The 102,500-nt window shown below is 42.3% G+C and overlaps 1 protein-coding gene across 2 annotated transcripts; it reads left to right on the top strand.

The window, feature by feature from the left end:
• Positions 1-10,549: 10,549 nt before the first annotated feature.
• On the top strand, positions 10,550-93,122 carry LOC137640040 (programmed cell death protein 6-like). Of its 2 annotated transcripts, XM_068372418.1 has the most exons (7): positions 10,550-10,671; positions 20,169-20,230; positions 23,319-23,425; positions 24,709-24,874; positions 41,675-41,777; positions 58,313-58,425; positions 91,057-93,122. In XM_068372418.1, exons 2-6 carry the CDS (start codon positions 20,184-20,186, stop codon positions 58,409-58,411), a joined length of 522 nt encoding a protein of 173 aa, XP_068228519.1. In that variant the 5' UTR covers positions 10,550-10,671; positions 20,169-20,183; the 3' UTR covers positions 58,412-58,425; positions 91,057-93,122. The 2 variants fall into 2 exon arrangements, with proteins under 2 accessions (XP_068228519.1, XP_068228518.1); XM_068372417.1 differs by lacking the exon at positions 58,313-58,425.
• Positions 93,123-102,500: the final 9,378 nt, after the last annotated feature.

Below are 102,500 nucleotides of genomic sequence, written 5' to 3'. Positions count from 1 at the left end.
CCATCTGCAGGTTCATTTTTCCAGAGAGGTAAATCTAGTAAAGGAACTGGAAGTACACAGGATGATATCAAGAAGCTAGAAATAATACTAAGTGGGGTATTTGCTGAACACAACATATCTATGAACACTATTGATCACTTAATTGATGCTTTAAAAATTGGTATACCTAACTGTGATGTCATCCAAGGTGTTTCTTTGCACAGAACAAAATGCTCTTACATCATTAAAAATTTTATTGCTAAAGCTGACAAGAAAAAATTGATTGAGACTCTAAAAGAGTAAAAGTTTTCCTTTTTAGTAGATGAAGGTACAGATATATCTAAAGTAAAGGTTATTGCAGTACTAGTTAGATATTTTGATGATGAGGGTAAAGGTCGAGTTGTCACACAGCTGTTAGAAGCAATTTCACACGATGCCAGAAATAGTGATGCCGAGACTCTTAGTAAAGTAGTAGTCATGTTTTGTAGAGAAAGGTATTCCCTTGACCAACATAATCGCCATGGCAGCAGACAATGCAAGTGTATTAGTAGGAAAAAACAATTCCCTTATGACCAAATTGCAAAGAGATGCAGATGAAAGCTTCTTTACTTTAAAATGTATATGTCATTCGCTCCATATAGTGGCTAGCAAAGCAACAAGTAATTTGCCGAGAAGTATTGAAGATTTCGTTCGAAATATTGCTTCATATTTTAGTCACAGCTCAAAAAGGCAGGCAGAGCTAACAGAATTGCAAGAATATCTTGCTGCTGAAAGACTCAAAATGCTTAGACTTGCTGATACAAGATGGCTTGCAATGCGGCACTGCTTTGAACGAATACTGAATCAGTGGGAAGTTTTAGCTCTTATTCTTGCAGGCCCAGATGGAAGAAAGGGTTAATTCAGCAGAACTTATAATAAAAGAATTTAACAATCCATACACAAAAGCTTACCTGACATTTTTGAAATATGTGCTTGGATATTTTAAGCAACTAAATGCTCTTTTTCAAAGTAAAAACAATTTGATTGGTATCCTACAAGATAAGAGCATAAGAATGACAAGACTTATTTGTAAGAACTTTATCAAACTCCAATATCTATCTGATTTGTCCAGAATTGATCACAATAATGAAGCACAACTTATTCCACTAGGTCAAATAGAGTTAGGATACGAATGTGAGGCACTGCTAGCTACAACTAAGAATTTGGAAGATAACAAGCATTTCAGACAAAGGTGCCTTTCCTTTTATCAAACAGCATTCACGGAACTTGTGAAACGGTTACCTCTCTTTGATCCTCTGTACTCAGAAATTAAATTTGTAATATCCAAGGTAGCATTAGATATCGAGGTCAGGAAAAAATTGCCAAATTTAGAGACTTTAGCCAAAAAGTATGAAATTCAAAAAGAGTGGAATGGTTTGCCTATATATTTCAATTCAGATGAGTGTGAAATGCTAAAAAAGAAAAACAATGAAGAATTTTCTGTGTATATCTCTCAATTAAAGAATTATTCAGATAAATTTGTTTTCAAGAATTTGGTATTTCTGGCTATACTTGTTTTAACATTGCCTCACTCGAATGCTGAAACAGAACGAATATTTTCGATGATGGGTGATGCTAAAACAAAAAAGAGAAATAAGATGGGACCTGAACTGTTAGACTCCATATTATTTATCAATTCAAACATGAAATCAAAAGGTGAAAAATTGTTTAAATCTAGCCAAGGGCATTAATGAAGATTACCTCAGTTTTCTTAATGTACAAATGTATGATTCCAAACAGTCTGAGAGTAGTTAACCATTGCATACATGTAAAGCAACAAACTATATTTTGGATTTGAAATAATAAAAAAGTGAAATTATTTTTATTTAGTATAGGTTATTGTAAGCCTACTAGCTTAGATCAAGGCATATTTTTCAGTATAATTTTATGTATATGTATTTCTGTTTATAAAGAAAATAAATTTTGTGTAATACCCATCTTTTCCCTTTTAATGCAGTATTTAACCTAGTATGTAGTTTGCGGGCCATTGGACTTACTGATAAAAATAGAAATTTATGATCATATCACAATTGCTCAAAGATTTCATACCACTGTAGAGACATTGATTCAATTCCACAGAGGGACATTTGCTGAAGTAGGGACACGTAGGGGCTTTTTGCTACCGTTGTAGGGACATGGCTGCATGTAGGGTTGGCAACACTGATCAAGATGAGACTGGAACAGCTGACGACCAACACCTCGCATTAGTCTCTTCAGAATCATCGTTTTAGCATCCAACCACGATCGCTCAATTGCCTGTGTGTGTGCTCCTGTCGCTGGATCCCCATAATATTGCTGGTGGTTCACTGTAGAATGCTGGTGTACCCCATGGCATTTAGGTTGCGGAAGGTCCAAGCTTGTCGCGTGGTAGACCTCACCCTCCGCCTGGGTAGGCGTCATATGGCGGTAGACCTCACGCTATAGTAGCACCGACTATAGTATCAGACCGGCCGGGATTTGAACCCTGGTCCAGGATACCTGTATGCCAGTGGTATGGTCACTGGCATACAGGTATCCTGGACCAGGGTATGGTCACTGGCATACAGGTATCCTGGACCAGGGTTCAAATCCCGGCCGGTCTGATACTATAGTCTTTGGGTGATTCCGCCTGGGGCTCTGATCACGAGGTCGTTAAGAGAATCCAGACTTCAATGTATTAATATATATGGCTTATTTGAATATATATATATATATATATATATATATATATATATATATATATATATATATATATATATATATATATATATATATATATATATATATATATATCCCTGAATCAGATACTGAATTTAGGTAACGGAGAGATCTTTTATTAACATTTATAGAAGCTATATATCAACTGCAGAAGGAAAGCCAGGCATTGATAGTAAAGTTTAGGGATAAAAACGCTATTTCAGTTGGTCTTGCTCCCTACATTTTTGTAGATTTCGTTTTCATGAGCTATTAGCTTGTTCATAGTTTCTGATATGGTGTAGGCCTATGCATTTTCAACTCATCTTACCATTTGGACATTTTTATAGACTTCGTTCTCATGAACTAAGGCATGTTCGTTATACGATGTAGGCCCATGCCTTTTCAACTCATCTTGCCATTTGTACATTTTTATAGACTACTTTCCCATGAGCTATAATCATGTTTCTTACACGATATAGACCTATGCATTGTCAACTCATCTTGTCATTTGTCTCTCTTTCCCATTACTGTAGACTCTTGGACTTGTCTTCTATACTGTACAGTTGGCTGGTATAAGTTTGTAACCTACGTTATAATAACTGTAGGCCTACTTTTAAGTTTATCTCGTTTATTTGGACAAATTATTCCATTATTACGAGCAACACATGCATATTCTATTTTTTTTCTTCAATACATTTTATCAGGGCAAGAGAATCTGCTATCTCAGATCCATCTCTGGCGGTTATGCAATGAATGACATTCACAACAGCACCAAGTTCTGATTAATTCGTGATCAGTAAACGCCACCTCAATATTTTACTGGGTATCATGTTTATGCAAACCACGTTTACTTCTTATTTATTAAGTTATTATTTTTTTTTCTTTTTCAATTGATAGATTCAAATGTTATTATGCATTTCTAATAAATAGTCGGAAGGTGTAGGGTTTATATATATATATATATATATATATATATATATATATATATATATATAATGTGTCTATATATATATATATATATATATATATATATATATATATATATATATATATATATATATATATATATATATATAATGTGTCTATATATATATATATATATATATATATATATATATATATATATATATATATATATATAATGTGTCTATATATATATATATATATATATATAATGTGTCTATATATATATATATATATATATATAATGTGTCTATATATATATATATATATATATATATATATATATATATATATATATATATATATATATATATATATACACACACATCAGCCAATGCAACCGTTGCTATTCCACTGCAGGACAAAGGCCTCAGACATGTCAATTCTCAGACATGTCAATTCATGTCTGGGGTTTGACCAGTTTACATTACTGCGCTACGGATATATATATATATATATATATATATATATATATATATATATATATATATATATATATATATATATATATATATATATATAAATCTGACATTACCATATTTGCTCGAAAGAAATAGTCATATCTTTCTAGGTGTAACGGGTCATAATAACAAAAACACAAAAGATAAAAAGGCTATTCACATTATTATCATTTATATTATTACTAGCCAAGCTACAACCCTAGTTGGAAAAGCAAGATGCTTTAAGCCCAAGGGCTCCAACAGGGAAAAATAGCCCAGTGAGGAAAGGAAATAAGGAAATAAATAAATGATGAGAATAAATTAACAATATATTCTAAAAAACAGTAACAGCGTCAAAACAGATATATCCTATATAAACTATTAACAACGTCAAAAACAGATTTGTCATATATAAACTATAAAAAGACTCATCTACATTTAGTCAATTTCATTTAATGGCAGACATTCAAATGTACTACTGTGTAGTAAATAAACATACAATATTATAAACTGCACTTTTGAAAGAAGTATAATAGGTTTATATTAATCTATGTAGGCCTACATGCATACTTTAATTGATATGATGGATTGTCATCATCAATATTTCCCGAAATTGTCATTGAACTAAAAGAGAAATAGTATATAGTTTTTTTTTACCTATATGGATATATTTGCTAATTGAGATAATGTCTGTCTCCCTTTACAACGTTTTTTTTACAAAATATCTGGGAAAACTTTCTCTTCAGTTCGTTAAGTATACAAAAATTTGAACGTAAATACAAATTTCAGTAGTCTGCAGATATTTAACACTTAACATATATCTTAGAGATCATAATATTCGATTTTAAAGGATTGCCACATGTAAGATGATTCATATTTCTATAACACTGAACATAGCTATCTATCTTTCAAATAAGCGGCGGTTAGAAACTGTCACCGGATATGCGAGGAAGACTCCTCTCTCTCTCTCTCTCTCTCTCTCTCTCTCTCTCTCTCTCTCTCTCTCTCTCTCTCTCTCTCTCTCTCCACAGGGTATTCATAAAGTATCGTTATCTTCATTGATTCACATAAATTCACGTCTTGATAGATATCACGGACAAAAACATAATTTACGCCCTTATCTGTGTGCCAATAATAGAGATTTTTTTATGGTGGGGGTGGCGGGCAATAAGTTCACCTGGTAGGTCATTGTCTTCTCCATTGCCTTATATCAAAGACATGTTCTTCTAGCAAACCTCTTCTCTCCATATCATCCTTCTCTTTATCTTCTTTCCCATAATCATAACTACATTAAGGGGTCGGTAGCGTGATGCTGCCTCTCCAATGCCTTCTATCAAAGGCACACTCTTCCAGCAAACCTCCTCTCTCCATATCATCCTTCACTTTATCTTCTTTCCCATCGTTATAACTACATTAAGGGGTCGGTAGCGTGATACTGCCTCTCCAATGCCTTCTATCAAAGGCACCCTCTTCCAGCAAACCTCTTCTCTCTATATCATCCTTCACTTCATCTTCTTTCCCATCTTTATAACTACATTAAGGGGTCGGTTGCCTGATGCGTCCTCTCCAATGCCTTCGATCTAAGGCATCTTCTTCCAGCAAACCTCTTCTCTCCCTATCATCCTTCACCATATCTCACCATCTAATTATCTGCTTCACTCTCTTCCCCCCGCCACATATTCTATAGTCCATTTCTTTTAGCGATGCATATTTGCACCGACTCGCTGCGGTGCCCTTTTAGCTCGGAAAAGTTTCCTGATCGTTGATTGGTTAGAATTATCTTGTCCAACCAATCAGCGATCCGGAAACTTTTCCGAGCTAAAAGGGCACCGCAGCGAGTCGGTGCAAATATGCATCGCTAAAAGAAATGGACTATAGTTTTGGTGGGAGAGATAGCTCAGGATCTGATCATTTGTTTATATGTTCGGTCTCGTGGACATTGAACGACTAACGACCTTTAAACCTTTAATATTTACAACTTAGTCTTGTCTTACTTGTTTGTCCAGAAGCAGTCTCTCCGCTGGTCATTGCTATTCCATGACATTGCATGTGGCAATGGTACTGTTGAAGCGTTAATGTTTATCATCATCATCATCATCATCATATCCTCCTATGCCTATTAACGCAAAGGGCCTCGGTTAGATTTTGCCAGTTCTCTCTCTCTCTCTCTCTCTCTCTCTCTCTCTCTCTCTCTCTCTCTCTCTCTCTCTCTCTCTCTCTCTCTCTCTCTTTTTTAAATCAATACGACTGTTGAAGCGTTAGTAATGTTCATCATCATCATCATCATCAACATATCCTCATATGCCTAATAACGCAAAGGGCCTCGGTTAGATTTTGCCAGTTCCCCCCCCCCCCTCTCTCTCTCTCTCTCTCTCTCTCTCTCTCTCTCTCTCTCTCTCTCTCTCGAGCTTTTAAATCAATACTTCTCCATCAATCATCCCACGCTTCATGCTTCAGAGTCCTCAGCCATGTAGACTTGGGTCTTCCAAATCTCCTAGTGCCTTGTTGAGCCCAATTAGATGTTCAGCGATGATTAATAGGAGAACACTCCAAAATCAAACCATTGTTCTCTAGTCTTGGGCAGTGTCATAGCCTCGGTACCATGATCTTCCCACTGTCTCGGGTTAGAGTTCTCTTGCTTGAGGGTACACTCGGGCACACTATTCTATCTTTTTTTTCAATTCCTCTTGTTTTATTAAAGTTTTTATAGTTATATAGGAGATATTTATTTTAATGTTACTATTCTTAAAAATTTTATTTTTCCTTGTTTCCTTTCCTCACTGGGCTATTTTCCCTTTTGGAGTCCTTATGCTTATAGTATCCTGTTTTTCCAACTAGGGTTGTAGCTTTGCATGTAGTAATAATAATAATAATAATAATAATCTTAATAATAATAATAATAATAATAATTTTGTATTGCGTCCCACAATAAGTGCTACACTTGATGTCATATTTCCATATTCTAAATATCATATTAATTATTCCCTGTCTGCGTTGGATGTATTTATTATTCAAATGTCTTCCATGTTCAAAATATCTTTTTTAAAAAAATATATCTCGGGAACTTCCCCTTGCTACTCTGAGTCAAGGTCCTTTAATCCATTAAAGGACCTTGCTGATTAAAGGACCTTGCTCTGAGTCACATATCCTGCCATCTTTGGTATTTCCCGGCTACTTTTTCTACCTCACTTAATTAGCTACCTTTTCTCACATCTTCCACATTGCTGGGTTTGTTTACATTTATTTTCTTCTTTAACTCTCGAGAGAGTTAGCTATTTACTGTCCGTTTGGATTTCATTTAATTAAATTTCTCATTTATCTTATTTACTTCCTCTTACCTTTTTCCAATAGTAAATTTATTTATGATTTAAGTATATTTATTGTTAATAATAATAATAAAAAGGATAGGGAAGTGGGTAAAATGGGGAAAGGAAGAGTACCCCTGGGGATACAATCCACTTTATAGCTCAAAGGCAGGTACTCGGGATGGGAAAGATTAAGGAAATAGGGAGAAAGAGAAGTACAGGAGAAGACTAAAAGAGAGGGGCAGACCCTCTTGCAATATTAGAGAATTGGTATTATTACTTGTTTTAGTTTTATTACCATATTTATTGTTATGATACAGCATTGTTAACCTGTCCCGTCAATATGTTTATTGTGATTCACCCTTTTCGTTGGCTGTTTTCATGAGTGTTTATCCTTATATTCTCGTCCTAATAAGCTTACAGTAATAAACAGTCATACCCATTCTATTTTGTTGTGTCCTTGAAAAACTGGTTCTTTCATGAAACCACTGCTTTTTAAACACGTGGATCTTATTTAAGTTTTTAATATCTTTAAAGTTTCGACAATACATAACAAGGAAATATAACCAATTTACTAGGCTATATTTCCTGTTCGACCCATAAAATGTAAATTATTATTATTATTATTATTATTATTATTATTATTATTATTATTATTATTATTACTTGCTAAGCTACAACCCTAGTTGGAAAAGCAGAATGCTATGAGCCAAAGGGCTCCAACAGGGAAAAATAGCCCAGTGAGGAAAGGAAATAAGGAAATAGATAAGCTATATGAAAAATAATGAAAAATTAAAATAAAATATTTAAGAACAGTAACAACGTTGAAACAGATCTTTCATACATAAGCTATAAAAAGACTTATGTCAGCCTGTTCAACGTAAAAAAAATGGCTGCAAATTTGAGCTTTTGAAATTCTACCGATTCAACTACCAGATTAGGAAGATCATTCCACAACTTGGTCACAGCTGGAATAAAACGTCATGCAATCAAAAATTATGACAACTGTCAAAAGATTTTGCATTCAGGAAGGAGTTCATGATAGTATTAAGTTAGAATATGTGCAGGGCAGTGGCCTTGTCAAGGTCTTAACTCTAGTTTCAAGGCCACAAACACGATTTCAGTTGCTGGTTTAATTTAATGAGTGGACGCTGCTTTTGTTTATTATTATTATTATTATTATTATTATTATTGTTGTTGTTGTTATTATTATTATGATCATTATTATTATTATTATTATTATTATTATTATTATTATTATTGTTGTTGTTGTTGTTGACGTTGTTATTAATATTATTATTGTTGTTGTTGTTGTTGTTGTTGTTGTTGTTATTAATATTGTTATTAAAATTATTATTATTATTATTATTATTATTATTATTATTATTGTTGTTGTTGTTGTTGTTGTTGTTGATATTATTATTATTATTATTATTATTATTATTATTATTATTATTATTATCTAAACTATGGCTGAAAAAAAAAACAGAATTCTGTACCATAACCTCCAATAGGGAAAGTAGCCCAATGAGGAAAGGAAATAAGGGAATAGCAAATGAATAATATATAATTGATGAATAAAAAATGAAATATTTTAAGTTCAGTAACAACGTAAAAATAGATCAGAAAAGTATTTACAAAAAGTTTGAACTTCTAAAGTTCCACTGATTCAATTGCCTCAATATGAAGACCATTTCCCAATCTGGCCACAGCTGGAATAGTTTACAATAAATTAATTTGATCCTAAATTGAATATCTCGTCTCTTTAATTTTATAATCCAACTCTTATATATAATAGAAAAAAATGTCTTCATAGAGTATGATAGACCTTTAATGTCTCCCTCAATAGATTATGTCAGAGAAGTAGGTTAGCAGTAGCCTTTTTAATATTTTTAATATTGATATTTAATATTTTAATATAGTTCAAGGGGTTAACTACTGCACTGCAATCGTTCAGTGGCCACGTTCCTCTTGATAAGGGTCTAAGAGAGACTTTAGCTTTGGTAAGCAGCTCTTCTAAGTAAAAGTCACTCCAAAATCAAACCATTGTTTTCTAGTCTTGGGTAATGCCATACCCTCAGTCCCGTGGTCTTGCAGTGTCTTGGGTTAGAGGTCTCTTGCTTGAGGGTACACTCGGGCACACTATTCTATCTTATTTCTATAAGCTTTCATAGTTTGTATATAAAAGATCCGATTCAATGTTGCTGCTGTTCTTAAAATATTTTATTTTGATTGTTGATTACTTTTTATGTAGTTTAATTATTTTCTAGTACTATTTTTCCCTGTTGGATCCCATTGGCTCATAGCATCTTGCTTTACCAATAAACGTTATAGCTTATCTTGTAATAATAATAATAATAATAATAATAATAATAATAATAATAATAATAATAATATATGAATATAATCACGCACAGAATTCCCCGTCTTCTGCCTGATGATTGATAGGAAGTCGGGAAAGCAGATCCTGATCCAGACGCTTCCTTCTGTGAACATAAACTGAAGGTCACTTGCAACATTATAGAATATCTGCTGACGTCATTCCTTAATATAAAGACTATGACGTCATTGTTTCAAACGTTACTCAGCCACTCGTGATAATGATGACGTTGTAATGTGAAGTTACGGTGACGTATCTATACGAAAGGGAGGGCCGCCCAATGCCACATTCAGTGTTAGGGTTGCCAGGTTTTCTAAATGAGAAAAGGCCAACTTTTAAATAACGGAAGCTTTAAAAGGCCAACCCATTAGTAGAAAAGGCCAAATATATAGTATTTAGGGCACGCCTTTTTTTCATATTACTAAAGGCCAACCAATTTTTTAAAAGGCCAAATTTGAGGGTATTTGGTCAGAAAAAAAGGCCAAACTGGCAACCTGTTCAGTGTTCCTAGATATGGGGATTTATCCCTAGATTTGGGTATTTTGCATGTCTGATGGGGATATTCCTTACACATTTTTATGAAGAAAAAAAGATGAGTAAACATTTATATTGTTGCAATTAGTTTACTTGCATTTATATGAAGTATAGTGAGTAATTTCTCTATTAGTAAAGCTTACATGATCAGAAGAAGGTATAATTGTGGAAATGGGGATTTTTTGGTTCTTTTGGGGATTTTTTATTATGAGTTTTCGGGATTTTTAGACTAACCAATGCCACATTTCTAACCACAGTTGTGTTAAGCAAGGTTCTCACTTGTGTTTTGTGAAAGTTTCGCGTTTTAATTGACTATTTTCGTCTATTTTCCTCCTTCGTTTATTAGTCAGTATTTGTAAGTATATCACGTATTCTATATTATGTAATTTACATTGTCAGTTTATTTTTTTATTTCTTTTATTTCAGAGAACGTAAAACTGATAAGCAGTTTACGATCCACCCTCTTTACTGAAACGAAACCCCGATTTCATCATATTACGGATCATTATTCATTGTGTAATTTGTAATTTTGAAAAAAAAGAATTCTTGATTATCTTGTAACATCAAACACATGCCATAATTAATCATCTTGAATAACTATTAGGCTAAATTTAGTCCTGAACTAATAGTTTGGTGCTAATCTGTTACTCGTGTTTATCCAGAAACAGTATCCAAAATATAGCCTAATATTTCATGTTCTTTAGCCCATAGGAAAGCCTAATTAAATGCTACATTAATAGGCTAATAGATATAATCTGATTCCATGGGAGGCCTAACTCGATTAAGCTTAGATTCGGCTACTTTCGACCTAGCGGTCACTTGTCTTCAGCCTAATAGGATAAGAATTACGTAAGTTGTTCTTCAGCTTAATTAACCAATCGTAAAATTAATGCCAGATTAATAGGCCTTAGATAGGTCATGTGGAAGATGGATAGCCTAGGCTATTTTTGTTTTCTTGGCTAATTTCTATAGGCCACCTTATACGTCGACTTTCAGGTTTTATTTTAGATTAACCTTTTTTCGCAAAACGATTTTAAACGCCCTATTTCAATTAATCATTAGTAGTACACTATTTTGAACCCATAAATGAGTCGCTTGGTTCCTATTAACCATGATAATATAAGAAATTGTTCAATTTACCGCCCTAAATTTTCTTAGTTCGTTTTGATCTGAACCATGCCACGGGGAACTCCTCACCTTGTTGGTCGTTGAGGTGTTAATTTGCTTTTATCGGCATCCGCTTTTAAGCTTTATACTTTTCCTATGTCCTGCCTTTCTGTCTTCCATTTTGCGGAGGAACCCTGTATTGATCCTATGTTCATATTGCAGCCGCAGAGTTTCGCCTATGCAAGTGTAGCCTAAGAGAGTTTGTTTTTCCCGCAAGCCAGTGGTACGTTTGTAGATTGTTGGGTCACTGGGCCTGCCGTTCCAAGGAAAATGAGAATCCTTCCTATCCGTATCCGTCGTCACCCACATTCATACGTGTATTAACGAGTATGTTGGTCAACAAACTAATAGTAATTATTCAATCACTAGCCTTTGCGCAGCCGTGGCTTGATTCGCTCGCAAATAAACATTATATTACTGCTCTTCTGTTCTGGCAAGTGGTACGTGATGTGCTACGATCGTTACTCGAGTTGGGAAGTAGTTTGACTGACAAAAATTTTGTGTCCCAGTTACCCACACTACTCGAGACTGTAATGCACTGTTGACTGGTCTGTGTAACATCCCTTTGTTGGAGACTGGTTAATTTATAGTTGAAACCCAGGCGTGGTTTTGTACATTAGAAATTCATTTTATTTTATTAACTTTTCCTATGCGTTTCAAATGAATCTTAGCTTAATTTCTATTGAAAAAAAGACAAGTAATTTCAGAGATACAGAATCCCATTAGAGAATGACAAGAATTGAGGACCACCATAGAAAAATAGGTTTCGGAGCTTTTGTATATCAGCGGCAGTTCCTCACGCTTTCATTAAAAATGGACATCAACTAACCTAAACTTTCCCCCCTAACCTAACCTACAAGCCGTGTCCTTACCTACTTACCTAACATGGGGAGCTAACGCCCCCCGAGACACACCTTCGCTGCCGTATTCTAAGTTAGACATAATAATACTTCCAGTTGGCCGCTATCATACATACACCCCTGGGTTTCATTGGTAGGATTGCCATCAAATCCAACTTCACCCACCTAACCTAACCTAGGAGATCAGGTCCTCCTTGCATACGTGATACAGTAGTTGAAGCCTCCCTGGCAGCTCCCCCCTTCCCTAACCTCACCTACAATGCTATAAGACTCTCCCCCCCCCAAAAAAAAAGAAAGCAATTTGGGTGTTTTTTTTGTCATCCCACTCTGACTTCTAATAGAATTAGAAGCAGATGCAACACATGAACATACACTGCCGGGGTCTAAGCGATGTCAGGCAGGGTAGCCGGTCGAGACTTCGGTGTACCCCCAAAGCCAAATGGGAAGGCAACCGTGCTTACTCCATTTAAAATGGGAAAAGAGCATGTTAAAAGAAGCAGATGTATAGTTTATATATGACATATCTGTTTTCATGTTATTGTTTTTAAAATATTTTATTGTTAATTTGTTCTCATATCGTTTATTTCCTTATTTCCTTTCCTCACTGGGCTATTTTTCCTTGTTGAAGCCCTTGGGCTTATAGCATCTTGCCTTTCCAACTAGAACTAGGGTTGTAGCTTGGCTTGTAATAGTAATAGGTTTGGGATCAATCATTTCTAATTAGTCTGCGTGATGCCTAGGATCTCCTAGTAAGTCAGTGTGTGGGAGATAGAGGAGACTAGCGGTGATTAAAAATTATGAGTGAAATTATCCTCTTGGTATTTTGGTATGAGAATGAAGTGGAAGAAATACTCTTGGAATTTTTTTCAGATAAGTTATATTCTCCCTCTTATGTGGATAGTTTGAATAAAGTCCCAAGGTGAAGATTACTTTATCAAGGGGAAATAGGTTAGGCCCACAAAAATGTATTCAAAAGCTCCAGTTAAATTAGGGTTAGGCCATTTAGAGCACTGTCTTGTAAACTATGCTCATTAATTTGAACTAAGAAAATTCTGTACATTGTAATATTTAAAACTGCTTAGTAAGGGAATTGGATAAACTATATAGCATTTGCATAATTTTCAATATTTAACTTAGCCGGTGATTATAATAGCTGCAGCTCTGCTGCTCGACAGAAAACTCTACGGAAAAAATCCGCCAGCGATCGCTATGCAGGTAGGGGGTGTACTTCAACAGCGCCATCTGTCGTCCAAGTACCCAGTACTCATTGTAAACAAAGAACTCAATTTTCTCTCTGTCGTGCTACCGGCAAGACCTACTAATTCGCTGTTGCTAACTGGATTTGTTTTCACAACTATTTGGTGAAGTACACTATTCTAGTTTTGAGCTTTCGCTGTGCAGGCTTTCTCTTCAATAAATCCTTGCATTCTTTTTTTGATATCGGATTATTTGTTGATGACTTTGGATAGTTTTTGAATTCCCCTTTGACCAATTCAAAATGGCTGACCCTTCTCAAGTCCCAAAATTCAGGAAGTGTAATGCTAGGGACTGTTCAAGGCGTCTTCCGAAGGCCTCTATCGATCCTCACACCGTTTGTTCCAATTGTCGGGATAAAACCTGTCAATTGGAAGATCGATGTGAGGAATGCGTTGGGCTTTCAGAATTCGATTTTATCGAATTCCAAAAATATACACGTAGGCTAGAGAGAGATAGAGTCAGGAGAAGTTCATCTCGTTCTGTTGATTTTTCCTCTCCTCATGCCCCACAACCTATTCCTTCCCCTGTAGTGGTTGCTCCTAATCCCCCTTCTGGCACTCAGGAACCTTCGATGGCTGATATGATGCGTGCCATCCAAGCTCTGGGTGAGAGAGTTGAGTCCCTGGCTAGTGACCGTAACCAGCTCATGGCGGACGTCAAGGAGCTGAAGTGTAAAAGTGCAGTGGGAAGTGATAAAGTGAGTGATAGTGTTGTGGATAGTGTTGCGCTTGAGGGTTCGTCTGTTCGTGCCTGTCGTCCTCCTAGTCCGGGACCTCTTGCAAGCTCCCAAGTCCAGGGGAGAAGCAATGTCGTACGACCAATGGGTTCGAGAGGCTTTAATCAGCGAACAGACGTTCCCTCCGTTGTTTCGGGCGTATCTACCCAAGATCGCCCCACCCACACAAAGACGAGAGAGCCCATTTATTCCTCGTCTGCGGAAGAGGTTTCTCGCAAGAAACCATGGACCAAGGTCTCACGACCACTTAAGCGCAAGTCGGTCCCTTCCGCGCAAGTCCAACGGCCCAGTTGTAGCCACTGGGTCAGTTCGGACTCGCTGCAGTCTTCCGATGACTGCTCACCTCCTAAGAGAGGCAAAGCGGTACTGCCTCAGGCAGTTACACCGTCTGTCGCCGCACCTGCTCCTGCAGACCCTAAGTGGTCTTTGCTGCAGACCATGCAGTCCCAATTAACGTCTCTGATGCAGGACTTTCGTGCGGAGAAGGTTGCTGCTGCACCAGCCTCTTGCCTACAACCAACCACACACTCGGTTGTGCGTCCTGTGGACGCTGAGGCGACCTTCTTGCGCACTCCAGCTGAGAGAGTCCCGCCACCCATGCGTTCCAGTGTGCCCTGCCAGCCGCATGTTGACGTTCAGCGACGCACGGAGCCTTCCGTTGACGTTCGCGAGGTACAACAACCGTCAGAGTTGTTTTGTTTTGACGCGGTGCGTCAACCTCCGCAACCCAGTGTGGTTGCCACTGCTCACCCTCATCAGATTAGACAGTCTGGAGTAGACGCTGTGCGTCCCCGCGCTGCTATGGTTGTTGCCAGCTCACAGACTGGGCAACAGTTCCATGACGTTGCGTCCGGTTCAGTCACGCGTGCACCCGTGCGACCGGACTCAGCTAACCAGCCGTTACCTACTCCATTGCCGCTTCCTCCTCAATACTCGGATGATGGACTTTCTGAGGATGATGATGCGGCACACGTTGATGAACCACATTCGGACCTTGACGAGCCTAAGTCCACGCAACCCTCTTTGGACTTTAGAAAAGTTCTTGCTCTGTTCAAAGAGATGTTTCCGGACCAGTTTGTGTCTGTGGCTCCGCGCTCTCCTCCGTCAGAGTTTGTATTAGGTACGCCGTCATCCTCGCCTGCCTTTACTAGACTCGTCCTCGCACGCTCGTCCAAGAGAGCCTTACGAGTGATAGGAGAATGGATGCAGTCCAAAAAGAGTCTAGGGAAGACAGCCTTTACGTTTCCCCCTGCTAGACTCTCTTCCAGATCGAGCGTCTGGTATGCCACGGGAGAAGTTCTCGGCTTGGGAGTTCCTGCCTCTGCCCAGGGCGACTTCTCAAGTCTTGTAGACTCTCCCCGCAGGCTAGCCATGAGACGCTCTAAGATATGTTGGTCATCTTCGGACCTAGACCACCTGTTGAAAGGGATATTTAGAGCCTTCGAGGTCTTCAACTTTTTAGACTGGTGTCTGGGAGCTTTGAGCAGGGAGATCTCCCCGACAGAGAAGGAAACTTCCTTGCTCATCATGTCCTGCATGGACAAGGCCATACGTGACGGGTCTAATGAGCTTGCTGCATCGTTCGTATCCGGAGTCCTCAAGAAGCGTGAGAACCTTTGCTCTTTCCTGTCAGCTGGAGTGACACCTTGTCAAAGATCCGAACTTCTGTTTGCTCCTCTTCTCTAAGTGCCTTTTTCCAGAGGACTTGATTAAGGAGATTGCTGCTTCTTTGATACAGAAGGACACTCATGACCTGGTTGCGTCCTCTGCCCGCAAAGCCACCCCTTTGCCTACCTTGTCAGCTAGACCAAGGATGGACACTCCAGCGTCCCGATTTATTCCGCCCTTTCGTGGCAGAGCCTCCAGCAGAGGAGGTGCTCGTGCCGAAGGGAGACGTGGGAAGAAGAAAGGAACCAAGTCCTTTAAAGGCAGAGTCTGACTGCCAACTTCTTCAGACAGCAGTGGGAGCCAGACTCAAGAACTTCTGGCAGACCTGGGAGAAGAGAGGCGCAGATGCACAATCTGTGAAGTTGCTCAGAGAGGGGTACAAGATCCCGTTTGTACGAAAACCCCCTCTAGCAACGTCTCCCATCGATCTCTCTCCCAGGTACAGAGAGGAAGACAAGAGACGAGCATTGAAACAGGAGGTGTCTCTCTTACTAGAAAAGGGAGCGGTAGTCAAAGTCCTGGACCATCAAACCCCGGGCTTCTACAACCGTCTCTTCTTAGTGGCAAAGAAGACGGGAGGGTGGAGGCCGGTGCTAGACGTCAGTGCGCTGAATGTCTTTGTCACAAAGCAGACGTTCTCCATGGAGACCACAAAGTCCGTTCTAGCAGCGGTCAGAAGGGAAGACTGGATGGTCTCTTTAGACCTAAGGGACGCATACTTCCACGTCCCCATCCACCCAGACTCCCAACCTTTTCTGAGATTTGTTTACGAAAAGGTTGTCTACCAGTTTCAAGCCCTGTGCTTTGGCCTAAGCACAGCTCCTCTTGTGTTTACGAGGCTGATGAGGAATGTAGCCAAATTCCTTCATTTAGCGGACATCCGAGCCTCCCTCTATTTGGACGACTGGCTTCTAAGAGCTTCTTCCAGTCGTCGCTGTCTGAAGGATCTAAAGTGGACTCTAGATCTGACCAAGGAATTGGGTCTCCTTGTCAATATGGAAAAGTCTCAAGTGGTCCCATCCCAAACTATTGTGTATTTAGGGATGGAGATTCACAGTCTAGCTTTTCGGGCTTTTCCGTCGGCCCCCAGAACAAGTCAAGCCCTGTTATGCATCCAGAACATGCTGAAGAAGGAACTATGTTCAGTCAGGCAGTGGATGAGTCTGATAGGGACACTATCATCCCTGGAACAGTTCGTATCATTAGGAAGACTACACCTCCGTCCTCTTCAATATCACCTAGCTGTTTACTGGAAAAAGGACAAGACGCTAGAAGCGGTCTCGATCCCCATTTCCGAGAAGATGAAGTCTTCCCTGACTTGGTGGAAGGACAGTATCAGCCTCAGAGAGGGTCAGCCCCTGGCTGTTCAGACTCCCAACCACGTTCTCTTCTCGGACGCATCGGACACAGGCTGGGGCGCGACATTGGACGGTCGGGAATGCTCGGGAACTTGGAACTCGAGTCAAAGGACAATGCATATCAACTGCAAGGAGCTACTGGCAGTTCATCTGGCCTTGAAAAGCTTCAAGTCTCTCCTTCAAGGCAAAGTGGTGGAGGTGAACTCGGACAACACCACGGCTTTGGCGTACATCTCCAAGCAAGGAGGGACCCACTCTATGACGTTGTACGAGATCGCAAGGGACCTCCTCACCTGGTCAAAAGGTCTAAACATTTCACTAGTAACGAGGTTCATCCAAGGCAACTTGAATGTCATGGCAGATTGCCTCAGTCGGAAGGGACAAATCATTCCAACAGAATGGACCCTACACAAGGATGTGTGCAAGAGACTTTGGGCCACATGGGGCCAGCCAACCATAGATCTCTTCGCAACCTCGATGACCAAGAGGCTCCCAATATATTGCTCACCAATCCCGGACCCAGCAGCAGTTCATATAGATGCCTTTCTCCTAGATTGGTCACATCTAGACCTATATGCATTCCCCCCGTTCAAGATTGTCAACAAGGTACTGCAGAAGTTCTCCTCTCACGAAGGGACAAGGTTGACGTTAGTTGCTCCCCTCTGGCCCGCGAGAGAATGGTTCACCGAGGTACTTCGATGGCTAGTGGACGTTCCCAGAACTCTTCCTCTAAGGGTGGACCTTCTACGTCAGCCACACGTAAAGAAGGTACACCAAGGCCTCCACGCTCTTCGTCTGACTGCCTTCAGACTATCGAAAGACTCTCGAGAGCTAGAGGCTTTTCGAAGGAGGCAGCCAGGGCGATTGCTAGAGCAAGGAGGACATCCACCCTTAGAGTCTACCAATCGAAGTGGGAAGTCTTCCGAAACTGGTGCAAGTCAGTATCGGTATCCTCGACCAGTACCTCTGTAACTCAAATAGCTGACTTCCTTTTATACCTGAGGAAAGAACGATCTCTTTCAGCTCCCACTATCAAGGGTTACAGAAGCATGTTGGCATCAGTCTTCCGTCACAGAGGCTTAGATCTTTCCAACAACAAAGATCTACAGGACCTCCTTAAGTCTTTTGAGACCACGAAGGAGCGTCGTTTGGCTACACCTGGTTGGAATTTAGACGTGGTACTAAGATTCCTCATGTCAGAAAGGTTCGAGCCGCTACAATCAGCCTCCTTTAAAGATCTCACTTTAAAGACTCTTTTCCTGGTTTGCTTAGCCACAGCTAAAAGAGTCAGTGAGATTCACGCCTTCAGCAGGAACATCGGATTTTCATCTGAAACGGCTACATGTTCTCTACAACTTGGTTTTCTAGCCAAAAACGAGCTACCTTCTCGTCCTTGGCCGAAATCGTTCGATATTCCAAGCCTATCAAATATGGTTGGAAATGAACTAGAAAGAGTCTTATGCCCTGTGAGAGCTCTTAAGTTCTATTTAAGACGAACTAAACCTTTACGAGGACAGTCAGAAGCTTTATGGTGTTCAGTTAAGAAACCATCTTTGCCTATGTCAAAGAATGCTTTATCCTATTTTATCAGACTGTTAATACGAGAAGCTCATTCACATCTGAGTGAGGAAGACCAAGCTTTGCTGAAGGTAAGGACACATGAAGTTAGAGCTGTCACAACTTCAGTGGCCTTTAAACAAAATAGATCTCTGCGAAGTATAATGGACGCAACCTATTGGAGAAGCAAGTCAGTGTTCGCGTCTTTTTATCTTAAGGATGTCCAGTCTCTTTACGAGAACTGCTACACTCTGGGACCATTCGTAGCAGCGAGTGCAGTAGTGGGTGAGGGCTCAACCACTACAATCCCCTAATTCCATAACCTTTTTAATCTTTCTCTTGAAATGTTTTTATTGTTGTTTTTGGGTTGTCCGGAAGGCTAAGAAGCCTTTCGCATCCTGGTTGATTTGGCGGGTGGTCAAATTCTTTTCTTGAGAAGCGCCTAGATTAGAGGTTTTGATGAGGTCCTGTGGTATGGGTTGCAACCCTTCATACTTCAGATCCTAGGGGTCGCTCAGCATCCTAAGAGGATCGCGAGGCTCCGTAAGGAAGACGTACTTAAAAAGGCAGAGTAATTGTTCAAGTCGACTTCCTTACCAGGTACCTATTTATTTTATTTTTGTTATTTTGATAACTTCTAAAATGAAATAAAAAATCCTTAGCTCATAATAATGTAAACATATATTGCTGGTCTCTACCCATCCCCCTGGGTGTGAATCAGCTATTATAATCACCGGCTAAGTTAAATATTGAAAAATGTTATTTTGATAATAAAATAAATTTTTGAATATACTTACCCGGTGATTATAAATTAAAGGACCCTCCCTTCCTCCCCAATAGAGACGCAGTGGACCGAGGAGAAAATTGAGTTCTTTGTTTACAATGAGTACTGGGTACTTGGACGACAGATGGCGCTGTTGAAGTACATCCCCTACCTGCATAGCGATCGCTGGCGGATTTTTTCCGTAGAGTTTTCTGTCGAGCAGCAGAGCTGCAGCTATTATAATCACCGGGTAAGTATATTCAAAAATTTATTTTATTATCAAAATAAAATTTTTCATAAGTGATATGTAATACAAGTGCACCACCATATCTTTCTTGAGACTTTACAAGATATTGTAATCTTATGGTTTTTGGTGATTTTCCGCAGTTAGTAGTGGAATAATTTGATTAGCACAAGGTAATTGACATAAAGTACTGTATTTACAGATGTATAATGTTATTAACAACTGCTTTTTGTACTTTCCAGATTAATAAAATCAAGATGGCTGGTATGCCCGATAGAGGTTACCTACAGAATGTTTTTAACCAGTAAGTATTCTAGTGTATGTTTTTAAAAGGGTCGGCTACAGTGTAACTTACAGTATTAGAATTCATTTTAAGAATATCCTTCGTCTACTGTTTGTGAGAATTATGGACGGTCTTTTTCATTGCTCATAATTCAAGTAATATAAATGGTTTAACGAATCTTCTGTAAAAACTACAGAGATTGTTATTTGTTCTGACATGAATACAACCATCGTTCTTTACATAGGAGTGGATAACAGCACAACTTGGAACACAGCAAGAAAAACTTTTAACGAGGTGTCAACAATCAGTTCGGTTGTTACCGGTGGTTAGCGGGGAAGCAACACCCCAGCTTAATCACTACAACCCCACTTCAATTTTAACTGTGGTTGAGAGCATACATTCTCTTCTATGCTCCTGGAATTGGCCTTGAAAACTTAATCTATTTCTTTTCGTAGGTGTGAGTGGTGTGTGAACTTTGAGGTTGCTGACATGTCTGTAATGTAGACGGATCCTCATCTAATATGCCCGATAGTGAGGTGGTGAAACCTTTCTCCCTTGGGGAGTCCACATCCCAAGATGCTTTGCATCTCTTGTGGCTTTCCTTTGTATTTTCGGGTTCCTGATGAAGGATAGGCCACCGGAGGTGTTGGTTTGTAGGATCAGCAGGACATTGCTTCTGTTCCTGCAGGAATTGGCTTCTGCACTTCCCCCTCTAGAGCTGACAGGAGGGAGTCCGTCTTTCCTTGGTCTCTTGCCCGTCCGAGGATCTGCTGCGGGCTTTCATCCTCTGCAGTAGATCCTCTCCCACCCGAGGATCTGCGGGGTAGCGTTCAGGCGAGTGTTCCCCCAGAGCAAGGACAGGGTCATCCCTCTGAGCCCACCGACCCTTTGGGGACGGAAGACGCCCTCGAAAGTACGAGCGGTTGTCCTCGCTTAGGAGTTCATCTTCCCAGGTAACCCAGAAGCACTTTCACGATCTAAAACAGATTTTAAACAGGATGTCAGAACTGAAGGAAGTTCTGATTCCTCCCTTTGAGTACCAGAATTCCATTTTAGCTTGGTAGTACTACTAGCATCATCTTTTATAAGGGATAAGTTTAACCTTGAAGATGACAGATCTACCCCTGTTTGTGATGCCTCCATATCAGGTTGGGGAGTGACTGGGGAAAAGTAGCATCTGCTTTGAGTCTGAAGTCAACAGGAGATGGAGTTGCATATTAAATGCCTCAAACTCGTGCCGGCGTTCAAGGTTTTACTTGAGTTCGAATCTCTTGTAACAGAAATAGATGGTTCTCCATACTGGTTGATGTGATAATCAGCACATAAATTTGAAAGATTCATTTAAATGGATCATAACTTTCATGTCAAGATTTATTATTTCACTACTTATATGATATACATTGGTTTCCCTCATCCATCACCTTTTATTGTGGTTTCTTACATTCCGTCCCGCCTGGACTTGTAAGTTCAATCCTTTTATTGGTGAGAATGCCATTGTGTTTGGACTTGCTTTGCTAACATTCGGATGAGCATCTCTTCAGATGAAATCCGAATTAAAGCCTAACAACATTAACTTTATTACAAAAGGAGTAGGGAAGTTGTATTGCCATTAAAGTGTCCAATGACTTTGATGTTGGCAGTCACTGGGAGACCCAGGCCATCATGCTTCAAAGAAGCAATACAGTGTAAGAATTGAAATACCTTGTATTGTAACTAATTTTATGAAAATTGTTTTGTGAAAACTGAATGTAGGATTGTAGTGTTTGTCTCGCAGAGCAATTACAAAAAGTAACAGGCATGAAATATTAGGAGAAACCTGTTTAGCTAGGATTTATTTTTTAATCTACTAAAATTTACTTCCTTTTCTAAAAATCCTATATTGATTGTGTTAAAGTGATTTAGTAGAGAATCGTAGACTGAATAAATTCTTAACCCTAGCATTCATCATGAGAATGTTTCTCGTAATTGTCTACATTAGTGTATTTAGATTAAGACTAGGGTATCAAAATATCTTTTTTGCTTCAAATTAGTAACAATATAACTTTGATTCAGATCCTATTACTTTTTTTATCAAGTTATGAATACTGTACCCAGAAAAAAGGTAAAACAACTGGAAATTATCATGTACAATAGTAATAGTAGCAAGTTTAGTGTAAAACTCAATGATTTAAAGATTTGACTAGTAACATAGAAATTACTTTGCACTCTTGTATGTAGGTTTTGAAAAGGTCTTCAAAAATGTATTTTAAATTAGATTGATAGTACAGTACAAAAAGCCTTTATATCTACTTCGTGATTTTATTTTTTCAATTTCATTTTGTATTTGAACTTTAGTATAATTGTCAGGTAGAGTATTGATTTTAAATATTACATCACTTATTCCTCAGATGCAGTGCTAAAAAAAAAAAAATAACTAAATTGCAAAACTGCAGAATGAAATATCAGCTACCGAAGTTTATCAAGTAGACTTAGCAAGTCAGTAAATTGCTTATTACTCTTTTATGCATCCATAAAATATTGTGTGCTGCTTATTTAAAGAATGTTTTGGGGAGAAATCAGTGTTGTGATGTCTTGTATAAGTTAACTGTATGCAGATATCAAACCTTGTTATGCAAGTTACTGTATGGAAATACAGGCTTTTGTTGTCAGTTTTTTTTTTTTTTTATGAAAAGTTGAGAATACTGTTGGAAGAATTCAGTTTTTGTTTGTATTTTCTGTCAATATTTTGCTATACAGAATATTTTTATTTTCTTTGCAAGTGCCGTAAATGTGGAGGTATGCTGCATATTTTAGAGATATGTTTGTTCCCAATGCTTTTTACTTTGTTTTCTGTTTGTGGGCATCATTTTTGTTTGATGGGATCATATCTAAAAACTTGTTACAATACTAAATATATCTAAAAATAACATGGTTACAGTATAGTTGTACAGTGATATATATCAATATTTGTATGAAAAAGGTCTCTTTTTGTCCTCAAAGATGTTATTATATTATATGGAGGTAATACTTTATACATATTTAACCATTATTTGTTCACTTACTGTATAAAGCTCTTGCATTGTGTATAATGGCAATAATAATTTTATCTAACATTCTATTTTATTTGCAGAGTTGACAAGGATCGTAGTGGTTTTATTGATGCCCGAGAATTGCAGTCTGCTCTGTCTAATGGAAACTGGACTCCCTTCAACCCTGAAACTGTCAGACTCATGATTGGTATGTAGTATTCCTACTAATCTTTTTTTTCTGTGGAAGGTCAACCTTAAAGTAACAAAGAAAAAAAAAAAATTCAGGTCCTTGCCAGTCTTCTATTCTTTCCCCTTAGGTTTGAAATTCCAGTGGATATTTTCTTAGATTCGAGGCAATTTTATCTGACATACTGCACTTTCCTTATCACTGCCTTATGAAATGTAAAAAGTTGAATGAATATTTACTGTATTTGTTTGATATTTCACAGTATACTCAATATAATAAACAGTACAGTAAAGCATTGAAATTGAAAGCATTGGAAGTGAACTTATACATACATACATATACCAAGGCACTTCCCCCAATTTTGTGGGGTAGCCGACATCAACAAATGAAACAAAAACAAAAAAGGGGACCTCTACTCTCTACGTTCCTCCCAGCCTAACAAGGGACTCAACCAAGTTCAGCTGGTACTGCTAGGGTGCCACAGCCCACCCTCCCACATTATCCACCACAGATGAAGCTTCATAATGCTGAATCCCCTACTGCTGCTACCTCCGTGGTCATCTAAGGCATCGGAGGAAGCAGCAGGGCCTACCGGAAGTGAACTTATAGCCATTTATAATGTCATTCATATGTTACACAATTGTTTTCTCCAGAGGTATCCGCTATGTTATCAACTTAGCACTAATCCCTAATCCTTATTTATTGTACTGTACTGTACTTGATAACAGTAGCCTTTCTTCATTCCCCTTTGTTTTTCTGAAATTTTTTTTTTAACTTTCTCTAGTTTTATTGATTTTTACCTCTGCCAACAAAGTAGGAAAGAGGTTATGTTTTCGCCCCCTTTTGTTTGTGTGTTTGTGAACAGTTTCCTGGCCACATCTTTGATCGTAGAGTAATGAAACTTGCAGAGATTAATTGTTATGTAAAAAGTGGGAAACAATTAAATTTTGGAAGGTCAAGGTCACGGTCAAGCAAAATGTCCAATTCACGAAATCAGCCATAAATTTGGACATCGTTGTCACAGGAATTTCAAACTTGGTTCATATTTGAGTGTACAAAACTCCATGCCAATTATTACATGCTAAGATCAAAGGTCCAGGTCGAGCATAAGGTCCAGACAATATCTGCCGTGGCGGAGGCCTGCGCTTAAATAGTGCCCCTCTAGTTCAGCCTGTTTTGTTTTTTTGTGTCAGTTTCCAAAATGCTTGTAGTGATTAGTAGACAATTAGCAAAATTTGATTTTATATCTACAGATGTAATAATTATTAATTAGATGTTTCGTTAAAACCACGTTTTACTTTCAGGTATGTTTGATAGGAAAGGCTCAGGAACCATAACCTTTGAAGAATTTGGATCTCTATGGAAATATGTCACGGACTGGCAGCAGTGCTTCCGCTCATTTGATCGCGACAACTCTGGGAGCATCAGCAAGGATGAATTGAAAACTGCTTTAACAACTTTTGGTTACAGGTAGGTTTTATTTATTTACTTAAAATACCTCATTTTTTTAAGCCATGCTTCAAATTTTGTGAATTATTTTCATTCTCAGATTTGAGAAAAAAATTGAAAGTTTGTATTGATGATAGATTGATTTGATTTTAACCCTTTTACCCCCAGGCTATTTGGAACTTTCCAGCTCTTAACCCCCAGGGGTTATTTTTTTTCAAGCACATTTTGCAGTATATATTTTTTTAAATTGCTCTAACAGCCTTAATTTTCATCATAGAGAGGTCAGGTTGGTCTCATTTTCTTGGAAAATGCCGAAGTTTCTCAAAAAATTATCAAAATTATGAAAAAAAATGTAAATAGCAGTTTTTTGCAAGGACATACCGGTACGTCCATGGGGGTAAAGGGATGAGTTTTGTGAAACGTACCAGTACGTCCTTTGGGGGTAAAAGGGTTAACTACCATTATAGCAACAATGGGTCCTTTATGGTGAACCTGGGTGCTTAGTAACCAGAAGTTAATCACGGTTCTGACAAAAGAATATAAGAATATGATCATGGCATATTTCAAAAAGAGATATATTTATGGTTTGTTTTACTTACAGAAATTACCAATATTTTTCACTTTTGTATTATCTATGTATATGAAAATCTTGCAAAACATATAGAATATATCAACGGATAAGGAATTTATACAGCTATACGTCAATAGATATTAATAAAGTTTTATGTCATATAGTTTATTGCTACAATGACGTAAGTAAAATGTCCAAAATAAAAAAATAATAAAAAAAGCTGGGGCTTGAGTTTCAAATCATTTAGTGAGAGGTTGGATGTCAAAGGTTTAAGATGTGCTGAAACTTTTTCCATAGAAGATGATTGGCTGAAATCACACGAGTTCGAGTTTTTATCCTGTTTCATATGTCATAGGCTGGATATTGCCATCATTTCAAAAGCTTTTATGTTTAGGAATTATTTTTTTTCAATATTAAACTTACCCGATAATCATGTAGCTGTCAACTCCGTTGCCCGACAGAATTCTATGGAGGGATACGCCAGCTATCACAATACTAGAAGGGGGTGTACTTACCAGCGCCACCTGTGGCCAGGTACTCAAGTACTTCTTGTTGACACCTCCTCAATTATTCCTCTGTCGTGCTTCCGGCAAGACGTTCTGGGATATGCTTATGATCTTCGAGTTTGTTCACGGCTAATTGGTGAAGTATTCTCTCAGATTTCGGCTGTCGCTTTACTGGAAACCTTCTTATATTAGCTAGATAGCTTTTATATAGTCCTGATATACGGTTAACGATCTTTTGCTTGATTTTGGAAACCCCTTTGGCTAACTCTTTGGATTCAAGATGTCTGACATTTCGCAAGCCCCCTCCCATAGACGATGTAGGTCTTGCAATAGGCGTATTCCGAAGGCCTCGGTAGATCCTCACACCGCTTGTTCTGACTGTAGGGACAGACCCTGTCAGTTAGAAAATCGATGTGAGGAATGCGCCGGACTTTCGGAACTGGAATTTGTCCGTCTTTTAAAATATTCAACTAAGTTAGAGAGAGGTAGAGTTAGGAGGAGTTCTTCTCACTCTTCACTGTTTTCCTCACCTCATGATCCCCTACCTTTTCCTACCCCTGTAGTGGCTACCCCCGAACCTACTGTTTGCCCTCCGCCTGATATGTCTGTTGTTTTGCGTGCTATTCAGGCCTTAGGCGATAAAGTAGAGTCAGTGGTAAGTGACCATAAGTCTCTGATGGCCGAAGTTAAGGAACTTAAGGTCAAGAGTGCAGTGGGTGGAATTAGTGCCAGTGCTGTGACGAGTGCTAGTGTCAGTGCAGTGCCAAGTGCTAGTGTCAGTGCCAGTGTGGTGCGTGAGGATACTTCTGTGCGAGCCAGTCGTCCTCCCAGTCCGGGACCTCTTGCAAGCTCCCAAGCCCAGGGGAGAAGCAATGTCGAAGGGCATAAGGGTTCGGCAGGCCTTGTTAGGCGCACAGAAGTATCCTCGGTGGTTGCGGGCGTGTCTTCCAAAGACCGTCACTCCCACCTGCAGACGATTGAGCCCGTCTTTTTCTCGTCCGCTGATCATCTGTCAGGGAAGAAACGTTGGTCTCAGGTCTCGAGACCACTTAAACGCAGAGTCCAGTCCGCGAGTGCTCAGCCAGGTTGCAGTCATTGGCTCAGCTCTGACTCGCCGCAGTCATCTGTCGACTGCACTCCGCCCAAGAGGAGTAAGGTTCTGCCACAACAGAGCTCGACTGTTAAGGCTTTACCTCAGCCTACTGTAGTTTCTGCCGACCCTAAGTGGACTCTACTACAGTCCATGCAAGCACAGCTTTCGGACTTGATGCGTGAGTGTCGGGCTGAGAGTGTTGCGCCTCCGCCTCCGCCTACACTCGCTCCGCCTACGCTCGCTCCGCCTGCGCTTGCTCCGCCTGATCGCATTACCTCCTGCCAGGCGTACGATGTTGAGCCACAGTCTGAGTTTGCTGTTCCCAGTGGTGTTCAGCCTCCGCCTTCTTTAAGGCAACCTTTGCTATGGGATCAGGAGGATTATACCTCTCTTCCTCCGCCTCCCCTTGCTGCTCCACCAGTGGTGCAACTCTCGGCTGAGGTACAACAACCTCTCCCGTGCATGAGTCAGTCTCCTCAGCTCTCGCTGCAACGAGCTCAACCATCCACAAGGCAAGCTCCACTACACCTTGGCCTTGCGCCTCAGGAGCCTCAGCTTGCGAGACATTTACCTTCTTCTGCGCAGCCTCAACCTCAGCACGCTCCGCTCACACCACAGTAACAGGAACTTGCTACTCCGCTTCCACCAACCGCTCAGCAAGCGCAACTCTTGGGTTCAACCTCTCATGCTAGGAGTCAGCCTCCTCCACCCATGCGCCTTCCTTCTGCTTTGTCTGTTATTCAGCCTTTGCAGTCTGAGCCTCAGGTTCTCCCTCAACAGTCTCTTGAAGAGGAAACCACTAATATTGTTCCTACTCGTTCTGACTCTGCTGTTCAGCATTCTTGTCCAATATCTTCGCTACACTCTGGTGATGAGGCGTCTGATGATGAGGAGGCACACCTGGATCCCTCGTCAGACGTGGATGAATCCAAGCCTTCTCCACAGTCTATTGACTTTCGTAAGGTCTTGGCTCTGCTTAGGGAGGTTTACCCAGACCACTTTGTCTCTGCTATTCCCCGCTCTCCGCCATCTGAGTTTTCGCTGGGCGTACAACAAGCTAAGTCCTCCTATACTAAGCTAGTCCTAGCAAGGTCCTCTAAGAGAGCATTAAGGATCTTAGGGGAGTGGCTGCAGACTAAGCAACACCTTGGCAAAACTTCTTTCATGTTCCCGCCAACTAAGCTCACTTCGAAAGCGAGCGTTTGGTATGCCACAGGAGAAGCACCAGGCTTGGGAGTACCTGCCTCTGCCCAGGCTGACTTCTCAAGTCTGGTAGACTCGCCTCGGAGAACTGCAATGAGGCGTTCTAAGGTTTGCTGGACCTTCTCAGACCTGGATCACTTACTGAAAGGACTGTTTAGAGCATTTGAGATGTTCAACTTTCTTGACTGGTGCCTGGGGGCCCTCAGCAAGAAGACCTCTCCTGCGGACAAGGATTCTGCCATGCTATTAATGTCCTGCATGGATAAGGCCATTAGGGATGGATCGGGTGAGCTTGCGTCGATGTTTGTATCAGGGGTTTTGAAGAAAAGGGAACAGCTGTGTACCTTCCTTTCCTCCAGCATTACACCTTGCCAAAGGTCACAACTCCTTTTTGCTCCGCTCTCGAAGTTCCTCTTCCCCGAAGAGCTGGTTAAGGACTTGTCTGCTGCCCTGATACAAAAGGACACACACGATCTTGTAGCCTCATCGGCTCGTAAGTCTAAGGTTGCTACCTCAGTCCCCAAGACTTATCGCTCCCCAGTGGTTGATACCCCTGCTACGAGGTTCATACCGCCCTTTCGTGGTAGAGCCCCCAGCCGAGGAAGCTCCCGTCCAGACTCTTACAGGAGCAAGTCCAGGAAAGGCTCCAGGACATCTAAGGGAAAAAACTGACTCTCCGCATCTCCAGACAGCAGTAGGAGCCAGACTCAAGATCTTCTGGCGAGCCTGGGAGAAGAGAGGTGCAGACGCCCAGTCTGTCAGTTGGCTGAGGAACGGTTACAGGATTCCATTCTGCCTCAAACCACCTCTGACCACATCGCCCATCAACCTCTCTCCCAACTACAAAGAAGAGGACAAGAGGCTAGCATTGCACCAGGAGGTGTCGCTACTTGTGCAGAAGAAGGCAGTGGTTATAGTCCGGGACCATCAATCCCCGGGCTTCTACAACCGTCTCTTTCTTGTGGCCAAGAAGACAGGGGGTTGGAGACCGGTGCTGGACGTCAGCGCGCTCAACGCGTATGTCACCAAGCAGACGTTCACGATGGAGACGACGAAGTCGGTCTTAGCAGCGGTCAGGCAGGAGGACTGGATGGTCTCGTTGGACTTGAAAGATGCCTACTTTCACGTTCCTATTCATCCAGACTCCCAACCTTTCCTGAGATTCGTTTTCGGAAAGGTTGTCTACCAATTCCAAGCCCTGTGTTTTGGCCTAAGCACAGCTCCTATGGTCTTTACTCATCTGATGAGGAATATAGCAAAATTCCTACACTTATCGGACATCAGAGCCTCCCTCTACTTAGACGACTGGCTGTTGAGAGCCTCCACGAGTCGTCGCTGTCTGGAGAATCTCAATTGGACTTTAGACTTAATCAGAGAACTGGGTCTATTAGTCAACATAGAAAAGTCTCAACTCATTCCCTCCCAATCCATTGTGTACCTGGGAATGGAGATTCGGAGTCAGGATTTTCGGGCTTTTCCATCGGCCCCCAGGATAAGCCAAGCCCTAGAGTGCATCATGAGCATGCTGAAGAGGAGCAGTTGCTCGGTGAGACAGTGGATGAGTCTCACAGGGACCCTTTCATCACTGGCCCTGTTCGTCGAGCTAGGGAGACTCCACCTCCGCCCTCTTCAATTCCATCTTGCAGCTCATTGGGACAAGGGTTCGACTCTCGAAGCAGTCTCTATCCCAATCACCCAAGAGATGAAGACCACTCTCCTGTGGTGGAAGCACAACCTCCTTCTCAGGGAGGGTCTATCGTTGGCTATTCAGACCCCCAATCTTCATCTCTTCTCAGATGCTTCGGACTCGGGCTGGGGTGCGACCTTGAACGGACGGGAATGCTCGGGAACGTGGAACAAAGAACAGAGGTTACTCCACATCAACTGCAAGGAGCTACTAGCAGTTCATTTAGCCCTGTTGAACTTCAAGTCCCTCCTGCTAGGCAAAGTGGTGGAGGTGAACTCAGACAATACCACAGCCTTGGCTTACATCTCCAAGCAAGGAGGGACCCATTCGAGGAGCCTATACGAGATCGCAAGGGACCTCCTCATTTGGTCAAGAGGTCTAAACCTCACTCTGGTCACGAGGTTCATTCAGGGCGATATGAACGTCTCAGCAGATCGCCTAAGCAGAAGGAATCAGGTCATTCCCACGGAATGGACCCTCCACAAGAGTGTGTGCAACAGACTTTGGACCTTGTGGGGTCAACCTACCATAGATCTGTTTGCCACCTCCATAACCAAGAGACTTCCGCTGTACTGTTCCCCTGTTCCAGACCCTGCAGCAGTTCATGTGGATGCTTTTCTACTGAACTGGTCCCATCTCGACCTGTACGCATTCCCACCGTTCAAGATAATAAACAAAGTTCTGCAGAAATTCATCTCGCACGAAGGGACACGGCTGACGCTGGTTGCTCCCCTTTGGCCTGCAAGAGAATGGTTCACAGAGGTACTTCAATGGCTAGTCGACATCCCCAGGACTCTACCTCTAAGAGTGGACCTTCTACGTCAACCTCATGTAGACAGGTTGCACCCAAACCTCCACGCTCTTCGGCTGACTGCCTTCAGACTGTCGAAAGATTCGCTAGAGCTAGAGGCTTTTCGAAGGAGGCAGCCAGTGCGATTGCCAGAGCGAGAAGGGTTTCCACTCGTAGAGTCTACCAGTCTAAGTGGGAGGTCTTCCGAAGCTGGTGTAGAGCCAATTCAATATCCTCTACCAATACCTCTGTGACCCAAATAGCTGACTTCCTTCTACATCTTAGGAATGAGAGATCCCTTTCAGCCCCTACGATTAAAGGGTATAGGAGTATGTTGGCTTCAGTTCTCCGCCACAGAGGTTTGGACCTTTCTTCCAACAAGGACCTTCAAGACATTCTTAAGTCTTTTGAGACGTCTAAAGAGCGTCGTCTATCCACTCCAGGCTGGAATCTAGACGTAGTCTTAAGGTTCCTTATGTCACCTAGGTTCGAACCTCTCCAGTCAGCTTCCTTCAAGGACCTTACCCTCAAGACTCTTTTTCTCGTCTGCCTTGCAACAGCTAAGAGAGTCAGTGAGGTTCATGCCTTCAGCAAGAACATTGGTTTCACGACCGAATCTGCAACATGTTCTTTTCAGCTCGGATTCCTAGCAAAGAACGAACTTCCTTCACGTCCTTGGCCTAGATCGTTTGAAATACCTAGCCTCTCCAACATGGTAGGTAACGAACTAGAGAGAGTTCTTTGCCCTGTCAGAGCTCTCAAATTTTATCTTAAGAGGTCTAAACCTCTTCGAGGACAGTCAGAAGCCTTATGGTGTGCCATCAAGAAACCTTCGAGGCCCATGTCCAAGAATGGGGTTTCATATTATATAAGGCTTCTGATTAGAGAAGCCCACTCTCACTTAAAGGAGGAAGACCTTGCATTGCTGAAGGTAAGGACCCACGAAGTAAGAGCCGTAGCTACTTCGATGGCCTTTAATAAAAACCGTTCTCTGCAGAGCATAATGGATGCAACCTATTGGAGGAGCAAGTCAGTGTTTGCATCATTTTATCTGAAAGATGTCCAGTCTCTTTACGAGAACTGCTACACCCTGGGACCATTCGTAACAGCGAGTGCAGTAGTAGGTGAGGGCTCAGCCACTACATTCCCTTAATCCCATAACCTTTTTTAACCTTTCTCTTGAATGCTTTTATTGTTGTTTTTATGGTTGTTACGGTAGGCTAAGAAGCCTTCCGCATCCTTTTGATTTGGCGGGTGGTCTATTCATTCTTGAGAAGCGCCTGGGTTAGAGGTTTTGTAGAGGTCCTTTAGTAGGGGTTGCAACCCCATATACTTTGGCACCTTTGGGTTGATTCAGCCTCCAAGAGGAACGCTGCGCTCAGTAAGGAAGACGAACTTAAAAAAGAGGCAGAGTAACGGTTCAATTCGACTTCCTTACCAGGTACTTATTATTTCATTGTTATTTGAGATAACTGTTATATGAAATATGGGATACTTAGCTATCCTTTAATCTTGTACACTGGTTTTCACCCACCCCCCTGGGTGTGAATCAGCTACATGATTATCGGGTAAGTTTAATATTGAAAAATTTTATTTTTATTAGTAAAATAAATTTTTGAATATACTTACCCGATAATCATGATTTAATCGACCCTCCCTTCCTCCCCATAGAGAACCAGTGGACCGAGGAATAATTGAGGAGGTGTCAACAAGAAGTACTTGAGTACCTGGCCACAGGTGGCGCTGGTAAGTACACCCCCTTCTAGTATTGTGATAGCTGGCGTATCCCTCCATAGAATTCTGTCGGGCAACGGAGTTGACAGCTACATGATTATCGGGTAAGTATATTCAAAAATTTATTTTACTAATAAAAATAACATGTTTAATATACCTGGCTGGATGTTGCCATCATTTCAAAAGCAATGTTAAGAAAGTATTTTGTTTAATATACTCTACCATTTCTGCATGTGGCCAGTAATAGATCCATCTTTGGGTACATTTTCTTATCCATAGGTCAATATGAGGATTCTTTTGTCTTAGTAGTGTGACATTTTGGTATTATTATCTTGTACCCTTGTGTTTCCCATGACTGAAGAAAAGCTGATGATGGATGAAGAGGTACAAGTAGTTGATTTCCTTGCCTTTTGGGCTTAGTATGACACAAATGTTTGACCTCAGGGTTACTGTGTTCTCTTTTAAGGTTGTTCTTGGCAAAACAAAGAGTAATGTTTCTTTTTGGAAATTTCCTGAACATCCTTCTTAGATTTGTGAAAGGAAATATCGTTTACGTTTTGAGAAATTAGTTCCTTCAAAATGATAGGAGAATGTTACCCTAGTGCAGGTTTCACTAAGACAGTGCATATGTGGTAACTTTCATTATTATTGTTATTATTGCACGATATAGAGACTACATTCATGCTGAAAGCAGTTATGCCTCTGAATCATTCTTAACCCAAATTTCTTTTATCTAGAGATTTATTCAACTTCTATCTATTAGACACCTGTTGAAAGTTTTATGTGGTAAAAGTAGTGGTTTACTGTACATTGCTTACATTAGGCTGAAGTATAAACATGTAGCTTAGGTTCTGAGACTTACTTCTACTTGAAAATTCCCTCCATAGCATTTGATATAAGGATTATGGATGATTGTACCTTTTGGTCAAGACTTTAACAAGATTAGTTTTTCCTGTGTAAGGGGTTACATGCCAGGTTAAAAACTTTTTTTTTCTTTATTTCCTTCAGATTGTTTCTTGAAGGGCCACAATCATCGTCATCCATAATGGTCACATTTTTGTCATGTTCCATACTTAAGCCTTGGGAAAATGTTACTTTATTATGTCGTTTTTCCCCTGTTTCTGCTCTGGTGTCATCATTGGATGGAAACTTGCTTCTTTACCTTCTGACTCCATACAGGCGTAGTACCAGGAATGTACCTCACACATTGCACTCGAGGAATAATTAGGGGTCTTTGCAGCGTTCCTGGAACCCCTAGCTGCACTCAGCCTATATCTCTGATCCCAATTCATTTCTTCCTTGCTGTCTCACCTCGTTAGCTTTTACTTTGTAGCGCAACTGTAGAGTTTTCCCTTTTGTTGCACCTGGCTTTTTCCAAGTTTCCTCTCTTCTGTAAACAGGATTTTTCAATATTAATCTTACCCGATGATCATGTAGCTGTCAACTCTGTTGCCCGACAGAAATCTACGGTCGGGATACGCCAGCGATCGCTATACAGGTGGGGGTGTACACAACAGCGCCATCTGTGAGCAGGTACTCAAGTACTTCTTGTCAACAAGAACTCAATTTTTCCTCTGTCGTGCCTCCGGCTAGACCTACTTGGATACGCTGTTGATTCTGGAGTTATTGTTCACGATTTGGTGATTTATTTGCTCTAGAGTTTAGCCTTCGCTATTCAGGAAGCTTTATCATTAGCTTAGCAAGCTTTTGGAATTAATTTGATTTAATTATGGTGACGAAGAGAGTATGGACTCTCTTTCACTTTTAAATGGCCGACCCTTCCCTTAGACGGAAGTGTTGGTGTCGAAGAGAGTATAGACTCTCTTTCATTTTTTATTTTATATCTCTCCGCCATTTATAGGCCTCTTCGATTAACTTTCCTTTTATTATAAACTTATAAAAATTATTTTTTTATGTTTGTTTATATGCGACCTTTCCTAATAGTAGGCGGTCCTTTCTTGGAACCGAAGTTAATTAACATTGAGCTCGTCATATCGTTTTTCCTGTTAAGAATTTATGCTATTTTAATTTTAATGTTTTTGAAAGAATTTCTTTGATAAGTCTCGTACTGTTTTCAAAGTTGAACTAACGTTTTGTTTAGTCTCCGCAGTTGTTGACGTTCAGAACGTTCAACTTGCGCTCTATCGTTACGATAGAGAGAGAGTATTTCACGGTTTCACGTTGCGGTAAGAGTAAACCGATTCTAGCGTTTCGTTCATTCTTTCTTAGCTTAAATGGTTTTAATTCTATAAAGGAACTTTTTATTTGGGAAACCTTTCAGTTTTTTTCCTTTAACAAATAATATGTTTTAACGATATATATAATTGGGCTCATCTCTCAGGTTCTAAGTCAAGAGAGAGAGAGATAGAGACGGAGGGAGAGAGAGGAGGATAAACGTTTCGTTCAAGCGGGTAACGTTGTTCTCGTTTTTTTGCTCTTCTCCCTAGTCGATATAGGGGAAGAAGGTAAAACGTTTCTAGAGTTTTATTCTTGTTCCCAGGCTTTATGCGGTGAGAGATTTTAAACGTAGTTTTTTTTCATCTAGTGTTTAGTCTCTTTTCCAGCCACTGAATTCTTTATCTTTCATTATGTTTTTCTGTTACATTGTAATACTGTTTTCGCAATTACTACCTTTTAATGAAGGATAGGATTGCGTGTTTCAGGTACAAACCACTTAAAGTTTCGAGTTCAGTGAAATAAGTGCAAACAGAAAATCAAAAGTGATAAGTGATATGCGCAAAGTGTTACAGTGTTGCGTTCGAGGGTTCGTCTGTTCGTGCCAGTTGTTCACCTTGTCCGATACCTCTTACAAGCTCCCAAGCCCAGGGGAGAAGTAATGTCGAAGGACTTATGGGTTCTTCAGGCCTTGATCGACGAACAGACGTTTCCCTCTGTGGTTTCGGGTGTATCCACACACGTTGCCGACGTGATCACCCCACCCACACAAAGACGAGAGAGCCCATTTATTCCTCGTCTGCGGAAGAGGTTTCTCGCAGAAACCATTTACCAAATCTTGCAGCTTTTAAGTGCAAGTCGGTCCCTTCCGCGCAAGTCCAACGGCCTAGGTGTAGCCACTGGGTCAGTTCGGACTCGCTGCAGTACGACAACTGCACACCTCCTAAGAGAGGCTAGGTGGTACCGCAACAGGCAGTAACTCCGTCTGTTGCCGCACCAGCTGTTTTAGACCCTCAGTCACAACGGACAGTAGCTCCGTTTGTTGTTGTCTTTCATAGACCCTAGTGGTCCATGCTGCAGACTATACAGTCTCAGCTTGCTCCTTCATGCAGGAGTATCATGCTGGAAGGTTGACAATGCAGCCTGTTAACCTACAACCCTCTGAGGTTGTGCGCTCAGCAGATACTGCGGCTGCCTGCTCCCACCCTCCACCTGTGAGAGCTCCACCACCGATGCGCAGTCCACCCTGCCAGACGCATGTTCTTGCTGCACCATCTGCTAACATGCGTGAGCTACCGCATCAGCAGTGGGAAGGTTCTGTAGAGCTGCCGGGTTCCAGCACTATGCGGCTTTCTCCGCAGCCCATGCAACATGCTCTGCATACCTTACAGCATGCTCTGCATACCTTACAGCATGCTCTGCATACCTTACAGCATGCTCTGCATACCTTACAGCATGCTCTGCATACCTTACAGCATGCTCTGCATTCCTTACAGCATGCTCTGCATACCTTACAGCATGCTCTGCATACCTTACAGCATGCTCTGCATACCATACCGCATGCTCCTCAACCCACCGCAGCCCCTCCCACGCACCAGCACTCTGCTTTTGTTGTTGCCAGCTCCCACACTCCGACTGCGGAGAAGGTTGACGATGCACCCGTGGGCCTACACCTCCCACGGTTGTGCGCCCGGCATGGCTTCCTGCTCTCACACTCTTGTTGTGAGAGCTCCTCCACCCATGCACAGTCAACCCTGCCAGATGTATGATGACTCCCACACACAGAGCACTCCGTTGCCGTGTGGGAGCTACCACAAGCTGCCGTGTTTTGACACGGTGTGTCAGCCTCCGCAACACACTGTGGTTACCGCCACTCGCCAGCAGCAAACTAGTCAGGCAGGAGTTGAGGCTTCCCCACACAACTTTGGTTGTTGCCAACTCACAAACTGTCATGCAGTTACATGACGTTGCCTTCTGGTCTGCTACTTATACACCAGTGCTGTATGTCCTCACGCTCCTGTTGTGGTTGACAGTTCAGTTTTTGACAGTTCACAGACTGTCAAGCAGTTTCATAACGTTGCCTTCTGGTCTGCTGCTTTTGCACCAGTGAAACCCTCACTGAGAGAACTTAGCTTTTCTCGGATATGGTTCCTGTAGATGAGAAAGTGCTGTTCTCCCTCCTTCTGATATTCCCTTGAGGACTCTGTCATTTGGAGAGGAGCCTTAAGCTGCTTAGCCTCCTATGGACTTTTATTTAAGCATAACATGCTTCCAGGGAGGGTAAATGGTTCCGCTTCAGTCGCTAACCCCGTCTGTTGCCACACCTGCTCCCATAGACCTTGAGCTTTGTTGCAAGACATGCAGTCCAAGCTTAGTCCTTGATAGAGGATTTTTTTTTACGGAGTCAGTGTGTCACTGGGAAGACGTTCAACAACCAGCAGAGGTGACTTGTTGTGACGCAGTGCGGCAACCTCAGCAACCCGATAAGGAGTTGTCTGTACTACCCAGACAGTCTAGACAGTTTCGGGTTGTCGCTGTACTTCCTCGCTTCCCCATGGTTGACAGTTCACAGACTGTGCAGCAGTACCATGATCTTGTGTCCGGCTCCGTCAGACGACTGGCTTTTAAGAGCTCCCACAAGTCGTCGCTGTCTGGAGAATCTCAGATGGACTATGGATCTGACCAAGGAACTGGGCCTCCTGGTCAATTTAGAGAAGTCCCAGCTCGTCCCATCCCAGACCATTGTCTACCTGGGTATGGAGATTCAGAGTCGAGCTTTTCGGGCTTTTCCGTCGGCCCCAAGGATCAACCAAGCCCTAGAATGCATCCAGAGCATGCTGAGAAGGAACCGATGCTCAGTCAGGCAGTGGATGAGTCTAACAGGGACACTTTCATCGCTGGCCCTGTTCATCGAGTTAGGGAGACTCCACCTCCGCCCCCTTCAGTATCATCTAGCTGCTCACTGGATAAAGGACATGACGCTAGAGACGGTCTCAGTTCCTGTTTCCGAAGAGATGAGGTCTACTCTAACGTGGTGGAAGAACAGCTTTCTTCTCAAGGAAGGTCTACCTTTGGCTGTTCAGAACCCCGACCGCCGTCTCTTCTCGGACGCATCAGACACGGGCTGGGGTGCGACATTGGACGGACAGGAATGCTCGGGAACATGGAATCAGGAGCAAAGGACACTTCACATCAATTGCAAGGAGTTGTTGGCGGTTCATCTGGCCTTGATAAACTTCAAGTCCCTCCAGCTCAACAAGGTGGTGGAGGTGAACTCCGACAACACCACAGCCTTGGCTTACATCTCCAAGCAGGGAGGGACTCATTCGAGGAAGTTGTTCGAGATCACAAGGGACCTCCTCATCTGGTCAAAAGATCGAAAGCTCACGCTGGTAACGAGGTTCATTCAGGGCGATATGAATGTCATGGCAGATCGCCTCAGCCGGAAGGGTCAGGTCATCCCCACAGAGTGGACCCTTCACAAGAATGTTTGCAGCAGACTTTGGGCCCTGTGGGGTCAGCCAACCATAGATCTGTTCGCTACCTCGATGACCTAGAGGCTCCCGTTGTATTGTTCTCCGATTCCAGACCCAGCAGCAGTTCACGTGGATGCTTTTCTGCTGGATTGGTCCCATCTCGACCTGTATGCATTCCCGCCGTTCAAGATTGTCAACAGGGTACTTCAGAAGTTCGCCTCTCACAAAGGGACACGGCTGACGTTGGTTGCTCCCCTCTGGCCCGCGAGAGAATGGTTCACAGAGGTACTGCAATGGCTGGTCGACATTCCCAGGACTCTTCCTCTAAGAGTGGACCTTCTACGTCAACCTCACGTAAAGAAGGTACACCCAAACCTCCACGCTCTTCGTCTGACTGCCTTCAGACTATCGAAAGACTCTCAAGAGCTAGAGGCTTTTCGAAGGAAGCAGCCAGAGCGATTGCCAGAGCTAGGAGGACATCCACTCTCAGAGTCTATCAGTCTAAATGGGAAGTCTTCCGAAGCTGGTGCAAGGCCAATGCAGTTTCCTCAACCAGTACCACTGTAACCCAGATTGCTGACTTCCTGTTACATCTAAGGAACGTAAGATCCCTTTCAGCTCCTACGATCAAGGGTTACAGAAGTATGTTGGCAGCGGTTTTCCGCCACAGAGGCTTGGATCTTTCCACCAACAAAGATCTACAGGACCTCCTTAGGTCTTTTGAGACCTCAAAGGAACGTCGGTTGTCCACTCCAGGCTGGAATCTAGACGTGGTCCTAAGGTTCCTTATGTCATCAAGATTTGAACCTCTCCAATCAGCCTCTTTTAAGGACCTCACATTAAAAACTCTTTTCCTCGTGTGCTTGGCAACAGCTAAAAGAGTAAGTGAGATCCACGCCTTCAGCAGGAACATAGTTTTCACATCTGAAACGGCTACATGTTCCTTGCAGCTCGGTTTTTTGCTAAAAACGAGCTTCCTTCACGTCCTTGGCCTAAGTCGTTCGAGATCCCAAGCCTGTCCAACTTGGTGGGGAACGAACTGGAGAGAGTACTTTGCCCAGTTAGAGCTCTTAGGTACTATCTAAAAAGGTCAAAACCTTTACGAGGACAATCAGAAGCCTTATGGTGTGCTATCAAGAAGCCTTCTCTTCCAATGTCTAAGAACTCAGTTTCTTACTACATCAGGCTTCTGATTAGGGAAGCACATTCTCATCTGAAGGAAGAAGACCTTGCTTTGCTAAAGGTAAGGACACATGAAGTGAGAGCTGTGGCTACTTCAGTGGCCTTCAAACAGAACCGTTCTCTGCAGAGTGTTATGGATGCAACCTATTGGAGAAGCAAGTCAGTGTTCGCATCATTCTATCTCAAAGATGTCCAGTCTCTTTACGAGAACTGCTACACCCTGGGACCATTCGTAGCAGCGAGTGCAGTAGTAGGTGAGGGCTCAGCCACTACATTCCCATAATCCCATAACCTTTTTAACCTTTCTCTTGAATACTTTTTATGGGTTGTACGGTCGGCTAAGAAGCCTTCCGCATCCTTGTTGATTTGGCGGGTGGTCAATTCTTTCTTGAGAATCGCCGAGGTTAGAGGTTGTGATGAGGTCCTTTAGTATGGGTTGCAGCCCTTTATACTTCAGCACCTAAGAGTCGTTCAGCATCCTAAGAGGACCGCTACGCTCAGTAAGGAAGACGTACTTAATAAAGGCAGAGTAATGGTTCAAGTCGTCTTCCCTACCAGGTACTTATTTATTTTATGTTATTTTTGAATAACTAATAAAATGAAATACGGGATACTTAGCTTCTTTGTTAACATGTATGCTGGTCTCCACCCACCACCCTGGGTGTGAATCAGCTACATGATCATCGGGTAAGATTAATATTGAAAAATGTTATTTTCATTAGTAAAATAAATTTTTGAATATACTTACCCGATGATCATGAATTTAAGGACCCGCCCTTCCTCCCCATAGAGAACCAGTGGACCGAGGAGAAAATTGAGTTCTTGTTGACAAGAAGTACTTGAGTACCTGCTCACAGATGGCGCTGTTGTGTACACCCCCACCTGTATAGCGATCGCTGGCGTATCCCGACCGTAGATTTCTGTCGGGCAACAGAGTTGACAGCTACATGATCATCGGGTAAGTATATTCAAAAATTTATTTTACTAATGAAAATAACATTTCCCTTTGTCAAGGAATAGAATTCCCAGCTGAATTTACCAGTATATTTTTTTCTCATACTCTTCATAAGAAGAACTTCAACATTTAGAGATTAAGGCTCAAAAAATCTTTGCACAGTCACCTTCTGTAGCTTTTAAATTCCACCTGGAACTACCTATAATTGAGCTCTGACTATTTTTTCAAGTTTGAATTTGTTTGTCACTTAATTTGGTCTTTGATATGTACTCCTTTGGGCCAACCGTTGGAGCAAGCCATGTTGTCATTGTTGGGATAGGTCACATTATATCATCATCCTCAATTTTCATGCCTCATGTATTTAGTCACCATGGAAGGATTTGCTTTCCAGGGTACCAGTATATGCACCTCATTTGCATGAGTTGTGTACCTATGGTCTTTTCCCCTGGTACAACCCGTTGTTTTATGCTAATCTTAGCACTTTTGTCTAAGTGTATACAAATTTTCTTTAGAAAATTTTATTCAGCCCATCGGCGATGGAAGAGATCGATTTTTTTGTTACTTTTATGGCAGAGGAAAGAGACAGGACTATATCACAGACACTAACCATGTAATCAATGCGTAAGCCCCATTCGTCTTTTGCTATACTGTATCTTCTCATACCAGTCTTTGTCTTTTCTACTAGATAGTTATTAAGCCATTTTATGATTTAATGGCATTTGATGGTTTTATGACAAAAAAAATCTTTTCTTCTAAAACCATTTGTTATACTTCTGAGTTCTCATTAACCATCTCTCTTACCTTTTTGTAAGGCAAAGAAGAATGAGCAATAGGGATGATCTTATTAGAAGTCTTGTCTATGTGGTGTGGGTGTAACTGAAGACCTGTTTTATGGCAGCAAGCATTTTATGATGAATATGTTCATATTTGAATTGTGTTTTGTTTTATCACTTTTCCAAGAAAATCTGATAAAGCCCGGTTAGTTTTAAAACTATGTGCTTCAAAGTATCTTCTTACTTTACTTCAATTTTTTATTTACATTTTTACTATCTTTAGTTTTTTTATCATATGCAGGTATTTTATTATTTGGAATATTGTTCATGATAGAAAGGAAAAAACCTTTTATGGGTTCTTCTTTATGAATATTTGAATAATATAAGGCCACAATTTTGTTCATTCTTCAATAGTGTTGCTCTTGTGGTGGCCCTTAAGGTATTATTTTTCAAAATTAATCAATCGTGCTATTGAAAGGTACAGGGAGGATCAACTCAATGTTTACCTTTATCATGACTTGCCATTATTTATTGGACAGTTTTAGTTTATGAAAATTTTACCGATTCTTTTTTTTTATTTAACATTGGTTATAAAACTGTAACATACTGTACAAACATAGTTCAAATTTGGTCCAGAGACGATGTGTTTTTCATGAAAAAATTTTACTACTTTCAGATTTTCCGACCAATTTTACGATGTGTTGATGAGAAGGTTTGATAGAACTAATAAAGGTGTCATCTTCTTTGACGACTTCATCCAGTGCAGTATTGTACTCCATGTAAGTAAATCTCTTGATTTCATACTTATGAAGTTGTGGTGGTGGTGGTGTTTTAATTTTCATCTTAATTTTTGAGTGATTTATTATTTCAAATATTATTTTGAGCATTTATTTATATTTTGGGTACGTTGGTTTCCGCTTTGTTGAATGACTTCTGGGATTCAAGCTTTTAGCTTACAGTCCTAAGTCCATAAATAGTAGTCACGCAAGTTGAGCCAACTCGGCTTTACTTCATGTGTATTCTATATTCATAAAATATTTTTATTGAACTTTCATAGTTAGTGTTGGTGGAGTTTTTATGGTCTATACCTACTTCAAATACAATAATTAAGCAGTGGAAGGTTTAATGTAGCATTTTATATGCTAATAGCCAATGCCGCTCTATTATGACATTTAAAAGCAATGTACTGTATTTATATCTGTGAAGCCTCCCTGATGTTTATATGACTTTCGTCTTCAAAAGAATAGAATGTCAACATTACCCATAAGAATCAAGAAATTTTCTGTTTCCTTTCCTCCCAATATACTAAGGCCTTCCAGTAAAGTAATGAGACTTTCCAAAGTCTAACAGCAATAACATTCTGTGTATGTTGTATCACTCTTCAGTCCAAAAGTCTATTTCAGAATAACAAGATGTGTTTTCCAGCTGTCAGGCTTTTTGTTTGATTTGCACATATTTTATTGGTGTGAATACGTTTTCTTTGGACAAAAGGATATTATTTGATTATGGGAAACTAAATGCCCTATCTCTATCTGTCACTGGCTACCCACCACCACTAAAATGAGGGATTCAGCACTATGAACATCAGGAGAAGTTCATAGAAATAAAAGGAATTTTGATATTAAAATGTGTTATACTTGCCTAATGTTCATATATATATGTTCATATATATGGAGACATGTGTTTTGCTATTTGTAGTAAATGTGGTTTTATAAATATACATACTGTACATACATATACCAAGGCACTTCCCCCAATTTTTGGGGGAAGCCGGCATCAAACAAATGAAAATAAAAAGGGGGACCTCTCCTCTCTACGTTCCTTCCAGAGGAGAGGTCCCCTTTTTTGTTTCATTTGTTTGATGTCGGCTAACCCCCAAAATTGGGGGAAGTGCCTTGGTATATGTATGTATGTATATTTATAAAACCACAATTTACTAAATATGTTATGTGTAATTCTATATTGCGGATTCTTCTTTATATCATGGGTTTCTAAGGGCAGATAAGTTCTATATTTTTCATAATTTTTTAATTTTAGTACTAGTAATTTTTGGGCCTAAATATTAATAAATTAAATTACAGTACATACCATATTTAGAAAGCAATTTTTGGACCTAAAAATTAAATTAAATTACATTACATACCATATATAAAATTGCTTTATTTGCAATCTCACATATTGGGTGACCCCAAATTTTTACCCATATAAAAGTGATTTTATTATGCATCACGTTATGCGAGTTCCTTTTTAGAGACCGAATAACATCTTTTCCTCCAACTCTATCCCAACTTCTAGTTCAATATGTTTTTGTTTCATAATATGATAGTGAATATTTCATGCATTATTTTATCAAAATTCTATTTATTTGAAATGAAACAGTACTTTTTTTTTACCGTTGTAAATGTACATATAGTTTGATTAACAGTGTAGCTTGGCCGAGCAGTACATGCATTAACCCTTTTACCCCCGGGTTATTTGGAAATTTCCAACCCTTAACCCCCAGGGTGTTATTTTTTTCCCAGCACATTTTGCAGTATATTTTTTTTAAATTGCTCTAACAGCCTTAATTTTTGTCATAGAGAGGTCAGGTTGGTCTCATTCTCTTGGAAAATGCCTGAATTTTCACAAATAATTATCAAAAATATGAAAAAAAAATTTTTGGACGTACTGGGATGGCTTTTGTGAAACGTACCAGTACGTCCTTTGGGGGTAAAAGGGTTAATCAGTGTTCAGATTTTTGTTTTTATTTACGTATATGTAAGGATGTGTCTATTATAGAGTGTATAACAGGTTTATAAGAGTGTTAGGAAGGTTAAACTTGAATTTATAAAAAATAAAAATTTTAAACATAAGGAAAAAATATACCGTGAATTTCTGTATCTTCTAACCGGTTTTTCAACTTTCGCGAGGCCCCTGCAATGGAACACTTGCTTAAGCAAAGGGATTACTTTATGGGAAGAGACATTGTAGAAGTAGGAAGCTTTAAACTGCTCTCAAGAAGAAAATTAGAGTTTGTAGAAGTAGGAAGCTTTAAACTACTCTCAAGAAGAAAATTAGAATTTCACATCAAATTTTGGCACCTTTTTTTTTTTATTTTGTTTAATTCATCTGAACACAAAAACTATTAAAGATAGGACTACAGTACAACATTATTTATCATTTAGGCGAATAAATTTCCTCTAATGATATATAGTTTTACACGTTTTATAAAATTTTCAATACGTAAATAATAAGAGCAACTGGTAATGACTGGAAATAGAATACATTATACACTGAAATTCACTTTTACATGTGCAGGAAAAAGAAGTGTGGTAGGCAAAAAATTAAGAAACAGATTTCCAAAAAGTATCATTACTCTCATTTGAAAGAAAGTAATCTCTCCACTGTGAGATGTCTGACATAGTTGAGAAGATTATCTTTTAGATTTCGTACTCAAATTAAAGTAAATGTGCGAGTAGAGGTGAATGTATCTAATATCATCCTCTTATGACATATTTAAAGAGCACAAGAGTACACAATTCTACCCTTGCAAATAAGTGTGTTGCCAAATCATAACTTTTTTTTTTTTGTATGAATTCCAATTTTTATTATGTTCTAATTTGGAATCATTTTTTTTTTTTATTTAATAAAGGAAAAAATCAAACAATGTGAAATTAGAAAAATTACTTTACTCGTCGTGAGAGAGAGAGAGAGAGAGAGAGAGAGAGAGAGAGAGAGAGAGAGAGAGAGAGAGTGAGTGAGTGAGTGAGTGTGTGTGTGTGTGTCTGTGTGTGTGCGCAGGTATTGGAAGTTGTCCGGTCATTTGTGGTTTTGGTCCAGTGGGATAACTTTGGTCTTAGAAGACATGGGTATTATTTTGTTTTAGATCTATTTTAAATACGGAAAAAGAATTCGGAGATATCTTTAAAAAGCTTTCTTTAGAATAAAGTGAAAAATCAATTTGGTAATAGAAAGATATCAGATCATCAGAAATTTCACATAAATTCTAACTCAAATTATTTTCTGATCTGAAATCATAATCATCATCTCCTCTTATGCCTTTTGACGCAAAGGGCCTCGGTTAGATTTTGCCAGTCATCTATCTTGAGCTTTTAATTCAATACTTCTTCATTCATTCTCATCATCTTTGCGCTTCATAGTCCTCAGCCATGTAGGCCTGGGTCTTCCAACTTTTCTAGTGCCTTGTGGAGCCCAAACCATCTCCATCTACCCCTCACCTTGATCTCATCCCCATCTCTTATATTTTCATTTCTAATCCTGTCTTGCCATTCAACTCCCAACACCTGAGGGCTTTGTTCTCAAATCTAATAAAAATCTATTATCTTAAAGAATAATATTAACCCTTTTACCCCCAGGCTATTTGGAAATTTCCAACCCTTAACCCCCAGGGGGTTATTTTTTTCCCAGCACATTTTGCAGTATATTTTTTTTAAATTGCTCTAACAGCCTTAATTTTTGTCATAGAGAGGTCAGGTTGGTCTCATTCTCTTGGAAAATGCCTGAATTTTCTCAAAAAATTATCAAAAATATGAAAAAAAGATTTTTTATAGCATTTTTTTGCAAGGACGTACCGGTACGTCCATGGGGGTAAAGGGATGGCTTTTGTGAAACGTACCAGTACGTCCTTTGGGTGTAAAAGGGTTAATGTTTTACCATCACAGTACAGTACTGATATTCTTATCATACTGGACAAAGCAGTATCATGTTATTACTACAAGTGTAAATTATTTGCAGTTGTCAAGCTCAGTAGTTTAGCCTAGTACAGTACTGTAAAAGGCATACTATACTCTTATATGAGTGAAAGGTAGAATAATTTATTTACCAGCATATAAAATTTTAACATACTTTACTATACTTATGATTACAGCACTGAACATTCACTTCTGTAGTGTACCTTACATTTAAAGTGCATTCGCAGTTCCAAGTTAATAATTACAATATTTAAAGTTCATTTGCAGTTCTAAGTTAATAATTACAATATTTAAAGTACATTTCCAGTTTTAAGTGAATAATTACTTGAAGTACATTTGCAGTGCTAAGTGAATAATTACATTTTTAAAAATACATTTAGAGTTCTTAGTGAATAATTACAATATTTAAAGTACATTTGCAGTTCTAAGTGAATAATTACAATATTTAAAGTTAATTTGCAGTTCCAAGTGAATAATTACAATATTTAAAGTACATTTCCAGTTCTAAGTGAATAATTACTTGAAGTACATTTGCAGTGCTAAGTGAATAATTACATTTTTTAAAATGCATTTAGAGTTCTAAATGAATAATTACAATATTTAAAGTACATTTGCAGTTCTAAGTGAATAATTACAATTTTTCAATATTAATCTTACCCGATGATCATGTAGCTGTCAACTCCGTTGCCCGACAGAAATCTACGGTCGGGATACGCCAGCGATCGCTATCCAGGTGGGGGTGTACACAACAGCGCCATCTGTGAGTAGGTACTCAAGTACTTCTTGTCAACAAGAACTCAATTTTTCCTCTGTCGTGCCGCCGGCAAGACCTACTTGGATACGCTGTTGATTCTGGAGTTGTTGTTCACGATTTGGTGATGTATTCACTCTAGAGTTTAGCCTTCGCTATTCAGGAAGCTTTAGCATTAGCTTAGCAAGCTTTTGGAATTAATTTGGATTAATTGTTAACGAACTTTGCTAGATTTTGGAATTCCCCCTTGACTACTTCTAAATTCAAGATGTCTGACCAGTCTCAAGTCCCTAAGTACAGGCAGTGTAGCGTTAGGACTTGTGCTAGGCGTCTTCCGAAGGCCTCTATAGATCCTCACACCGTTTGTTCCAATTGTAGGGGTAAATCCTGTCAATTGGAAGATCGATGTGGGGAATGCGCTGGGCTTTCGGAATTCGATTTTAACGAATTCCTCAAAAATGCACGTAGGTTAGAGAAGGAGAGAATCAGGAGGAGTTCTTCTCGCTCTGTGGATTTTTCCTCTCCCCATGCCCCTCAACATTTTCCTTCCCCTGTGGTGGTGACTCCCGAACCTGCTACTAGTGCTCAGCCATCCATGGCGGATATGTTGCGTGCCATTCAGGCTCTCGGTGACCGAGTGGAGTCATTGGCTAATGACCGTAATCAGCTCTTGGCAGATGTCAGAGAGCTGAAAGCGAAAAGTGCAGTGGGAAGTGTTATCAGTGCTAGTGATGTGAAAAGTGTCAGTGTCAGTGTTGCGAATGAGGGTACATCTGTGCGTGCCAGTCGTCCTCCCAGTCCGGGACCTCTTGCAAGCTCCCAAGCCCAGGGGAGAAGCAATGTCGAAGGACCAAAGGGTTCGGCAGGCCTTGATCGGCGCACGGATGTATCCTCAGTGGTTGCGGACGTATCTGTCAAAGATCGTCCCATCCACAAACAGACGAATGAGCCCTTACATTCCTCGTCTGTGGAAGAAGTTTCCAGGAGGAAACGATGGACCAAGGTTTCACGACCGCTCAAACGTAAGGTCCCTTCCGAGCGAGTCCAACGGCCCAGGTGTAGCCACTGGGTCAGTTCGGACTCGCTGCAGTCATCTGATGACTGCACACCTCCCAAGAGAGGTAGAGTGGTTCCACAACAGGCTACTGCTCCGTCTGTTGTTGCTCCAACCACGGTAGACCCTAAGTGGTCCATGCTGCAGACTATGCAGTCTCAGCTTGCGGCATTCATGCAGGAGTATCATGCTGAGAAGGTTAACACTGCACCTGTTAACCTACAACCCGCCGAGGTTGTGCGCTCAGCAGATACTGCGGCTGCCTGCTCCCACACTCCACCTGTGAGAGCTCCACCACCGATGCGCAGTCCACCCTGCCAGACGCATGTTCTTGCTGCACCATCCGTTGACATGCATGAGCTACCGCATCAGCATTGGGAAGGTGCTGTAGAGCTGCCGGGTTCCAGCACTATGCGGCATTCTCCGCAGCCCATGCGGCATGCTCCGCATACCATACAGCATGCTCCGCATACCATACAGCATGCTCCGCATACCATACAGCATGCTCCGCAACCCACCGCAGCCCCTCCCACGCACCAGCACTCTGCTTTTGTTGTTGCCAGCTCGCAGACTGACCAGCAGCGGCATGATGTTGGATCCGCAGCTACGCATGCACCCGTACTGCCGGATTCAGCCGTTCAGCTTTCTGCTCTGCCTTTGCCACTTCCTACTCAGCTTTCGGATGATGGAGCATCGGACGAAGCTGCACATTTGGATGAACCGCACTCTGACTTGGAAGGGCCCAAGTCTACGCCACCCTCCTTAGACTTTCGTAAAGTCCTTGCCTTGTTCAGGGACTTGTATCCTGAGCAGTTTGTGTCTGCAACCCCTCGCTCTCCTCCCTCCGAGTTTGCTCTGGGCATGCAGTCTGCTGCGCCTGCCTTCACCAAGCTTGTTCTCGCACGATCATCTAAGAGAGCTTTGAGGGTTATGGGAGAGTGGTTGCATTCCAAGAAGCAACTGGGAAAGACTGCTTTCATCTTTCCGCCTACCAAGCTTGCTTCCAAGTCGAGCGTCTGGTATGCCACGGGAGAGGAACCCGGCTTGGGAGTTCCTGCCTCTGCCCAGGGCGACTTCTCAAGTCTGGTTGACTCTCCCCGCAGGTTGGCTATGAGACGCTCGAAGATCTGCTGGTCCTTTTCTGATATGGATCATCTGTTGAAGGGAGTCTTTCGTGCCTTCGAGATCTTCAACTTCCTCGATTGGTGTTTGGGAGCCTTAAGCAGGAAGACTTCCCCTTCAGATAGGGACTCTGCCATGCTGATCATGTCTAGCATGGACAAAGCCATTCGGGATGGGTCTGGTGAACTTGCGGCTTCGTACGTTTCGGGAGTGCTCAAGAAGAGAGAACATCTTTGCTCCTTCTTATCGGCTGGTATCACTCCTTGCCAGAAGTCAGAGTTGTTGTTTGCTCCTCTCTCCAAGTGTCTGTTTCCGGAGGAGCTGATTAAGGGGATGGCTGCCTCTCTTATCCAGAAGGATACCCATGATCTGATGGCATCTTCTGCACGTAAGGCTAAAACCTTACCTTCCGTGCCTAGACCCTTCCGCCCTGCAGCAGTAGACACTCCTGCAACTAGGTTCATCCCGCCCTTTCGTGGCAGAACCTCCAGCAGAGGAGGTACCCGTGCCGACAGTCACCGTGGCAAATCCAAGAAGGGTTCCAAGTCCGCAAAAGGCAAGTTTTGACTTCCTTCCTCTCCAGACAGCAGTGGGAGCCAGACTCTAGACCTTCTGGCAAGCTTGGGAGAGCAGAGGTGCAGACGCTCAGTCTGTGAAGTGGCTAAGGGAGGGATACAGAATTCCGTTCTGCCGCAGTCCCCCTCTAGCTACATCTCCCATCAACCTCTCTCCCAACTACAAGGAGAAGGACAAGAGGCTAGCGTTGCAACAAGAGGTGTCGCTCTTGCTACAAAAGGAAGCGGTAGTCATAGTCCGGGACCATCAATCCCCGGGCTTCTACAACCGTCTCTTCCTGGTAGCGAAGAAGACAGGAGGTTGGAGACCGGTGCTGGACGTCAGTGCTCTCAATGCTTTTGTCACCAAGCAGACGTTCACGATGGAGACGACGAAGTCGGTCCTAGCAGCGGTCAGGCAGGAGGACTGGATGGTCTCGTTAGACCTGAAAGACGCGTACTTTCACGTCCCCATCCATCCAGACTCCCAACCTTTCCTAAGGTTCGTCTTTGGAAAGGTTGTGTACCAGTTCCAAGCCCTGTGCTTTGGCCTAAGCACGGCACCTCTTGTGTTTACCAGACTGATGAGAAATATTGCGAAATTCCTTCACTTGGCAGACATCAGAGCCTCCCTCTATTTGGACGACTGGCTTTTAAGAGCTCCAACAAGTCGTCGCTGTCTGGAGAATCTCAGATGGACTATGGATCTGACCAAGGAACTGGGCCTCCTGGTCAATATAGAGAAGTCCCAGCTCGTCCCATCCCAGACCATTGTCTATCTAGGTATGGAGATTCAGAGTCGAGCTTTTCGGGCTTTTCCGTCGGCCCCAAGGATCAATCAAGCCCTAGAATGCATCCAGAGCATGCTGAGAAGGAACCGATGTTCAGTCAGGCAGTGAATGAGTCTAACAGGGACACTTTCATCGCTGGCCCAGTTCATCGAGTTAGGGAGACTCCACCTCCGCCCCCTTCAGTATCATCTAGCTGCTCACTGGAAAAAGGACATGACGCTAGAGGCGATCTCAGTGCCTGTTTCCGAAGAGATGAGGTCTACTCTAACGTGGTGGAAGAACAGCATTCTTCTCAAGGAAGGTCTACCATTGGCTGTTCAGACCCCCGACCACCGTCTCTTCTCGGACGCATCGGACACGGGCTGGGGTGCGACACTGGACGGACAGGAATGCTCGGGCACATGGAATCAGGAGCAAAGGACACTTCACATCAATTGCAAGGAGTTGTTGGCGGTTCATCTGGCCTTGATAAACTTCAAGTCCCTCCAGCTAAACAAGGTGGTGGAGGTGAACTCCGACAACACCACAGCCTTGGCTTACATCTCCAAGCAGGGAGGGACTCATTCGAGGAAGTTGTTCGAGATCGCAAGGGACCTCCTCATTTGGTCAAAAGATCGAAAGCTTTCGCTGGTAACGAGGTTCATTCAGGGCGATATGAATGTCATGGCAGATCGCCTCAGCCGGAAGGGTCAGGTCATCCCCACAGAGTGGACCCTTCACAAGAATGTTTGCAGCAGACTATGGGCCCTGTGGGGTCAGCCAACCATAGATCTATTCGCTACCTCGATGACCAAGAGGCTCCCGATGTATTGTTCTCCGATTCCAGACCCAGCAGCAGTTCACGTGGATGCCTTTCTGCTGGATTGGTCCCATCTCGACCTGTATGCGTTCCCGCCGTTCAAGATTGTCAACAGGGTACTTCAGAAGTTCGCCTCTCACAAAGGGACACGGCTGACGTTGGTTGCTCCCCTCTGGACCGCGAGAGAATGGTTCACCGAGGTACTGCAATGGCTAGTCGACGTTCCCAGGACTCTTCCTCTAAGAGTGGACCTTCTGCGTCAACCTCACGTAAAGAAGGTACACCCAAACCTCCACGCTCTTCGTCTGACTGCCTTCAGACTATCGAAAGACTCTCAAGAGCTAGAGGCTTTTCGAAGGAGGCAGCCAGAGCGATTGCCAGAGCAAGGAGGACATCCACTCTCAGAGTCTATCAGTCTAAATGGGAAGTCTTCCGAAGCTGGTGCAAGGCGAATGCAGTTTCCTCAACCAGTACCACTGTAACCCAGATTGCTGACTTCCTGTTACATCTAAGGAACGTAAGATCCCTATCAGCTCCTACGATCAAGGGTTACAGAAGTATGTTGGCAGCGGTATTCCGCCACAGAGGCTTGGATCTTTCCACCAACAAAGATCTACAGGACCTCCTTAGGTCTTTTGAGACCTCAAAGGAACGTCGGTTGTCCACACCAGGCTGGAATCTAGACGTGGTTTTAAGGTTCCTAATGTCATCAAGATTTGAACCGCTCCAATCAGCCTCTTTTAAGGACCTCACATTAAAAACTCTTTTCCTCGTGTGCTTAGCAACAGCTAAAAGAGTCTGAGATCCACGCCTTCAGCAGGAACATAGGTTTTACATCTGAAACGGCTACATGTTCCTTGCAGCTCGGTTTTTTGGCTAAAAACGAGCTTCCTTCCCGTCCTTGGCCTAAGTCGTTCGAGATCCCAAGCCTGTCCAACTTGGTGGGGAACGAACTAGAGAGAGTACTTTGCCCAGTAAGAGCTCTTAGGTACTATTTAAGAAGGTCAAAGCCATTACGAGGACAATCAGAAGCTTTATGGTGTGCTATCAAGAAGCCTTCTCTACCGATGTCTAAGAACGCAGTTTCTTACTACATCAGGCTTCTGATTAGAGAGGCACATTCTCATCTGAAGGAAGATGACCTTGCTTTGCTGAGGGTAAGGACACATGAAGTGAGAGCTGTTGCTACTTCAGTGGCCTTCAAACAGAACCGTTCTCTGCAGAGTGTTATGGATGCAACCTATTGGAGAAGCAAGTCAGTGTTCGCATCATTCTATCTCAAAGATGTCCAGTCTCTTTACGAGAACTGCTACACCCTGGGACCATTCGTAGCAGCGAGTGCAGTAGTAGGTGAGGGCTCAGCCACTACATTCCCATAATCCCATAACCTTTTTAATCTTTCTCTTGAATACTTTTCATTGTTGTTTTTTGGGTTGTACGGAAGGCTAAGAAGCCTTCCGCATCCTGGTTGATTTGGCGGGTGGTCAAATTCTTTCTTGAGAAGTGCCTAGGTTAGAGGTTGTGATGAGGTCCTTTAGTATGGGTTGCAGCCCTTTATACTTCAGCACCTAGGAGTCGTTCAGCATCCTAAGAGGACCGCTAGGCTCAGTAAGGAAGACGTACTTAAAAAAGGCAGAGTAATAGTTCAAGTCGACTTCCTTACCAGGTACTTATTTATTTTATGTTTGTTATTTTGAATAACTGATAAAATGAAATACGGGATACTTAGCTTCTTTGTTAACATGTATGCTGGTCTCCACCCACCACCCTGGGTGTGAATCAGCTACATGATCATCGGGTAAGATTAATATTGAAAAATGTTATTTTCATTAGTAAAATAAATTTTTGAATATACTTACCCGATGATCATGAATTTAAGAACCCGCCCTTCCTCCCCATAGAGAACCAGTGGACCGAGGAGAAAATTGAGTTCTTGTTGACAAGAAGTACTTGAGTAGCTACTCACAGATGGCGCTGTTGTGTACACCCCCACCTGGATAGCGATCGCTGGCGTATCCCGACCGTAGATTTCTGTCGGGCAACGGAGTTGACAGCTACATGATCATCGGGTAAGTATATTCAAAAATTTATTTTACTAATGAAAATAACATATTTAAAGTTCATTTGCTAGTTCTAAGGGAATAATTGCAATAGTTAGAAGTACATTTGCAGTTCTAAGTGAATAATTACAATATTTAAAGTTCATTTGCAGTTCTAAGGGAATAATTGCAATAGTTAGAAGTACATTTTCAGTTCAAAGTGAATAATTACAAGTTAAAAAGTTAGTTATTTATTGTCCATGGAATTCTGCAACGTGAAATGTTGCTCAGAATGTAATCACTGCAAGTAAATTGGTTTTACTGCATTAGACAATTCAAAGTAGTGTGATATGATACAATTACAACATGCTTATGAATAAAATACCATTCAGCAATAAATTATAGACTTTCTAAGTATATCTTCATTCACAGATATATTTATAATAAAACATGAAGCCATGGTAGATTATAATAATTAAGGGATTTTGACAAAGGAAAAATCTATTTCTGGGCGAGGAACCTGTGTCGCCCAGTGAAATGCTCCTATTAGCAGTGCTAACAAGGAATGATGGGAGAAGGTTAGATAGTGGTGGTGGGGGGGGGGGACAGTAGCTGTAGCTGAATGACACCTCGTAGTAACGGGGGATTTTGAGGAGGGAGAAGTCTAATTGGAAAGGGATCTCTGGTAGTGGTATCACTCGCCCCAGTTTTAATACCGACACCCCTTAGGGGTGAGCGAGCTGGATGTATTCCTAGCATTCCATGCAACTTTTTTCTCTGGTATATTTAGCAGTATTTATACCTTTGAAATGGTGCTATAAGGAGCATTTCATGGAGCGACACAGGTTGAGCCCAGAAATAGTATTTTAAATGTATGATTGAAATTATTTGACATGTATGCATGTAATGCTCTAATTGGACCTATGCATAACATTCTCTCCATCTTGAAATTAGGTGATTAGGGTTCCAAGTCCATGTGGTTTAGTTTTGATAGATCTTGTGAAATATGTTGAATTGTAACTTTAGCAGTCCAGCTACTATCTCATTCCTGCAAATAACAAAAACATCATCAACAACATGATCAACACATAAATAATGCTCTCACACATTCTTATTAGTATTCTAAATCTTTATTAGTATGTTTTGAATAAGAATCTACAGTACAAACACCAAAATACATATTCATCTCTATTTTTCTGCTTTGCCATTGATCATTAATGTTAGTGGTTGTATGCAGTCATTGTTGGGTTAAAATATGCCTTTAACCAAGTATTTGGGGTTGTTTAATCCGTTTCATCATTTGTTATGATGCCATGCTCAGGATCTTCTTTAACCAATGTTTTCACTACATTGAGGGACCCTCGGTTGCTTGATGCACCATAATAGCATCATGTTTAGTCAATAATTTGGCACAGGGGTTTTACTATTGCATGCACTTGCAGTCATCAACCACAGTTATTGGCAGTAGGCATAACATTTGACTAGGCAGTCCAACTGCAAGGCAGCAGTTTCCACAGTTAAAAGCAGTGGGCTTAGGTTTTTGGTAAACAGCAACACTAAGGCAGCACTTGTCCGTTTAGTGGCTTTCTGCGACACGCAGGATAAACAGTGCAATATTCTTATGCCCTTATCATAGGGTGGTGTTATCATACTCCTGGTACAATTCTTGACTTCAAATGACTTCCAGATATAGACTAGTTATAATTGATATTGCTGTCAGGGTCTTATGTATTAAAAGCTTTAAAAGAAACCCAGCTTGATTTTGTTTTGATATATTCTTTGGTATTTGGGTTTTATTATTCAACTTTTATTCCTTGGATATCACAAGGCTCTGTGGTGGAATAAAATAAAATTAAATAGGCTTTTCTGACAACCGAAATAATGTGCATGCAATAGATTTGGTTCCTCAGTCTCTACTTATATGACTGATTTAAATATCTCTGGTGGATGTGAAAGCTATCAGACTTTTTTCTGCTGTTTAAAGGTTTAAAGGCCACTCATGAATGGCAGAGGCAAGGGACAGTGACATTGTGCTAGAAAGTAGGACAATGTCCTAGAGACTGACCATGTATCATATGATCAGCATCCAAGCCCCCTCTCCACCCAAGCTACGACTAGGGAGGGCCAGTTAATGACTGCCGATGATTCAGCAGGTAGACCTATAGGCTCCCCAAAATTGCCCATCCTTAGCTCACAAGGATGGTAAGGTTGCAGACACCAAAGGAACTAGCGAATTTGAGGGGGACTCGAACCCGCGTCTGGCAATCACCAGACAAAGACGTTACTAATAAGGCCACAACATCGTCTAAAACAAGAGAAGACACTTGCCACCCCATGATGTTACCATGGCTTAACAAAATTTCTCTTCGATACATTTCATAAAAAATGAAAAAAAAGTGCATTTTCAGGTTAGCTCCTTTGTATCACTGGTTCTCTACTCTTACCCATGTATACATGTTTTTATCTTTCTTTTTGAAAAAGCTAGAACTTATCACCATCTCTTGCTCAACACACATATCTACCAGTCTCTCACCACTCTCATTTGCACCTGGTACGCCATACTTCCCAATGACACCTTCTACCTCTCCTGACCATGTATCATATGATCAGCATCCAAGCCCCCTCTCCACCCAAGCTACGACTAGGGAGGGCCAGTTAATGACTGCCGATGATTCAGCAGGTAGACCTATAGGCTCCCCAAAATTGCCCATCCTTAGCTCACAAGGATGGTAAGGTTGCAGACACCAAAGGAACTAGCGAATTTGAGGGGGACTCGAACCCGCGTCTGGCAATCACCAGACAAAGACGTTACTAATAAGGCCACAACATCGTCTAAAACAAGAGAAGACACTTGCCACCCCATGATGTTACCATGGCTTAACAAAATTTCTCTTCGATACATTTCATAAAAAATGAAAAAAAAAGTGCATTTTCAGGTTAGCTCCTTTGTATCACTGGTTCTCTACTCTTACCCATGTATACATGTTTTTATCTTTCTTTTTGAAAAAGCTAGAACTTATCACCATCTCTTGCTCAACACACATATCTACCAGTCTCTCACCACTCTCATTTGCACCTGGTACGCCATACTTCCCAATGACACCTTCTACCTCTCCAGCGCCCACCTTAGCATTTAAGTCACCCATGACTACTACATAATTCCTTCTACCCAGTCCTTTTACACACCTAGTTAATTTATTCCAGAACTCATTCAGCTCTTCTTCACTATTCTCATAACCTGGCCCATACGCACTGACAAAAGCCCAACATTCCCTACCCAACCTAACCCTTAATCATATTAACCTAGATGATATCTCCCTCCATTCCACTACTTTACCTGTCATCCATTCACTCAGCATTAAAACCACACCTTCTCTTGCTCTTCCCCTTTCAATCCCAGACACCCTACCAGACATTTCACCAAACATCACTACCTTTCCCTTTTATCTTTGTCTCACGCAAAGCCAGTATATCCATCCTTCTATTCCTAAACATACTTCCAATCTCACATATTTTACTCTCTATCGTACTACATCCACGCACATTCAAGCACCTCAAAACTAGAGTGTGGGGAACAGTCACTCTCCCCCCCGAGCTCCGCCTCTTTTTTTTATTATTTATGTTTTTTACTTTCTAAATTTCCTCAATTTCTTCATCACTTTCTCTTTTCTGTTTTTTCGGATCACTTTCAGCTTCCTTGCCTCTTTAAAAAAACAACTATCCAAGGAAGCTTTTTTTCTGCTTCCTTGAAATGTTCCTGAAACGACCCAGGCAAATTTCATTAAACTGCGCAACCAGATAATTTTTGTAAGCATTTTTGGGGTGTCTCTTTTCTACAGAAGTTTGCAACATATTAAGAGCAGCTAGAGCCTCCTTAATTTCTCCCGTTGTCATAGGGTCCTCCTCCTCGCCGCTAGAATGACCTTCAGTTGCATGGCCTCCAACTTTTTCAGGTCATCCGTTGTAAGCTCCTCTTGGTGCTCCTCGATAAGCTCAATAATGTCGTTCTCATCGACTGCCCTATCCATGCACCTCCCGAGTGCAATGATCTCAGCAACCTCAGGTAGCGCAACAGGTTCAGGATTGTCAACTTTTTCGGCTTCAGCTAGGCCTATGTGAAAGACACAGCTTGTCCGTAATCCAAAGGAGAAGCAGTCTCTCCATCTCATCATGGACGTGGCTCCTATTGCTGGAGAACGCATTCATGCTCTTAGAAGGTATTGCTGCTTTGATGGCTTCCTTCTGTGTGAGGATGGTACCTATCATCGACGGATTTTGGCCATATTTCTTAGCCATCACTCTTAACCGCATGCCAGCCTCATACTTCTTGATTATCTCAAGTTTCGTCTCCATAGAAAGCATCATCATCTTGTTTCCCTGCACGTCAACAACATTCTTGGGACACATGGCTAATAACGTACAAATTGACCATCACTACACGATACAGTACAGTAACTAAAGGCAGGAAAGTGAAATCACAAACACCAATTCAATATGAACGATAACGCTGCCGAAACGAAATTGTCGAGGAACGCCTAGATGTATGTAGATGCATGTTGGGTTAGATGTTGACCAATAAGAGACCCGGACCTTATGATGGCAACCAGCATCAGAGTAGGGAAATAACCAGTGGGAGCATGGGAGGATAGTGGGGAGTTTACCAGCTAGCAGCGCGCGAATTTTGGTGGCCGGGCGAATCTCATATTGTACTTTGTTTCGTATCACAAATTTTTTTCGTAATATGATGCGAAAAATTCTTCATATCTCACTTCATATCATGAATTTTTAGTATGCAGAAACCTTTGTATCCCAAGGTATCACTATGTTGCGTTGCCAACTTAATGGGTAACTGTATGTTAAAAACAAGATGCCCTTGTAATTTTTAAAGTTAACTTCTTAATAATGGAGAGCTCATTGCTAGACATCATAACCTCTATTAGGCATTTAGTATCAAGAGTCCATACTTTTCTTTATATAAAGTGTCTTATATACAGTACTTACACAGGTTACACTAATTATTAGGAATATTTTTGCATTTGTCCAACTTTATTATTATTACTCAGGCACACAAGGATCATTTTCCTTTCACGTAATTAGAGTTTACCTACTAATCTCTTGATGGTGCCATCATTTGCTGGCTTAATTCTGTGATGGACAGCTCCACACCTTTCACTACCTCAAATCAGGTACATTTGAATGAGGGGTCTTTTGTCTGAATTGTTCTATCTGAGATTTTCACATGCTGTGAACATCTCTTAAGTCATCAATAACCAATATATTATAACTGTTAATGTTATATGAAGTCTGAAGGAGTTTTTTTTTTTTCTTTTTGCATAACCTATGAGAAGATTATGGTACATGTAATGTGTGTGTTTGAATATAATGGATATCAAAATTTGAATAATAAAGGGCCATGTCTTACGTAGCACTGGAATTAGCAAGGATGATATAAAAATTAGTGAGTAATTGGAAGTCTTACAATTTGTAACCTTGCTTTACTTCCATCCTTCCAGACATTGACTTCAGAATTCCGTCAACATGATCAGGAGCAAAATGGAACTGGCACTTTTTCGTTTGAACAATTTTTACTTGCTGTAGCGAAAATATTGTAAAGTCGAGTTCTGAGGTCGGTAATATATCTATTAAGAGCACTGTAGAATATTGGTGAAGTTTAACAGCTAGGTGATGGGTGCTTGTTAGACTGGATTCAAGTTAGGTTCTAGGAAATAATGTAATTAAGTTCAAGAGGTCTACAGCTACTGGTGTTATTTGAGAAAGAAATTGGAGTATTAACCAACTAAAAGTAGAAGGTATGTTTAGATTTTTAAAAAGTCAGCACCATCAATACTGTATTAAAAATATTCAGCACCAAAATTTGCATGCATATGTTTTAAGAGGCCATGGATATTTTTTATTCATGTTTTTTGAATTAAGACTTTTAAAAAACATTCATTCCTTGATCGAAGAATTCAATTTTTTTGTAAGATCGGAGCATCTACAGTACAGAAATTCCTTAAATACTCGGCTCACTTTAGATATAGACAAAATTAAAGGTTCCTTGTATCATCCGTTTAACTCTAGCTTTATTGCTTTCAATTTTTCATTTGCTGTCATGTATCCCATATGCCTTGACTGTTAAACTTACTGTAATATTACTTTGCTCCATTTTTCATATCTCTTGAAAGAAAAGTCTCAACCGCAAGCTTATGATATTCTACAGTAGAAGTGTGACTTAGTGATCTCGTTAAATGATTTTATTGTAATAAGTAACATGGAGATATTCTGAAATTCTTTGCACACCACACTTGCTTAGGCATAGGATAATTTATATTTTTCTATTGTCAAAAATAATTGTTTAGAATAGTATTTCTAATGAATTTGTATTGCACTACAATTGTACTAAACACAAAAAATTAATGAACTATTATTTTTTTTTTTAAGTACACTCAGTTTAAGCTAATTATAAAAGGGTTTGAAGTACAGTATATGCACATATTTTGCAAGTTCTGGGGTAAAATAATTTTAACAATATTAGGTTTAAAGATTGCTTATGAATATCAAAATGTGATTAAATTTAGCTCCTAAGTAGTGCTGTGATTGTTTAGGCTGAAATCAACATAGCATATAAAGCTTTTGTAATATTTATGACTGGAAAATTTTCTAGAGGTTAGAAAAAGACACCATACATGTTTTTCTTATCAAAAATTAGCTTTTAGTATATTTTTCAACTGCATGATAGTTTATTAAATGATAATAGATCATAAGCATAGAATGCTTTTCTTGTCTCAGCTTACAAGTTTTTATTAACTACACAAAAGATTAGTCACTTACACAAAAGTTTATATCTTTTAAACAGACATACAAGAAAAAGTAAATTGTAGCCGTTATTGCTAAAAATATATATTTTCGTAATGGCCCTGTTTCTTTGTCGTTAGTTATTTGGGCTTCCAGTATAGGCTAGTTATTAGTTATGAAAGTATTTAACCAGACCACAAAGTTATAATTTTTATGATAATCGGGTACCCTTAAAAGATATTTCAACCAGACCATCAAGTCATAATGTTTATAGAAAGGTTCTTCAAGTTCAACTTTTGAATCATTCTTGTCAGTCCATGAATATCCAAGATAACTTATCATGACCTCGAATCGATCCACTTTATAGATCTGAGAAGTGTTATCTCACACACAGATTTATTTAATTTTAGTTATAAAGCCCTGATACACGCGTCTGTTCCCTTAGGTTGCTTCCTGCTTGAACTTTCACTCAATGTAACAAATCCTCGAAATATATCCAATTTGGTCTAGAAAGATTACAGATCTCATTTAACTGATATTTATGATATTATTTTTTTTGGGCTCAAGCCATGGCGTCCTGATGGAAGGTTCCTTTTTGGTAGCTTCCTTGGGTATAAGACTACTAAGATATTCCCAGAGAATTTAACCACAGGTTATCACAGAATTCTAACTTCTGGAGCGAGTATCTCAAAGGTTTCCCCTTAAGACATCGTAATACAACAGGGGACGCGCATGTCTGAACGCGCCACATAGCTATCTTCACCCCGAACAGAGTTAATGCTTCGGTGTGTAAGGACTGAGAATAGCTGGGAGCCGTTCCACAGCTAATCTCACTCGTGGCTACTACTGATACTCGAGACGTAAACAAACGGACGCCATTGCTCTAATGACGTCACGCCCGTCTTCATCCTTTGTTTAGTAGCTGCCCTACTTAGACGGATTTTCCCTGTGTTAACTTTATCGTTTTGCATCTTCGCTATGTCGTTACCTTCAGCCTCGCCTTCTTCTGGAAAGTTGAGTACAAGGTTCCAGTATTGTTTAATTAAGCTCTGGCCGTAAAGTAAATATTACTTTTCGAGATAATTGCTGTTTTGTGGCAGAGCTGTGCCTCTACCGGACCCGCCATTTTATGGCGTCGTTGTTGTTATGCATGTCTTATTTAGTTAGCCACAACAACGTTTCCGGCATTATATACTAATCGAATACATTAGTTTATTTAGTCTTCATAGCTAGGAACTTTTATATCGTGTTTAGACGCTTTTTATCGGTCATCGATTGACCTCATACCAGTCGGCTACTATAGCCCCCAGGCCAGGAGCCTACATACAAGTGTTCATGCATGATTTATTAGTGATCCTAGACTAAGTTATGAAGATAGTGGCATTATTTTACAATACTTTTGACAGTGATGCAAATGTTTTCGCCTTCAGGGACCATATAGGGGATAGGCTAGTCAGTGACTCTTTCTAGCCTAACCTAATGTTAGGACCCCTATATGCTTCCTTCATCCCCTGCCTTGGCATTCCCTCTATTTAGCCTTGATTCCTTTTCTGAGTAAAGGGATTAATTGTCTAATAGAGTATATATCGCCTCTCTGTTCTCCCTAAAGGAATGAACCCCCTTTAGGGTTGCGTCCGAGAGTGAGGTTAGGCTAGCCTACCTCTATGGCTAGGATAGTCTATGACTTTCCTGCGATAGCGATATGTCTTCTTCCTTTCCTAGTTCAGGACTCTTAGCCCTGTTCTAGGTTAGGTTAGGAAGGTTTCTCTGTTCCATGCTGAAACTGTACTCTTGCACCGTTTTAGCTGATCTGCCTGATCTTAGGTTAGGGAGTGTCCTCCCTTTCCTTAGTGGCCGCTCTGGTACAGAAACCCTTCCTGGGAAGACTTCTCTCTTCTCCCTCCCCACCTATCTCTTGTATAGCCTAGCCTATGCTTAGGTTAGTTTATACCCATCTGTCCCCTGTCCTACAACTCCTCCTTAGGGTGGAATAGTAGGGCTACCCGAGCTTCCTTGTGCAGTCCGCTCTGGTACATATACCTTCATAGTGTCCTATAAGGTTAGTTACTAGTATAGTTCTGCATATGGGAGTCTCCCCCCCCCTTGGGTGTTCCCTAGCCCTCCCTTGGGCTACCTTGCTCCCGGTCCCTAGTGACCCCTGCTCATGGATGTTAGAGCCTGCCTCTATCATGGGTACACCCCCTCAGGGAGGGGGAGGGATGTTTGGAATCCTGATGGTACTTCCTACATCCCTTCCCCCCTCCCCCCCTGTCTCTCTCCCTATCCGGGTGCCGGTCTCTTGCCGCCTCTACTGTCGGCAATACCTGCCTCCTACTTGGTGACTCTCCCTAACCTTGCCGCCAGCCCCCCGTGTACCGAGGGACTGCCGGCTGCCGCCGGCTACTACCGGCGGCTCTCCTCCTCCTAGCTTGTCGTCCGCTTGCCGGTCGGCCGCCGGAGTGCCGGCATATACTGCCGGCAACCCGGTACAGCCTTAACCATCCTTATCCCAGTCACCAATCTGGCATCCTCCGACTGCCGGAGCCGCCGCTCCCTGCCGGCGTGCCGCCGTTGTGCCGGCGGCCGCCATCCTGGTATTTGACTGACTTTGAACATTGTCTGTCCCAATGCCAGAATCTATGCTGGAGCGAGCTCCGGCATGCCGGCGGCTTGCCGGATGCCCCGGAGGCGTCAAGAATACTTGCACCCCCTTCCTGTAGCTATCATAAGACAATGATAGCCCTATATCGCAAACAGATAAGCTGCTTCTGCTATTAAGATCAGTACCTAGTACTGCTCTATTAGTGATCATGCTGTCTCTTTGCATTCTTCTAATTCCAGCATGCTATGTGCATCTTAGCACGGCTGGTTGCCAGAAGCAGTTACCTTTTAAATGAGGCCTTCTGGCCCTTAACTGGGAACCGAATGAATTCGGTCCCAATCTTGTCCTTGGTTTTTTCCATGGAATTCCAAAATACTTGGAATTCTAGGGAATTATATCCAGTGCCCTCGGTCACTCGGATTATCCAGGGACCAAGCTTATGGTAACCAGCCGGGCGAGATGCATGGAGCATGTTCTCCTTTACTATTTTCATTCTCTATGCATCACACCTTCATTAAGTTAAAATTAATAATTAATATTAACTTAGTTTAAGAGCCATTCTTATGACTCCCCCATACTCATTTTCTCTTTCTTCCACAGGAGGAGCAGATGAAGTGTGATTTCGCCTTCTGCGCTGTGAAACGCCCGCAGTTTTACGGGCATACGGCTTGCAGGACTCACGCCCCTTGTGCAGACAAGAAAGGGGATTTGAAGTTTTGGAATCCACTGGATTGTACGGTCTGTCAGGCTCACCTAGTTGAGGCCTTCCATAATCCTCCTTCAGCGGAGGTTAGAGACATTTCTTGTGAAAAGCTGCGCAAGTGGGTGCGTGGCTTCCAGAAAAATGCTACCGGACCGTACCTGGCCACCGAAGAACTGAGGTCACTATTGTTCCCTAAGGCCTCCCCTGACTCAGTGGTACCCAAAGACGTGATCCCCACTGTCCAAATTACGGTGGAACCTGATGTAGTCATGGCTCAGTCCATGCACGAGTGTCGTTTGGATTCCGAAGATGACGAACAGATTTCGGATGTCTCGGAAGACATGGAGAAAACGCTTATGGCTCAAGGAGCCGAAGATGACGAAGACAAGGTGGAATACACCGAGTCGGAGCAAGAGGCTGCTCCCTCGTCCATCCCCCCTCCTACTCCTACACCGACGGAAATGTCTATTCCGTCTACCTCCTCGACTCCGGATCCTTCTTCTTCCACTCAAGAACTGATCCGGCTGATTAGAGCCGTCATGGACGACAGGCTGAAGGAGAACCAGGAGTCCATCAGGTCGATGATAGGATCCAGAGAGCCGAAGAAGATTTCGGTCAAGGATCTCCCCGCTTGCTCTCATGCCAACCCGTGGAGGTATGCAGAGCATATGGTTATTGCGACCGGCAGGATCTTTGTCAGTGATAAGATCGGCACGGTCCCTTTGGAAGATGTAGAGTTCTTCCCAAGCTTTGAGGCCTACCCGGACTGTTACGTCCGGCTTCGTTCCGAACCTGCCTCGAAGGAAGAGACCGAACCTAAGGAAGAGATAGTGTTCGATCTCGCAAAGGCCCAGGCTATGCTAGCCTCCGCATTCAAGAGTAGAGGCTTTACCTGCTCTAAGCTTCCGGCATTGAGCAAGAAGCACCCTACTTACGTTGCACCTGATACTGCGGTTCTTCCATTCTTGGAAAAGGCCTTAGCTGCATGCCTTAAAGCGGCGGAAGAAGGGAAACCCTGCCCTGCACTGGAGGAGTGCAGACCCTTCTCCATCGTGACCCCCCCTGACGCTCGACACTGGAAAGATGTTCAACATACTTTCGTCGTGGGAAGGCTCGATCCTGACGTCGCCGGACGTCAGTTTAATGAAGACCTCCCTAAGCTCAACGATCACCTCCTTCGCCGGGAACAAGACACGAAGGAGAGGCTTGCGGCATCTCTTTCTCATCAAGTCCAACTGGAAGTTATGGCCTGTGACACTAGAGTACCAGATCACTACATGGTACTCTCCAAATCCCACTTACTGACGGTAATGAAGGACTTGTACCACTTCATAAAGGCTCGAAGAGCCTGTCGTGAATTCGTGTTCGCCGGTGCCACCGTGAAACACGAACCCCGGAGGCTGATTTCCTCCAACATCTGGGGAAAGCACCTGTTTCCTTCTGACCTTGTGAAGGAAATCACTGACAGAGCCGCCACGGAGAATAGGAACCTTCTCCACAAGTGGGGCATGTCCAGGAAAAGGAAACCCTCTCAGGACGACGGACCTCAGCCTAAGAGGAAACCCCAAAAGTCAAAACCCCAGCAACGTCAGCAAAGACGTCAGTTTCCGGGACCCGCTACCTCCCAAGTGGTTGCCCAACCACAACAGACCTTTCAATTGGTCCCCCAACCGGTGTTGTCACAGTCACCGGTCTTCACCCCTGCCTTTGAGCAACAATCAACTACCTTTCATGCCAAAGGTAGAGGCTCATTCAGGGGTGCAAGCAAAGACGCATCTCGCCGTCCCTCCAGAGGTAGAGGAGGAAAGGGAGCTAGCGGCCGAGGCAGCAAGTCCTCGGGACACCAGAAGCAATGAAGTGCTTCCGGTGGGAGGAAGACTCCGCCAATTCCAGGATCGTTGGACCTTCGATCCCTGGGCACACAGCATCGTCAAGAAGGGTCTAGGCTGGAGTTGGACTCAACCACCCCCAATCTTCCAGCAATTCTTCCAACAATCAACCCCCCTTCTGGGAGAATATGTTCTAGACCTCTTGAACAAGAAGGTGATAAGGAAGGTAAAGTCCACCAGGTTCCAAGGGAGACTGTTTTGTGTTCCCAAGAAGGACTCAGACAAACTCAGAGTCATTCTGGACTTATCCCCCCTCAACAAGTTCATAGAGAACAACAAATTCAAGATGCTGACGCTTCAACAAATAAGGACCCTTCTGCCTCAAGGTTCCTACACGGTCTCTATAGACCTGGCGGATGCCTACTGGCACATTCCAATGAACCATCACGCTTCCTCCTACCTAGGATTTCGACTCCAAAGGAAAAGCTACGCCTTCCGGGCCATGCCCTTCGGCCTCAATGTGGCCCCTCGGATCTTCACAAAACTGGCGGATGCCATAGTACAACAGCTCCGCCTAAGAAACGTCCAGGTGATGGCCTACCTCGACGACTGGCTAGTCTGGGCTCCATCGCCCGAAGAGTGTGCAAAGTCTTGCAACGAAGTTACCCAGTACCTAGAACACCTGGGATTCAAGATCCACGAGAAAAAATCTCGCCTCTCTCCAGCTCAGAAGTTTCAGTGGTTGGGAATCCACTGGAATCTTCAGTCACACCGCCTTTCCATCCCCCAGAAGAAAAGGAAGGAAATAGCAGGGTCTGTCAAGCGACTACTGAAATCCAAACGCATTTCAAGACGACAGCAGGAACGAGTTCTAGGCTCTCTACAATTCGCCTCAGTGACAAACCCAGTGCTTCGTGCACAGCTAAAGGATGCCGCGGGAGTCTGGAGACGCTCGGCATCCATCGCTCGAAGAGACCTCAAGAGACGGCTTCCAAACAGACTGCGACGCCTCCTAAAGCCGTGGTCGGAAGAAAAGGCCCTGAAAAGGTCCATTCCTCTCCAACACCCTCCTCCATCACTCAACATCCACACGGATGCCTCACTGGAAGGTTGGGGAGGTCACTCCCACCAGAAACAGGTTCAAGGTACCTGGTCTCCACTATTCAAGACGTTCCACATAAACATCTTGGAGGCCATGGCGGTCCTTCTAACTCTGAAGAAGTTATCCCCGCCGCCCTCGATCCACATCCGTCTAACCCTAGACAACTCGGTGGTAGTTCGTTGTCTCAATCGCCAAGGCTCAAGATCGCCCCAGATAAATCAGGTGCTTCTCCCAATCTTCCGTCTGGCGGAGAAGAAGAAGTGGCACCTGTCTGCAGTTCACCTACAAGGATTCCGCAATGTGACAGCGGATGCTCTATCTCGGACAAACCCGATAGAGTCGGAATGGGCTCTAGACGCAAGATCGTTCTCCTTCATCTCTCACCAAGTCCCAGAACTTCAGATAGATCTCTTTGCAACGAGCGACAACAATCAACTTCCTCTGTACGTAGCCCCGTACGAGGACCCCAAAGCAGAAGCAGTGGACGCCATGTCACTGGACTGGAACAGATGGTCCAAGATCTACCTGTTCCCTCCCACCAACCTTCTGTTGAAAGTCCTCTCCAAACTGAGAACCTTCAAAGGGACAGCGGCCCTAGTGGCTCCCAAGTGGCCCCGGAGCAACTGGTACCCCCTGGTCCTGGAGCTGCAGCCCAAGCTGATCCCTCTCCCGGGCCCAGTTCTCTCTCAACAAGTACAGAAGTCGACTGTCTTCGCTTCATCATCGAAAATCAAGGACCTTCATCTCATGATTTTCTCTCCCTTGCCGCAAAGAAGAGGTTTGGGATCTCGAAGAAAAGTCTAGACTTCCTAGAGGAATACAAGACCGAATCCACGAGACGGCAATATGAATCATCCTGGAGGAAATGGGTCTCCTTTGTCAAGGCAAAAAATCCTAAAGAAATCACAATTGATTTCTGTATGTCCTTCTTTATTCACCTTCATGGACAAGGATTAGCAGCCAATACGATTTCAACCTGCAAATCGGCCTTGGCTAGACCAATTCTATATGCTTTCCAAATTGATCTGTCCAACGACATCTTCAACAAACTACCAAAAGCATGTGCTCGCCTACGTCCAGCACCCCCACCGAAACCGATCTCCTGGTCACTAGACAAGGTACTCCATTTCGCCTCCAACTTGGACAATGATTCATGCCCCCTCAAGGACCTGACTCAGAAAGTTATATTTTTATTTGCTCTCGCTTCGGGAGCTCGAGTCAGCGAAATAGTGGCATTATCAAGAGAAGAAGGACACATCCTGTTTACCGATTCAGGAGAAGTGACCCTCTCCCCTGATCCGACGTTTCTCGCTAAAAATGAATTACCCACCAAAAGATGGGGCCCTTGGAGAATATGCCCCCTGAAGGAGGATGTCTCTCTATGTCCAGTAGAGAGCCTCAAGGTCTATCTTCGCAGAACTTCGAACTTTGGTGGAGGCCAACTCTTCAAAGGAGAAACATCGGGCAGCGACCTGTCACTGAAACAATTAAGAGCGAAAATCACCTACTTCATTCGCAGAGCGGATCCGAACAGTACACCCGCTGGTCATGATCCTAGAAAAGTGGCATCTTCTCTGAATTTCTTTCAGAGCATGGACTTTGAAAGCCTTAAAAACTTCACGGGCTGGAAGTCCTCGCGAGTTTTCTTTAAACATTATGCGAAACAAGTGCACGAAGTCAAACATTTTGTGGTAGCCGCAGGTAGTGTTATGAAACCTGCACCTAACTCTGCGTAGAACAGTGAGTTACTTGGGACTCTAACTCTTCGGGTGCCTATGTTGACCCTCGAGCGATTCATATTGATGTCAAAAAACACTTAGTGCTTTTATAACTGTTCTTATCCCAGGTGAAATGTCATAGTGTCACACAAGTGCCGCATGCCTTGAGCATGATGTGTTTTATTTAAAGACTTGCGTTCCTCGAGAACGAGTACCTACTAATATCCTGAAATTCCTTTTCAGATTCAAGAGCAAGCCTTTATTTCTATGTACATTATTATTACTGTAAATGAACTTTACTTTTGCTGTAAATTATTTAATTTCTGCATTGTGAAATAAAATTTCTATTTTATTACTTGTGCGTCTCTATCAGCTCCTACTTACTATGAAATACATACCTGTCATAGTTTTATTTATTCCTCCTTTCTTATGGTTATGAAGAATTTAAGATGTTTAATCCTAAATTATATTCACCCTGACTAAGTAAGGTTCCTACACGAATACTTACTTCTGATAACCAAGAGATGAACTCTATACACAGTGCCCAACCACCACTGGTCTAATTTCAGAATGTTCCTATACAAATACCAAACATTCCGCTTCATCTCTAAGTTCTTCAAGTTCTTCTCTCAGGATGAATAGCCCTTCAATACCACTTTGACGTCGGCATAGCCCATGGGAACTTCACTGCCAAGGGGGGCAGGATACTTCGTCCCTATGGTTCTTTATCTAAGATTACTTTGCTGTTTTGTCAATGCCTAGGCACTTAATACTGGGGGAAAATCTACCACGATACATTGATTCTCTGGTACTCTTCCATCAGGACGCCATGGCTTGAGCCCAAAAAACGGATTTTGAGCGAAGCGAAAAATCTATTTTTGGGTGAGATAGCCATGGCGTCCTGATGGACCCTCCCTACTACTTCGTCCAGTTTTGTTCCCACCCTGTGCTACTGTATCATGGTGATGGGCAGCAACTGGCTTCAGGATGAAGACGGGCGTGACGTCATTAGAGCAATGGCGTCCGTTTGTTTACGTCTCGAGTATCAGTAGTAGCCACGAGTGAGATTAGCTGTGGAACGGCTCCCAGCTATTCTCAGTCCTTACACACCGAAGCATTAACTCTGTTCGGGGTGAAGATAGCTATGTGGCGCGTTCAGACATGCGCGTCCCCTGTTGTATTACGATGTCTTAAGGGGAAACCTTTGAGATACTCGCTCCAGAAGTTAGAATTCTGTGATAACCTGTGGTTAAATTCTCTGGGAATATCTTAGTAGTCTTATACCCAAGGAAGCTACCAAAAAGGAACCTTCCATCAGGACGCCATGGCTATCTCACCCAAAAATAGATTTTTCGCTTCGCTCAAAATCCGTTTATTTTTCATTAAGATTTACAAGTATATATCGAGCAAAGCAAATGTAAAATTCTCACTTATGACTGAAATTTATTTCAACTCTTCTAGTGGTGGCATTTAACTGTTTTGAAATCGGTTCACTTAACTGGACTCATACATAAAGGGTTTTTGTGTACAGTACACATAAAAAGGGGCTGCTCTGAAAACTAATTTTTGTCTACTATTTCCTCTGTGTAAAATTGCTAGAGCTCCTTTAAAGGTTCTTGGCATTAAATTGGCTCCAGGCAATTTGTAACGGAATGCGATGGGAGTCCTATATTTTTTACATGCAACAATAGTCTACGGGTAATAATTACTTATGCCCATCCTGAGACCAGCCTCTCTTAACTCCTGACACACAAGTATGCAAATGTCCGACTAGTCCGTTAAATCCCTAGGGTCAACCTTCCTCCCCCCCCCAAACCCTCATTCAAATAACTGTTATGATTGATAGGACTTTCACTTTATTATTTACAGTAATTAAGCCCACCAATGAGATTTGAAAGTTTTTTTAGTACACTGTAGTACTCTATATTTACATAATTTCAACAAATTCAGGGGATTTTCTTACATGTTTTTTTTTTTTATATTTGTACAGATTTCTGTGCTTAGTGTACTGTATATGTATTACCCTTTTAGTTCTTCATTATTAAGAGATAGTTTTGTCTTGCTTTTTTGGGGGGACCACTTCCAATAAAAGTGAGAAATTTCATATGCAACAATGCCTTTAATATGGGAGGATTTGCACCGGTGGATATCTCATATAGTACAGTATGTGTACCTAGAATGTGTTGACAAATTTATTTACTGCCATTTATATACATATTGATTCTCATTCTATAATAAACAAAGAAAAGATCTTATAGATACTATTGTATACCATTGACCTCATATAACTATTGTTCACCATTGACCTCTTATAAATTGGTCCTGTTCCTCATTATATTATAGTAGTATGCATGTAAGGGCAAGGTTTGGGAATAAATGCTTTACTGTTTTTGTAGATGAAATAAGTGTCTTACGTAAATATTTAAGTACCATTTGCTTTGGCTTGGTTTACTCAGTTTAGTTCATATGTTAGCATGAATATTTGGGAGGCTTTCACATTAGGCCACAAGTCACAACTGGGAAAATTGTTGTATTACATAATTTTCTTTTACAAACCCATTAATTAGTCTTATTTTGTGCAAATAAACCTGCTGCACCAACTTGAACAGATTTTGGAAGAAAAATCCATCTTAGCCGTGCCTAGACCACTTACCAGATAACCCATAAGGTGTTAGTTTGAGCCTTTCATATGGTTTACTTGTATCCAGGCATATAGTTAGTTCTCCCATGCTAGAAACTTTATTGTATTTTGTGATGTGCAATTAATTTAAATTGATCCTTATTCTTAGTTTTTTTTTTTTTTTTTTTTTTTTTTTTTTGCCTTACATACTAGTAGCATCAATATGTTACTAGACTTCATTGAGTTTGACAAAGTCCTGTGATTTTTGGGGTATTTTTCAGTCATTATTTTAATATTGATGGTTGAGACTGCTTAGAAGAGGCTGCTTTCCTAAATAAGGTAGCTTGGCTTACCTTCTCCCATTTAACAACAAACTCCGCAACTCCACAATGTGGGAACAAAATTGGACACTGCATTGTTGGGATGTTCCAAAGTGCCAGTGAATCCCTCAGAGCCATCTGATGCACAAACATACTGATAACTGCATCCCTTCCCTTTTGAAGATGCAGGGGTCCTAGAGGAAAGCACATTGATGAACCAAAAATTCTAGTGCCTTAGCCCTCTTGGACTTTCTGGTCTGAAAGGTATAAAACTGTCCCCAACCAGTGATCTAACCATGAGCACACCTGCAAGGCTGACATGGAGGCAATTTCAAAGTTTAGGATCGCAGCTGCTGTCAAAACCACCATCTGCTGAGAGGTTTTCACTCAAGACCCCAAGGATGCTACATTGGGATCCAGAGGCAACTGATTAGGATGTGCCCAATCTATTACATAAAACTTTCGCATTAGAGGTCACTGGCAGAATTAAATTCGACAACTTCTCCATCTTAATGGAGATTTTCAGAGCAGAGACCTGTTGCATAATCTTACAGGTGATGTCCTCCGTCAGTCTGGACCAAGGTAGTTCTAACCTATGTCTAGACTTTTGAGGTTCAGGGAAGAACTCATTAATGAACATCTTCCTCCTTATGTATGGTGCTGGAAGGACCTCACCAAGCTTATTTAACCTTTGAATCACCCCAAGAAGCTGCAGAAAGGATGACTTCTAAAGGATTTACCCCCGTAGGACTGAGGAATCCACCTCTACAGTGACAGCAGATTGATTATCAATCATAATTGGAAAGGGAGAATCAGTGAGGTCAACCCTAACCCTTTAATTCGGCAAAGGAGCAGCAGCAGCATCTTTCTGTTCAATTAAGGATGACAAGTCTTGCACCTTGCAGGAATGTCTTACCGTTGTCTTCCCAAGTCAGGTACAGGAACAGGGGAAAGGGGTGGTGATAAGACCTGATCATGCAAGGATAACTCCACTGGTGAGGAAGGGTAAGAGTATCGTATAACAGGAGGAAGCGAAGGTTTAACATCCTCCTCTTCTGAGGTAGAGCCAAGATCAATAGGTACAAAATGGTACTGGCCTTTAAAACGCTCATTCTTAGAAGCAATTGTAACACGAGGATCTAAAAGACTTGTCAAAGAAACAAACGGAATCTGAGAAGTAAGAGGTCTACTGTGCTTAGTCCCTGGGAATCGCCCTATGATACAGTTAAGATTCAGGACGTCACTTTCTTTCAAAATGCTCTTGAGGCAGAACCGTTCGCCTTCGTATGAACTGGGACATTACCGCTTCTCTTAAAAGTAAATCTTGGATGTGGAGGTCTGAGCGTAACATGCAACATCTCGTCATCCTCCAATAAAACAAGTGGAGGAGAACAAGATACCTTCGGAGGTACTGTATAAAATCCAGCCCTGCAGGACAAGGGTGTGAGATTGAGGGCGCGCACCGTGATTGACTGGGTGGCCCTCCCCGGAATTACGGATTGACGGACGCACCTCTGATCTGCAGCATGGCACCCGTGCCACTAGATTGAGGTTTGGTGGGCACTCCACAAACTTTCGGTTTGGTGGAAGTGTCTCGTGCTTCCCTGAATTGTATGAAGGCAGAAGCACCTCAGTAACTTGCACTCTTATGTTGTTGCTACCATGCTGGTGCTCTTGCGTGGGGATAAAATCACCAAGTATCCCTCACCTGTCAGAAAAGATTTAGTGGACATATCTTGGTTATCACAAAGTCATGGCCCTCAAGGTGCAAGCGTAAGAGCAGACTTGTCTGCACGATCCGGAGAAGAGTAGGATGTCATGAAAGGCGATGGTATAGAGTTGGCGAGGTTAACGATGAAGTTTCGGGCGATGGTGAGTGCCCTGATGTGTCCGCTCAGGCATGCGTTCAAGTGAACGCTCAGAAGATGGTTCTGGAGAATGCTCCAAATACCTCGGAGGTGTATAACTTGAGAACTCGCTTTGAGGCCCAGGGCAGAAATAAAGAGCTGGTCGTAAGAGTCCAGATCGCTGAAAGGGGACAAAATCGGCCGTTGTGCGGCGAGTGTCAGTCAGAGCATGCTCAATAACTGCAAACTAAGAGGAACTACCTCACTATCGAGGGCAGAAGAATCTATGTCTTTGGGATAAACCTAGAGAAATACATGGCTGCCATTCTTTATCGGTCAGTCGGGGAAATAATGTAGTCAAAGTAGGAGATCTAGACTTCTCCGTCGACACCGAAGCAGTCGAAGGACAATTATCCCGTTTAGATTTCTTCATCCTAATGTGAAATTTTGCCCATTAGGAGTATGACTACTCCCTACAAACAACGCAAGAGGGACTGAGGAGCATCGATGTCCCCTACGTGTTGGACACAAAGGATGAAGATTCACTTCCACGCGACTCATAAAAGTCCCTCACTGATGTCCTTTCACACCAGGACAAGTGCATCACACACTCTTGCTTCGTATTCATTCTGAAAGACGGAAAGAAAACGACACAAAAGCAACGAGAGCCAACAATGGACGTCTGAACATTAGTACGCCTGGAGAGTGGGTTACCTGCTTCAAGCCAAAGCCTTTCAACCCGACACATTGGCGAGTAGGGCATGCCACATGGGTTGCCAAATCCTCGATGAGTCTTCATCAACCATACTGTACCAGCTTGCATGCCAGAGTATGTCCATTTTAAACGACAGACTTTTATTTCGCGTAAGAACGTTTTTTGAAATACATAAATCATTAACTTTTAAGTCAGAATAAGGTTATGAGATGTACGAGAAGGGAAGGTGGTGCGAGGTTGAAAGGAGAGTTACTTGAGGAGGTGGATCAGTTTAAGTACTTGAAGTCTGTTGCTGCAGCAAATGGTGGAGTGGAAGCAGATGTACATTATAGAGTGAATAAAGGATGCAAAGTGTTGGGGGCAGTGAAGGGAGTGGTAAAGAATAGAGGGTTGGGCATGAATGTAAAGAGAATTTTGTATGAGAAAGTGATTGTACCAATTGTGATGTATGGATCGGAGTTGTGGGGAATGAAAGTGGCGGAGAGACAGAAATTGAATGTGTTTGAGATGAAGTGTCTGAGGAGTATGGCTGGTGTATCTCGAGTAGATAGGGATAGGAACGAAGTGGTGAGGGTAAGAACGGGTGTAAGAAATGAGTTAGCAGCTAGAGTGGATAGAATGTGTTGAGGTGGTTCGGCCATGCTGAGAGAATGGAAAAAGGCTGTCTGCTAAAGAAGGTGATGAATGCAAGAGTTGATGGGAGAAGTACAAGAGGAAGGCCAAGGTTTGGGTGGATGGATGGAGTGAAGAAAGCTCTGGGTGATAGGAGAATAGATGTGAGAGAGGCAAGAGAGCGTTCTAGAAATAGGAATGAATGGCGAGCGATTGTGACAGAGTTCCGTTAGTCCCTGCTGCTTCCTCCGGTCGCCTTGGATGAACGCGGAGGTAGCAGCAGTAGGGAATTCAGCGTCGTGAAGCTTCATCTGTGGTGGATAACGGGGGAGGGTGGGCTGTGGCACCTTAGCAGTACCAGCCAAACTCGGTTGAGGCCCTTGTCAGGCTGGGAGGAATGTAGAGAGAAAGGTCCCCTTTTTTCCATTTGTTTGATGTCGGCCACCGCCCAAAATTGGGGAAGTGCCTTGGTATATGTATATATTAACTTTTAATATTTCCTCATTCCCCACATTCTTTTTATTATCAAGGTTGGCACAAGAATGAGGCTAGCACTTAATTAATGGGAGTCTGTAGCTGGTTTGGGTATGCCCAATGAGCAATTTTGTCTGCCAAGACAAAATAGTGGAGCTGGAAGGCTATTTGTGTTTGATAAGGCTGTATATGATTTATGAGTTTGTTTTATTATTATTTTTAACATTATTTTACACTATCAGGTTGCTAAGGTTATTGTCAAAATTCTACCTCATTGGTTTCTAAAGGGATCAGTAACAATCCCTATTCTTGTGGTCAATGTAGGGTCTATACATCTCAAAGGGTCAAATATTTTAACTAATGTTTATGGCCCTTGAACACAAGCTTCCTACTAATGTTGCTGATTGAATTAATAAAACTATGTTGAATAACTTTTGTGTTTAATGTAATATCCTGTAATTGAATTTTAAAGTTTTTATATGATTGTTAATCTGGTTAAACTCATGATATATTATTATTTCCTTGACGAAGTCTCAGTTTTATGAACTTAATAAAATTGTGTGAAACTAGGTCATATCACTAATTACCTGTGGCTTAATATATGTTTTCTATTGAGGTGAAAAGAAAATTTATAAAAGTACTGTAGATTACTATAGGATAGCCACATAGGGGTAACCAAGGATGTAAAGGTGAAACTCCACTTGTGTCATCTGGAATGCTGAAAGGAATCTTTGGTACCACCTGCACTGTAGGCAGTAAAATCCACTATGTGGGAAGGGTTTTTAAGAACCTGATACTCCATGCATGGTTTCATGATCTGAAAAGTTTTGAGGTAGTTTTTAGAAAGGGACAAATTAAATTTCCCTTGAGTACAGTATTTAAAGAGGCTTTAAATTTTTTTTTTTTAGACTTTTAAAGTTAACCTAAGTTTATTAGTTTGTTGATTATCAGTAAATGAAACTAATTCTAGTTAAATCAAGCTAAAGTATATTTTACAGAATTCACAAGCCTCTCTGTGCATTGACAATTATTTTTTGTTGCGTAATAGACTTGCCAATTATTTAGTCAACTTTATAAATGTAAAAGAAATAGCTATTTTGATAAAGTTAAATCTTGGACACTCACCAAGTATCTGGTCCCAGAGAAGCAGATGATCACATCATTAGTCAGTGCAGTAGAAAAACCACCTGAAAAAAGAATGGGATTTTAATAACTTGATAATATTATTTTTTCCTTGACAAGGAAAGCAAAATAATTTTCTTTGATGTAAGTTTGCTATTAATGTAGAAAAATATATAAAGTAATCTTTAGTCTCAATCTCTTAGAGATAGTACAGTAAAATTGATTTAATTTATGTCTAATGGTGAAAAAAAGGGGTAAGGAATAAAAAAAAAAAACATCTTAGAATGAAATGATAGAATTGCTACCTCTTTGATGAAAGCATACAGTAAAGAAAAGAGGTACAGAATAGCTGCAACCAAGTTCCAAAATCTATGGAAGTTCCATATTTACGGAACAATTCACAAACAAAAAATTTTTGTTTTTTCTGAAACCCATTTCATGCTTTAAAATTAAAGTGATGAAGCCTATACAATATACATAATTAAAATTTAAAAGTATTGAACCAAAAATAGTGGTGACAAAAACAAAAAATTATTCTTTAAAATTAAAGTGATGAAGCCTAAACAATATACATAATTCAAATTTAAAAGTATTGAACAAAAATACTAGTGACGAAAAAAAAATTGCAAGGAGAAAGGTCACATTACATTACACATTGTGAAAATTTCTTCTATACCCAGCTTAAGAGCCTATGAAGCAGCAGTTACCATTCTAGCTTTAATATGATATAAAAATTTATGTTTATCCTTTATTTTCTATATTTACTTTACATTTTATTATTAGCTTAAATATATGTTTGTTCCAACACGAATACTTACCTCGAACTACTTTCTTTGGAGTCACTTGTGATCTCCTCTCTATCGACCAAGGTTTTCGCGCCGTTACCCCACTACTCTGCTCTCTACATAGGCCTACCCCCGCCGCCAAGGAATGCGCCCCGAGGGCAAGATCAGGGCAGGTCACTGCCTCGCTGGGTCATTCTCCTCATTAAGTTCCTTGGTCGCGAGGTGTTCACACCTCGCTCTCGTCTCTGTCGACCCTTTGCGCGCGTTTAGTGTTCTACGTGTTCCCAGCGTGGCGACTTGCGTTTCCACAGTGCGTTCTTCTCAAGTGTTACCGTGTGTTCACCCTGTGTGTGTCCCCAGTGTACTTAGTAACTCCCTTAGTGTTGAGCCGTTCGTGTGCGAACTATGGATCAAGCTGGCCGTTGCCCTGGGCCTAGAGCCGGGAAGTCGTGTGGGGCTTTCCTCTCAAAGCCGGAGGTAGATCCTCACTCCCTTTGTTCCTCCTGTAGGGGGAAAGTTTGCTCCTCCGCGGACACGTGTCCGGAGTGCGTAGGTTGGGACGACATTCAGTGGGTACGCTACGGTACTAAAAAGAAGTAGTCATCGAAGTGTTCCCCCAGGAAGATTAGTGTCGTCTCTCCGTTACCGTCGGCCAGTGATCGGTCCGACGAGGCCTCGGTTTCTCCGTCTCCTACGCAGAGGAGAGGGCAAGAAGACTCTAGTGTTGTGGAAGGTCAAGGCGTCCTTCCCAGGGAGCCCAGTGCGAGGGAAGAACCAAGGGCGGGCCCCTCTAGGGCTAACGAAGGGCCCGGTAGTGCTTCGGGTGAGTCAGGCCTTGTGATGGGGGGCCACGCGTCCTCTGAGGACCCCTTATGGGGTAGTGCTGTAGTCTCGGAGTCCCCACCGCCCTCGTGGGCTGGTGCGTCGGGCTCTTCCCCGCCAGGGGACAACCAAGCTAAAGTTCGCCGTCCGAGTAGCGATGCCTTCGGATGGAAGCTACCGAAGACGCCAGGGAGGTCGCCGCTGAGAATGGACGTGACCCTGGACCCCTGGCTCCCTAGCATGGAACGGCTGGAATCTTTTCCGGCGATCCCCACGGCGGTCCCCGATGACTTTCTCCAACCCTCGATCTCGGGCACCCAGCGCCAGAAGAAATCCCCCGCGGGCCCCGCAAGCAGCCGTTACGCGGGGAACGTGGCGTCGTTGGGCTCATCGGAGGTTGATTCGTCTTCCGAAGAAGAAGTCAGGGTGAAGCGTCGCAGGCGAAGGGAGCTGTCCGAGAGCGAGCATTCCCGCTCTAGGTCACGGTCGCGATTTAGCAGAAAGCGCTCCCGCTCCCAGTGCCGTAAGTATAAGAGAAGTGTTTCTCCCGGGGGCGCCTGGGTCTACGTGCCTTCGGGGGATTCCAGGACACTTCATTCACCAGACCGTCGGTCCAGCGAACGTGCGACTAGGCTGCCGTCCACTATGCACAGCCTCGACCCGCGCGACCTGGCACGCAGAAAAGACCTCTCGAAAAGGCATAAGTCCTCGAGGCCTCCGGTTCACCCCGCCCAGCGGGGGGGAACGCGCTTCTTAACAGGCAGCCTGGCCGAACCAGCCCAGCTGGTGCGGCCGTCGAGTAGAAAGGAACGGTTCCCGTTGTCAGGTCAGCCCACCGGGACCGTGACCTCCGCTCCCAGAGCCTTAGGGCAACCGAGAGCCCCCACTGAGCCGGCGGTACCCGCCTTGTCCCGGGATCCGGAGACGAGCTCGCCCGCTTATGGAGCTCACTACCGGTACAGGACTGCCCCCCTGGACCCAAGAGCTAGACGGCCGGTCTGCCTTGCCAGCAACCCGGCTCCCCCGCTCCAGGCCGAAGCCTCGGCTGACGGAGGAGAAGCTTCCCCGATGGAGGACTCTGCCTATAGAAGAGAAGAGTAGTGGGGCTCATCAGAAGGCAGCATGGGATAACGGAACCCTCGGCTCCGGGGGGTGATTCCTGGAGGTCAAGCCTCCTGAGGATTACGCATCACGCCTCCCTTCCGAAGTCTTCCCTGGCTCTTCCTCTTGCCCGAGGCCTAGTACTAGGGCAAGAGTACATGGACAACTTGGTGGCCAGCAATGCCGAGGCCCCCAAGTCCCAGAGTGCCTCGAAACTGCTCCAGGGCCATAGAACTCAGGGAAAAGTGTATATACCGGAAGGGCGTCGCCCAGGCCCCTGTAAAGTGGACCCGGCCTTGGACGTCCTAGGTCAGGGCGGCTCAGACGAAAGGGCCTCTTCAGCCCCAGTTTGCTTCTCACCTACGGAGGCTGCTTCTCACCTACGGAGGCCGCCATGGTGGAGGAGATGTCGCGGGACCTAGTCAACGTCTCCTCATGGCTGGACTGGTGGGCCTCCACGTTAGTAAACGTCCAAGCCTCCGTCGACCCCGAAGATCCTGACCAGCAAAGCCTCCTGAGGGACCTTCTCACCTCCGGGGGGAAAACGCTTAAGTTCCTGTCATATCAGGCACTCGCCCCTACGGCCGACTGGGTCCTCCGTAAACGAGACACGGTCCTGGCTAAGTTATCTAGGAAGATCCCAGACAGGGAGGCCCGGGCCATACGTAGCCTTCCCTTGTGGGGTGAGTCGTTGTTCCCTATGAAAGAACTTGAAAGCCTGATGGAGAAAGTGTCAAAGAGGAAGGAGGCCAACGTCCCCTGACCTGCGTCGTCTAAGAGACCTCCCTACAGGAGGGCCGCCTCAGATAGCGCCATGACATCTCAGGCCTCCCCCAGCACTTCGAGGAGAGAAGCCCCCTCTTCCTCCTGGGCAACAACTCCTCAGCCCTCCCGCAGAGGAGCACCAACTTCGTCTAGCTCCTTCAGGTCGGGTTACTTCGCCTCTAGGAGAGGCAGGTCAGGCCGCCCCTCTAGAAGAAGGTAGAGGGAGAGGCCCCCTACTCCCGCCCAAGCCTCGGGTTGGGGGATGCCTCGGACCACATTGGCAAGCATGGAAGGCCCAAGGAGCGGAACCTTGGACAGTGTCCGTCCTGAAGGAGGGCTACAGGCTTCCCTTCCTAGCGGATCCACCCCCTCTTATTCCGGCCAGCCAGACAGAATGGTTGGCCCCCAAGGACCCGATGAAGAGGACCGCCCTTCAAGAGGAGATTTCCTCCATGTTGGAGAAGGGTGCCATGGAAGAGGTTCTTCTCCCAGGCCCAGGCTTCTACAGCCGCCTGTTTCTGGTAGAGAAAGCAACGGGGGGGTGGAGACCCGTGATAGACCTGTCAGCCCTCAACAAGTTCGTCAAGAAGAAGGACTTCAAGATGGACACCCCAAAATCCGTCCTGCTGTCCTTGAGGGAGAAAGATTATATGATGACAGTCAACCTCAAGGACGCATACTTCCAGATACCTGTCCACCCGTCGAGTCGGAAGTTCCTCCGGGTAAAATGGGGTCCCCAGATACTGCAGTTCAAGACCCTTTGCTTCGGCCTGTCGACGGCCCCTCAGGTGTTCACGAGGGTCTTCGCGACGGTCTCCGTGTGGGCTCACGAACGGGGCATCCGCCTCATCAGGTACCTGGACGACTGGTTGCTCCTTTCCACCTCAAGGGCCCTCTTGGAGGAACAAGGGAGAAGCCTCCTCCAGTTTTGCAGGAATCTGGGGATTGTAATCAATCTGAAGAAGTCGAACTTAACCCCATCCAACAGAATGGGCTACTTGGGGATGACGTTGGATACCGTGCAGGGGAAAGTTTTCCCCTCGCAGGACAGGATACGGAACCTCAAGCACATCATTCAGCCGTTCCTGTCAGAACACTCCAGGAGGGCGGGAGATTGGCAGAGACTGATAGGTCACCTAGTCTCATTGGAAAAACTGGTTCCCCAAGGGAGGATGAGGCTCAGACCCATTCAATGGAACCTCAAGAGCCTCTGGTCCCAGACAGACTCGCAGAAAACGTTAATTCCAGTCCTTCCGGACACGAGAACCTCCCTGGAATGGTGGCACTACCAGTCGAACTCCCTCAAGGGGATGCCCCTCGGGTCCAGTCCCCCCGAGTACCTCCTGTTCACAGACGCCTCCAACCAAGGGTGGGGAGCCCACCTTCTAGAAGAGACGGCATGGGTTACCTGGTCGGAAAGAGAGAAGCGTCTACACATCAATGTCCTGGAACTAAGAGCGGTCCAGAAGGCGTGTCTTCACTTTGCAAGTCGTCTAAGGGGAAACACCGTGGCGTTAATGTGCGACAACGCCACGGTAGTGGCCTACATAAAGAAACAAGGGGGCATGAGATCGAAGGAGCCGTGCGACCTCGCCATAGACATCCTGAATTGGGCAGACGAACAGCAAGTGGTGCTGCTGGCAAGGTTCATTCCCGGGAAGAAGAACGTTCTGGCCGACGGCCTCAGCAGAATGGGCCAAATAGTGGGGACAGAGTGGTCTCTACACCCAGAAGTAGCCAAACTCATCATTCAACGTTGGGGCTCCCCGGTGATGGACCTCTTTGCAACAAAGCTCAATGCCCAACTTCCAGTCTATTGCTCCCCGGTCCCAGACCAGAATGCAGCCCTAGAAGACGCCTTCCAGCACAAGTGGGACAACCTGGATGTGTACGCTTTCCCCCCCTTCACGTTGATAAGACAGGTGCTCAACAGAGTAAGGGCTGCCCGAAACCTAAAGATGACTTTGGTAGCGCCCTGGTGGCCGGAGAGAGAGTGGTTCGCGGACCTAAAGGACCTAGCAAGTCAACCACCTTGGCCTCTGCCCACCAGGTCAGACCTCCTGCACCAACCGCACTTCTTCAAGCTCCACGACAACCCTCTCTCTCTTCGCCTTCACGCCTGGAGACTATCGAGCGGCTCCTGAAGAAGGAGGGATACTCCGCCACCACAGCTAAGAGAATGTCCCTATACCTGAGGAGATCCTCGACCGCGGTATACCAGGCGAAGTGGGCCTCCTTCACGAAGTGGTGCTCGGAGAAACATATTAGACCTCTTAAAGCTTCGGTCCCGGACATAGCAGATTTTCTGGTGTATCTTAGAATAAAGTGGGAATGTCAATTCCAGCCATAAAAGAAGTTCGAGCCGCCTTAGGCCAGGTCTTCCTCCTGAAGGGCATCGACCTGGGGGCCTCGAGACACATAGCGATGCTGATCAAGAGTTTCGAGCAGTCCTGCCCCCCTCAAGCGAGTAGAGTGCCCCGGTGGGACTTAGCCAAAGTCTTGAAGATGCTGAGTCGTCCTCCCTTTGAACCCCTGAAAGATATCGGAGACAAGGATCTCACCCTCAAGACCGTTTTCTTGCTAGCCTTAGCTTCCGCTAAGGGAGTGGGAGAGATCCATGGTCTGTCTTACGACGTTTCTCACTCTAAAGGGTGGAAAGAAGTATCCTTCAGGTTCGTGCCTTCCTTTGTGGCTAAGACTCAGAACCCAGCAGTCTGGGACCCGAGGTTTGAGGGTTTCTCAATTCCTGCCATTCCCAAGACGGGCATTACAGAAGATTTGAGATTATGCCCAGTACGGACGCTCAGGAAATACCTGGAAAGGACAGCTCATCTCCGACCAGGCATCAAAAACCTCTTCGTTTCCACAGGTGTTAATAGGAAGCAGGTTTCCAAGAACACCATTTCCTTCTGGCTGAAACAAGTCATCGCTAGAACCTATGAAGAGGATAAAATGGCTGTGCCAGGCACTCCCCGGCCCCATGACATCAGGGGACTGAGCACCTCCTTGGCCTTTGAGAGAAACATGGCGGTGGGACAGATCCTGCAGGCAGGCACTTGGTCGAACCAGTCAACCTTTACTGCCCACTACCTCAAGGATTATTCAAGGAAATCCTTGGACGGGTTCTCCATTGGGACAGTCATTGCCGCCCTCCAAGCAGTGTAGCGGTGAGGCCAGAGGCACTTGCGGGGCTAACCTCCGATAGGAGCAAGTGCGAGGTCCTCTTTATCGCCTACCCGCTCTCTGGCTCTCCTCTTAGGAGATTACAGGCTGTCCCCAAAGATGAACACATTCTTCGCGACTACACTTCGGAGGAAATCGTCAGAAGAATTTTTCAAGAGGTGAGTCTTAGATAATAGCGTAAGGTTGCGCAGTTACCCTCACTCCCGCACTCTGATAGGGCCCCGCATTCCATAGCCCTCTAGGCCCTACGTGCCAAGTCAAGTGTCAGAATACTGTAGCACTCCCGCCTTCTAAAGTATAAGTCTCCAAAGAAAGTAGTTCGAAGTATTCGTGTTGGAACAAATAAAAAATTTTAAGTAATTTTTATTTTTCCTAACATACTTACCGAGAACTACTTTCGGGTAATGGCCCTCCCTTCCTTCCCCGAGTGCCATCCTTCCATTGCCAGGTTGGGCTAATACAATGAACTTAATGAGGAGAATGACCCAGCGAGGCAGTGACCTGCCCTGATCCTGCCCTCGGGGCGCATTCCTTGGCGGCGGGGGTAGGCCTATGTAGAGAGCGGAGTAGGGGGGTAATGGCGCGAAAACCTTGGTCGATAGAGAGGAGATCACAAGTGACTCCAAAGAAAGTAGTTCTCGGTAAGTATGTTAGAAAAAATAAAAATTACTTAAAATTTTTTATATTTTTACAAGAAATTAATTGGACCAGCTCTGTAAGAGTTGAGCTTGACACGTTGGGCTGGTTAACCTCTTCCCTTTTAATAATAACTTATCCAAAAGTACAGTAGTAACTCTCTTTACGTCTGTTTAACTTTCTCTGGTTTAAACTTTGTGTTGCTCATCCTCAGATATTGAATACAAAAAGAACTCATTACATTGTTTTATGCAACCTTGAATATGTCTCTGTTGCACAGTAACAATGAAAAGTGGCTATAAAAACCAAAACAAAGTAGAAAAGGGGCTAAGTTTAAGGTTAAGGGACCATTGTTAACGTTTTAATAGTATTGTACCTATTTTAACCTTCTATTTGGTTTTTAGAAAATGATAGCAGGTTGTCCATATTTTGTCATCTTTTGTGTTATAGAGAACATATAAGTCTCTCTATAGGAACCTTTCTGACCTATGTTGAAAATAGACTGCCTTCTCGTCTCCGTGAACCTTTCCAATGTAAAGCAGGGTATTACTGTCTCTCAATAATTTTTTTATGCTAAGATCACAGCTACCATATGGCTAGTACTCGTTAAAACCTCTGGAGCTGTTGCTAGGCTAAAGCACAGATATCTGAATTGTTACAGTACCTGAATGTAGGCATACTTGAGATCTACTGTATTGGTTGATATCAAGAAGTCGCTCTTCCATTTGAAGCAGTGGACCAAAGCTACATTTCCATCTTAAGAGTTTGTAGCTGTGAGATCAATGATGGATCCCCAACCCTTCGAGGTTTTGAGGATACAAGATGATTAGAACTTTGCGAGTTTACTCTTCCTTTCCTTCCCCACCGTTATCCCTACATTACGGGGTCGGTTGCCTGATCCACCTTCTCAAATGCCTTCTATCAAAGGCATCCTCTTCCACCAAACCTCTTCTCGCCATATCATGCTACACCATATCTCGCCATTCAATTCTGTGACTCCTCCTTGATCCATCCACCCCCCAAGCCCTCCTCACTCACTCCCCACCATCCATCCTCAACACATGCCTACACTATCTTAGTCATGATATTAGCATCATCTCTGTAATCTTTACTACTCCATTCTTATTTCATAATTGTTCCGTAACTGGAATACAAACCACGCTATTTATTAGGGGTTATACTTTCGGCGTAGCTGAAATGACGAACCATTAAAATTTTAGCGAGGGTTCACTACCCACACCGCTAGTTAGCGGGGGTAGCTTGCTACCACTCCTGTTCACACACCTGTGATTTAGTCACTTTACTTTTGGCTCTGATCGAGAGCAGTTGTTTCCTCTCTCTCTCCTCGCCTATTCTGGACTGCCATTTGCCCTCAAGGGGCATCATCATGGGCGTCTTCTAGTCTCTTCTACGAAGTGTTCGCTGACCTACCGATCTACCAGCGCAACCTTTGCGCTGCAACGAAGTCCTTTGGACTTCGGTCCTGGACTCTAACGCAGACCTGCTTACGGTCCCCATCGGTGGATGCTCGCCCTTTTTTAAAGGGCACATTCCAGTTCCTAATTGTCCTACCACTGGTCATTCTACCAGCTGACCTGCCAACCTACTAGCGCTACCTTATCTGCACGCGCGCGCCAATAGTCTTACACAAACGCGCGCAAGGGCGGCGATGATTTTCCCCACGCGCGCCAATAGTCTTGCGCGCACGCACCAACTATCTTCCATGTGTGAGCACCGACGATCTTCCACGCGCGCGGGTGCCTATTGCCTCCCGCGCGCGAGCCGATGATTTTCCGCACGCCACGCGCCAACAGTCTTCTGCTCGCGCACGCCGACGATCTTCCGCACACGGGCGCTGGTGGTCTCCTGCACGCACGCCGATGAGCGTGCAAGCGCCAATGCTCTTGTGCGCGCGCCAATAGTCTTGCACACGCGTGTGACAACAGTTCCGCGGGCGCCTAGGGTCTCCCCCGCGCGCGCACCAACAGTATTGCACGCCAATGGTCTCCTGCATGCGCGCCAACAGTCTTGCGGGCGCGTGAGCTCACCAATAGTCTACCGCGCACGCGCGCTAACTGCCTTATGCGCGCGGGCGCCGATGGTCTTCCGCACGCACGCGTACTGTAGTTCTCTCACGCACGCGCCAATGCACCCACCCTTGCGCAACCAGTAACACGCTTCGGCGCATTCTAGGGAGAATGCACAAAACTAAACAGTGCCTTACTGCGCGCCAGCGCTCTTCCGGCCCCATTCCTCCCAGCAAGCACATAAACATTGCCACCGGGAAAAGAGGAATAAGGCTTCACAGAAGGATTCAAGATCCCAAAGATTCCATCCTACAAGGGGAATCCTTGGTCCCTGTCTCTTCTGAAGTTAATTTTTCCTTGACAGACCACCGTCAACAAACAGGAAAGCATCTACAGACTGATCTCTAGATCACTGTTTGCTGATGGCTAGTTTACAGTTTACTGATCGCTAGGTCGCCGATCGCCAATTGCTAGCTCAATGCTCATCTTTGACCTCTAGTCCCTCCAATGACTAACCGCTGATCACTAGATCATCGATGGGCAGCTCATCTTTCTTCGATCATTGAACTCAGCTCGCTGATTTCTGACCAGCCCATCTTCTGCTTGCTCATCTCTGTCCAACCAGGGGGGGCCCATAATCAGCTTGCTGATCTCGAGCTCACCATCGGCTCACAGACCACTTCATTGGTCATCGGCAATTTGCCAGCAGTTCGTGACTCGAACTTACTAGTCAACCGCTTCCTGTAGTTCCTAGATCAGAAGGTATACAACATACTTCTCGCTACTGGCCGTTCGCCATCACACTAAAGTGATCGGCAAACGTTCGACAACCCTCGTCAACGGCTTGCCGACAGGGAACTACTTGCGAGCACTCTCCAACTGCACAGTAACCACGATACCCAACGGTTAACCATTGATTAACATTCGCCAGATTGATTCTATTCTAAGGAATAGCATCAATCCCATCAGGGCGCATGGTAAGGCTAAGCGTTGCCTTCCTTCTGTTAGTTGAAGAAATTCTCTCTCAGAGAAGAATTCTTACACTGGGTATCGCGCCTGATCCTTTACGACACGAGTCAAGAATCCAGCGTCGACAATCTTCCATGCAAAAGGATCAGCAAGGAGCTGTCCCTTTGGGTTGATGTCCACACCATGTTGGAGTTCGAACAAGGGCGAAGGCCTCAGGTCTTCATTTGCACACTGGACCTAAAGGACACTTACTCCCAGGTCCAAACCATCCATCTAGGAAAGTTGGAAGATTCAGTCTAGATAAACAAGAAACACCAGTTCACGGCACTGTGCTTCGGTCTTTCCACTACACCCACCCTGGTTTTACAGGATCGGCTTCTGTCTCCTCTCTCTCGGGACGACTGACTGACCTTAGCAGACTCAGTGGCAACCTTGCATTAACACTGGAACTTCTGAAGTCTTTTTTACCAAGATCCAGTGATCAGGGTAAACCTACAGAAGTCTTCCCTATTTCCCTCCCAGGAGACTGGTGTATCTGGGAATGATTAAACCTTCTCGAAACGAGAATGACTTCCATTCCAAGAGACTTGAGTCGGAAAAAAGAATAAAGGAGGGACATAGTGCTGCACCACACGACTTCTGCCCTCTGGACAGAGCCCGAAGGTACCTTCATTTAAATCTCTTAAGAGATGAAGGCCAACTTTCCGGTCCTTCAGCAACCTCATCGGTTCCTAACAGACCACTCGGTGATGTGATGGACGACACACCACACACCACATAGAGACTCACATCAACAAGCAAGAAGGAACTTGCTTGTAGCCTCTTCCCATCTAATAGTATAAACACTAAGATGGGCCAAAGTCCGTTCGGTATCACTATCAGCCTGCTTCATTCCAGATTGGAAGAACGTGCTCGCCGACAATCTGTGCACAGCATCTCAGATAAGGTATACTGAATGGACTTTGGATCGCCATGTAGCCAACAAAGTCCCGACTTTACGAGGTCCTCGAACTAGGGGGTCTGTTCGCAACGCTCCTGAATCTCAGGCTACCGTTGCTCACCAGCCCTAGACCCCAAGGCTCTCTGGCAACAACGGTGGGTACAACAATGATGTTTACGTCTCGTCCCTGTTTTATCTGGAGAAGGGCACCCAACTATGCTAGAACATCCGTCAACCTCTCAAGGACTCTCCTAGCTCCGCTATGGCATTATGCAGAACGGTCTCCAAACCTTTTGCAGCTCCTGATAGTCTCTCCAAGAGATCCCTCTCCACATAACAGACAACCCACTTCGACACCTACCACAAGCTATAGCTTTGCTATGATTGTACACCTGAAGACTATCCAATACCTCTTTGCGAAAAGGTTGTCTAGATATCTGAGGAATTCCTCAGCATTAACTTACCAAGCAGTATCGCGTCTTGTGTGGTTGGTGTCATGTGAAAGTGTCTCTCCACTCGATACCTCGATTCCAGCAATAGCGGAATCCTCGAGTATATACAAGAGAAAAAGACCCTTTATTCAGTTCCGACAGGTAAAAATGATCACTCAACCTTGATCCTTCACCTTCAAACTGAAAGAAAGGGACACCCTCTCATCGATAGACTTTTCCTAACTCGTACGGACTTACAACTTGCCTTTCCCCAGTCGGAATTGAGACCTTCCTCTCAGAACATGGTTCAAATCTCCAATCCCTAAAGGGACCTCCTTATGTTCCACTTCACCAGGCAACAAATTCTCTCCTGATTTAAGAACACTATGTTCCTACACACTCGGACAGCAACCATACGAGTCAAGGAACTTCATGGTCTCTCTTTCGACATCGCCCATTATTGAGAAGGGCGAAAGACAATGTTCAGTTTTGTCCCCCGAGAATGTCGCCAGACACAGTCTCCAGAGGTGACGGATCCTTCACAAGACTCAACTAGGTAACGGACGATCCAGATCATCCATTACTGTACCCAGGGTAAGGTATGAGACTTTACCTAAAGAAAATGCCAACAGCCTGCCCGGATCCCTCCTCTTGTCAGCACTGGGAGAGACTAGAGGAGGATCACCGAAACATCATCTCGACATGACGACTCATAGTGTCAGGGGGCATAACTATACCCCTGGTCCTTCTTAGCAGATTACTCTGTGACGCAGGTTTTACAAGAAAGGATGTGAATGCTCCAGGTGACTTTCACAACCTTTCTCCTGCAAGACGTGACCCACAGGAACTCGATACGATCTCTATCGGTCCGGTGGTGGCTGCACAACAGCTAGTTGTATACCTCAAGCTCCTTATTGGACAAGTAGCAGAAGGTTGAGGGCACTGTTACCCGGTTTTAGTCTGCGTGAATAAAAAGATTATGACTGGCTCTTATTCTTTTCTTCATCCTACCCTCTCGTGGGGAAAGCAGCATCCTGGGTTCTCTGCATAAGCTGACCTCAAACCACTGCAGGTAAACCATGCTCCCTTGTGTACCTGGTACTGTATTAAGCTAATACTGTTGCATCCCCATACCCTGGCGAGGTGGTATTGGGAAGTCTTGGTTACATCAGGTTTTTCCTTCATAGACTCGGAATAACTTTACCTAGACAGTCACACTTCTGCACGTCTCAACACAGCTTGCGTAGGCCGCGGACCTTGCGTAGCAAGGTTTAGCGAGGGCAGGGACTCCTTATTTTTGAGTACTAACATACTCAGATAAGGAGTCCCCGGGCAAAGCCAAAAGCCAGATTGGCAGGGACGTCCACCCTTCCTAATGGGCGAGTCACCTCTAATAAATAGCGTGGTTTGTATTCCAGTTACGGAACAAATGACAAATTCGTAGATAATTTGTATTTTTCCTAACTATACAAACCTTAGCTATTTATACAAACTTGCCTGCCATCCCTATCCCCCTTGAAGTCCTACCTCCAAGCAAAGTGACTAAATCACAGGTGTGTGAACGGGAGTGGTAGCAAGCTACCCCCCCTACCCCCGCTAACTAGCGGTGTGGGTAGTTAACCCTCGCTGAAATTTTAATGGCTCGTCATTTCAGCTCCGCCGAAAGTCTAACCCATAATAAATAGCTAAGGTTTGTATAGTTAAGAAAAATACAAATTATCTACGAATTTGTCATTTTTCCAATCTTTCCAACAGTGATCTTCCCATAATCTACCTTAGCATTCTCATCTCTGTTCTCTCAAGCTTTGCTTCCTCTTTTCTTCTTAAAGCCCAAGTTTTGGATCCATACATTAAAATTGACCTTATGACTGTGTTTTAGATATTGACTTTTACATCGTTTGCAAGTTTACTGTAACCTTCCATATAGTCACAATCTCTATAAACACTTTGTCCCTTCATTGTGTGATATAATGGGTATTGGCTGTGATTGGCTTTAGTTGGGTTTCTCCAGAAATATACCGTAGGTCTGTAACCTTCCTTGATGGCTATAACTATCCAGGGTTCTGATTTATCAATACAACCATAATTTCTCAAGACAAGCCCGCAGCTATTTAGAGTTAGGTCTGTGAATAAACAGATAACCCATGTTCTCCTCCTGACCAAGGAGAAGGATTTCTAGGAAGACTTCTTACCACTTCATTAGTAAAAGGTTGAGTTTCAATTGTTGAACATCAAATATAGGCTTAGGTACTATATGTGTGATCTTCATCATGAGTTGACAAAATGGCATAAAATAAATTCTGCCAACACTTACGAGTTTGTGACCAGAAGATGTAGTGCTACCCAGGAATATCATGCAACCTTAACTGTAGTAGATGCCTCTTTGATAAGGTTTCCAAAGGACTGTGTTCCTCTTCCTAAGTAGAGTTTTCTAGAGACAAGGTCAGCAGTCAATTAAAATGGATGGCCAATAAAGATAAGCAAACAAGCCTCTTGGTTATAGCAAGTGTGTCATTTAATGGAAAACCCTTCCAAGAGCAGATTGATAGTACTGTACATTAAATACATTCCTGAATTACCATAGGAATTATTAAAAGCTCCCCTAGGAAATTCTTCTTTGCCTCAACAGGAGACATAACTTATCAGTAAGAGAAGGCGAGATGTCTGGTCAATGCTTCAAAAGTTGAAGGAGGGATCAGTGTGTGGGACAAACAAGTTGCCCAAATGTAATAACATCTCTGCTTTGCATCTAGTGAAGAAAAGGTGTTGAGTACTGTATATACAGGTTTGTCAAACACAGACATAAAGCCCATCTCCTTTTTCTTTCTTGCTTATTCAGCAGGGCATTTGTACAGATGAAGCAAATTAATGAGGAAATTACAAAAAGTTAATTGAAAGCAAGACATGAATGATAGTATGGGAAGTGATGTTGCAGGTGTTAAAACACATACTGTACCAGACATACAGGTAATGACCAGTTCCATGGATAGAGACCTATGGAACTGGTCTTTATGAGAAGACTAAAGTGAGGTAATCTAATCAAGAGGCCTAGTTTTAATAATAGTTTTTTTTTTCTTTATCAGAACTTTTAGAAAGTTTTCTTAATTTCTAGAAAAATGTGTGCATAACTTTGGGCAATATAAGAGAACTTGAAAAATTGCCTTCTTGTATTTAGTGTATTATGGTAATATTTTTATCCTGAAGCTTTGACTTTTAATTACATATACAAACTAAGCTATTTTATAAGCTATGATAAGGATGGTAAAAAATGATTTAGAAGTTCAGTTAACAAAAGTAGTGGAAAAGAAGCAATTTTGTTGCATTTGAGAAATAAAATTTTCCCCTGGACAAAACTGGAAATTTAGTTAGTATCATACTATAAAGTATTGGTATTTCTATGGTCTATCTAAAATTATGTTCTCAATAGGGTTTTTATCTATTATTAGGAAGAGATGAAAATAGCTCTTAAAGAGGTTACTGAATTATGACAAATTCGGAGATATTTTGGTTTCTTCCCTAACTAATACAAAGCTGCCCTAACTAATACAAAGCTGGAGTTATTTATGTGGATTATCTTTCAGCGTAGCTGGAAGATAGCTATTAGACTTTAATTGCGAGGTGGCAACCCTGCCAGCGGTTAGGCTGGGGTTGGTGGGGGGTTACCCAGCCACCTCTATATATACTCTCACAGCAGTGGAGAGGTCACTTTTTTTCTTTTGTTTCGGTAGAGATCGGACGTGTCCTTTCTCTCCCTGACTGTCATTGGACTTTTGATTTTGCTTTCTCTTTTTTTAGGTGTGCATGTTCTCTCTACGATCGCCTTCATGCAATCGTGTAGGAATAGATGAAAATAGCTCTTAAAGAGGTCTCTGAAATGTATATTTATGGTCTATCTAAAATTATATTGTCACGAGGGTTGTTATCTATTTAGTAGGAATAGATGAAAATATATCTTGAATAGGCCAGTGAAAAGTATACCATACCATTATTATTAGCAGAAAAATACTGCATACAGATTTCTTGCATAGTCACATATTTAAAATTTTGCTGTTGTAAATGGTATGAATATTAAAATTAAACATACTGTATTTGTTTGTGTTCTTGAAAAGGTTTTACTAAAATAACCTTCTCTTCCACAGACCCTGACCCAAGCATTCAGTCATCATGATCAAGACAGAGACGGTGTTGTTACAATATCCTACGAGCAATTCCTTCACATGGTGTTTAGTGTGCGAGTCTAACGAAAGAATCACGTTTCCTTAGCAAGATAAGATTTAGGCCAGTAGCATATTCTTTCTAACCTCTCAGTAATGAGATAATTTCGCTTGCTACGGCAAAATATTCAAGGCCAATAGGGAGCCGAAGTCATGATGTCAGTTACCATGGGAACGGCCACCCTGGTTCAAGCGTAAACACTGTTAAGAAGTATCCTAGTACGGGATGGCTGGTTGCAGCTTAATGCAGTTGATCTACTAATTTGATGACTAAAATTACATAAAGCATGGTGAAAACCACTATAATTCAGATCACATACTGTCCTTTTCCTATTCAAATGGGATGACTGGAAAAGTCAATTTAAAGGGGGCCTGTGTTAGAACACTGGCTAAGTTGAAGATCTGTGAGCACCTGAAGCAGTTATTGTGAACGTCGGACTTCGGCTCCCTATTATACATATGTAATTTTTCATTTATTTTATGCTAAGTTTTTGTACCCTGCCTGCCCAAGGAATGTTCATAGAACAATTATACACTTTAAAGTTTATAGCATAGAGTTATGTACTTTAAAGTTTATAGCATAAGAGTTATGTACTTTAAAGTTTATGGCATAGGGTTTATGAAAATTATGGTTAGAAACTAGTTGACAGTGAATTTATGATGGTGTCATAATTGGAGAAATGGAAGTCTTCACAGTTCAGCATTTTTTATCATGCATTTGCTGCTTGTGTTGTACCGTAGCTAAGCATGCAAAAAAATTATAGTTCTCTAGTTGTTTAGTAAATAACTTGAAGGTTTAAGCTATGGCATTTTTTATATTTACAGTATTGTTTTTATATGTAATTGTGTAATATTTCCATCCTGTGATAATAGACCTCTTGTTCCCCATTTCACATGTTGAATGTTTCCAAATGATTTGGGCCAGGTAAACAGTAAAGGTTATCTCATATCACATGCCAACCACTATTGTACGTTTAATGCCTTCTTAAATGTACCATGCAATACACGAATGTAAACTCTTGGTCTCCTTGCTATTGCATGTTACTGTACTTTGGTAGACTCGTCGGGATTCATAAAGGTTGTTTTGATTCCGTTAGAAAACAATGACTCACAGAGGCCTTTGCTTTGAAAATGTTCTTCATATACCGGTAATTGTAGTTTTATTACTAGCTGTAATTTAAAGAATGTGCTTCACAGTTGCCTAAAGTTTTCTTCCAGTTAGACTATTATGAACAATTTTCACTTTACATCTAGAGATTATCACATTTATGCTCTTTACAAGTAATTTTGTTACTCTGGTATAAAAGCTTTTTTCTGTTAAAATGTTATAAAGCTTAATTATTTTATTAGTGACTTGCAATAATTTCTATTCTATATAAACCTGTTTCAATATCAAGACTGTGAATTTATCTAATATTGAGCATGATTACAAGGAAATGTTTTGGGAAAGGATTTCACCACATGACAATGAATATAGTGCTGCCATTTTATTAGAAACGGTTCCTACTTAAAAGTGCTTTGCTGGTCTTTCCGTCTTACTTGAAGTTTAATAGAAATTATTTTCATAGCAGTATCAAACTAAGGCAAGTTTAGATGTAGAATTTCACTGCTAATTCCATTTTTGATTAAGTGAAATAGCATTACTGAGCTAAAAGTGAAATATATAGCATTACTAAGCTAAGGTAATAAGTACAGAGATTCACATGTGTACAGTATCTAAAAAAAAATCCCGATTAAGGTAGTAATTATTAGTGCACTAATATGAAGCATTGCTAATGTTAATCATTGAAAGAAAATGACATTTTTCTAAGCTTATTATTAAAGTTATACTGTCTCTTTACTTGAACCTCACTTGATCACTTGCTTCTGTGAAGTGTGAGTATGTGAAATTACACTTTTATGACATTCCTCACTGTTTGAACGTTTTATATTTTTGTATGTTACTCATGACATGTATTGTTCTAAGTTGGAGTAAAAATTTTATCCATTCAGTATGCTCTTTCTTTAACTTGAGAATTTTGCTGTCACAAGAGTAGCCTCAGCTTTTTCTTCATATGTGATGAAAAGTCAATAAAGAGAAAATGAAATAATTAAATATATTATATTATCACTAAATATGTAACATGGCAGTTTGAGGTACTGTGTATTGTATTATTAGCACAATGTTCCAGTTATATTCTGAAGGTCATGCAAAAACATGAAAGTTCCATCTTGAGGTGCCATTAAATGGGCCCTTTTTTGGCATCTTGCCCTGAGCTTGCTCAAAGTAGTCCATACTGGAACTGAAGTTGCATCTTTGATTACTATACATGGCAAGTGTAGGCTTTGGAATACGATCCAACTAACAATAACGCAATTGGATCAACACTGCTTATTTACGTTGAGGACTTGAAACATTATTTAATTTTATGACTCCTGATGTTCATATTACTTACTTGTAAAAGCCTAGATTTACATAGAGGTATACAATAACCCTTCTGCCTTTATGGGCGTTATATTTCAGGGTCCCAGGCAAAAATTTAAAATCCACAAAGCACATACAGAAATATACAGTACATATTTACAGTATTTTTATAATTTTGTATTTTATTATCTCTATTAATTTATGCTTTTGTAAGCAAGTTTTATAGTACACTTGAGCACTTTTTAAGCTAAAACTTAATTGTAGATGCATTCTTACATTATGTAAGAAAAAAAAATTGAAATTAGAGCACTCACCAGTGATGATACGTAAACTTGGTTAATGATTAGCTGTGCAGTACTCAAGTATAAGATATTAGGCGTGCTGTATATACTGTACAGAAAAGAAGAGCATTAGTGCTTCTCTGAAAAGCACCACTTCAGCAGGCTCTTAGTCAGGTGCTGCAATATCTTCATCCCAAGTCTAGCAAAATAACTTCTACTTACGCGGACAGGGTAGTACGTTGGTCTTTTTATTTTTGTGGGCGAGGAACAACAGTGATCGGAACTTCCTTACACTGCCTTTTCTTATGTGCAAGAATGTTATACCGGTAAACTTTCATGGCTCTGTCAATTACATTTTCGAACTGGAAAGCACAAATCAACAATAGGTCCCAATCTTCAACCCTTCAGCTGTTTTTGCTAGAATTGAGACACATTCTAGTGTTTGGATGACTTCCTCTTCTCCTGGACATTTATGCACTTCTTTATCCTCCCTTGCGGACTTCGTCATCTCCGTCAAATCTTCCGTTAACAGATGAGAGTAGGCCTCTATCAGATCATTTACGTTGTCAATAGTCACATCAGCAAAGCTATCCTCCAAGCAATCTTGGTAGCCTCACTGCCTCATATACTGTCGAGTGGTGGATTTCGTTTGGAGAGAATCCTTTACTGTACAATATAGTCATCGACTGTTTCTATCCACACTCTTTCAGCAAGCATTCAATATTTCTTCATCTTTATCTCTTTATTTGGAGATATGTTGCAAAGGTCAACCCAGTCTAGTACTCCTTCAGTGAGAAGACTTATGTCCGTAGACTACCAGATATTGCAGGAATTTTGCGTAAAAAGTACTTTGAAAGCAAGAAGAAAGATGATCCATGGGCTGAATCAGCATTGTAGAGTTCATCGGAAAGAATTCTACTTGTATGCCCTCGTAATACAGGTTGATCGCATGGCCTCCACCAGTGTCCATTAGAAGAAGCACTTTAAATTCAAGGCCTTTTTCTGTAAGGTAAAACCTGAAGCACTGGTGAAACCAATTGGCTGTCAGTTCTTTTGTTATCCATGCCCTTTGGTTGTGCATCCACTGCACTGATAGCAGTGCCTTATTTTTGTTTTTGAAGAGCCTTGGGTTTTTGGACAAATAAACTCTGGCTTTATCATATAGCCTGCAGTATTCCCACACACTATGAGTGTGAGAATACCTTTCTAGGGGTGCTGGCCTTCTCCAAATTAAAAAGTCCATAATGGCATAATCTTCCAGAAGAAGACAGTCTTATCCATATTGAAAACTTGTTTACGGTATGTGCTTAGCCCCCTTCCTCTATAGTAGTTTGGAACATCTTCACATCCTCATCAGTGGCCTGTTTTTCAACAGAGGCAGTTTCTCCTTACAGGGATACACTCTTAAGATTGAACCTCCATTGCTGGCGTTAAATTGAGTTAGTTTGATGGGAGATGCCATAAATGGTCCTGAGTCTGGATTGTTCGTACTTCCATCCGTAAACTTGCCGTAGAGCTACCTGGCTTTTCCGTGCATGGTGTTGGTATCCAGTGCAATGTTGTTCTTATAATGGACTCATTGCAGGAAGTTACCACCCTTTTTGTTGTCTTGCTAGAAGTGACATTTTCTGTTGTCTTCCATGATGCAGTGAATGGTAGATTTGCTGATGTTATGACAGCACTACATCTGTGTAACTTCTCCTTTCCTTGAGCATGTTGAGGAGTTTCATCTTCTTTGCTATAGTAAATATTTTCCTTTGACACTTGGGTTCACTACCAGAAGCCTTAAAAAGTGCAGAATGTCTGGCTGCCATAGTAGGTTTCGCTTTAAAAATTTTAGCCAAAATTGCAAAAAACATCACCATACAACACAGATAAAGATGCAGAGCAATGTTGTGCACATATGTGTAGAGGTTTATTTATTCTTGAATCAAAAATCATAAATTTTAAAAGTACCCTTAATTGTACTTTGACTAGCTATACAAACCTGAGTCCTTTAATTAGTACACTAACCATTTACACCTAAAACAAGGTGTTAGCAGTAGTCGGTAGTTACTGGCTGGTGGTTGGGAAGCCCCTCACCCTTGCTGGTACACTGAACACTCACTTTTATTCATCTGGGACTTTCAAGGGAGTTTGATGGCTGGATGTTAAGTTAAAAGACTGGTTTATGTAGTTAGGAAAAATAAAAATTCCTTTAAAAATTTGTGATATGTTCCTATACAAATACAAACATTTGTCCTTTAATTAGGAGACTTATCCTTAAGTGGGAGGAAGTTCCTTTTACCAAACTGGGTGGCTAAAATCCCAGGATTACTGATCTTTGGCCTACTAAGGTACAGAGAATAGCATCGTAGATGCCTCACGAACCAAGGTCGAAAGCACCATTAGGTGATGCTTTTGTATTTATGCCTGTTAAGCAATATAAGATTCCAACAGCTATACCTCGAGGGAAGGGAAGAAGAGAAGAAAGCATGGCCAGACCCTCTCACTCTTAACCTAGAATTACGTTGTAACAGCTATCCTAAACTTGATCATTACACCACATGCTAAGCAACATTCACAACCTCAGAGAAAAAGTGTCTAACGACCTCGAGTGCATTACCATAAAAAATGCACAGTGAATGTGGTCTGATGCTTCCACACTCAAGCGTCTAAAAGTCAAGTCACCAAGAGTTTTTCTTGAAGGCAAAAGTAGCAACTGCTCTGATCCCATTGGGCGCACGCCTTAACTTATTGTGGTGCTCTGAGGGATCTAGGGCATAAAGCTCCGTTAACCGCCTCCCACTTCCAAAAGGAAATTGCATTTTTGAAGAGACTTTTCCACTCTGTCAGTGCTCCTTTGACTGGCCAGACAGTACCACATTGGATTCCTCTCTGGTTACGGCTCATTTTTCCTTTGCACATTCTCCTCTGTGTTCATACACCTGAGAACACTAAGCACTTTGCTCAAGGGGTTAACTACTGCACTGTAATTGTTCAGTGGCTACTTTCCTCTTGGTAAGGGTAGAAGAGACTAGACTCTTTAGCCATGGCAAGCAACTCTTCTAGAAGAACACTCCAAAATCAAATACACTGTACCATGGTCTTCCACTGTCTTTGGGTAGTTTTTATGTTTTTTATAGTTAATATATGAAAGATTCATTTCAATGTTACTACTGTACTCTTAAAATATTCTATTTTAATTGTTCATTGCTTTTCTTGTAGTTTCTTTATTTCCTTTCCTCACTAGTCTATTTTTCCCTGACGGAGCCCTTGGTCTTATAACATCCTGCTTTTCCAACTAGAGATGTAGCTTAACCAGTAAAAAGAAAAAAGGGTAGGAAATATTAAGACAAGGAGGTAAAGCCCAAAGATGAATGGCAGAGGAAAGGGACAGTAACAATTCCCTAGAGACTGACCAAGCCCATTCTCCACCCAAGCTATGACCAAGGAGGGCCAGGTATAGGCTGCTGATGACTCAGCAGGTAGACCTATAAGTTCCCCTAACCCCACCCCATCCTTAGTAGACCTACCAACACTCCCACATCTTGCAGGAGTCTCCCTCATTTTGAAAATGCCTCCCACATTTCACACTTGCACTCGATTCTCCTGCAATTAGATAAAATCTCCCATGCTTCAAGTTCGTAATTGTCATTAATGCATATTTTTCAGTGAATATATCTTAGATTATTTTAATAAAAATGATCGACACAATCATATAATCAACAAAAAAGAGAATGCGTATGGTGTGGAAAGGGGTGATCTAGCACGTGGACAGTGTCTGGTTTGAGACCTTACTCCTCTGAGGTGAACAAATGGTTTGCATATAGAGAGGTGTAGGCAAAAAAGCCTAGGCTGAAATGAAGGATTAAAAATTGAAAGTAAATGAAATGAGAACAAGAATAAAAATAAACGGAAGGAAGGAAGAAGGGAGAATGAAAGACATGCAATTTAATGGTATACGTAATATTTTATCTTTTCCTTTGCAGTTTTTTATGCTGATGAAAAGACAGTATGTCATCGTAAGCCATTATTATATAGAGGAAGGAAATCACATTACAATGGAAATAAAAATGTGAATATGTAATTCCTATTTTACCTCTAGGTGATAAGGGCAGAGGTGCTGTATGTTTTATATCTATTGGAACACAAATGATCGCCATTGTCAATAAGAGCTTCACCTCTCAGAGAGCCAGTCTTGATATTGATGGGACACTAGAATCACTTACTGAATTGTTTGTAAAACTAATGAGTTTGTTCATAAGCTTGTTATGACTATAAACCGAAACAGTGAATTACGTGTGAAAGCTAAGTCAGCAACATATGCATATAACCGAGCGCACTTATGTTAAAGGATTATATCATTCTGTCATATTTGACCATTGACATAAAATACAATTTTATGCATAACAGGCTATAAACATGGCCATTTCGACATATGGGTATAAATAAAACAATTTCTTTAATTTTACTGTGTTTATGCATGAAATTATGCATCTATGTTCTTAGTAGATAGATAAAATGCAATATATTGAGAACTACTGGTTAAATTTTATCAAAATATGACATTCTGCCTTGTTTCTTTGTGTCTCCAGCATTCTTTTAATAACCTCCAGCAAAAGTTTCAGTAGGGTTGACAGGTCTGCTTAGCTCACAAGGATGGTGAGGTTACAGATGCTATAATTAACTATAAATTGCTGGAGCCAGTCTCAAACCCTAGTCCAGCAGAACTCCAGGCAGGGACATTTCCAATAGGCTACCACAACCCTGAATATTTGGTGGGAACTTAAGACCAAGTTTTCAAGGCAATGATGTAAATTACTTGAATGAAATAATCTAATTATTCATTAACTCAGGTGACCCAATTTTGAAAATTGAAACAGGGACACCTGAATTGGAGGGGTAGTATGAACAATATGGGGTTGGACATAACTTAGGTGAAGTTAAGCACATAGTGATGCAGCATGCAGTCCTTCTCAGGTGGATCCAGATTGTCCAGGACTTAATTCATTGATTTCTTTTGTTTTAAAGTGGATTCATTGTAGATTTTGTTACAAACAGCTGTTCATTAGATGTGTCAAAGCATTAAAATACAGTAATCATGCATGTTTTGCAGCTTTAAAGGATATTATAACTAAAGTAATTTGCCATAATATATTGAATAATTTGCAGACAGTTAAATAACTATTTTTTCAGATATTGATAATACGGGACAAATGTCAAATATTGATCAATCCTGTCGAATGTGGAATGTCTGGTCACCCTGTCAGGTCCATATGGGTCTATTTCAGCTGAGCAATACCTCTCGTGTGTTATGTGTTCAGCCAGGTAGGCACAGGCCTAACCAAATTTGAGTTGCCAACAAATGAGAGAGTGATTTGTGCATAAACAAATCTCGTTTAAAGGTTTAAAAGCCGCTTATGAATGGTAGAGGCAAGGTACAGTGACATTGACCTGTCAAGCAGGACAATGCCATAGAAACTGACCATATATACATATGATCAGTGCCCAAGCCTCCTCTCCACTCAAGCTAGCACCAAGGCGGGCAGGTAATGGCTGCTGATGACTCAGCAGGTAGACCTAAAGGCTCTCCCAAACCCCCCATCCTTTGTTCACAAGGATGGTGAGATTGCAGTGACCAAAGAAACTAACAAGTTTAAGCGGGACTCGAACCCTAGCCTGGCATTTACCAGTCGGGGACGTTACCAGATTGGTCATATAAAGCTTTCCGTGTGGAACGGGTAGTGGATAGTATATTCTTCAAAGTAAACAAAGTACTGGTGAAGAAAAAATAAATATTCTCTTAAATATACTGCATTCATAGATTAATCGACTTTTCGATCAACTCTATTCTTAGAGGTAAGGGATTGTAGTGAACATAAGTCACGAGAAAATACAACAATAAAAAATAAGCATGCTGTTTCAAGAGGAATCCATTTGTTACCTCTGCCAATGAAGTTGGATGGAGGTTATATTAAGTTTGTGTGTTTGTTTATGACCAGTTTCCTGGCCACAATTTTAATCGTACAATAATGAAACTTGTAGGGATTAACTTATGTAAAATAATGGAAATTATTAAATTTTGGATGATCAAGGTTGAAGGTCAAGGTCACGGTCAAGCAAAATGTCCAATTCACATAATCAGCCATAAGTTTGGACATCGTTGTCACAGAGACTTCAAACTTAGTTCATATTTGAGTGTATGAAAATCCACCCCAATTAATACATGTTAAGGTCAAAGGCCGAAAAATAAGCTGGCGCAGCAGAGGTCTGGCGCTCTACTGAGTGCCCTTCTAGTTTTCGTAGTATTTTTTAAATCAATGTAAAAGTCATGCCTTCCGGTAATACCTTTAACTTGACAAAAAGTAAACAGAGTATTGAGTTGGATCATGAGCTTTAATTAATTTTATCCATTTACATTTTTAATCCGTTCTCATTTCACATTTAGATATTATTGTATGAAAGGTGTCTAATTGGTTTTTTAGGTTAAAATTATATCAAATGGTGTGAGTGTATGGGTATGATTGATTAATTTTCTTTATATAGCGCTGAATGACTTTCGATGCTCCAGTGCTTGGCTTAAGGCCTAAATTTTATTTTCAATTAAAGGTTTAAAGGCCCTCATGAATGGCAGGGGCAAGGGACAGTGACATTGCCCTATCAAGCAGGACAATGCCCTTGAGACTGTCCACATACACACATGATCAGAGCCTTAGACCCCGCTCCATTGGTGCACCCAAGCTACGGCCAAGGAGGGCCAGGGAATGGTTGCTGATTACTCACACGGACGGTGAGGTTACAGCGACCTAAGAAACTAACAAGTTTGAGCGGGACTTGAACCCCAGTCAGGGACGTTACCACATCAGCCACCACAATTCTAATTCAGTTCAATTTACAAGATAAAACCTTGTATGAATTAAACTTTATCTGTGTTTGATACACAATTTTTCAATCAATCTTTGAAGTTGAAGAATTAAATAGTTGAGAGTATTGTATGAATGAAATTGCATCAGCCAACAGCGTATTTGACGCAACGATGCCCATAATTGCGACAAAACCAATATCAATTTACGGCGTTAAGTTGACAATTCAATCTAATAATCCCATGGATAAAACTATCAATGTCATCAGGCAATGGTAGCAAGTGGCCGGAACAAAGAGCCTCTTTTATCGCCGTGATACAGAAACGTTCATTGAAGCTTCAGGAAAAAAACAACAAAGAGATGATACGACTCGATAACTATCGTTGTCTGCATAGGGGACCATTTACGAGTGTTTCTCTCTCTCTCTCTCTCTCTCTCTCTCTCTCTCTCTCTCTCCCATAATCTCTAGTTTATCAGTGTTTAATAATCGCTAGATTATTAGTGTTTAATTGTGTAGGTAATTTACTCACGGAATCTCTCTCTCTCTCTCTCTCTCTCTCTCTCTCTCTCTCTCTCTCTCTCTCTCGTTTATCAGTGTTTAATAATCGCTAGTTTATTAGCGTTTAATTGAAGTAGGTTATTTACTCACGGAATATCTCTCTCTCTCTCTCTCTCTCTCTCTCTCTCTCTCTTTGTATAATCGGTATTTTACAGTTTAGTCCCATGAGTTTTGAATCTCTCTCTCTCTCTCTCTCTCTCTCTCTCTCTCTCTCATCTTTTATAATCGTTAGTTTATCACAGTTTGGTCGCGTGAGTTTTGAAATTCCGCCTCTCTCTCTCTCTCTCTCTCTCTCTCTCTCTCTCTCTATCGGGGTCTCAGAGGTGCCACGAATTTCCGACGTCCTTCATCCCTCCTCCTGACACTATCGAGTGACACGCTGGTCCCCAAAAACCCACCATTATGCGACACTCTGTGACGATATCCGATATAAAGCGATTCCATATTCATTTTGACCCAACGGAGCAAAAACAATCAGGGACAGCCAGCCACGCGCGCTTCTTCCAGTTTTCTAACCCCCCCAAATTCTCTCTCTCTCTCTCTCTCTCTCTCTCTCTCTCTCTCTCTGTCTTATGATATAATTCCCTAATGGTTTTTATCTCTCTCTCTCTCTCTCTCTCTTGTGAGATATAATTCCCTAATGATTTTTTTTATAATTCTCTCTCTCTCTCTCTCTCTCTCTCTCTCTCTCTCTCTGTCGATATAATCCCTAATGTTTTTATATAATTCTCTCTCTCTCTCTCTCTCTCTCTCTGACTGTCTGTCTACGTCTGTCTGTATGTCTCTCTCTATCTGTCTGTCTTATGACATATAATTCCCAAATGGTTTTTTATAATCTCTCTCTCTCTCTCTCTCTCTCTCTCTCTCTCTCTCTGTCTTATGAGATATAATTCCCTAATGTTTTTATAATCTCTCTCTCTCTCTCTCTCTCTCTCTCTCTCTCTCTCGCCTTCATTCTATTTTTTTTGACGTCATCAGCAATTCATTTCATATGGACCATTAAAACGATAATTTCTGGATCTCTCCTTCTTATGGTATCATGTCCTTAACATCGAAAACGACCAGTTTTTATTTTCCACAGTTGACCTATCATTGCAAAATTATGTAAATGATGAATAAAATAAAAAATATATATACATACACAAACACATATAAAGGCGCGCGCACACAATATATAATATATATATATATATATATATATATTTATTTATATATATATATATATATATATATTTATATATATATATTTATATATACATATATACATATATTATATATAT

This window comes from Palaemon carinicauda, chromosome 4 (genome assembly GCF_036898095.1).
Source record: "Palaemon carinicauda isolate YSFRI2023 chromosome 4, ASM3689809v2, whole genome shotgun sequence".
Lineage (NCBI taxonomy): Eukaryota > Metazoa > Arthropoda > Malacostraca > Decapoda > Palaemonidae > Palaemon > Palaemon carinicauda.
This window is presented reverse-complemented; position numbering and strand designations above follow the sequence as displayed.

What these genes read in the sequence shown, in the direction of transcription:
- LOC137640040 (XM_068372417.1), top strand. Translation starts at nt 20,184, where the DNA reads ATGGCTGGTATGCCCGATAGAGGTTACCTACAGAATGTTTTTAACCA. An exon ending in AACTGTCAGACTCATGATTG is followed by an intron (nt 23,426 to 24,708) that starts GTATGTAGTATT and finishes TTTTACTTTCAG; the next exon opens with GTATGTTTGATAGGAAAGGC. An exon ending in TTAACAACTTTTGGTTACAG is followed by an intron (nt 24,875 to 41,674) that starts GTAGGTTTTATT and finishes TACTACTTTCAG; the next exon opens with ATTTTCCGACCAATTTTACG.